Source organism: Momordica charantia (genome assembly GCF_013281855.1).
Source record: "Momordica charantia cultivar OHB3-1 chromosome 7 unlocalized genomic scaffold, Mcharantia_2.0 BLBB01000007.1, whole genome shotgun sequence".
NCBI lineage: Eukaryota > Viridiplantae > Streptophyta > Magnoliopsida > Cucurbitales > Cucurbitaceae > Momordica > Momordica charantia.
This window is the reverse complement of record NW_028275165.1, coordinates 19,191,591-19,313,486: the sequence shown is the minus strand read 5'-3', so window position 1 is coordinate 19,313,486 and position 121,896 is coordinate 19,191,591. Positions and strand designations below refer to the sequence as shown.

Genomic DNA, 121,896 nt, shown 5'->3' with positions numbered 1-121,896 from the left:
AATAATAATATTTTTTCATCGAGCCCACGAAAAGATACTCAAAACGTTGCCGTCTGGTATATGACTAGACATTCACATGATCAAAACTCAATTTGCATTCCTCTTAAAAATAATAATAATAAATAAATAAATAAAGTCATTTATGATCTAGAAGCAAGTTAATTAAGTCATGATAAATTGGAATAAGATAATTTTTAAAAAATATTTCTCTATTTTTCTTTTACATTTTAAAAATATTTTTGAAAAATGAAATTAACTATTGTATATAATCTTTCTAATTTTTTCTAAAGTTGTTTGTTAGGCTAATAAAGAGCTCAATTTAAGTTTCTATTTTTTTTCTAAAATTTTAGAATAAAAGTTATGTCTTGTATGGTAACAATAGGTTTGTTTTTCACCAGTCGCATTCCATTTCTAACCAAATATACTTAAAATATTTTTTATTTAAATAATTCAAACCTCGGCATTAAATTAATAACTACCAAAGTTGTTGGAGGAGATATTAAAAGTTTGATTTAATAATTAATGCATAACCAAATCCTTTATGTCACTTCCATTTAAAAATAATTGGCAACCAAAACCAGTATCCAAATTCTTTCCACTTCCATTTTTGGTATGTATTTATTATTTGTAATTCATCATAATAAATAACCTCATATTATAAATAGTTTATACTTGGTTCTTTTTTACTTGACTATATTAAAATTTCTTATAACATTTGAAAAAATATTTAAAGAATGGTTCAAGTTGAAGATCTTCATTCGCGTTCCACTACCAATCAGGTACGATTAACAATTTAATAACTTTTTCTTTAATGAAAAGTGTTCTTCAATTTATATTTATATTTGATTTTGTTTAAAGTTGAACCTATTTCGTTTGATAATAAGTATTTCGAATTCAAATATTATAAAATTTAAACTGTGAAAAAGGAAGAGGAATAAATTTAATCATAAACTTTGAAACTTTATGTTGCATACTACGTTGAGGGGTTTTTTTTTCTTTAAAAAATCGATGTGGGATGTCATGTGACTTATGATAGTTGATCTCTATAACCGAGATTCGTTGTCTAGGTTGATCTTCTTTTAAAATTCAATATCGTGTGACTTATGATAGTTGATTTCTATCATCAAGATTCGTTGTCTAGACTAAGCAATGTCATCAGCGTAGATATATTTCTACTTTGAACTTTTTTGAAGTGGAAAATGTGGGCTGAAAATTTAGCTTTAATATTTTAGTTTGTTTTTCTTTGTCTGAAAACAAGCTTGCTCATCACTAACCATTTCTCTGTTTTGCTTTTTAATCTTAATATTTTTTAACTGTAAAAGTTGGTCACGTTAAAAAAAAAAAAAGCCGATTTAAAAATAATATTGTTTTCTGTTTTTTTTTTTATTTAGAATGCATCCCTGTTTTCTCAGTATATTATTTATCATTCTTGTAAACACACTTGACATTTTAGCCAATTTTAAAAAACAAAAACTATATTTTAGTATTGAAAAAAAAGCTATTTTTAGTATTTGAAATTTAACATATAATTTTAAATATTTTTAAAAAAGAGATAATGAAGCAAATAATACATGGATAGAAGTAATGTATATAAGTTATCATTCTAAACATATAAAATAAAACATAAAATAATTATCTGCCTAAATATTTTATTAACTCAGCTAATAAAATTCAGTTATTCAATGGTATTCATCTGGTTCGCTACCCTTACCCTTATTACAGTGTCAAAAAAGAAATCTAAATCTACTGTCTCTATAAATATTTAAAATCTGATATCCTTAAAAATAAAATATAAAATTTGTCCTCTCATTAAATTTCGAGCCTTAGAACTGAGAATTATTCATCATAAGATCTCAAGATGGCCCAATTAAAAAGGCCCATGAGGCCCAAATAGCTTTTGCGGCCCATAACCATACCTCGAGCACCAGACCCGACTTGTCGGCCCGCTTACAACTTCCTTGAATCACGATCAGCATATTGTGATTTGTCGGGCCCACGTGTCACGACCTGGCACGATCGAATTTGATATGATAAAGAAAAGAAAACGCTCCCATTAACCTAATTTATTAATTAGCTCGATTTCTTTTTAAGAAAGCGATCGATGAGCAAATAAAAAAAATAAAAAATTTGAATTACCATCATGTCTTATTGTAAATTGAACTACAAGCTTCATTAAATTAGCAAATCATAGATACTAATATATTATATAATCTTTTTACTACAAAACCTAGAAATCTTTGATAAGAAAAAACTAAAAATTCCAGAATATTTTGTATCATTTAACCCTATTTTATTTATGCTTACAATGAAAGTAGTATATGTCAATTACCACTAAGCTATGTTCGCTTTGGCTTCTATTTAGTTATTTACGTTTGAATAGAATTATAAATTGTTTAATAATAAAGTTTAAATTAGTTGACGGTTGTCATATTGGATCATTGGAACCATCATATATTTGAACGATAATGTCGTCTTTCCGTTGTTGATAGATAGAGAGCTTATCGTCCCACCTTTTATAGTCGCGACTGTTGTCATGGAAAAAGAGTTCGATCAAAAAGAAGAAGGGTCGTGCCCAGTCCCAAACAGTTCTTCAAGTTTGATTGATATGGTGCTAGAGTCCGCCGCTTTGACAGACCAATCAGGTCGCGCTACTAAAAACACCACTTCCTGCCCGACTTGCATGTGTGATACTCACTCAATTCACATTAATTTTTTTAGTAAAATTTATAATTTTTCTTCAAAATATCAAAGAAATTGGAAAGAAAATTATAATTTTCCTATTTTAGGTGGCCTAAACTCGAGAGCTGATTTTTCTATTAAAACAATTAACCATTAAATAAAGAAGGGATGGAAATTAATGAAAGTGGATGAGGAATCTATTTACGAAAAAAAAAACAGAGGAGATTTAATTTAATGGAAAATGGTAAAACAGGAAAAAGAAAATGGAAAATGTTAATTTAGAGCGATGTGGGAGTGCGACCATTTCAAAGCGACCTTCTCGCGAAAACCCCAGGGCCGGGCAATCTGTTTCCTCACAGGGGAGAGAGAGCGATGACGATGGCGATGCCCGGGAGCATTGTCGCTGTTCTTCTCCTTATGTTGCTTCTCATCGTCCTCCTCCTCCTCATTGCCTGCAAACCATGGCGCTTCTTTTCCTATTATCGTTCTCGCACCATCAAGGTTTTGTTTTATTCCCCCTTTTTCTTTTCTGTTGTTGATTTCTGTCTGGCATTGTTCGTGTAATGGCGCCGATTCATTGCGGATAGATTGTAGAGATAGAATTGGAATGATGGGAATTCTTGTTGCCGATGTTGTTTGCGGATTGCACTTGGAATTTTGAGGTTCTGTGAGTTGAATTATTCGGCGATCAAGTTGCTGGGGATTGTCTTGGATTGATAACTTCATTTCCCAGGGATGGCGATGGATTTTTAAGTGATGGGTGTTAAATGTTTTGCTCTAACTTTTCCGTTAGGGCGGTGATCTTCATCTGGCAATGTTGCAGTGAACAATTGGAATCTAATTTGTGAAAAAATTTACGGTTCTCCTGTTGTGTAGCTAATCTTTACTTATGTGGCTTCCGTTAACGAGGTCTTTCCTTCGCTTCATGACAGCTGGATTCAGCTCTCGCGAGATTCTGCCCTCTAGAATATTATTTTTGTACTTTCATCATCATTCACCTGCTTGTATGCCTCCAAGAAATGCAATTATAAATTGATAATTGATGACAACATGTTTTGATTGACTTGATTTTTTTCTCGTTGTTTGGCATTTATCCGGTGAGCTCCAGAATTAAAGAAAGATAAAGAAAAAGAAAAAGATAAAAACCACTCTATGTTCAAGCTTTAAAAAATTGGTAAAAGATGTTAGTTTCTATTGAAATAATCAAATTCCTTTGTAAATTGATTGTTTTAATTTATTTTTTAAATTTCTGAAAAGTATAAAACATACTGATATTTTTTTATCCTTTATTATTGTTATTATTTTTTTAAAAATTGATAGGAAGAATATCCTTGATCATGGTTGCTTGAGTTATATATTTTAAATTATATGATATATGAGGCTACCATCTTTTTAATTTCCTATTCATGCTGCAACATCACATGTTTTCTTACAGAGTACTGACCTTGAGAGGCCCCTTGTCTCTGATGCTGCGGATGTCACTCAAAACCAAATTAATGAGCTTCCTAGAGATTATGATTTGGAGGGTGCACTGCAAAGTGATGGACATTTCCGATCCTCAAGATTACACGGGCTGATTCATAAACAAAGACTACAGGCTCCATCTCCCCATTTAAGTCAGGGTATTTGATTCTGTTATGTCAATGTCCTTTAAGCATCTTCCTCATTGCACGTGGTTTATAAAGTATTTGTTTTCTTGGGTGTCCTGTTCATTTCCATCAGGTGATAGATTGGTTCCGGATGTAACTTGTGATCCTTCAGGAGATATTTTGGTTGGTCAAACACTTAAACGTACATACATTACGAACCAGACTCCAGAAATTCCAAAGCGTGCTAAACAGATTGTTGGAAGTGAACCGCGCAGTGAAATTGCAAGTCAAGATGTCTCACATGGAAGTAATTTCTCATCTCATTCACTTATTGAGTGAGGCTATTATTACATGTAATCTATGCGAGTATGTAAAGCATACCTTCATATCTTTCTGTTAGAAGTGCAGGAAGTTACCTCACATTGGAAGTTATCTCCGGTCCTTCTCGTGGGGTGCGTTACTCTGTACGTTCCACAGACACGTCTAGGCTTCCGTTGACTCTTGGAAGGGTACCTCATAGTGATTTACAGCTGAAGGATTCAGAAGTCTCAGGGAAGCATGCCTTGATAAAATGGAATTTAAATGTAAATATTCCCATATTGATTCAACACCTCTCGCCATACTTATGTGGCTCTCTGATTGTTACTCAACTATTCATTTATTTGCAGAATATGAAATGGGAGCTTGTGGACCTGGGTAGCCTTAATGGGACCCTATTAAATTCTCAACCAATCAACAATCCTGATTCTGGAAGTAGACAATGGGGTGACCCAATGGAGCTTGTAAGTGAAGATGTTATAACTCTTGGTACAACCTCCAAAGTGTATGTAAGTTGACTAACCCCTGTTTTGGCACTTAAAATATTAAATTTTCATTTTAGTAGTAAGCATCATGGGTTGGCTTAGTAGTTCAAGGCTTGGCCGACTATATAGGATTTCAGAATGTCACTTTTTTTACATATAGGGGTTAAAGTTGAAGCTCTTTGTTTACATGGCCCATATCATTATGACTTAAAATGCATTCGATTTATTAAGTTGAAAGTATAATCTTCACCTTATGGCAAGGTGTTGGGGACCTTTGATTAGATTTTTTAAGCCAGTGCCTGGGGTTTAATATTTTGCCTCTCTGGCAGGTTCATATTACATCTCAGATTGAGAGTCAGATTCCATTCGGAGTTGGTATAGCTTCAGATCCAATGGCTTTGCGTCGAGGTGGAAAGAAGCTTGCCATGGAAGACATTTGCTATTATCATTGGCCTCTTCCTGGGGTTGATCAGGTTCTGGTGCTGGCAATTTGTGTACTTTTCTTGTTAAGAACTTCTCGTATTACAAAGCTTACCTTGTATGAATATTTAACTGGCAGTTTGGACTCTTTGGGATCTGTGATGGACATAGTGGAGTTGGGGCCGCCAAATCTGCTAGCGTGTTAGTACCTGTTCACAATTCTATTTTGGTTGCTTATAAAGTTATAATTACTTTCGTAATGAACCTAAATGAAACCTGAAGATATTAAAAATTTAAATACTACAAATCAGAGGGAACTTCACAGAAACTTCAGTAAGATGTTCATTATGTACTCTTAGGTATAAAAATTTATAAACCTTTTCTTTAAGTGTTCTTAGAATGTTCTGCCGAGGGGTATTGAATGGAAATATAAAATTGACGAGTCACAAAAGTAGATAGAAAGTTTTCTGGAATTTGAGTTTGTACATAGATAGTATGGCATCATCTATAGTCGAGTTTCTGACCTGCTGGCATGAGAATACCTGCATTCAAATTTATTTTATTTTTTTTCCCGTAAAAGATGCACTTGACACTTGAGTGGTGGGCGTTTACCTACCCTTCTGTACTAATTGTTAATATTTTTTACTTCTAGGATTCTGCCTGAGAAGGTTGCTACAATTCTATCTGATTCACTGAAAAGGGAGAGGGTTTTATCTCTCTGCGATGCTTCAGATGTTCTTAGAGAAGCTTTTTCCCAGACTGAAGCTTGCATGAATCACTACTATGAGGTTTCTTCACTAATTTTCCTATATGAATTTATTTTTAGCATTTCCCATGCTCTAATATGTATTTATCTTAAGTTCTTTATTTTTATCCCAAAAAAATTGTTTATCATAACAAACATGAAGATAGACATGACATGAGATACGAGCATGACACTTGGTCATGTACACTGCTGCCATGCCATTTTTCAAGGATTTTCAAGCTGCACATGGCAAGAATATATTGGTCAAAATGTGTTTTCTAAAAATAAACTTGTGTAATATGAAAATTTTATGTGAAAAGCAAATTTATGAACCATTTTTTATTGGATTCTCACCCTGACTCTTAGAATCTCTGTCTCTGTGTGTGCGAATGAGTTATTTTATTTTCTTGAATTTTGATAGTGGTATTGTTGTTGGCAATGATTGTTGTATTATTAACGGCTGTAACCAAAATTTTTTTGCAGGGTTGTACTGCTACGGTGCTTCTAGTATGGGTTGATAGTGATGAAAATTATTTTATGCAATGTGCGAACGTTGGGGACTCTGCTTGTGTTCTGAAGTATGTATTCCTAATTTCATTTGTTTACTTATCGGTTGACCAGAATGATGCGTGTTTTTGTTGAATTTGGATGCAGTTATTTGTATGCAAGAAAAAAGAAAAAGAATGATGGATACACACTTTACTGGCATTTTATGGGTGTGTTTGCCAAAACATGTTTGGCAAATTAAAAAATTGATTTTAGGAAAGCTAAAATCACTTTTAATTGATTTTTAAGGTATCACTTGAACGGTGATTTTGGAAAATCAATTCTACTTAAATCTCTTTTTTCAAAATCACTAATTCTACCATCACTCCCAAACACACCCTCACGTTAAAAAAAAATTAATGACATCTTATAGTTTCTGGAGAAAGGATTTCAAGTTGTTTTTGTTGCGGGGTAGAAAATTATGGCCTGCATTGTTACCACTTCTATGAGCATCTTTCTGACAAGGTTAGCATTCACTATGCCTGAACAATGTTATAACTTATTTGTTGCTGTCTTTTTATTTCAGTGTTCATGGGAAACAGATAAAGATGACAGAAGACCACAGAATAACTAGCCATTCAGAAAGACTCCGAATAGAACAATCAGGAGAACCATTGAAAGATGGGGAGACACGTTTGTGTGGTAATAAAGAGTTTGCCCTTCACATTAGAAAATAGCTATTTTCAAGTGTAGGCCATGTTGCTAACACCTTGCCTCCCTGGGTTCAGGCTTGAGCCTTGCGAGGATGCTCGGCGACAAGTTTCTTAAACAACAAGACCACCGTTTCAGTTCAGAACCTTATATAAGTGAAGTTATCCATGTAGAACAAGGAAGCAAAGCTTTTGCATTGATGGCAAGGTGATTTTACTTTTGACCCAACTGTTTAACGCCATATCTGATTCTTCACTCACATCAATGATTTTAATCTGTATGCCCCTTAGTGTACCATTCGACACGGATTCTAAATACGTTTTGCAATTCTTCTCGCATGCATCTAATGGGGAACTGAATGCACATGCTGACTTTTCTTAAAAAATATCCTAATTCTTGTTTGCTCATTTTAAAGTGGGAATTTTGATGTGATTATGCAAATATTTTGCAGCGATGGCTTCTGGGATGTGATTAGTATGAAGAAGGCAATTCAGCTGGCCATTCAGGTACACCATTTTCCTTTTTAATCCTATGGTTTCACCTTCTCTTCCATCTGGAGCAAGTGAACTCTGAATTGCTGCTGCGCAGGCTAGGGAGAAGCACTCCACAGGCGCGGAAAATTCGGCCGAAAAGGTTGCCAATTTTTTGTTGGGCGAGGCTAAAACACTGCGTACAAAAGATAATACTTCCATAATTTTCTTAGATTTTGACGTTTCTCATAGAATCACTTGTAAAGTTGAGCCATAATAAATTATTATTGTATTGCTAATGTTATAGCGTAGTAGTAATGGTTATATATTTGCCTAATTTTCTAAAGTTCCTTCTTTTGGGCATTGCCAAACCTTATATATACACTCAATGGTATACGCATTGGCAAAATCATCCACATGTTATCTTGTGATTTTAGAAAGATCGAAGAAAGTTCTAACATCCGTTGCTCAAGTGCTTTTTCTTGAGCTAATAAAATGAACGAGAGGGAAGAATCGTGAGCTTTTTCATCCCAATTCTTGAGTTTTAGCCTAACTTGATCAAATAGATTTAACGAAGTAATTCCTTATCTCGAACAACAGCGTGGTCATTATTGGAGCAACAAGTTGATCGATTTGAATTATAAACGAACTTTTTGGTGAAATAGTGACATTATGTATAATATTATCACTCTTGATGGTTACATAATGTCCATGACTTTGAACTAAGAACGCAGGTTCGAGTGACTGCTTATCTTCACAGAATGACTGTTTATAAAAAATGCTGATCTTCACTAAGTAACAACGTGGGTGAATCAAATCATGTCCAATCACCTCTTCATTTTAAATTACTTCAAGGGGGCTTTGTAGGTTTATATATAAAATCAATCACACATTAATTTTTTTTATAGACTTTTTTTTAATCTTATATTAGTTTGTACTTTCATGAATATATATTAATTCAAATTTTAGTTTAATAAAATATTCTTGTTTTTGTCGAAATAGTTAATTAAGACAAGTTTTTAGGCATTTACATAAAATAAATATATGTTCCGAATAGTTAAAAGTTTAGAATCTTGCAAAAATAAAACAATCCATAAAAAACTAAAATTCAAATGTAAAATAAAATACATAAAGTAAGTCAACCTTGTGTTGTTGTGTTGTATTGGAAACCAAAAGAAAATTGAGATATTTTTTTAGATATTTATATATTTTATACACATTAGATTTATGTCATTTAGTGAAACTTATGAAGTTAACAATTACCTTATTTTTATTATGTTATATTAGACTTTTGAACTTGATACCTCTAAGTAGAGATATTACAAATTATTTATTTATTTGATACGTGGAGACATTATATGTATGATCAACTAATTCTGTGTTACTTTTAATTTTAGTCTATTTAGTAATTATCTTAAATAATTTAATTGTTTTCATGGAGAAATCAAACTTAACTTTTTAAAAGTTAATTTTAGTCTCGATTTTTAATACCCCAACCAATACCAAATTCTAGTCCACTGTCACTAATTTTTAACTACAATTTTTTTTTTTTTTTGGTTAACCCAGAGTATGAATCCAACCATCAACATTTAAATCAAAACAAAAAAGGACAAAAAAAAAAAAGAAAAACTTATTCTCTATAATCACGAACTATACTTCAAGTAACCGAGAGGAAGAAAGAAAATAAATAAATAAATAAAAATAAACGTTTGAAGGGCAAAATCGACATTTCACAAGAAGGAAGAGCCCTGTTTGGTTACGGAGGATAAAAGAAAGACGGAATAGGGAGAAGCTGAGGGCGCTCCTGGCTGGCGAAGAAGAGGCTTTGCGCTCCGCAGAAGAGAGAATTTTTTCAATTTACGCGCGACGAGCAACGAGCCCCCAAATTTAATTTCCCATTCCATTAATTTGTAAATCATCCATATATAAATACCCTCCCCTCTGCTTCTCCCGCCATGAATATGGCTCATCTCGACACCGACATCCTCTCCACCAGGTCCCTCATCTCCGCCCTCAATCTCCTCTCCCGCGACCTCCCTCTTCCTCCCGAGCTCTTTCAAGCTGTCTCTTCCATCTATTCCGGTCCCGAGGATCAAGACACCACCGCCCCGGACAGTGATTCGGTATTCATTCTCGATTTCCCTTTTTTTTCTTGTTTTGTTTTGTCTGCTGCTGTCCGTGCTCTTGGCTTAGGGTTTTTTCTCGTTCCTTGATTTCTTGTGTTTGGTTGCTCGTTAATTTGGGGCTGGTGGGTGGGTTTCATGAATTCTGCATTCTGCTTGCGTTTCTTGTTTGCTTGCGGCTTCTTTTCTGTGGAATGTTGATGTTTTGCATTGGGTTTGGATTTTAGTTTGTTTTGTGTAATGGGGTTACTGATGTGATGCTGGGTGGTCAATTGTGAAGCTCGTTTTACTGATTACTTGTGGAAAAATCTCGACTTTTGAACTCTTCTTTTTTATTTCTTTCTTCCGGCTAATGTTGCTTGAAGAAAACAATTTCGGTTCTTCTAGAACTAGTATAGATAAAAGAAGAAATCGTGTAGTCCATACTGTGTTAGTTTCTGTAGTTGTGCTGTTGCTGATACAATGTTGCACCGGTGCTGTGGTGTCTGGATTTCTCTGAAACCTTTTGAATTGTGTTCTGGTGTTCTTGATACAGGACGATCTTGGGAATTCAACTGAAAGGGATCTACTGACGGACCTTGGAGATGCTTTGGCGAAGCAACGTTCAAATTGTGTGTCTGGTTCTGGGTTGGAACAGTCGAGAGAAGAACGTTATCGAGGTCGCATACAACACCGGTTGAATGATCTAGAAGGTGACTCAATTAATACAAGATGTTGAACATTTGTTCTTTGTTATGTTCCGTGGGCCATTGGACTTACTGCCAAAATCAGAAAAGAACTTGATGTTAATTATGCATGGGCTTTTGATAAGTAAAAAGCATGTGAACGAAAGCACTACATTTATGTGTTCTGCTGCATTAGTGGTTATGACTTATACTGCCCTATGTTACTCCAAAATTACTCTATTTTCATGCTGGGAGCTAGCTGTCTTTAAAGATTTGCAGTCGGTTAAGGGTGCGTTTAATGGCTCTTTATTTGTTGCTTATCAATTTAATAATTTTGAACCAGAATTACCTTCAAGTAGAGGGGAGGACTTACAGACAAAGTGCTTACTTGAACTATATGGATTAAAGGTAATCTTTCTGTAGAAAATATTCTCCGTGTTTGTTGGTTCATCTTTTGGAATTGGTATTTCTCTGCTTTTTTAAATGTAAATCTTTGAATTTTATAATGAGTAACTCTATGGTTGAAACTAAAGTAGAATTCATCATGATTTGTTTGTCTTAAAACAAATCATATACTTACTTTCTTCCTCCAAGAAAGAGTTTACTAAATTTTTTTGGCAATTGTCAAGATTTGGCTTAAATATTGAAACAGAAATTCACCATATTGGTTTTAACATCTTGCATAGCTTGGGCATTAATGATAAATCGGGAATGCCTGTACACAGATTCTTTTGGTACTGATTGATGACAACCATTTCGTGGCAGTTACTGGATCTGCAAAAAAAGGTACGGTCTGATGTGAGTTCAGAGTACTGGCTTCAGGCAACTTGTGCATATCCAGACAAACAACTATTTGACTGGGGCATGATGCGATTGCACCGTCCACCATATGGTGTAGGAGATGCCTTTGCCATGGAAGCTGATGATCAATTGCGGAAGAAACGGGATGCTGAGGTCATTTTCTTCCAACAATCATTTCTGTATTTCTTTCATGTTCTGGATATTTGACTCCGTGCACTGAGTCTGTGAGATACAATATCATTAGATGGTAACAGTTACTCTACTAGTTCATTTGTGGCTATTAAAAGCTCATTAAAGAGGCATATCCAACTCTTGACTGGAGATGAATCATAGACTCTTTCAAGACATTTTTTGAAGGGATATGAAATTTAGGACTTCATTCAGTACAGGGCTTCTTTAATTGATGCCACCTTAAGGAACTTTTTGTAATTCCCTTGGTGGATTTGGGTTGATGCCTTTTTCTATCATACTTCTGTATTTTTGTTCTTATATATATAAAAAAAGGCACATTCAACATATGCTTGTTATAGAGAATCCTTCGTTGACAGTGCTCTTGCAACCTTTGAGGATTATAAGAAAGTGTTAGCTCAAGAAACCATTATGAGAAATATATGATTTTATGTGAGAAAAATTAAAAGATATATAATCTCTAATGAAATTGCTTGTTGTATACTATTGACATCAGAGAAACCTGTTTGTGCAGAGGACATCAAGGTTAGAAGAGGAGGAGAAGAACCAGATTGAGACCAGGAAAAGAAAATTTTTCGCTGAGATACTGAATGCTGTTCGTGAGTTCCATTTACAAATTCAAGCTTCTTTAAAACGTCGAAAACAAAGAAATGACGGAGTCCAGGTATTGCCACTTTTTCATTCTGTCCTCTTCTTGAATTTGATGTTCCGAAAAAGGAGATTCTTCTACTAGTAACAGTTCTTTAGTTTCTGATCAGGCTTCCGGTGCATTTTACTCATGTTAGGAGGGTGAGTGGTTAGTTAAGGTTGTCTGGTAGTTAGGGATTAGGACAATGAACTGAGCTTGTTGGTTAGTTACGATGAGTGCCTGTTATTAGTGGATGGATTAAGCTGAGCAAAAGGCAGGTTGTTTATTGTAGAGAATGGAGGCCAAACTTCACCGTTGATTGGGAAGTTTGTACTCATTTTTCACAGTAATTTTTTTTTTATCAGAGTTATTCACAGTAAACTAATACTTCAGTTCTACCAGTTTCACAATTATGGAATTTTGGCAACACCTTTTCTTTTCTTGGAGTGAACAAAAATTATTAACGATTAAGAAACTTTGTCAGGATGACTATATGCTTTAAATTACCTTGGACCTTGCGAAATGATATCAACTGATATTTGAACAGGCGTGGCATGGAAGACAAAGACAACGTGCTACAAGGGCAGAAAAACTGAGGTTCCAAGCACTAAAGGCAGATGATCAAGAAGCTTACATGAGATTGGTTAAGGAGAGCAAGAATGAACGATTAACAACACTTCTTGAAGAAACAAACAAACTACTTGTTAACTTGGGTGCTGCTGTTCAAAGACAGAAAGATTCTAAACTCTCAGATGGCATTGAGATCTTGGATGAATCCGATGTTGATTTACCTGAGTTGGATTCTTCAAAGAATGCCACCCCTCAAGATTTACTCATCGATGAAGATTTTGATGCCATTGATTCTGATCGCAATGATGAAAGTGGTGATTTACTTGAAGGACAGAGACAATATAACTCTGCCATTCATTCAATTCAGGAAAAGGTACCTAAGAAATTCTTGTCTATAGCATTTCATTTATTCTATATGGCGGATTCATTTGTTTAATCTATAATCCACCTATTACGGTACGTAGAAATCAGGATTTAATGAATGTTTGAAATTCTATGAAGTTCATTTTCTGAATGTAAAGTACACGTTAAGGGAAAATTGAGGAAAAGTAAATTCTAGATATTGTGAACTTCCTCAGACAGTTGCCCCTAGAGATTCCAAAATTATTGTATAATTTTCATGCTCTGTCTTATATTGTCTTATATTTCTTTGACATTTTCATCCATACTGATGGTGTTTTGTTTTAAATTTATTTGAGCAGTCGTTTTGAATAGACATTTCCAAAGAGTTATAGAAGAACTTAGGAATAACTATAATTCTTTGGATCACCGAGCTGTTAAAAATTTCTATGAATTGGGAAGTCTGACTAATTATTCAATTGTATAGGTCACAGAGCAACCGTCCATGCTACAAGGGGGAGAATTGAGGCCATACCAAATAGAAGGACTTCAGTGGATGCTTTCATTATTCAATAACAATCTAAATGGAATATTGGCTGATGAAATGGGACTGGGGAAAACAATACAAACAATCTCATTGATTGCGTACCTCTTGGAATACAAGGATGTGACTGGACCTCACCTAATAGTTGCTCCCAAGGCAGTACTGCCAAACTGGATTCATGAATTCACAACATGGGCCCCAAGGTACGGAAGAAGCATTTTTTACGTTACCTCTATCTGTCTCTCTCTTTAGCACATTCTTTACATTTCAAAAAGCTATAAGAATTTTTGGGAAAAACAATAATTTATTAAATGCGTTATATTTCATTCTGTTGGATGTACATATCTGTTTCTGTAGCTTGTTAAATATGCAATATTCAAATTTGAATGTCACATTTTATTCATATAGATGTACATATATGCACGGTTATATTCACTTTGGAATTATTTTTCTTTTTGTTTCTCTTATTCAGTATTGCTGCTGTTCTTTATGACGGACGTCAGGAGGAGAGAAAGGCTATAAAGGAAGAACTATTGGGTGAAGGAAAATTTAGTGTCTTGATTACACATTATGATCTCATTATGAGAGATAAAGCATTTTTGAAGAAAATACACTGGTATTATATGATTGTGGATGAAGGCCATCGGCTGAAAAATCGTGATTGTGCTCTTGCACAAACTCTTGCAGGGTATGATTCTTACACATACAAGACATGCCCTTATTTCTCGTTATTTACTTATTTCCTATCAGAGCTTGACATATTCCTTCAAGTAACATACGTTAAGGTCTCTTTTTGCTGGAAATACTATTTTCCCATCAGAGCTTGTTTATTTAGTTCTTTTCTTCTGTAGGAGATACTGTTCACATAATCGTGCCCTAACTGTCCTTCAAATCTTTATCCTTCATGAACCAAAAACATAAAATATGGATTTCTGTATATTTGAAACATTTACTTGTTTGCAGCTACCAGATCAAACGTAGACTTCTCTTAACCGGTACACCTATCCAGAACAGTTTGCAGGAACTATGGTCCTTGCTTAATTTTCTCCTGCCGCATATATTTAATTCTGTCCAGAACTTCCAGGAGTGGTTTAATGCACCATTTGCAGATCGTAGTGATGTTACTCTGACAGATGAAGAAGAGCTACTGATCATTCGCCGTCTGCATCATGTGAGCATTGTCTCTTTGATTTTCTCCCACGTTTCAGATTATCTTTCATTTTCCTTTTTGTCTGCCTTTTTAATATGTTTTCCTTTAGGTTATTAGGCCATTCATATTGAGGAGGAAAAAGGATGAGGTGGAAAAGTATCTTCCTGAGAAGTCTCAAGTCATACTAAAATGCGATATGTCAGCATGGCAGAAAGTATACTATCAACAAGTCACTTCTATTGGCAGAGTTGACACTGGTATGCTTTTATGCTTAGCTTGGGAATAAAATTAGTTTTTTTTTTGTTCAACCACTCTGATGAAATGCAAATAATGTCCTCAATTTTTCAAATGCTATCGAAATTTCAATGTCCCTCTTAGGCTCTTATGATACTTGTTATATGTTTTGGTCGGAGTATCTTTGTTGTCTTTTTGAACTTATTTACCTTATTTGATTTCAGTTTTTGTAAATCTTTTACTGCATTAATTAACAACTCTTCGTTTGGCAGGTTCTGGCAAATCAAAGTCCCTACAAAATTTAACAATGCAGCTGAGGAAGTGTTGTAATCATCCATATCTTTTTATTTTGGGAGATTATAATATTTGGCGCAGGGAGGAGATTGTCAGAGCTTCTGGAAAATTTGAACTACTGGATCGTTTACTCCCAAAACTCCATAGAGCTGGGCACAGAGTCCTGCTTTTCTCACAAATGACTCGCCTTATGGACATTCTAGAAATTTACCTTCAGCTCCATGATTTTAGATATCTACGACTCGATGGTTCGACAAAGACTGAAGAAAGAGGGGCTCTAGTGAAGCAGTTTAATGCTCCAGATTCCCCATTCTTCATGTTTCTCTTGAGTACTCGGGCCGGTGGTCTAGGTTTGAACTTACAAACTGCAGACACTGTTATTATCTTTGACAGTGATTGGAACCCTCAAATGGACCAGCAAGCGGAGGATCGGGCTCATCGTATTGGACAAAAAAAGGAAGTAAGGGTGTTTGTCCTGGTTAGTGTTGGATCAGTTGAAGAGGTAATCCTGGAGCGTGCAAAACAGAAGATGGGGATTGATGCCAAGGTCATCCAGGCTGGACTTTTCAATACGACTTCAACAGGTTTGTTATTTGTACTTGAATAGGAAAGAATGTCTAAATTCCCCCTTAGTTTTTTTCTGACTTATTTATTCTGCTTTCGGCTCTTCTATCTTTTGATTTTCCATTCACTTGTTCTGCCTCGATCTGTCTCTTCCAGCTCAAGACCGAAGAGAGATGTTGGAGGAGATTATGCGTAGAGGAACTAGCGCACTTGGAACCGATGTGCCGAGCGAGAGAGAAATCAATCGACTTGCAGCTCGATCAGATGAAGAATTTTGGCTGTTTGAGAAAATGGACGAAGAAAGAAGACAGAAGGAGAAATATAGATCTCGTCTGATGGAAGAACACGAGGTACCTGAGTGGGTATACTCGGTACCCGACGGTAATGAAGAGAAGAACAAGGGTTCAGAAGTTCTCAACATCGCTGGAAAACGAAGAAGGAAGGAGGTGGTTTATGCTGATACATTGAGTGATTTGCAGTGGATGAAGGCCGTGGAAAATGGAGAAATTCCAAACCTTTCAATGAAAGGAAATAGAAGGGAAACTCCCACACGTGAAGGCAGTGCATCAACCAGCACAAGGCAGGAGGATAAGCTGATAGAGTTTGATGATAACGTGCCTCTAACGAGCGAAGGAACGAGTGAAGACAATTCTGGTTTGGAACCAATCCCAAAGAGACAAAGGTCCGAAGGAGGAGTAAGTATTAAAAAACACGAATTCCTGGCCGAGTCGGGAAGCGAATGGAGTAGGTGTGTAATAACATGGAAAACACATAGGAAGAAGAGATCAAGTTATGGCCAAGGCTCGGATTCCAGAGGACATAACTCCAATGGAAGAGGAAATGGATGGGCTTGATTAGAGATTCGAAATGTCGACGCCATCACTTCGGCTTTGCTTCGGAGTTCAGCTCAGAAATTCCATAACACTCCAAATATGGACTCTTCAGCATTACACATTATCAGGTGAATGCTGAACTTGTGGAGCACAAGAAATGAGTGACACCCTCTTCTAAAAGCGCAATGGCCAGTGCTTAAGAGCTCTTCTTCCTCAAATGCTCCACTCAACTTCCATCCATCATTCATGGCGTTTGTATAATTTCTCACGCTTCACACAGCAACGTTAGATGTAGAACTACAACATATTTATATAGATGCTTCTCTCTGTGCCCAATGTTCTCTAATTAATATGAAGCCTCTTCAATGTAATGTAGGCTTTGACCTCAAATACTTAGAAAATCTCCCCGTTTTCTGCACCAATCACCTTCTCTTTTCATCTGTTTGTTAAATCCAGTTGCAATTATGTTGCTTTGCTGCAATGGAACTTCATCATACTTAAGGAATGGAACTTCATCATACTTAAGGGGAGGATTTAAGAACCCTGAACTTTAGGAAACTTGTGTTGTTTAGAGTACAAGTTTAGGATTGCCACTAAACTCTACCTTTTACCTTTCATTTTTGGGATTGAAGTTCAAGTCAAAAGTTGTCACTATATAGATCTATTCGCAATCACTATCCTATCAAACAATTCAAATCATGTTATTTGGTCAAGTAAACTTGATCGAGCCGACATGAACATGTATAACTTAATTGGTTAAAATATATGTCTCGATCAAAAAGTTAGAGGTTAAAATCTTCATTCTACATGTTGTTGAACTAAAAGAAAGAAAAAACTGAACATAGTTTAACGGGTTAAAATATATATCATCGATCAAAAGGTCGAAAGTTAGAAACTTTGGCCTTTCTAAGTTAGAAACTTGATGTGATATGACTTAGAAGAGTTTTGTGTTGATTTTTAAAATAATTTAAAATAACCAAAATATAATTATTGCTATCTACCTTTGATTGAGGTCCAAAGTTCAAATCATCGTATCTTCAATTTGTTGTCCTCAGATAAATAAAATAAAATAAACTATGGTATTTTATTTTAAAGATTTATGCCCGTCATTTTCGGACAGAACTCGAGGAACTAACGTGCGCTTCAACCAGTCTGCGCCAAGGGAGCTAACTTGCGCACGTGAGGCCCACGAGATGACGTGTTGACTTGGATCGACGTCTGATCAGGATAGCCTGGGCCCACCTTTTATAATATGCCATTTTTGCCGTGTTCGTGCGAGCCAGTCTGACGTTAACAACTCCACCAGCTACCGGACCTACAGGTAACCATTTTGATTTTTAATCTTTAAAGAAATACTTTTAACAGATCAAACTCATTAATTGCCAAATATTGTTTTATTTATTGGAAAGGATGTACCAAATTTAACCTACCTTGTTAATTTCCACACTAGCCCACCTGACATTAATTTATATAATAAAAATAATAATATTTTAAAAACAGACGATTATTCTAAAAATTAAATACTGTTATTTTATCAAAAAAATAAAATTAAATACTGTTAAAATGTTTCGTTTTTTCTTTTATAATTGCAACTCACTTTTGATTTCATTCTTGTAATTTTTAAACTTTTTTTATTAGATTTCAGTCAAATATCAGAAATTGTCTCTGCCATCTTTTTACCTCTCTTTTTTATCCTATTGAATATGTAACTTCAATTACGGAGGGAGGTAGATATGTCTAAACTATCAAACTATATTTGTAGAAAAAAGAAAGAATTTTAGACCGAAATAATTTGGGGTGAGGATTTGAACTCACAACCTCTTAGTTTGAGGTATATGCCAATTATTGTCGAACTAGATTAAAAAAAATTATTTATTATATTTTCTTGATATTTAATTGTACATTTATAATTATCAATTATCAATTTTTTAATAGTGGTACTTGCGTACAAGTAAACACTTAAATATTGTCAATGGGTTAAGACATCTATGTATAATGAAATAGTAGTAAATTCGAATCTACCCCTCAATATTATATGTATATTTTTTAAGTATATGCAGTAAATAATAATAATAATAATAAAAATAATAACCGCCACCCATCTCTGACCTGGCCCTGATTTTCCCGCGTTGATGGTTCCTCAACTAATTCCTTCCTCTTCCACAACTCCACCACCAGAGTCCACCTCTGTATCCTCTTCCGATTCCTTTCTTCATTGTTCGTTCTTCATTCTCAGTCTCCAATGGCGATTTCTTCCGTCTTTCTCCTCTTTCTCCTCTCCCTCTTCTCCTCCATCGCCCCCTCCCACTCCCTCAGAGGTACGCCATTGTCGCTGCTCCTTTTCTTTACTTTCTTCCTCTGCTTATTCTCCGTTTTCTTCTCTGTTTCCAGGCTATTTCATCGATTGCGGCTCCACCGTCCCGACGGATCTCGACGGCCGTACTTGGCAACCCGACGCCTTCGTCTTCGCTGGAACCCCCAAGAACCTCACCGGCCCCGTTCTTGTTCCTACCCTATCCACTCTCCGCTCCTTTCCTAGGGTTCTTAATCGCAAGTTCTGTTATGTTCTACCGGTGTTTCGTGGCCGGAGGTATATGGTTAGGACCACGTATTTCTACGGCGGGGTTAACGGCGGCGATTCTCCTTCGCCCCCGGTTTTCGATCAGATTGTTGATGGGACTTTCTGGGGCGTCGTGAATACTACCGAGGATTATGCTGGGAATTTGACGTCGTATTACGAGGGGGTTTTTATGGCCAAGGGGAAGTCGATGAGTGTTTGCATTGGTTCCAATACGTATACGGATTCCGACCCTTTTATTTCTGCCTTGGAGGTTGTCATGTTGGGGGATTCTCTTTACAATACCACGGATTTTGAGAAATTCGGCTTGAGTTTGGTTGCTAGGCATAGTTTTGGGTACAATGGATCCAACTTACGGTATGTTTCCGAAAAGGGCGAAGAATTTAATACTTCTTTTGACTTTCCATTTTCTGATTTTTCGGGAGCCAGCCATGTGGGTCTAAGAGGAACGATTTGACATTAGTTCCTGGCATGTAGTTTGATCTAATGAGCTTCTTTGACGTTTTCTTACTATGTCAATCTTTTATTATCGTTCTGCATCCAATTCATTCTTGTTGTTCTTTCCTTTCCTCACAATTTACTGTTTTTGGGATATGCCTGTGTAGCCAGGATTTATTTATCACTAGTTGGGTTCTTGATTTAATGCAGGACTATCCAAGAATAATCTAAAGCTTGAATTGATTTTCTTTTTCTTTTTTTTTTTGTTTCCCTTTTTCATTGCGCATTCTACCAAATTCAGGGTTTTGAATTACCCAGACATGCTGTGCCTAACAACTACTATTTGCATTACTTTTCTTTTCAAGTCTAGGGATTTTGACATGATGTAGAAACGTCTATGACTTGTCTCTAATTTTGTTTGAACTTGATTTCTGCCAATTCCTTCTTTTCTTATTCCTTTTCGCAATTTTTTGGAATTAATAGGTATCCTGATGACCAATTTGATCGGTTTTGGCAACCATTTGGGAATAGCAGTTGGAATGTAACCAATAGAAATGTATCTGCCTCTGGTATATGGAATCTCCCCCCGTCAAAGATGCTTGAATCAGAACTGAAGACTGATACGTTGGAACCATTGGAGTTGAACTGGCCTCGTTTTTCTCTTCCAAATTCAACATATTACATTGCTCTATACTTTGCGAATGATCATGCTTCATCACTAGATAACTCGAGGGTATTCAACATAAGTGTGAATGGTATACCATATTACCATGATCTAAATGCAACTTCGGCAGGTCATGTTGTTTTTGCTTCTCGGTGGCCTCTTCATGGTCCAATGAAGATAACCTTGACTCCCTCTCCTAGTTCAAAACTTGGCCCATTGATCAATGGTGGAGAGCTTTTTGACATTTTGGCCCTTGAAGCAAGAACTCTTACAAGAGACAGTAAGTAAACTTTTTTTTTCGTTGTCTTTTTTTACATATGATATGTGCCAACCGTCTTTTATGGAAGCACATGGGTGTATTTCTAATTGCAGTTCGTAGCTTTTTCATGATGTCCTAATCATATATCCCGTTCCTTGTCAATTTTTGGTTTCATCATGTAATTAGAATGAAGTCATTTTAGATGCCTTGTGAGTGCTCGTGCAGTTTGTGATGCTAAAGGAAATAGATCTTGGCTTGTTTCTTATTAAAAAGGAAATAGATCTTGAATTATTAAAGCATTGGAGAATGAGGGAAGAGGAAAAAGGAAAAAAGTTGACATGTTTTACTAGCCAATCTCTGTTGCCGGTCCTTCATTTCATCCATGATTATTTATGTGCAATTTTAAATGTACAGCAATATAACCTATTGTTTCTCCATTGCTATTTATTATGTTGTAAATAATTTGCTATTCTCCTGATTTCTATTGTGGTTAGTTGTAAACCTCTTAAAGCTGACTAGTTTTCTGATCACAGTCATCGCTCTGGAGAGAATAAAAAATAGTCTGAAAAACCCCCCAGCAGATTGGAATGGTGATCCATGTTTCCCCAGTCAATATCGCTGGACAGGAATTACATGTTCTTCTGGCACTCGAATTCGTGTGGTTACCTTGTGAGTTGGGACTCTTTGTGGCTTTTAAATTTTATATATCATATTCAATTCATGTTAACGAACTACTTCTGTTTTCCTGATTTCAGAAACCTTACAAGTATGGACCTTTCAGGATCCTTATCACCTAGTGTTGCCAATCTTACTGCATTGTCTGGAATGTTAGTATTACACTAGAACTTTTAAATTAATCGAATTGAATGATAAAGTTTTCTAATTTCCAGTTCTTCGTTTTGCAGCTGGCTTGGGAACAACAATTTTTCTGGACCCATTCCTGATCTCAGTCCACTGAAGTTATTGGAGATAGTGTATGTTTTGGACTTCTCCTTTATATTCCATTTCTTATTGGACTCCTGAAGGGGATTGAGTAATGCATTTAGAAATATATCATGAGCGACAGCATTTGAAGTGTTGTCATGGTTTCACATCTGTGAAAAAAAATATTTTTTTCCTTTCCTGTTGTATGTGGCATGACAAGGTGGCTATAATATTTTGTTTTTGCACTTGGTAGTTCTTAGTATATAATACGCATTATCTTCCCAAAGATCTTGACAAAGTTGGCTTCCTGAATATCGTATTTGACATTTATCAATTTTGTTTGTGGATTCATCTTATCAACCTTTCTTTGCTGTTTTTTTTTTAGCTTATGTCTCAATTATTAAATTTGTGTTTTTACATGTTAAGGCATTTGGAAGATAATAATTTCAGTGGAGAGATTCCATCATCACTTGGAAATATGCCTCGCTTGCGGGAATTGTAAGTTTACTTGTATTGGTTTATTGCTTAGTCATACATAGATATACTTTGGTTCAGGAAAATCTTTAGTTTAGAAGTTATATGCATTATGTCAAAGTTGTTTATCCTTAAATTATTCTGCTTTCTTCTCTGTTGCAAAATTGTTGATGTATAATTCTCATGGTCCTAACCGCATTGCTATTACATAGAAGTTTGAACATAGAACTTTTTTCATAAGTTAGGTCATGTAATGGCTAAGTAGTAGCCATATTCTTTTGGGTTACATAGGAAATATATACACAGCAAGGATATTCATCTCTCACGTACTTCAGATTATTGGAAATATTGTTGATTGTGCCATGTTTGGCTGCCACAAGTTGATGAAATTAACAGAATTTTATATAAATGTAACTGATGTTAGCAACTTCATCGATGCAAATTGCAAACTTAAGTTTGAAAGGCGAAAATATAGGGTGTTAAAGTATCTAACTCTTGCAAAGATAAAATATGACTGCAAAAAAATACAATCCATAACCATCGCTATAAGTATTACTTTTTAAAATTTTCATATATTCGTCTTATACTTTCTGGAGGACTGTCATCCTCACATTGTCAGGATCTCGGAAATAAATAGTACATATGTGTTGATCAACACTGTTATCAGTTATCTAGGATTTTCACTTTTTTCTGTTCTAATCTGTTTCATCACCATGTGTTTATCCTACTTATTCTTGAATAAATTTTATGAGTATTATGTAAATTTTAGAGTACCCTTTGATGACTACATGTCTTGTTTGAACATTTTTTAAATTTCTCGTTGAAATGGTATATTTAACGGCAATTAATTAATTCATTATATTTGGCTTGATTTCCGGTTGTTGTAGGTTCTTATACAACAATAATTTGACTGGTGAAGTTCCTTCAAGTCTTGCTAATAAAAAGGGACTTGAGCTTAGGTACTTGCTAATTGTCCATAAACTTTTACTTCAAAATTTCTCAGTTGCACGCATTCGTCTAACTTTTGTAATTTGGTTAAACAGGGTCTTTCCAGGAAACCATCTATCGGGGCCGCCACCTGCTTAGCAATTTTGTATTTTTTAATTTTTTTTTTCTTTTTTCCTCAAAGGTAAATGTAAAGGGTATCAGATGCCAATTGTTTGTTTGTGTATAGTAGTGTTCGAGAAAGAACAGTGTAACATTTTGCCCTGTAAGTTCTTCAAGGAAACTGGCCTACCCATTAGCCTGCAATTGTGGAATAGAAATTTGTTCGATAGCCTTCTTTGTTGCAATATGTACGAGTTGCCGTCCTAGTGGTTTTATTCTTTGATTTATTGTCCACATTCAATCACCCCGTGTACTCACAGACCAAGATTACTGTTCTCTTATTCCCTAATTGGGTGCACATAATTGCCCATGTATAATTGTTTCTTGCTAATAATATGATTTTGGGTTTGATAAAGAATTCTCAATTTTGCTATGTTCTTGTATTGTGTTATGATGTGGTTATGTTCCCCCCAGCAAATTCCCTCCCCTTGGTCGTTTAATTTAGAGGGTGTTGTAAGCTGATCCACTCTGTTTGCTGTTGCAGTCAACCGAGCTTAGCTGTATCAGTATGCTTTCTCTTCATTTGTCGCTTTCACTTTTTTCTTCTCAATTCATCTTTATTTAATCATTTGTCCTGCCAATCTGGCAGTTTCGTCTGATAGATTACTCTAGCCACATCTCCTCTACATAAAATTAATTCGATTTCAAAACATGCATACACTTTTGAACTAATGTCAGATGGTGCAGTTACAGCTTCTGCAGCACTGCTTCGGAATTCATAAATGGTGGGGGTACACCATTGAGGATCAAAGGCATGGAGCTTTTACGGTCAAATAATTTGTTACAAAAAGCAATTCAGGTTCGGGTCGGATCTGTTTACAAATATTTATCTCTCTTTGAATGTTTAAACGTTTAATATGAAAAATTATGCCTTTTTATAGAATAACAAACAGTTTTTAACTGTTGAAGATAAATTTGGACCCAGGTTTGATTCAGAAAACTGCTCTTGTATTGTACTGAAATGTGTGTGACCCACTGATCCGAGGCTGCTGCATCCGGCATGTGACATCGAACTGTTCATTACCAAATTTTGCTATTCAGGAGGACAAAGATGAAGGGTACATCAAGAAGGTATGTGAGCAAAAAAGCATAATGTCATTAATCAAGGAATACCAACAAACAAAACTAGAGGTCAGCATTTACAATCGTAGATTATTAGATCCACCACCATAATCAACGTTAATCCATACACCCAGAAAGAAAGTTGGAAATTTTGTGAAGAAATGTGACAATACAGAGAGACAGAGAGAGAGAGGGAAAGAGAGAGAGGGAGATTAACATGTTGGACTAGACTTGATGAGATCTTGGGCTGCTGACTTTGGCTACTAACTTCATCTTCTCATCTATCAAATCTTCCTTTCTTGAGTGGGAACAAAGGTGGCAAAACACTGCTCTTCACCTGTGTGCAGATTGGCACATTAATCATAGGCCTTATTCTTATACTGGCTGATCTTGTCCTTTCTAACCCCTTCTTTATCCTCTTTATGTTCTTCTCTTTGTTTCCTGCTGTCCCTTCCTTGCCTTCCTCTGTTGTAGCTACATCAGCCATAGACCTGGAAGAAGATGAGGACGAGGATGAAGAAGAAGACGGCGATAGCGTCGATGAGGCGCGTTGCTTCTTCAACCTCAACAATTCTTTCCACAGAACAGTGCATTTTGGCGGCCTTGGAGACGGGTCGTCGTCGAGGAACCAATTCACTTTGTTCTCTGCCTCCTTGTTTACCTCTATCTCCACCAAGTCCTCTTCATCTACATCCTTAGGAGATTTCAGGCTGATTTTGCCGAGCCTCTCCGCTTGCTGCATTTGCCAAAAGGGAAGAAGCTTCCCTTCGAAGAAGAGCTCGTCGGCCGTAGTCATCGAGTGGCTGCTAACTTTGTTAGAAAGAAACTCAAAATCAGCACTCCATGCCAGCTTCTCTGATCTCTCCTTCCTCTGCCTCTCACAAACTTCTTGATCTCTCTCTATCTGGGAATTGGGGGTGATGGAAATGAAGTTGCTCTCATCAAGAAACTCAGAAGAGAAAGATATCCGAGGACTGGAATTTGGCTCTGTGGGTGGTGGTGGCGGCGGCGGTGGTGGTGATGGTGGTGTAGCTTGAACACTACTTCTTCCTATAGAAACCATTTTCTTTTTCCTCTCTCCGGTGTGGGGAGTGTTTGGATTCCGGGAAATGGGGAAGGAAAATGATTGTGTCAGAGGTGGGAAAGTTGGGTAAATGAGTCTGAGATTGCAAATGAGAGGGGATTTATAAAGGGCAGAGAGGCAAGTTTTTAACCTCTTCTCCAAATTGTGATGGTTTGAACTAAGGGGGGAGATTAATAAAAAGGCAAAGTGGTCTGGTGAACCCGAAACAAGCAAATAGCACATGGACACCTAGGGCCATAGGGAGCTACCTGACAAAAAGCCCCTCTTTTAATTACCATTTTTTTGCATGGCAAACTTCTTCAACTCCCTGTTATCTTCCACTTGATTCTCTTTTCTTAGGAAAACAAAACATACAGCAATCCCACGCTCTTGCATAATTACATATTATCCTTGTCCCTTGCTTAATCCTTTTGTGTGCTATACCTATAAAGGGATTCTATCTCTTAACTTTATATTAGTATTTAAAATGGTTGAGTCTCTTTGTTCCCTAACTAGATAATTTCGAGTCGGTTGAAAGTTCCAATTTTCCTGACGATTAATGATGGATCTTGTGAAGAGATTAGGTAATGGGTGTTTTACCACTTAAATGATGTTTAGGTCGACGACACGGGTCTTATTTTTGTTCTTATACTTTAGAGTTATGTTTTTGGTGACTTGTTTAAAATGTAATTTTTGGAGTATTACATTACAGGTGTGGAGATAGCCAACATGGACTTAACTCAACAGTAATTTAATACATGTCTCAGATCAAAAGGTAATGAGTTCGAATCCTCTCATCCCCACTTGATGTACTAAAAAAGACATAATATATAGAGTGAGAGGATTCTAATCTACAAATTTTTAGAGAAGATTATGAGCTTTACTGAAACGTACTAAACTTTTCATTTCGTGCAACGCTCCGAAAGTTTTATATATTTTGCTAAAAGCTATAAAACATGGAGGAAAAAGAGGAAGAAAAGGATGAAAGCTATAATTAAGAACTATGATTGAATCCCAAATACTAAAATATATAGAGAGAGAAAGAGAGAGAGAGAGAGGTTTGACTCAACATTCAACATGTAATTGGAAGGAGTCTAAAGCATCCATGTGGTCACATCACATGAGAGTAATTTTAATTTTCAAGCCATGTGATTATGAGTTCTAAATTAATCAAATGACCAATATTGCCCTTCCAAACATCCTCTCCCTTCATGGTGTTTCCTACCCAAGCGTGGGCTTTCTTGTCATTGTACATCAATTTTTTTAGAGAAAATAAAAGTGGGGTGGGGATGAATATTAAAAGCTTTGGTTAAGATTTGGAAGCTTTGATTAAAATCCAGACAGCTAATAAACATAGGGCTTAATTTTGGGTTATTCTAATATTAAAAATAAAAATAGAGTTTTTTTTTTCTGTTTTGATTATCTCTATGAGCACAGCACAATGTTCCAAGCTCTCTTTTATGTGCCCTTCTTTCCTTTTGCTCTATTATTGAGAGGAGACACTAATATTACAGCTTTTCTTTGTCAGAATTAATTAATTAATTAATTAAATGCCCATAATTATATTGGATTAAAGTGTAATCATCATCATGTAGAGGGTAGTAGTGATTCAAAATATTCAGAGAAATTTTTACCATAGATTTTTTTTTAATTTTAATACCTAGGGATGAGAATTTGAACCTACAATTTATTTTTTTTATTTTTTACAATTCAAGTGAGGTGGAGAATAAGATCTTGCAGTAGAAAATGTTTTTTTTTTACACTATAGAAAATGTTACTAAAGCCTTGTAAGTCGAGATATTTTTATGTCAATTAATACCCTAACTAGATGAAAATATTATTGTACCGACAACACACCACATTAATAAAATAATACCAATGTTAAATTTTCACATAATTTTTTCATTTAATGTGTAGCAATGCTAAAGGATAAAATTTTGAAAGCCATAGACAGAATTGAAAATTGACATACCATATAGACAAAATTATATATTTAACTTTAAATGATTGATGGGCATGTGGGAAATAAATGAATGAATGAGATTCTTTTTCCTCTCTAAAATTTTGTGTTAACAATGTCATTCTTTTTAGTATATTTGAATGATTTATTTGGAAATTCATGTTAGGGGCTGGAAATTTTTTGTCACGTTGTCACGCGTTCAAACACGACCTCCAAATAATTTGGAACATTCGATCGTTACCTTGGGAGTAGTGAGAGTTCAAAGTTGGGAGTTCGAAGATATCTGCAAAGTTGTACCCTCTAACGACCTACTTCCCACTACTCTGCAATTAGAGAGGATATTGTGAGTAGTTAACATCTATCGGTTGGCGGTCTATAAATATCCTGAGTAAACTACTTCATGAGTAGGTGCATATTACAATTTGAATTTTAGAATAAACCAATTTGAACCTCTACTCATTTGAGCATCAGGGTGCTTATTTATGCTCGTTAAACCAGAAAAGAAAAAAGCCTACACATTTCTCTTTCAAGATCATAATACTTTTATAATATTTAAGAATAAAATCATAAATATTGTGTTTGGTCTCACTTCACGAGTGAATAAAAAATAAAATTTTAGAAAGTTGACATTGGTTTTGTAGCAAATAATCTTTTAAAAATTGGAAAAGCGAATATAAATTTAATATTAAATTATTAGCTCAGCTGTACTACCTTTAAGAGATGTATTTAATTTCCACCACAAGCCATTTTTAGATTTTTTATTTTAGATTTATTATTTTTTTGCAAAGGAGCCAGTTCAAAGTTTGAAGTCTTAATTGCGGATGGTCAAAGTCAACCCTTTCAGAGGTAATGTTTGAAATTACAAAATATCCGCAAAACATAAACTTGATTTTGTGGGCCTTAGTGGACCTTTGTCGGGATTTTAGTGGGCCATGACCGTAAACAGAAGGCCCAAAACTAAATTGAAAAATATATATATTTAAAAACGATTGGCGTCGCCCGGATTCGAACCGGAGACCTTCAGTGTGTTAGACTGACGTGATAACCAACTACACCACGACACCGGATGGAAGCTTAAGTCCACATTTATAAATTTATTTTATATATTAAATATACAAATTTAAGTAAAACTATTATCTACAATGTCAAATTACAAGTTTGTTTGTCGAAGTTCTAGGTTATGTTATGTAGTTTGTTTGTCGAAGTTCTAGGTTATGTTATGTCTATTGAATTCCTATATGTTAAGAAAAATAATATTCAATCAACGAATTTTTTAAACTGCATTTAATTTAATCTTTATCCTTTAAAATGTTTGTAATAAATAGTTCGTTAAATTTTTTAATTTTGTGATTGATAGATTTTTGCCACTAAGTTCATCAATTGAGTAATTACCTGACATGTTGAATTTTGTATGAATTTAGACATTTAGCGGTGTAAATTAACGTTAAATTGACCAAATAAAAACAAGTTACTATATATATATACATACATATTAAAAGATGTGTGACAGACCATATACAAACAAGGTAATTAGTTTTTGTTGGAAAGTGATTGGGAAGAGAGGAACATGATAGGGCATGTGAGGTGTCTATTTAAATACAAAGTTGGAGGGACACATCCCTCAAATGTAATCACCATATCACTTCAAATTTATGCCATTTTGGCCTATTCTTTTAGAAAAAAGAGAGAGAAGTGATAAGTAATATTACCCATCCAAGCCAAACTATCTTATGAGAAGAGAATAGATTGCAAAAAAAAAAAAAAAAAAACAAAAGCATCTAACTAAAAGAGGCCAAAACACAAATTTTCTTTGATAGCATAGTTCAGCCAAAGTAGAAAAGAAAAATGAAATGCCCAGAGATGTGCTAAGAGAGTGTTTCCGAGGTGGCTGAATAATTTCTAAGGTTATCTCAAGACGAGCTATCAATCACGCTCTACCATCATGGGATGACGGTTGACAAGGGATGATCACTTTGGAGTATTTCATAACACCTCGACAATGTCTGAGGTTATGCTAAGGTTCAAGGCGATCTTGTCTCGTTGTCCTCCTTCAGACTTTTCCTCTCTTACCAAGTGGAGGGTCGTCTTCTACTATCTGTAACGTATGATTACAATCTCATTTCGAAAGTGTCTTTGTCTTCTCGTACTAAGAGTTTTTTTTTTTTTTACAATCGTTTTAATAATTTTGACGTTCTCTGGACCTTACTTGTGACCAGCACATTTTTCTTTTCTTAATAGCAAAGATCTCTACCAAATAAAGGCACTTTGGCATCTTCTTCATGTCTTAATCCTCTAACACACCAACTTCATTCTATTCATTCTTGTTATCTTTCACTTTTCTTTAAGTATATACCCACTTTCATTCCAATTTTAACCTTCATATACAATTTTGTATTTAAAAAAGCCCATAAATCTTTTAAAAAAAAAGTTTAATAAATCATATGTTTATTAGTCACGAAAATCAAAAGTTTACAAAACATATGGAAGAAGTAACGTTATAATTTTCTCAAAAAATAAAAAAGTAACGTTATTTGAAAACGAAACCGTATAATAATTGGACCACTAAATTATGAAACCCAATTGGTACGGTACAAATAAGGCACCATTTTTTGGGGCTTTATTTTTTTTTTAAGTTTTTCTTTATATTTATTTTTTTTTTTTTTGTAATGATGGAGAAAGAGAGCAGGCACCAGGCAGAGGCACATTGCAGAGAGGAGAGAGAACAAACACGAATTTAAAAACTATTTCACATATATTTATATTTATTATAAACATATAGAAACTTTTTTATAAGAAATAATTTTATCTTTATCCCCATTAATTATTTAACAAGAGGGAGAAAAATATAAAAACGAATAATTTTATTTAATTTTTTTAATAGTAGTAAATACAAGATTTGGTTATCACTGCTAACTAGTCAAAGTGTGCATTTTTTAATTTGTTTCAAAATATAAATAAAAATATTTATTTTATTATTATTGGATTTACGGAGGTTGGGTATGTACATTTCTATTTTTCTTACCTTTTTTTTATATTAAAAATGAAGAAATTAAAAAAGAAAAATCGAGAAGACGATCCAATTTTCAGGGGAATGCATCTGCACATTCTCCACAAACGTGGCTCCAATTAAATTCATACACAACACAATAATATTAATCGTCACCATCCCAATTTCCATTTCCATTTAATTCTTTTCCCAAATATTATCCGCTCTTCGATCCGTCTTTTTCATCGTTTCTGATCAGATGAGTGGTCCTGATTTCGTCTTCTCCGCCGTAGCGCCGTACCTTATGGCTTTTCTTTACCCGGATCCGAACCCGTTTCTTCTCCCCCCAAAACGACGCCGTTCTCCTCTTCATCAACTGCCGTCATTTCGTCAACGTCGCCGTTTTGTGTCGTCTTCTTAATTCAATTTCACCCGTTGTGCACTTTTTTAAATGGAGGACTTAAAACGCACAGTTTTCACGTGGAATAATAAGATGTGAACGTTGGAAGATTTTTCTTTTTCTCTTTCTTTTTTTTTTAGTACAGATAATTATAAGATCTATGAGCTTATTAATTCTAAATAAACCTCACATTATGTGTTGTCCACTATTCATTTAATATAAAATTTTTAAAGAAATAATAGGTTCAATATATCACGGGCTCCCTTCCCATCCCAACGTTTAAGATCTTTTTCAATTTGGTTATTAATTTGAAATCTCGATTTTATCCTCAAATTATTGAAAATTTTCAATTAGGTCCAATGAAATTTGTTGACATAATCATTAAAATATTGTTTTATAATAACATAATTACTTGAAAAATTGATTATGTTAATTGACTCGTCATTAAGGATGCTCACGGGAATGGTGGAGAAGGGAAAGACTTCCCCTTCCCATCCCCCATTTAATTTTCTATGAAATTTCGTGGGAGGTAAAATAGACATTCATACTCGTCATATTTTGTTAAAGGGAAGGATTTTAAGCATGTAAGTAGCATGTTCACGGTCTAAATATATTAATAAAACAATAATTTAATGATGTATCAACTTTTGTGATGTAACACTGTTGGCAAACTTTATCATGAAGTGACCTAATGAAAGGGTTTAAGGACCATTTTCTAAAAAAAAAAATAAGGACCAAATTAAAAGTTTAACTCAAATATTAAAGATATTCTTGTATATTTAGCCATAAAATATTGTTCTTAAATTATGGATTATTCAATTTGATATTCGGAACGGACTTCTATTTACCTAGAGTTATTTTAGTTATGTATATATTTGTATTTTATTGCTGCTACAACATTCTAAATATATTTTTTTAGTTCAACAATTACATAAGACCGAGAATCGAACCATCCTTTTAAGGATTGTAATATGTTTTTTTATCCTTTGATCTATGTTCGATTTGACAGATCTTCTCACGATAATTATTCTCTAGTAGATAAAATATCTCAACTAAGTCTAATATCATACTCTCCAAACCTATGTTGTTTTTTCACAATAAATTTTTAACAATAAATTTTTAATTAATAAGATAGCTATACATAGAACATATAATTCAACTTCCAACAATAAGGTCAGGCTCGTTACAAATAGAAGGTTTTTTTTTTTTTTTCATAATTTAATAGTTGTATTTAAAATAATAATCATTGTATTAAATATCTGTCAATACGTCGACATATCTATCAATGTTTTCATGTATTCATAAATGTTACGTTGACATGAGGGATAAATCAACATTTTAATCGTATTACAAAAAGAAAATGAAAAATATCAACAAAACGACACTAATATATACATAATATTAATATTAGTTATTGTAAACTTATTTAGAAATATAAAAACATTTATTTGTTAATTTAAATATTTTGTATGATTTTCTAATTTTTCTAATCCATCCCATTTTATCGATAATTTTATAAATATTTTCATGAAATTGAGATTCTGTCATTTTTTAAAACCTTGACAATAATACGATATATTTAAATCACAACCACTTAATAATTATTAAAATAAATGATATCACGAGTCGATATCAGATCTTTTAAAATCTTGTCATTAATTATTGAATTACTAATTAAGGGATAAGCTTTGATTGCCGTGTAATGGCGGAATACCAAATTCAAAAAATGCGAGGGGTACGATAGGTACTTTACATAACTTTTTTTTTTAATTATTTTTTAACTTGTTTTTTAATACAATAACATATAAAGGCAGAGTTTCGAAACTTATATTTTTAGTCCAAGAAAATATGTTCAATCAAATTGATGTTTAAGTTGGCTTAGAATTTAATAGATTTTGGACTAATAATTAAACAATAATTTATTCTTTTTTAAGTACACGTGGGGTAACTAAACAATAATTATATCTTATTTAAAGCTTTAGAACAAATTGAGCCAAAATTAGAATAATTAAGCTTTGATTATAAATAAACAACAATTTCATCTTATTTAAAGTTCTCATGCCAAAATAAGTGTTTTAGAGGTATATAGACTAAAATAAAATTTTGAAAACTAGACTGGCCAAATTGAGCCAAATCCAAAAGATAAAAATAGAGTTTAAATAGTCTCAAAATATATTTGGTCATGATACTTTCGTTAAAGTAATGTTTAGTTCTATAAACTTTAATTCATAACGATTTAGTCATTATATTTTCACTCGATAACAATTTAATTAATAATCTTCAGTATGTAACAAATTAATCTCTATAGTTTAAAATTTGTAACCATTTAGTCCCGAGCGTGAAAATCTCATCAAAATTAAGAGTCAATTTTTATCATCGAACAATTTATTCTTTTTAATTTATAAACACATTTGGTCACTTGAAACAGAGACCAAATTGTTACATGCTAAAGTTTAAGGACTAAATTGCAATCACTTTCAAATTGATTGACTAAATTATTACAAACTAAAGTTCAAGACTAAATACACATGTACATATATAATTAAAAGTATTAAAAAAATAAATCACTAAATTAAAACTAAAAAGAAAAATTCAAGTGAATTAAGAAGCATATTTAGCAAATAGAAAAAGACAGGAAATTTATTGTTCCTTTACTAACATTTCCAGTTTCTTGTTTATCGTTTATAATTTTCTTAGAAATTTAAACATTTTACAATTAATTATGTTTATTGTTTCTCAATTTTTGAAAACATTCTCAAAATTGTAAACAAATTTTAGAAACAACCCAAATAAATTTATTATTTCTTGTTCTCCTTTTCAATTTGTTCCAAAACATAAATACAATTTTTATTTTATCACGTTAGAGTCATGGTCCATTTCATGAACATTATCAAAGGAACCCTTAAAATTAGAAAATGAATGTCGTTTATTATTTAATTTTGGTTACTGCCCACGAAATTTAAGTCTAGTTAATAACTATCTTCACTGCTACTAATTATATTTTCTTTATGGAGAATTCGGTTTTTTTTTTATGGAGGAATTCCAAATTAAAAATTAATTTTCTAAACAATTAACACAATAAATCTAAGGTAAATTTCACCATTCAAATTATCAATATAAGTCTTAAACGGAAGCAATCTAACAATGTCTCATAAACTAATAAATTTTAAATAGACCAAGAAAAGAAACCTGCTTATATTTAATCATATTTTGTTGGCTGATCAACATCTATGTTCATGCGAACCATTATTAAGAATTTGAAAACTATTTATTTTATTGACAAATAGAAAAAAAAAATATTTCTTCTTATATTTCTCTCTCCTACATGTAAATAGTTTAATATTTAAAAATATAATTAATAAGTTTGGATCGATTAACACTTAAATATTATTCTTCCGTCAAAGGCAAGACAGACTTTTAACCTACCCATTACCCAATTCGCTAAATCTTCCTATTTACTTCTATTGCTCTTCGTTTCATTGCATTGCATTTATGACATCCTTTCCTCACATCCATTTTCATTTTCAAAATCCCATACCCATAAAAAAAAAAAAAAAAAACTGCATTTATTTTATTAGTTTCTTTTTCATTATTATTATTAGGTTAAAATATTATTTTGGTCCCTGTACTTTTAGCCTAAGTTCATTTTAGTCCATGTACTTTGAAAATGTTCATTTTAATTTGGTCACTTTACTTTTAAAAAGTGATCATTTTAGTCTCTCTTCGCAAGATTTTAACACAAATTTTACTCATAATGAAAACAATTTAGTATAAAGTAATATTTACATTGTAAGGAATATATTTTGATTATAATGTGGTGTTGAAATTGTTATAGGAAAAATGAGATTTAAAATAAAATGAAATGACCAAAATGGTTACTGTTTAAAAGTATAGGGACCAAAATAAACATTTTCAAAATACAGGGACCAAAATGAACAAAAGTAGAAAATACAAGGCCCAAAACGAACATTTTAAAAGTATAAGGGCTAAAATGAACTAGAACTCAAAGTACTGGGACCAAACTAGTATTTTAACCTTATTATAATTATTTTAATTTAACCATACTCAACTTTCAATTTATGTTAAAAAACACTTTCAATCCCTTACTTTCGCTAAAGTAATAATTTAGTCCATGAACTTTAGTTTGTAATGATTTAGTCCTAACAATTTAATCCTTCAAATTTAATATGTAACAATTTAATTCTTGTAATTTAAAGTTTGTAATGATTTAGTCCTTATCTAATTTTTTCTTTTTTTTTTGTTAACTTTCTTATATATATAGATTGATAAATTAAAGAGGGACTTTATAAATTAAAAATATTAAATTGTTATATAATAAAATTTTACACGTAGTTTTAATAAAAAATTTTACGATAAAGACTAAATTGTTACAAATTTTAAACTATAGAGATTAAATCGTTATAAACTAATGTTCAAGAACTAAACTATTATTTTAGTGAAAGTACAGGATTAAATCGTTACGAACTAAAATTCAGGGACTAAATTATTTCAGTGTAAGCATTTTTTAACCTTCACTTTATCAATTCTTGAAAAATGTACCGATAATGACCCAAGTATATATTTTATATGTAAAGTTTATATTCCAAAATATAATATATTTCAAACCAGTAAAGTTGGTAGTTGGGATTTTGGCATAAATAGAGGGGAAGGAGAAAATCGACCAACTTCCACTCAACTTAAATTGATTATTGAATTTAATAACATTGTTTCTTTTATTTCAATCTTAGCTGATTTTTATTTGTTTGAATCAATGTGGATCTGTCTTGCATAAAATCTTGGCCCATTTTGAAATACATCTCTTATATTTAGATGCTTAGTTTTGATCAACCTTATTTAAACACACATTTTTTTAAAATATTGGAAAAATGGGAATAGCCATTTAACATATTTAAATGAATAAAAACATTAGTATCTCTTTCACAAATAAAAAGTTGAATCTGACTCTGTTTGAATGACACACATGTTAAAGGAAAAATTATATAAGTGATATTGATATAAGATATTTTAGATTAAATTAAAATGAATTTACGTAGATTTAAACCTAAAAGTAAATAGGTTTAAATACTATATCAGTCTCTTTCAATTTTCTCTAATTTCAATTTTGTTTATTTTAATGTGTTGTTTCAAGAAGTAACTATTTTATTAGATTTCATTTTTTTCTTATATTTTTTTAATCATAACTTTAACATGAGATTTTACCCATTAAATTTATTGAAATGTAGAAATTTTTATCAAAAAATTACCAAATTAATCGGCATATATCTTTAATAAAAAAAATTACAAATTCTACCCTGCATGATATACTCTAAAAAAAAAATCTCAAAAGATTTCCATACTCTTTTTTTGAGTACGGGGTTTGAACTTGAGTTATATGCTCGATTTGACATTTTCATATTCTTTTTAAAAGTATAGAAACACTAAACAAATAACATTTAAAAATGCAAACATTAAAATAAGTATAAAACAAAAACGAAAAAAATATTAAATTAAAATAACATTTAAATCAAATAATATAATTTCATTGCTAAAAATAAAAATAAAAAGTTCTATTTTGGAACATCTTTAAAAATAGACCAATACTTTACCAAACAAAAAAAAAGACAGAGGCAAAATGAAGAAAGGTAAACTAAAGGTAAAAGGTAGAGGGTCAAAGCTTTTGTTTTGTATAACTTTGAAGGCTATCTTCTAAAGAAAAAAAAATCCTCGCACTATTTTCTGTCTACCGGTAATTCAAAGGGGAGCGCGTTGACCGCGTGATAATTTAAGTTGCTAACACGACAGACGGGTGAATTTTCGAATGTCACAGTCACAGCAACCAAACAAATTCCGCCACGTAGGCAAAATTTAACGCTCTGGCTCTGGCCCAATCAGGTAGATCCGTAGGTATCATTAAGAATACATTAAAAGTTTAATAGACCTTTCAGATCAACCAAAAACACAAAAGCTTTGATTACAGTTTCCAAGGCTACAGTCGCAAGACTTGATTAGATTCTAAAATGTCAAATAAAAACATCAGAACATGACATGAGAGAGAAATTAAAAAAGAGAAAAAATAGGAACGGAGGAAAATTACAAGAATTTCAAACGAGGAGTTCCTCCTAAAAGCAAGCAGAGACGTGACACTACAGTACAGACACAAACAAGTCTAATTAATTAACAATTTAAATTAGTTAAACAAAAAAGGTTAATTAATTATTATTATTATTATCAAATTTCGTTACTCATCGTCGTCGTCTTGCTTCCTACCATGGAGTTTTTGCAGTGAGCGATTGCACCTTGAATTGCGCTCTGCAACTCCTCCATTGACGACGTGTCGACGTAGTTCGTCGTCGTCGTTCCGATTCTACTTGGATACATTTGCCGAGACGATAGAATGCCGGAATGGCTCGGCGATGACCTAATCGACGACGGACAACTCGACGCCCAATTTCTTCTTCTCGGATATCTCAAATTACCGGAAAACGAGTGCGATAGTGCTCCCGATCCGCTTTCTTTCCCGGAATTGTTGCCTGATAACTCCACGTCCGATGATCTATCCTCTTTAGCAGAGCGATCCGTCTTCATCTTCCATTCCTGCTGCTGCTTCTGAGATATTTTTCCATACAACGGCTTGACCTTCTTTAAATACTTCCTGATGACTTCCTTCGCAGAGGAGCTAATTTTCTTGACGTGTGATCCGGTTGCAGTTTCAGGCTCCGGATTCTTCGTCGATTCTTTCCTGAACACGGAGGAGAATCTCGATAGCGAGAAGTACTTATTCTTTTTAATCGGACTCTGCAAATTAGGATTGGAGTTGTTGTTGCTGTTCTTCGCCGTATTTCTGCCGAATCGCGCTCTGAACTCCTCGTCCTCAGTGACGGAGCTCGGCCTGGAGGAATCGCAGTCGGCGAGAAGGACGATGTCGCTGTTGAAGGAGGAGTGGGACTCAGTGGAGCTCCCGGTGGAGTCTCGCGACGCGGTGGTGCTATTGGTGTCGGACGACGACGACGTACTGGAAGAGGCGAGAATGAGCGTGCGTACCATTGATATGCGCGGGGAGAGATGGAGAGGAAGCAACTGGCCTTTGTAGAAGAGCTCATCGGCGGGGCAGAGCGCGGTGGAGGCTTGGCGAGGCGAAACAGAGACGGTGAACTCAAAATCAGAAGATGAAGATGAAGAGAAAGAATGCGATGGAGACGAAGGTAACGTCTGCGATCTCGAACTCTTCCCCGTTCGCAGCTTCTTCGCCATTTTTTGTCTGCTACATGGTTCGATTTCTCAGTTACATGAGAGAGTGAACAGAACAGAGCGAGGAGGAAGAAGAAAGAGGGGTGATATAGCGTGAGTGTGGGAAGTGGAAGAATCCAAATCGCGAGGGCGGGGCGGTGAGGGAGACGCGCCACCGGGGACCGGGAGAACGGGTAGTTAGAGAGGTCGCATTCACATGGGGGTTGGGAATTGTTAAAGACAGGTGTCAGTGGCGAATAGTGGGAAGTGGGAAGGAGAGTCACGTGGCGGAAACGTGAATGGTGGGGAAAGAGCATGATGGGGCTGTAAAGTCGTAATCAAATTTAATGTGTAAATTTTAATTTAAAAAATTAAAAAGAAAAAAACAAATTGGGGGAAAAATGAGGGGTGCGGTGGGGGATTAATACTAAATAATCACATGCCTAAGCGAGGTTGGCTCTTGGCTGTAGTAGTAATTAATGCACACTTGAATTCTCTAATCTTAATTTTTAATTTCTTTTTTCACAGCTATCATAGGACTGTTACTTTATTTTTGTTATTATTATTTGATGTGGATTAAAATTATTCAACCTTTCCCATGTTGGAAGAGTCGTATCATATGGGGGTCTAGCTCGGGATACATTAGTGAAAGTAAACAGATCCAATGAGTGGATTTCATTACTGTGGTCACTTGATATTAATTGATAATAATTTTTTTTTGTTTAAATACTATTTTGATGCATGTATTTTCGATTTTAGTTTATTTTAATTTTTGACCTCCAAATCGATTAATTTAGTTTATTTTAGTTATTGTGCTTTTGAAAAGTCTTTTTTTTTTGTTTTTGACTTTTTAAAAAGTTATCATTTAATTTTGGTTAAAATACTAGTTGGTATCAGGATTTTCTCTTCATCTTTCAATTTTAGTTCATTTCAATATCTTTTAATATTAAAATATTTGTTTTAATCTGTATACTTTCACAATGTTGATTTTGATACTTTAATTTTCTTCTTAATCTCATTTTTTCTATCACAATTTAAACATAACACTAAAATAAATGTATTTAGTAAAATGTAAATATCACTTTATACTAAAAAGTTTCCCTTATGAATTGTCAGGAATGAAAAAAACTTTCGTTGTGTGTAAAATTTATGTTCAAAATTTTAAAAAATAGACTAAAATGATATTTTTTTAAAGTATAGGAACCAAAATGAATATTTTTAAAGTACAAGTGATCAAAATGAAACTAAAACAAACATTTTTAAAGTACATGGACTAGACTGCAAGTACAGTGACCAAGCGAGAGAGTGAGCGTAAATTCCATTTTTTTGGTGGTCGTGATCACGAAATAAAAAGATGAAGAGAAAATAAAACACAAAAGTGATCCTGTATGCTTTTAATCCTAATTAACAACAAGAAGATTAAAAAAAACAACAAGAAATTAGATGACATTCTCCCTCCTACATTTTTGTTTCTTTCATGCCCTAAGTGCTTTTCCTCATCAAGATAATAGATCATATCACATAAGAATTCAACGAGCATGGTTTGAATTTGCTCCCTTTTATCGTTTTTGGAATTTTTGTCATCACTATTACTCGTGACATCTTCGTAAAGCGCCTCGTAGAATCAACCACCATGCTCTCGCGTCGTTTATTATCTTCACCCACTTTATCTTCAACGAGTGCCCTTAATTTTTCTACTTCAACTTTGTAGTACACTATTTGTTGTTGAGAATGTTCCAAGAGGGCATTATCATTTCTTTCCCCAATCATTCTCGAGTTGCATCGAACTTGTTTCTTTTATTAATAATTTAGCATTTTAATTCACTCGTAATTTATTAAAATATGACCATAAGTTTCTAATAAGTCTATAAACTTTTAAAAGTATCTAATAAATGTTTGAATATTGAATTTTATATCCAATATTTCACTTTTGATCCTTGAATTTTTACTTTTGTGTTCATTATATTACTGTTCAATATATTTGAAATTTTAGATATAAAGTTGTAATTTAACATTTTTATTCAATGTTGTTTAATATTTAGACCTACGATCTATATATATATATTCATTCATTCTTCACTTTAAATTAGAGATATGAATACTAAAAAAAAAAAGAGATAGGAATGAAAATTCAAGTCTCTAACTTTTAAAAAGCAACCTTTGACTACTAAATTAATGTTCAAAGGTTAGAATATAAAATGTATGGTTAGATAGATTTTAAAAATTTTATATACACTAAAAGCTTAAAATTCATTCCATAAAAAAAAAAAGGAATTTTTTTTTTCAAATTCATGCTAACACGAACTTAGCTTGGTAATTGACATTTACGAATTCTAATCTCCACCACTACTTATTATACTAAAAAAACCTTAAATTTTAACATTATGATTTATTGAGTTATAAATAGAAGGATGAATGTTTTATCTTTTTTTAATCACTCTTTTTGAAAGTTTGAATCAATCACTTAACATATGTTTGTAACCTTATTACATTTTTTATGAATAAGTAACCTTGTTAAGTTAAAAGATTATTTAAGACTCAACTATTAAATAAAAAATAATTATAAACGATTTTTTAACCAATTTAAGTCTAACTCACGATAAAATATGATTAATCTTTCTTTCTGGGTTTCGAATTTGAAACTACACACTGTTATATTTCATAAAAATGTGTATTAGCTTTTCCTAACATTTGTAAATTTGTAAATTTGTTTTAAAAGTACTACACTTGTAAATTATCTGATATTAATATAAAATTATATTTTAAGATGGGTCGTACAAATTAAAGCCCAAAGGCATGTACGAGAAATTAGCAAAGGCGGCCCGTTATATCGGCCCAATTGATCACACGGGAGCACGGCCCAGCCCACTTTCTGGTCGCTCCAATTTTGGATTGGGTGGAAAAGATAAAGAAAAAAAGAAAAGGAACAAGAAAAAAGAGGCCACCCCGGTCCCCGTCCCCCACCGAGAATATTTGGATGAAATTGAAATAGCTTTCGAATCCCTCACAATTGATTCCTGAATTTGCTTCCTATTCCCCGTTGAACTCAAATTTCTCCATCTTTCTCAAATTTCTTCTCTCTCGCTCTTCCTTGGCTTCTCCTGAATCGCAACGGCAGCAAGATCACGGACGAGTTTCCAGGATTCTTCTTCTGATTCGGTAATATGTTAATTTTGTTGTTGTTGTTGTCGTCTCTTCTTTCATGATTTATTGATTTCCGGCCTGGATTTTTATTGTGCGCTCACGGGAGCCCGTCGATGATTCGTTTTTGCGGTATTATATGGTTTGTGATCTGCTGGCTTCATGAATTTTATGATTTTGACGAAGATCTTTTTCCGAGATGTGAAGCTTGTATCTTGTATGTTACCAGATGCATGCATATTTATTTTCCCATTGTACAATTTTCTGTGAGCATTACGAGCGAAATTCCTCGTCTATTGACATAGCTTGAGACCTTCATGATTCCAAAAATAGCTTGAGACCTTCAAGAAAAGAAAATTGGTAGCCGATGGTCATTTGTTTATTTATCTTTTACTAATAGAAAATGGCTTAGAAGTTTTCAGTTCCCCTTTCTAATTCTTCTATAGCAGCTTATTGTGCTTTCAACGATGGCAATTAAACGGTCGATACATACAATTTTTAATAGTATGCAGAAGTTGAACAATTTTAGTTAAGATGTTTGCTGTGGAAATTGATATTCTTTATACATGTTAAGGCTGAACACTGATCTTCCTTCATTCCTTGTCTTTCCTCTCCCTTAAATCTTGGGGTGGGCTGTTATTTTTCTCAGGAAGAATGTCTCGTGTTCGGAATTACAGTTCTGAAGGAGTAATGGTTAATGAAGATTATTGGGCCTCCATGAATAGATATAATTTCAGAAACCACCATCAAAAGACAAGGAGCAATCATTACGATCATGACTATTGCAATCATTTTGAATTCTCAGGGCAGTATAAAGAGCTGGTTGATAGGTCTAATTATGTGAGGTCCGATACTTTGAACTCCATTAGGCCTCATAACTCTCAGTCTTTTAAGAGGAGGAAGTTTTCTGCTTCACGTTGGGAGGATAGCGCGAGATACCATTGGCAATCAAGGACGTATGATAATGGACCTTCAATCTACGGCAATTTTATCTATCCTCCTCCAAGATCCAACAATGATGTTTCTACATCTGCCAGCTGTAAACGAGATCGCTCAATAATGGAAGATGATGAGCCTTATTTTATGTCCAGGGATGAGATTGAGAGATGTTCACCTTCAAGAAAAGATGGTATCGATACAATACGTGAAACCCATCTGCGGTACACATATTGTGCCTTCCTTCAGAATCTTGGTTTGCAGCTTGAGTTGTAAGTAATCCAAGTCTCTGATATTTATTTCTTAGTTCAATGAATGTATTTACTATTTATATGTTGATTTACAGATAAAACAATATTTGAGGTTTCCTACCTTTGTACATCTTGTGAGTTATTAACACTCTCACTGTTTCTTGCAGACCACAGACCACCATTGGCACTGCCATGATTCTATGCCATCGGTTTTTTGTTAGAAGATCACATGCTTGTCATGATAGATTTGTAAGTGCTTTTCCTTAAAAGGTTTCATTGCATCTGGAAGAGTAATGACCATATGAAATATTCTTCGAATAAATTTTACTTTTGGATTCTATGTTTGGTGGGCATTGAGATATTAGAAGCTTTTAAGTCTATGAATTGATTTACTGTTATTGAAATTCCTTTGGGGAGAGTAATACTTATGCTGCTTACTTTTGTTGTATGATGCTAATTTGCTTCTCTTTCCTCTTCTCTTCCCATTCCCCCACTTCTATTTCATCTGTTTTGCATTGTAGAATGTAAATGCACTATTCAGTGATTTTTTATTTTCTCGTCTCAATTTAATAGTAGTGATAGTATACACCAGTCCAGTCATCATATTGGTTTTATCAATTATTTTGATCCTTATTGCATGAGGTGATTACGTTGCATTAATTTGTTGCTCATTTTGTTTACTGATTTATATTGCAGTTGATTGCTACGGCTGCTCTTTTCCTTGCTGCAAAGTCTGAGGAGACACCACGACCTTTGAACAATGTTTTGCGAGCTTCATGTGAAATTCTGCACAAACAGGATTTTAATCTCTTATCTTATATGCTCCCTGTTGTGAGTATCCTCAGAAATCTTCATTGTCTATTATATTTGCTTACCATTTTTGTAACTTTTTCTTTGTGAAGATCTTTTACACAACGACGTATTATAGAATACAATCACATGATTTTGGAGGATAACATATCTACAGGACCTTCATCTTTTCACTTCACCAATATCCTATCTTCTTAGGTTTTCATTCACCTGATTGGGTTTCATATGACTAATGGTAAAATTATAATCAACAATCCCGATACATTAATAAGAGTGTAATAACCACTAAATTATTATTAACATAGAGAACCAATTCTTGTAAGTTTTAACTATCAAGTTGCTGATTCTCAATATTCCCTGATTCTTTTATATCATTCTTGGCTCCATCCCTAAAACAGATACCAGCTTAGTGGTATGAACCAGGCCTCATCCCCCCTAAAAAGGAATTTCGTGGGGGGGAGGGGGGTTGTCATATGTCATATATGTTTAAAGAACTTTTTATAATTTTAAGTACTGTATCTTTTTGCTTTATATGTCATTAGTACTATTAAAATGACATCTTAGTGAATCTTGAACAGGATTGGTTTGAGCAATATCGCGAAAGAGTAACTGAGGCTGAGCAATTGATACTGACTACTCTAAACTTTGAACTCAACGTACAACATCCATATGCTCCTCTTATGTCTGTTCTAAACAAGATAGGTCTTTCACAGTCGATCTTGGTGAATCTTGCACTGAACTTGATCAGTGAAGGGTAGGTTCATCACTTTCTTTACTTGACCCGTTTCATTTGATTTATTGATGTTAAGAGAATAACATGCAATAAATTTGTTCCTTCAAGATAGAGATCTTTCAATTTATTGCTTGTTCTGCAATTATTTTGTCCTTGCAACTGCTTCAGGAATCTCTCTGGCTTGCTAGTCTATTTAGTAGCATGTCCTTGCAATTACGAAAAGTAGGTCAAATGATGTAACTTTAAGAATTAGTTTTGAGATGTGCTGGTGCAAGAACTTCAATGATGACAGATTTCTTGAATTTTGGCGTTGATTATGGCATGAAAGAGGATACGCTGGTGATCTTCTTTCTCTCTATGGATCAAAATGGTGTGTTACTTGTGTCAGTTGTTTTCTTCTTAGAGCGAACTACCCTTGCAAATTTATCCTTCTATGAATTATTGATTCTTCTGGCATGCGTATAATTTGCAGGATCTATGCACGATTAGCATGCTCGCCTGTTTGATATACTTAGCTGGCGGATTGATATGCTGTTCATGGATACTTTTGTTTTACAAGTGAAGTTGTTCTCCATTATGTTTTGGACATTTTAACCATGAATATACCCCATCGACTTGGTACTTGGTGCTAATGATTGCCAATGAGCCTACTGCATCACTTTCTATATTTTCTCAAAACTAATGTCCATTTCTTCTCCCCCTCTCCCTTGAGCGTCCCCTCAAGGCCATTCATGTACTACCTTGAAAGATACAGCATCTTTCCTTTTGGAGTTGTTGACTTAGAAGGGCCTCTGCATGGGATTGAATCTTGCAATCCATTGTCTTTATAACCTAGAGGACCGCTACCGATGATTTTGATTTTGAGTTTATTTCTCAATGATGGATGCTCAACTGAGGCTAAAACTAATTTTTGCTAACCAACCTCTTTGGATGAGTTTCTATTTAGCACAGAATCAATCATAGTATGGAGTTAGATCTAAGATTAGCTTGTCTTGAGTTTTTTCTTTCAAGGTTCAGCATATGACTTAAATAACATGTCTTGTTGCCGGGGTTTATTTTATTATTTTTTTAATATGAAAAATGAAGTTTTCATTGAGAACATGAAATGATACAAAACGGCTCCGGGTTCTTGCTATTAACTTGATGTTCCATTAGCAAAATTGCATGTAGAATATAAAATATATGCATTCCTATATAGCTGCTAGCATGGGATTGTCTTTTACATGCCTCCATTTTCCACTTCCATTCCATCCTTGATTGACATAAAATGTTTAACTGAAACTTTATAACTTTATTTTCAAGATGATGCTTTTTCTCTGTCGTCTGTGTCTTTATCACAATAAAACCTGAAGTTTTGTTGTTTCACATAAGTGGTTCAATATTGAAAATCTGTGATGGCTGTCTACTCTAGTAGCTCAAATAACCTTGGATGGTTTGCTTTTGAAATTTATTGCTGACCTGTAACATTGTTGGGCTCTTTTCCTAATTGTAAGGCCATAGCAGTTCTATGCATTCTTGTCCTTGCTCTTTCACATGTTGCTAACAAATGATTGGTGTAATCTTGTCCCATTTGCTTTTGGTCATTCATTTTTATGTATGGGGTGAGAAGGTGTACACATCTCTTGGCGATTTTATAATGTTAAACTATGGTTTTTTGAATATCAAAATGGTCTTCCAACTGATCTGTCTTTTCTGTGTTTGCTCCTGTTATCTAATAATATTGTTCCCATGGTGAAGAATAGGTTCGACACTTCCAAGTCTCTTGGTCTTTGGTATTAATATGCTTAATATTTGCCTTTTTGGATTTTCTAAGCCATTAAAATTTTGAAGCTATTGGAATAATTTTTGTTGTGTTGGAATTGTTTCAATTTTCCCTCTTTTTTTTTGTTTACCTATGGAGAAGAAAAAACTACATTCTCTCTCTACTTGGCTTTTATTTTTCAAAATAAGTTGATTCTGTTATTCATGACTGCGAGACTTTTAATTTATGTAGTAGGAATCTTGCACTGATGAGTAGATGCATCGTTGTTTGGAATGAAGCTGTCGAATTGTTGTTATGATGTATATATTGACCAATCATTTTATATGTTGTGATTATAGGAAATCCTGAAGGTATAGCTTTTATTCAATGACATCAAGGTTTTGCATTCAATTTGTTGAATATAGAAATTGTAAATTTAATTCCACTCAGGTGATTTTTGTTCAAATTTATATCATCAATGGAGTCACAAACAACTTGTGATCCGCATACATGTAAAGCTGGTTTTGTCCTTAGAAACTCCACCTTCCTCGCCCGTCCACCCACCAAAAGAGAACAAAAGCCATGTCCTGCCCTAAAGAGATCAAACATAATTACCTTTTGAGGTACAAACTCTCCAATAGATGCAGCTGTCCATGTAAAGGTAGTAGTTTTGTCCATAGAAATCTCACCCTCCCCCACCTGCCCATGCGCCCAGCCAAAAGAGAAGAACAATAACCATTGTCTCGTGCTAAAGGCTTTGAGCAAATTACCTTTAATTAAGGTACAAGCTATACAATAAATGCAAACTTTCCATAAACCTGGCTTAAAACTACAGTCAAGTCTAACTCGTCTAATTACCAAAAGAATGTAATTACCAGGTTCACTATAAGATATGCAGTATATATATATGTAGCAAATTTATCTTTTCTTTCTCATGTATATTTTGTAGTACGATGGGAATTTTGGGTTGTATCTGTAAGTGGGGTTAACTTGCATGCTTTCAAGCATGATGGGATGAGAGTGCTTGATGACAATCCAGTCCAGATCAACAGTTACGTCGTTTAGAGCTGAAGATGGTGGGTTGCTTTGAGAAGTTTGATTGTTTGCAATATGCCACAACCTCCTGTCTTTTAGTTTGGGTTGCATTAGTCTCTGGAGTCAAAAGCCCCTGCTGCCAAATTTACCTGGGAGTTTGATGTATTCTGTATATGGGTATAACATATATCATATGATAATATGATACTATCAGCAATCTTCCAGAGATTCTTGGAAATATTCTACCTGAGTTGCTGCTTTTTAGTTGGTAAGAAGAAACGACTTGCTTTTACCAATGCTTGAAATTACTTTTTCCTGCTCTTAGTTTCTATTGTTATATACTTTGCATATTTGGAGCTGATGTATTTTTTTGTGTTGAAGTACTGTTAGACATTGCCATGCTATTTAGTAATGGACCCAGATGGTTTGTTCACCTGTTTAATGCGTTCTTCAACAAGTGAATGGCGGTGGTGGTAGTTGTATGCGATGCTGATATGTTGTTTTTTTAGGCTAAGGAGCTCACTTTGGCTTCAGTTTAAGCCTCATCAGATAGCTGCCGGAGCTGCATATCTGTCTGCCAAGCTATTGAATGTGGATCTTGCTCCTTATCAAAATATCTTGCAGGAGTTCCAAGCAACGCCAGCTATTCTCCAAGGTATCTCAAAGAACCTCTGAATATTTTCTCAAGTTCTATTATGTTAAGCAATTTAAGGAGTGATTGCGGTGAAAGTTAAGCTTGCATTAACCATTTCTTTGTTTTATTTTCCGCTTCTAAAATACAGTTTTGAAATCTTAGGCCCATTTATAGAACAAAACGCAGGAACTTGTTTGAGATATTGTTCTCAAAACAATTCTGCTTGTGTTACTCAAACCTGTTTTTGAAGTTATGATCAATTCTGATTTTAGTAGAAGAACAAATTTAATTATTAAATATATCATCCATGAAAATAAACTTCTGAAAAGCAGGAGATGATAACTTAAAATTTTTTTTCCTATTTTTGTTGAAAAAAAAACCAGAAAATTTTTTAGAACAATCTTTTGTACATGTCCTACTTAAGTATTGACTAAAGTTAATAGCTTAAAGAAGCAAGTTATAAACTAAAATAATTGCTAGTTGACAAACTAATACTCGAGTTTCTTAATAAAATTAGAAACAAGAAACAGGGCCCCATTAGTTAAAATTAAGGTAGATATCTCTGCCAGGTTTGTTGTAAGGTTATTTGGGGTATAGTTCTTATTTTACATAATACTTGGGGTTGATCTATGCAACATCATGATCCAAGTTAGTTTTGATGTGGTTTGTTTTGCATTCATGTTGAAAATGCAGATGTGGCCCAGCAATTGATGGAGCTCTTCTAAAGGGAAAAAGCTCTGGACAGTAGTATGAAGCCAAGCATGGGAGGACTTTTTAACATATTTGTGATTTTACGTGGTCTTAAATAATATAATAGTTGAATCCTGACAATTGTGCTTAGGCTACAGCAGAGGCTTACATGGTAACTGTGTTGGAACTTCAAGATTCAACATGAGTGAGTGGGTTCGCAATTCCTTTGCAATGCATTTGATACTGATGAGTGTTTTAGAAGTAGTACAGTAGGAAGGAAGACATGTATTGAATCGGCAAACGGATGGTTATATAGAAAAGCTTACACTTATGCTCTGTTTTGTCTCATCTTTGTAGGTTTTTTTTTTAATTTTAAATCGTGAGTGTCTGACTAGTTTACGCGCATCTCGATTAATTGGACAACCGTTTGACTCTACAACATTTGGTGTCAGGAATTAATTTAATTAATTTTAAGATAGATAACCATTATGGAATTTGATCTCATTCATTTTGCAATTCACCCTAGCCCTTTGGACCAATGAATTACTCAGTAATGATTATCTCCTTATCTATCATCATCTCCTTCGTAGGTAGGTTGTTATTCATTAATACAAAACATTGTTATTCGTTAATACAAAACAATCTTCTAAGGACATTGTCTCTCTGAAGTCTACTATTTTTCTCTCTTCCAAAGATGTCAAAGTAAAATTTGCACAATTTTGAAGAATATTTATTTTGCCCCTTAGAGGTGGCCTACCTATTATTTGTTGGATATCTTTGCATCTTTATAAAAATTCACACACACAGACATATATATATATATATATATATATATTATTTTTTTTAATGCAGACAATATTCAATATTCATAATTATCTTGGTTGTGAAGTTTCAAGTCTTATGTCAGAAAATCGAAAACCCCAAAGATTTTTCCATCTCAAGCAGAGGGAAAGAAGATAGATGAATAGAACAATCAATTAGGGTTTTTAGAAACTGATCATCAAATCAAGGTTTAAAGTTTAGGGTTTAGAAAATACAACAAAACCAAAAGGAGGGCTCATTTTTTGGATTTAGGACCCGCAAGTTAAACTTAAACCCTAAACTTTTAAAAAGCTTCGATAAAGAGAAGAAAGGGAAGAAGAGCTTGAAATTTTCGAGAATGATAGCTCTAGTTGGGATTTGTTGATAAAATATTAATCATTTGAATTAACATGTATAAAATTCAATTTTCCTACAAGATAAAGAAAATGACCTCTTAAGAAAATAAATCTTAGCAATTCTTTTTAATTTTGTTTTTATCAAATTAATATTATAGATTTGAAATCATATAAAGAATTTGTTCCATTTGATAATTCATTAATGTCATTGACATCTACTTTTGCAGAAAATAAAGAATAGTCTTGGTAGACTTTAATGAAAGGATAGGAGCTTGAAAAATCTAATGGGTGAGTATGTAATTTCCTCTATGTATGTATACATGGTACTTAATTATGGCAGAAATTCCAATCCTCAATTTATAGCAATGTTACTAATACACCATACTTGAACCAGCTTACATGTACATATATTTTCATAGTAGAAAAAAAGGCGAGAAATATGGAGATTTGAACCTCAATTTAATAGTTTGTAGGCTTAAAATCGTTGTATTCAGCAAACTTGAGTATAGTTAACTGGTTAATACATACATTGAAGAGGTTAGAAACTCGATACAAACTAAAAATCCAAAATACTTATTATTTTTTCAGTTAAATCCATGATATTAAATATTCGTCTACTTTCTTCAATATATATATATACCTTGACATGTCTATCGATATTTTTATGTATTGGGTTCCACGTCGACATGAAAGGTAAATCAACATTTCTATCATATTATAAAAAACCAACAAAATATGAAAAATATCAATATAATATCAGTAATATATACATAATATTAATATTAATTATTTTAAACTTATTTAAAAATAAAAATTATCTATTCCTTAGTTTACATAATTTTTATAATTTTATAATTTTTATAACTTTTACATAAATATTCATCAACAACATATATATAGAGTTCATTCAACATTTAAAACTTTGTTAAATCACAAATTTAATTCAGATCTAAAAGGTAGCAAAAAGGGGCGAAATTGAAATTGAGTTTCCTTTGATGGTACTTAGAAAAGAAATTGTTTACCGGTGGTGGGATCTGTTGGGTAGCGTGCAATTGCATCATCTCTCAGTCAAGTCGTCTGTGTAAGTTGATTCATAGTTGATTTTAAATCTTAATTCTCAATTAAATTTCAAGTTTCAAGTTTCTAGTTTTACTTCATGTTGATTCGATTGAACCAACGCAAGAACAGGGCCATCCACAGAGACAGTTCCGTACCATAGTTGATACACCCAATTGCTTAAACTTCAATCTCGTCTCGTGATTACAAGGGATCCTCTCCTCTGGAGTTTGAACTCCGACCCATTATTGTCGTGGCAAGTTTTGAGTTTCTGAGTTTCATTGTAGCTAAATTAGGGTTCATTTGGCTGTTCTTGAATTGGATCAGATTTTGATCGACCATGCTGTCGAATCAACTGCAAAATGGGATAGACAGAGCAAAGATCATGTGGTCTCGCCTCCCGAACGCCGAGGAAAATGAGGACGACCATGTCAGCTTCTTGAAGAAGACCGATGGGGGTGGCGTCGAGAGCCTTGATTACGAGGTCATCGAGAATTATGCGTACTGGGATGAGCAGGTACTCCCATTTTGTTTTGTTTTTTGGTCTAAGAGTTTTAATTTTAAGGTCGAGCCTGAATTTATGTTGGAAAAATGACCTTTTCCATGATTGTGCTTACTTCAATTTTCCCCTTTCTCACGAAGTGCTTGCATGGTGGTGTTCTGTAGGCGCAAAGAGGGAAGCTATTTGTTGGGTACAGTGTGGCAGTTAAGTGGCTGTATGCTTTGCTCATTGGCATTGGTATGATTATAGCTTCCCGTTACCTTAGGCAAAGCTCTATATTACTTTTTATTACTACAGATGTTTATAAAGTGAAATACACCATGTTTATCTTCTCATCTGAGATATTTCCTATGTGGGACTCCTTCCCACATAGCAATCAGAACAGGCACATTTTCACAATAAAACTCTCTCCTTCATCTGTTGCTTGAATTTTAGTTGGAAATGGTTCTTTCAGCAGCTCTCCTGACAATAAAATTAATAATGAAATAAATGAACTTATTTTGGTTTGTCGTATGATTCATGTGGGTAATATAGAATATGAGTTTATGTTTAGTTGTCGTGAGTTCTTGATATAAGTTATAATGTAATTTTAATTAGTAGTGGATAAACGGAGTGAAATTAAAGTGGGAAAGGAAAGCATTGCTACATCGAACTGAAAGCAGGAGACTTGTAACAATATTTAATTTTTAAGCTGTTTAAGTTCACAGCTATGTAAGGAAGCCTTTAACTGTGTTTGAACTGAAAGCAGCGGACGTTTCATGGTTTTATTTGCATAATTTACTTAAATTGCATAAAGAGTATGGCTGTTTTTTTTTCACGTCAAGTTAATGATTTTTCTTGGCTACTTTCAGGCACAGGATTGGCTGCAGTTTTCATAAATATGGCTGTTGAGAACTTTGCTGGCTGGAAATTTTCGTTGACATTTGCTCTAATTCAAAAGTCATATGTGGCTGGTTTTATAGTATACTTAGCAATCAACTTGGTTCTAGTATTTTCATCTGTGTTTATCGTCACAAACTTTGCTCCTGCAGCAGCTGGATCTGGCATCCCTGAAATCAAGGGTTATTTGAATGGTAAGTCATATTACTGGTAGCTCCTCATTCCCCTCATTCTCTTATCCAAAAAAAATTCATTCCCCTCATTCCACAACAAAATAAAAACACATTTTTTGGCATTTTAAAGTACTTTGTTTTGGTTCATTTCAACAGGAATTGACATTCACGGTGTCCTTTTCTTCAGAACCTTGATTGGAAAGGTACAATTGGTATCCCTGGTGTCCTTACAGTTGGAACTTTCTACAGACATGTTTTTAAAGTTTTCTCATTTTTTTTTTCATAATCATGGTATATGTCAGATTTTTGGAAGCATTGGTTCAGTGGGAGGTGGATTGGCTTTAGGCAAAGAAGGGCCTCTTGTACATACTGGTGCTTGTATTGCTTCTTTGCTAGGACAAGTAAGCCAGCGTTAAATTTCTTTAATTATGTGTATGATTAGTGTAAGTAATGATTTTTTTTTTCTCTCTTTAATTCTGAAATCAGGGTGGATCTGCTAAATATCATCTAAATTCCAGGTGGTTACAAGTGTTCAAGAGTGATCGGGATCGCCGAGATCTTGTAAGTTATTTTAGCATTTTAATTGAACATTCTAGGTGTCCACCTTCCCACATACTTTCTGTATGACTTAATACACCTATTGCCTACTTGTTATTTGACTTAATTTTTTATATTGGACTTTTGAGAACTTATAGCCTTTACTGGGTTTTTTCTATTGTCAATTTGTTTACAATTTTAAACTAAGCTTACATCCTTATAGTATTAGAGGCAAATAACCTAATTGTTCTCCCTCTTTTTTGTTAATATTTTGAAAGGTGACCTGTGGGTGCGCGGCAGGAGTTGCTGCTGCTTTTAGAGCTCCTGTTGGTGGTGTACTATTTGCTTTGGAAGAAGTAACGTCTTGGTAAACACATTTCCTCGTATTATCCTCGAAGGCTCACTTATGTTTTTTTTCCTCTCTTTGTTAAGCTATGAGCAAAATTAACTTTTGAACCTTGAGTTTGGGCTGGAGTCAACGCATTTTCAGACTAAAAACACAAATTTATTAATTTACAGGATTTAAGTTTTTAGTTTTGAAACTATAGGGATCAAGTGAAAACTGAAAACTAACCCAAACTATTATGCCCTTAATTTATCTTCATATGTTATGAGTTGTATTTTTTTTGTTTATGTGCTTGAGTGTATCGAGCCCTTATGGTTCGATGGGTACAATATTATTTATCCGAGAAAGTTGCATATGTGAATTTTCGTTATTTGAAATTGAAGGTGGAAGAGTCAACTTTTGTGGCGTGTGTTCTTTACTTCTGCTGTGGTGGCTGTTGTGGTGCGTGCAGCTATGGGATGGTGTAAGAGTGGGAAGTGTGGACATTTTGGTGCTGGGGGTTTCATAATATGGGACATATCAGAGTAAGGTTTAAAATCTATTCAGGCCTTCCGTGCTCATTTCTCCTTCGATTTTTTTTCTGGCTGACTGGTTATACTTTTAGTGGCCAAGAGGACTACTCTTTTGGGGAGTTGTTGCCTATGACTGTGATTGGGGTTATTGGAGGCTTATTAGGTTGGTAATTTTACAATTTTTAGTTGTACCTTTTTAACTGGCTTAGGTAATTTTCCTTTCCCACGGATTAGGTTTTAGGTTTTATACTAATTCTTTTGTTTATTTTTTTAGGAGCATTATTTAACCAGCTTACTCTTTACATGACTTATTGGCGACGAAATCATTTGCACAAGAAGGGGAACCGAGTCATGGTAGGCTAAAGTTTAACGATGGTAGATGTCTTTTGTTTCTTCATCTTGCATTTCTTTTTCCAATTACTTCTATCCCACACTCAGACCATTTTTGTTTTCTTTTTGTATCTCCCTTGAGAAAATTTAGATCATCGAGGCTTGTCTCATCTCACTACTAACATCAATTATTTCCTTCGGACTACCACTTCTAAGGCAATGTACTCCATGCCCCAAACCTGATCCTGAATTGGGCAATGAATGCCCAAGGCCTCCTGGGATGTATGGGAATTATGTTAATGTAAGAATCAGTATTTGCTTATTTTTGGTTGTACTTTTGCCATCCTTGTAATTGCTGTGCATGTGGATGTGATGCAATACTTGTCCGATACCATCTCAATCAGTTTAAAGAGGGAGCTATATCATCCCTCATTTACGAGGAGCTGTACACACTAGAGTTGTTTGGCATGAAAATTGGGCTGTTTATTATCGTTATTTCTTTTTTCAGTTTTACTGCAGCAAGGACAATGAATACAATGACCTTGCAACCATTTTCTTCAACACCCAGGTTTTTTTTTTTTTTCCAAATTTCTGCCAATTCTTTCCATTTCTCTGTATAACATTTTTTTTCCATCCTTGTTTATTTATGAATTTATTATTTTCCAGGATGATGCCATAAGGAATTTGTTCAGTGCAAAAACAATGCATGAATTCAGTGCACAGAGTTTATTGACCTTTCTGGTAATTTTATTCACTTAGTTTAAGGCATTATTTTCTTGGTTGACATGCTCTTTCATTATCCTATCTCATATTTTCCTTCTTTCTATTGAAAATATCTTTTTTCTTAGAATTGATAAAGGTGCTAACTGGTCCTACGATATGAAGAACTTCATTATATGATTGTTTTATGATTTTTCTGCTGTCTACTCTTCTTATTTTTCAGGTTATGTTTTATACCTTAGCTGTTGTGACATTTGGTACTGCTGTTCCTGCTGGTCAATTTGTTCCTGGTATAATGATTGGGTCTACCTATGGACGTTTAGTTGGGAAGTTTGTGGTTAATTTCTACAAGAAACCCAACATTGAAGAGGGAACGTGAGTCTTTTACTAATTCTGTGAATACTCTATTTTAATGTATATATTATTGGTAGAATGCTGGAAAATATATGGTGTATGATGATTTTGGCTTGCCATTGGTTCTGGCAGAAACTATGGGGGTCATTTCCCAAGGGAATTCATGGGAAATACAAGATTTAGGCAAGCCACTCTGCTAGGTGGGCCAACTGACGAGTTAGTAGGGCCAGGTGTTTACAACCTTTTTTCTAGGCAATAATCCAATTTATAAAAAAACTATATAGTATAATCCAACAAAAATGAGCAGAAAAAAGGATGTATAAACTATCTTCTCCAGAGCTAAAGGGGCTCAAGGACCTGAGTAACTACTAAATCATAAAAGAGCTTTAATTACAAAATTTATGGTTTAGGACAACACGAATTAGAAGCCAATCATTGGCAAATATAAAATTGCGGCCATTTTAAACCCCACTGAAACAAAAGCTAGGTTTTCTGGAGAGTGCAGAGTGAAAAAGGTAATGTAAATATTGGGGCTGGAAGTGCTTCATGTAACCCTATTTGGGGCTTTTGTAATTTCATATCATCAATGAAACAATTTCATTCCCAAAAAAAAAACGGGTAATGTAAATATTGGGTTGACCTTTTTTTTTTTTTTTTTTTTTTACTTTTGGTGTGGGGGGGGGGGGGGGGGGGGGGGGGGATTTTATGTTATTTTCATATACTAATCTTTGACATTCTTTCCAAATCTTACTGGTTTTCTAGATATGCTTTGTTGGGCGCTGCATCTTTTCTAGGAGGTTCTATGCGAATGACAGTGTCTCTGTGTGTCATCATGGTTGAAATTTCAAACAACTTGAAATTTTTACCCCTCATCATGCTTGTCCTTCTGATTTCCAAGGTACGTCAGTCATATATATATCTTTTCATATTCATGGATTCACGTGATAGTTCTCTTATTCATATAACACCTTCAGGCTGTTGGTGATGCCTTTAATGAAGGCCTATATGAAGAGCAGGCTCAATTGAAGGGTATTCCATTACTGGAATCAAGACCAAAGTACCAGATGCGGAAAATTACAGCAAAGGAGGCCTGTGGAAAAAGGGTGATGCTCACTTATTATAGAAACTCCTTTTGTATTGTAATTTACCTTTTGTATATATATTTTTTTTTTATAAGAAACATAACTTTCATTATCAAAAGAGAAGGTACAAAAGCAGGGAGATGAGATATCCTCTCAACCCAAGGGATTACAAAGAAGACTCCCAATTGGCAAAGATTTGAGAGACACCATAGTTACAAAAAACCTTTATACTAGCAGGCAGCAGCCCATGAAGAAGCAAAAATCTTGACACTTTCCCAAACAAATATGCTACTGAGTGTTAATGAGAAATAAATATGCTATATGTAGGAAATAAGGACAATTTGTGTGGTTTAAAATAATTGAAACGAGTCAATTGCATATAACTTTTTTGATAATATGTGTAGTATCTAGACGCTTCTTTACTAATATGTTGTTTTCTCTGTTTGAAGGTTGTCTCCTTCCCCCGTGTTGTTAAGGTTGCTGATGTTGTTTCTATTTTGCGGAGCAACAGACATAATGGCTTTCCTGTGAGCATGGCTAAATTCTTGTTTTGCCCCTCATTTATTCACCTAATTCTTAAGGTTGTGCTTCATTTTCCCCTTGCTCCTTAGGTGATTGATTACTCTCGGAATGGCGAAACACGTGTCATCGGACTAATGCTTCGAAGGTATAGCGCGAAGGGACATCCCCAGGCTTTTTTTTTTCCTTTTTCTTTTTTGGAGGCGTGTGTGGGCCGATATATGATTCAAGCATCCCATAAACCCTAACTATATAATTGTTGATGCAGTTATTTGTTAGGACTTTTACAGTCTAAAGTAGATTTTCAGCACAGTCCCTTGCCTTCGGATCCAAGAGGATCCATACCAAGCAGGTGAATGGATGATTGATCTCAGATTATACTGAACGGGGTTATCCTCACTTATCCATTGAATTCTGACCGATCCTTGGAACTTCAGGCACAATTTTAGTGAATTTGTGAAACCCGCTTCCAGTAAAGGAATTTCTATTGATGATATACACATCAGTTCAGAGGACATGGAAATGTACATCGATCTACTCCCATATCTGAATCCATCTCCATATATTGTCCCAGAAGACATGTCTTTGACAAAGGTGATGAATTTATTTGCTTCATAGTTTTACCTAGTTTTTTGTTATGTGTGGTTGCCACAATCTTGGAAGTCAAAATGTTGTATCTTGCAATGGCATAGGTATATAATCTTTTCCGGCAACTAGGTCTGAGACATGCATTCGTCGTTCCCCGTCCATCAAATGTGGTCGGTTTGATAACTCGAAAGGATTTGTTGATAGAGGTAATGTAGCTGCCTTACTATCTTCTAATATTTCAAATGCTCTAGTCTGATATCACCAAGTTATAATCATCTCCACGCAGGATGGCGAAGATTCGGATGCAATGGAACTACAATCGACTAGTGTAAGGTCTCTGACTCTCTGTGATACTTTACTCGTCTATCAAAATGGATATATAAAACAGGAATATTTTGCTCACTTAGATGAATAAGTTTGTGACATAGATATTCCATCCAACAGCTTCTAGTTCTATGTTGCCTAAAACACATTGGCTTTGAAGTAAAACCCATAAAAGGAGCTATCTACTCTGACCCACCCAGACATCTGTTATTCTGTGAGATTTCCTTGAATATGAGGAGAAGCCTTAACAACGCTTTTCTGTTCAGATTTATTCTTATGACTATGACTTGGCCGCAACCGAAACAAGTTTGCATAATGTGCCGAAAGAAGTATTAATGTGGAAAATTCGTCCCAATTGTTCAAAGTGTTCAATGTTAACTTATTAATCCTCTATATTGTGATAATGGCAGAGCTCGGCGTCCAGATAGAAGAATAGTTACAAGGAATGGGGATGTGGAGAGGCCTCTTCTGAACGGACTTCTGGTCAATAACTAACCGAGACGGCTGAAAGATAGTAGCGTCGGAGGAAGATGGTGAGATTACTTACTTCTATTATGGTTTCTTCTTCATTTCCCCATTAGGAACATAATTCTTTATTGTTTGCGGGCTGGGAATTGGGATTCCTAGCTGAAGCAGAGTTGTATCATAACATGTAAAGATAGAAAGTTGGGAAAGGCAGGTTTTTGGGAGGATTGTAGAGTTGCTGCTTAGTTTATTTTTGTTTAACATTATATTAATTATTATATAATTATATACCCTGTTAGTACCGTACCCCGTTACGAAGATGTGTTGGCTGGACTTTTTGTGGACATTTGGGAATGGGAAATCTGATATGGGTGTGGAATTGTTGGAGATTTGGGAATGGAGAATCTTTGTTTGGAAATGGGATAAGGTCTAGTGGTCATCATACTTGGGAAAAGTTTTCCCTTCTATCTCAGACAAGAATAAGAGACACATGAGAACACATGAGAATGGGTTGAACTCTACAGGGACAGGGCGGAGAATCCCCGTTTAGGCACAGATGAGTATGGGGGACGTTTTGTTCTGGTCTCCGTCCCTGCCCCGCCCTGTTTGATATGTATAAAACCCTAAGCATTTAAATTTTTTTTCTTTAAATGAGGAGGGACTCAATCATATGGGTGATAATTTATTGGAAATTAAGCATTTGATTTGAATTCTTTAAAAAAAATATTTAATTGAAAATTTGTTAAAAAAAAAAAAGAATTATTCTTGTGGGGAATCTGATCCTTGCAAATTCTCTGTAGGGAATTTTCATCTTGATTCTTGCAAAGTTTAGTGGGGACGGGAATGGGAATGGGAATGGGAATGGGAATGGGAAAGGGTTAGCCTTTCCGATCCCCATCCAGCCCCGTGAACACTCCTAATTCTCGATCTTGGAAATTTTGAATGGATAGTTTGATTTTTAATTTCTTCTTTTGAGTATCAATTTTTACAAATAAAATTATAAATGTAGTTTTTTCCTCAAAATAATTATTAATGATGGTGTTTTTCTTTTTTAAAGATATTGATCGATTATAATTATAACAATAATTGATTGGTTATAAATTTATAATTGAAATAATCTTGATTTTTAATCATGCTTCAATTTATTCTTTATTGTTAATACCAATAATGAAAAATTGGTACGACATAATTACTATGTATATAGTTTTATAACTTAAAATTTCTGACTTGCATGGTTCAATTACTTAATTAAAGGGTTAAGTTTCATGCAACCGGTCAAGACGACTATTTCAAATTATAATTATATAGTTGTGAGTTCGAATCTTTGTTCTTACATGTTATATCTAAAAAAATATTTAATCAAAGGAAATATGTAGGGGTAGTATATGTATATGAATTTTTTGTTTTCTCATTTAATTGTTTGTTAGGATCACACAAGTCAAACTTAAACAAATTTGAATGTACTCAATTTTTGTAAACTTCACATCTACTCAAAATGCACGGAGCATTTTGTTATTGCCAAAGTACAGTCCTCAACAAATCTGCAGAAAAAAGGACTGAAACTTATTCAAACATTCTACAAAAAGAAGCTGCCAAGTAAAATTGGCTCTGTAGTCTGTACCCACAAGCAAAAAAAAAAAAAAAAAACAAGGGTCCTCTAGTCTAAGCAAGAGCTGCAACACAGAAGGCAAAAAGCAAGGCAGTGATGAGGGGATGCAGATGAGAGGCAGTGGTGGTGCTGGCGCTGGGGGACGGGGCGGAGGGAGTGCGGGCGAGAGGAACGGAGGGAGAGGCCAAGGCGGAGGGGGTAGTGGGGGCTGCGGCGGGGGAGGAGAGGCGGAGGACGTTGATGTCGAGCTTCTGACCAGCCTGGCAGTGGCCCGGGACGCCGCAGAGGAAGAAGTGGTGGCCTCTGGATTTGATGGTTATGGAGTCGTTGCCGGAGGAGTGAGTCTCTAAAGGCTTAGAGACATTGCATGATTTGTACATGCTATGCGTCACCCTCATTACGTTGTGAAATTGGGCGTTGTACTCGAATACTGTTAAGTGTTAACAAAACACAACAATATATCATTCTAGAAGATCACCCTTGAATTTCTTGTAACTCATCATTTTTCAAATGAATTCTCCATTTTTACATTTTCCTCTCTTAATTTAACTCAAATAACTGTAAACGATGTAAGAAGAAAGAAGCCCCTTTTTGGTTCTATCTTTGATCAGAAAACAAAGGAATATAAAATTCTTTTCCTCCCTATAAAATTTTCTTAGCTCCTCTGGTGGGGACGGACAATACTTAAGTTATTACTAATCAGCATTACTTAAGAGTGATCAGCATTCAAGTATTTTTCTTCAAATATCGAACCTTTAATACATGTTATGATACAGTAACTATGGTCCAATTGACAGATACCAAAAATATAATTAAATTTATTTTCTTGTCGTATTCATATTTTGATATGGATTTTTTTTCCTTTTTTATGATGAAAGTAGACTATTTGAAAGTATACAATGAGAGAAAAATCACAATAAAACTCAAGTCCAAAAAGCAAAATATATGTTCAAACTAATTTATTTTTGAAAGCATAAATGGATAATGAAAGGTAAAGAACAAGTAAGTAGTTACGAAAATGTTTCTCCAAAAATTTCTCCGTTCATTTTCACAATAAAAACAGAAAAACTTAACGAAATTGTCAAAAAGAAAAGAAAAAGGAAAACAGTGAAAAGTGAAAAGCAAAGAAGCATGGGAATTGAATTAGATTCTTTCAACTTGTGAAGAAAGAGGTAATAATGAAGGCGTGAGTGAGTGGGTGGGGGGAAAAAACACATACAAATGGGCCCTACAAGGCCCATTAAGTGTGGCCCACTAATCACATGCTCAAAGCCCACCTAATTGCTGTTGGTGTTCCCTTTCCCTTTTGTTTATTTTTGGAACTTTCTTTAAACCCTCTTTGCAATATCAAAATTTATCACAACTTTTGTCGGAAATTCCACTAAACTACACATTCTCTCTCTCCCAATACTCATCAAAACCTAAAAGTGAAAGAAACAAAAAAATAAAATCAAAAAATTCCGATGAAAAGATAAATTTTAGCTTTTATCGCTAGGTCCTATTCGTCATTACTATTAAAAAATTGACAATTAAGAAAGATGATTGTATAAAAAAGAGAGAAAATATAATAAATCATCGTTAATTTTTTTTTATTGCGGTGAGTAATATCTCAAGTTCCATCGGACAAAACCGAGAAAAAATTCAAGTTCAAGTTCGATAATAAGAATATAGTTTTATATAGTTAAATATGTAAGAGATTAAAAAAAAATTCATTCCTTAGGGGCATGAAAGAGAGATTTTCTAAAAGAGAGGGGAAAAAGGGGGAATTGAGCAACTAAAAGGTGAAGAAATTGATGAAAAACCCATGAAGACGAGAAAATAAAAAAAAAGGGTTTTATTTGTTATGATTATAATCTTTCGAATTTCAATGACCCAAAAAAACAAATTAAGAAGAAGAAAGGAATTTACCGATTACGTCGCCGGGCTCGAAAGTCTTGGTGGCGGCCCACTGCTTATAATCGACGCCGCCGGCGATGGTCCAGCCGGCGGCGTCTCCCACCTTATAAACCGCCGCCATCGCCACCTGCTGCAGCATCGCCATCACCACCGCCGCCGCCGCCGCTCTCTCCGCCGTGACACCCATTATTTTATTTTTCCGGCGGTTACCCTCTCTCAATTTTCACTTCGCTCAAATGGGTTTCGAATTTGAGATTGATAACTTCCCTTAAAAGCCATGCCTTCCATTTCAGTATATATAATGTCCTTTTTTTTGGGTATTTTATTTATTTTTTAATTCAATTTTTCAGTTTGGTGTGACCCCATTTTAGACATTGGATCTTAGAATCTAAGAAACAACAATTATTTCGGTCCTTTTTTTTTCCATTAAATTATAGCTTATGAAAAAGCAAAAATGTAAAAGAATGAGAATTTGGGAAAGACAATGATAGTTGACAAGAAAATGTCATTATGAAGAGGATGGTGGCATGTCATTCATCAAAAGTTTTGAAACTGTTCAGTAGACCAAAATTGAAAGGGCCCCATATAGTAAATTAGCATTAATTAAAATTTAAGACCCATTAATTTCTTTTTAACCATATTATTTAATCAACTGAATCACAATTTATTTTGAAACCAAAGAAAGAACTGTTTTCAGCCGTTGGATCTTTAACAATGAAAATACAAATACTTGATGGGTGTTATGATTGGAATGCTAATTGTTGGAAGTTGAAGAACTTAAAAGGGAAGAATGTTAAAACAGTTAGGTAGTTAGTGAGGGGTATGATACAAACCGAATACAAAGTCGTCTTTTTAAGAAACGGTCGTTGAAGATTATTCGATAGAAACCGCTAACTACTATTTATATCGATGTTATCAGAAGCTTTTCAAAACAACGAGAAATTCAAAAAAAAAAAAAAACAAAAATTGTACCTTTGTTTGAATTTGACCATTTAGGTATTTGGTGTTGTCCTTTTTTTGGTTGATTCAATTGATTGAAGAGTGTGTTTTTGGTACTTATCTATAGGCATATTTGGAGCCAGCTGATAAGATGTTGTCTTTAAGTTAGAGCAACAATTAATTAGAGGTTGCTTTTTGCTTACCATTTTTTTTTGAATTATGTTGTATCCATAATTGATATGATTCACCAAAAATTTTTGCACCTTTTTCCATATTGATTTGTCTGCAACTGAGATTTGGATTTTGGTCCAAACAACCATGATTTGATCAATTTTCTTATCACCATCACCATGAGTCACGTATCAATGGGATTTGGGAATTTTTATTTGGTGAATAGTTATTATCATCTCTTAGGGTTGGCTGCGAGAGGATGATAAATAAGGTAGATACGATACTATCTGTAAAAGCTGGTTGATCAGAAGAAATAAAAGTTATGAATTTAAAAGTAATGAGAACATTTTTGCTATTAAACTTTGGACGACTTGAGTTCAAAAATAAATCTATGTAGACCTAACATGATGTAGATAACATCATACCAAAGCGAAGATAATAGGATAGTAGTTGTTCAATGTCCTTAAAAAAGGAATAAGAATTTGAATAAGACAACCATGTGATTGAAATTTTCAAATTATGTTGAACGAAAGTGGTAAAACTTTATAGATTTGGTAATGTCGATGAAATTTTTGGATGATAAACAAAAATGGTAAGTCCTAACATAATATGTGGTAAAGTTCTATCGAATAATTCATATGTTAGATAAAATGATGGTTAGAGAGGCGATAAAGTGGTCTTTTGATCAACCAATGCTTGGTCGACTGCAATATACATCTCTATGTCAATATCAATAACTCGATCGAAGCCACATTATCAATTGTTAAAAATAAAATAACGGTAAGAATAAAAAATAGTTGTTTTTTCATAATTTTAGAGATATAGATTATGAAGCAATAAACTTAAAATTTTAAATCTTCAAAGTTCATAATTTTGAGAATAAGATTTTAATTAGTCTATGGGAAACAAAATTTTGCAAGTCTTTAGTTGCTCAAAAAATAAGCAACGAGAGTATAATATATTGAAGTAAGGAAGTTATTATAAAAAATATTGAAAACAATGTTATATATGGAGATTTCATGCTCGTAATTATTTATAATATCATTTTTAATAATGTATTGAAATAATTAACCAACATACAAGTTTATTATGCTCTTTTAGATCTTCTTGTCCACTACACAATGTGATTTGAGATCTACATCTAACATATATATTCCTTTCAAAGATAAGATTTTCAATAATCAAAAATTGTAATTTAATTTAACATGTTTGAGTTAATTAGTCTAATTTACTTCCTTTTCGATTCACTTTAACATTTTTTAATTATACTACTTTCCCCTGTGGTTGTTATATAGTAAATTTATTATATTTTACTGTCTTTTATCTCGTGGATCACATTATATAATGTTAATCACATTCAACCTCCATTAACAAATAAAAAATGTTGAAATATTATGAACTAAATTGAAAAGAGAAATCACAAATTGAAGCATAGCTCGAATTAGTTCAAAAAATAGTAATTTTCATTTAGCAAAGGGTATTTAGAGGGCATATCACCTCCCGCAATATTTCTACAATTCAGGGTATAGAGGCACTATTGTCTAGTACAGTGTATGGAGGGTAAAAAGTTTATAGAGTCGCCACTTTCCTCTCTTCCCACTCCTCCGCACATACTCTCTATTCTTCCAGACCTAACTACAATCAAACTCACGAACGAGTTTGCAATTGATGTCTTATTGTCTTTACGTTGTTCTTACAAGAGAAGAAAGTAGTACGTTGTTTACAATCAAGTAAGTTACGACTGTCACATAGGTTCATCAATTTATTAAATCATTTGAACACGTGAACCTATTAGGCGTTGAATCAATAGAGTATGTACAAATATCTTATAGCTTATCACATGAAATCCTGTCGACGAATATTGATGAATCTTTTGTCTAACTATATTGAAGTAGTTTCTTACCCATGGAACAGTGTAGATAAAATATTTTAATACATTCTAAAAGTTGATCGTTCTTCACTCTACAATTAAACTCCACAAAAAAAAAATATAATATATATATATATATTAAACAGATGTAAATAAGTAAAAATAAAACTGAAATGATTGAAGTAAAAAATAGTTTGAACTAATATAAAAATTGAAATGTTAAACACCATTAATCCTCTGGTGTGCTCTGTTTCTGTTTCCCCAGAGCCCTAAAGCACAGCAAAAATATAACAAACGGAGAAACATAATAATAATAATAATTACAACAATCATAAATAACAATTCATAATTTTCCTCCGACGAAGGAAAAACGAATTACGCCCAATTTCTCTACTCCTGAAAATCTACAATTGCGACGAAACATACTCAAATCCATTACTCCGCCCATTTTTCTCCGGCCCCACTCCATTAATCCGGGCCGGCTTCACAGTCTCCTCGGCGCCGTCGCCGTCCATGAATCTCCTCCACAGCCAGTGGCGCTTCCACACGCGCTCCGTCATCTCCTCGATCGGAATGTTCTTCGTCTCCGGCAGCAGAAACAGAACAAACACAGACATCACAAGCACCCACCCGGAGAAGAACAAAAAGATCCCGAACTTGAAATGGCAGAGCATCGACAGAAACGCCTGCGCGATCACGAACGTGAACACCAGATTCACGCACACCGTCACGCTCTGCCCCGCCGATCGCGTCTCCAACGGAAATGTCTCGCTCGGAATCAGCCATCCGAGCGGGCCCCACGACCACGCGAACGACGACACGAACGTACAGATCATCACCACCACGACAATCGCGAGCACGTTGTGGAGATTGTTGACGTCGTCCTTCACCTTGATCCCCAAAATCACGGCGATCACGATTTGAGATAAGAACATCTGGACGCCGGCCTCGAGGAGGAGGATGCGGCGGCCGAGCTTGTCGACGGAGTAGATGGAGACGACGGTGGAGAGGACGTTGACGGCGCCGGTGATGACGGCGGAGTAGAGGGCGGCGTCGGACTTGAAGCCGAGCGTGTTGAAGAGGACCGGCGCGTAGAACATGATGGCGTTGATTCCGGTGAGTTGTTGGAAGATCTGGAGGGCGACGGCGATGATGAGCTGGGGGCGGTTGCGGCGCTTCAGTAGGTTTCGGAACGGGTGCTTCACTTGTTCCGCAGCCCGGCTCGCTTGGACCAGTTCTTGAAACTCCGGTTCGATGTTTTCGGTTCCTCTGATTTTTCTCAGAGTGGCTTTTCCTTCCTCGAAACGACCCCGTTCGATGAGGCTGTTCGGGGTTTCCACCACCAGGAGAGCTCCGATCGTGAGTAGACCGGCGGGAACTCCGGCGAGGCCCAGTGACAGTCTCCATCCCCAGCCGTCCTTGATTCTGCTCCCAAATCAATGTTTTAGTTAAATTCAATTAATTAGATTGGAGGATGTAATTAATGGATTTTATTTTCTATTTATATTAGGATGAGAGCATGTTTTATATTTGAGTAAATGTATTGGGTATTAGCATTAGAGAGACAAGATCGATCGATCTAAATGACACTTTGAATGAATGGATAAAACTAATCTCTTAATTTTGTATTCGTTAAACTCAAAAAAGAAAAAACAAAAAGAAAAGAATTGTGTGTTTTTCAAGTGGGTAAAATCTTATATTTGATCCATGTCATATTCAATCTTACTGTCTAGACCAAATAAAAACTTCTCAATAAATCTTATTTTAAAAAATAAACATAAAAAATAAATCTATAGTATATAAATCAAATTCAAACTTCTAAAATTATAGACGGATTGTCTTTTCGGATATGTGTTTGATAGTAGATTTAGAAATTGAATCTCAATTTAAAAAATTTTCAACTAAATATTTGAATTAAATCTAACATAATATTAATTGATTTATTAACATATATATTATAAAATTTGTATAATTATTAATTTTACAATATTATATATTAATTTTTTAATTTTAACAAAAATGAAAAGAGTTTATAACACAATATAATATATTTATAAAAGATTTTATCTTTCTTAATGCAATTCTACATTTTTAAAGTTTCAAATTCAAGATCTGAAAACACTAAAAATATTTTTAAAATTTTTACTGTTTGGATCATAAATCTAAAGATAGTTTTCCTATACAGGTGAGGCAATTATATATTCATTGGATCTATAAGATTGCATACAATGAGATCCTTAATTAACCTACTTTTTTTTTCTTCTATAATGAATATACTAGAAATAAAAATGAAAAATAAGAAAATAAAATAAGTGGAGAAAAATAAAATGTAAGGAGAGAGACTGACTTGGCAGTGCCGTAGTTGATGAGACTGGCGAAAAGGATGCCAATGGTGACGTTGAGTTGGAACAATATATTCAGCCCTCCACGTATTCTCGTCGGTGCAATTTCCGATAGAAACAGTGGCACTGCCTGCATTTATTTTATCATTTTTAAATACATTACTCTCAAATTAAATCAAACTCTCATTTTAATTTCTCATATTTGTATTGTAGCCCCAACTAATTTTAAAATTTCACGCAACTTCCCTCCCTAGACCCTGCCTGCCCCGCTAACCTTACATTTATTATTATTTTTCTTTTATTATTCTCGATAATACAAATGCAATTATATACATATATATATATATATGGGGTTAATGAACTCATAAATTTTTAAATAAATAAAATTACCATTTCAAAACTCAATAGTCAACCCGTCAAGATGCTAAAAACAAAGCTCCTTAATTTTCAACTTTAAATAATTTGGGAGAGTTGAATTTAACCACAGAATATTATTGATACAAAAATCTAGGATTAATTAAAAAAATCGTACACCTCCACACAAGCACAACCAAGAAAAAATTATTTCTTTTTTAAATAAATATATAATAATTCTATGGGGAATCCAAAAGGTGGCCAAAGCATCACGTTATCCAACTCAAGACAAAAGACTTTAGAGAGGCAGAAAATGATTTGGAAACCAAATACAAAATTGAGAAATTTGGCTCAAAAGTTATACATCTTTTTCATCTATAAAATTTTATTTCATCTATTTTTTTTTATAAATGTAATAAATAAATAAAAAAGGTTTCCATCACACCACTAAAAATAGTCAAATATACAATAAATTTAGGAGGGAAAAAAAACGAGTGGGTTTGAAAAGATTCGTGGAGATGATGTGGACTTGGACCCATGGTATGGTCACTTTTTTTTTTTTTTTGGAATTTTCATATAATTTCATATGTTAAGGTTTTTTTTTTAGTTTGTTTCTCTCTTTCTAGATATTTTTAAGAGGCTCTAAATAAATCATGAAAAAAAAAACATAATTTTCAACACCTCGAATATTTCTATTGCAAGACCAAAATCCTATTTTTATTCTTTGGAGTCACATGATTCACTAACATTGTGGATCGGACCCCATAATTTTCAAACGATTCTCTTCTCCTTGGTAATATTAATTTGCAATTAATTTTTTTTAATAAGCAAGTGTATTATATTTTATTTGTGGTACATGTTTGACATGAATCATATTCATGATATAATTTGAAAATTTCTTTATACGCTAGTAACTCATTAATATATTTTAGGTTTAAAAACACATTTGGTTCATGTACTTTCACTTTAGTAACAATAATTTCGGTTGGTAACGATTTAGTCCCTTTATTTTCTCTAAGGTAACAAATTAGCCTCTCAACTTTAACTTGTAATGATTTAGTTAGTTTCTGTAGTTTAAAATTTGTAACAATTTAGTCTCTATCGTAAAAAAATTCATTAAAATTAAGTGTCAAATTTTATTATATAACAATTTAATTTTTTTAATTCATAAACATATTTGTTCCCTCTTTAGTTTATCAATCTATACATACAAGAAACTAAATAAAAATAATTTCACAATAAGGACTAAATCGTTACCAACTTTAAATTACAAGGACTAAATTGTTACTTTAGCGAAAGTACAGTGTTTTTTAACCTATATTTTAAAAGACATGTCAGACACATGCTCGAAAGAGAAATTTTACCTGGTTGGCGAAACCGACACCACAACCGAGCAAGATCCTGCCGATGATGAGCATGGCGAGGTCTTGAGCGGCAGCGTTGAGAACAGTTCCGATGATGAAGAAGATACCGGCGATCAGCATGGTCGGGCGGCGGCCGAGCCGCCGGGTGGTGTAGGAGGCGAAGAAGGTGGCAGTTAATCCGGCGAGATACAACGATGACGTGAACAATTGGAGGCCTTGGTTATCATATTTGCAGTAATTACTATCGTCTCCCTCTTGGATCCTCCGGTGAACCGACGGGAAGAATTTTGCCAAAAACGACGGCATCGACGTTACTCCACCTGCATCGGTCCAATTTAATCATTAATTCTCTAAATAAAAATAATAATTATGAAACTAATTAACGAACCAACAAAAAAAGGGTTAGAAAATCATTATCTTTCCCTCTTTAATTACTATTTATTTTTTAAAAAAACAACCCTTTTTCCAATATTTCCTTTTTATGTATCCATACTTCATGTCCAGTCTTACCAAACAAATACCCTTTTCTCAAAAGGAAAAAAAAAAACCTTTTGACTTTCCCATAGAAGCAAAATCGCATAATCATAACATAGTAACGATAATAATCTTGTTTTAGATTTGAATTCTGTAACGTATGAATTATTCAAGAAGGTGGAAACATTATGATCAATTAATTTATATAATATAAGGAAAAAAAGTTGTAATTGCAAAGAAATATTGCGGTGGTCCTATTGAATAATTTGGTTGAATTTGTTTACCAGAAACGCCTACGTCGTAACCAAACATGAGGCCTCCAGTGGCGGCCATCATGCAAGAAATGATGACGATGGGAGTGATCTTGGCCTCGAACTCGACGCCGCCGGGTGCGGTGGCGAAACCTCCGGCAGGCATGGCGGCGGAATATACGACGGAGCTATGAAGAAAAGGAGAGACCAATTTGTTAAAGAAGAGGGTGTGTGAAGAGACTGAAAATTTGGTTGCTTCTCATGGGATGAGCTGGGGAATTATATAGGCCACGATGAGAGAGAAAATTGAGTCAAAGCCATTGCTGGGATCTTTCCACGTGGTGATTTCGACGGTTGACGTTCAATGTGGACGGCTAGTCAAACCTAAATGTTTACGGATTAGATAAACCGTGTGTCCGACTTCAAAATTCAACGAATCTTTTTTCTTCTTTTAATGAGAATAATTGTAAATTTATAATTACTTGCTACAATAGAGTTCCTATTTATTTTGGATTTACTTTTTTTATTAAATAATAAATATTTATTTTAGTCTCTTGGGGGAGGATGGTTTTTCAACTTAATCCCGTACATTTTAAGAATTTTAATTGTATTCTTTCGGTTGGTTAATGTTAAAATTGATTGATGATGTATAGTGTACTAGATTTAAAAATGAGTTTGACATATCTTCTGATTAAACCACTTTATAAACAAATAGTTTTTCTTAAAATAATTTTTATAAATTTATATTTAATTAAAATATTAGTGTATGTTAGAGAAGACGAATACATGAATGAATTGATACCACATCCGAATGAAAGAGATCCTAAGATCATGGAAGAATGATAAGAAAAACTTAAAAAATTCGATAGTCACTACCTATACTAACAAGGTACTAATCATTCCTTTTCGGGTAACTCAATCGTAAGAACTGGAACAATTTTGTGGTTCGGTGACCTCCTCGTTGCTTTATTAGGAAGGATAAAACATGCTAAACTAGATATTGGCCCAATCGGCACGTCATTAAAAAATGACTTATATACCCCATTTGATTATTAATTCATAAGTACACTTAGCTAAATTCATGTTGACAAATATACTATTAGTTGGTTCACATAAATTTATAACTAAGGTATAAAATTTCTAATATTCCTCCTTCAAATTTCTAGCTAGTATGTTGGCAAACAAATGTCCCCATTTCTCTCATGGGTGGATTAGTTTTATTTTCTCTAAATTTTTATCCACGTATTAATTAATCATGTTATGTAAGTTGTTTATTATTAGTTAATTTTAAAAAATTCACCAGAAAAAGTGGTGTAATTAAAACATTTTACATGTGAGGCACTAAATTGAAGTTTTTAAACCAGTAAAAATGGAATCGAAAGAAAAAGTTAAAATATTAGGTATTAAAACATATATATTTAGTCCTAATTTAAATACAAATAAACCAATAAAAAATATCATATTATAAACTCATATTTATCGCATCTCTCCTTAAACATTATAAATTTAAATCTTTTATTCTTATAGGGTATGACGTAATAGTCTTAATAAAACGTTGTTGTTTTCCAATGGGGTGAGTCCACGTAGCTCACTTGAAACCACAGAGGTCATTTTCAAGAAATCCACCTCATTTTTTTTTCAGTTAATTAATAATTATTACGATTATTAAAATTGAGGTTTTATAAATTTCAGGATATATATATATATATATATAATGTGAAAGGGAAATAGGAATTGTAGGTCGTTTTATTCGATAAAAGGTCATCGGGTTCAAAGGAAACGACACGTCGGAGGAAGAAGCCAAATTTTCATCTTTAATCGGACTTTTTGATTAATTTGGTCAAATTGGAAACCAAAAATACGTAGGACTCTTATTATTTAATACATTTTATAAAAAAAATTCTCCAAAATTTCAATTTATTTTACGAAAGTGACATCAGACTGCTGAAAATTTTCTGACTTTTGATGTAAACAGAAATAAAATAAATGTGTCCCTTTATTTTTTTTTGTAATGTAATTTGAATCCAATTTATGTTTTTTTAAATTGGACCCATAAACGGTCCTATTATTTTATTTATTTGATCATATGAATCATATTAATTGAATTCTTTAATAAGTTTTCTTATTTTGTAGGCTGTTGTTCCTTGAATTCTTGCATATTTATTGAACTTTAAGTGAATGCATTAGGGTATTTAAATTTCCGTTATGAATTTATTCAATCCTACTACATGCAATGAACAATAATATTCAAAAATTACGTATAGATTAGTAGCACGATGTTACAATTCATGTGAATGCGTTATAGTTTATGACCAACATTCTCCATTTATTAGATTGTGCTACATGATGGATATAATACAGGATAAAAATTCACGTAACAATTGATATATTTAAATTCGGATATATCACGCCAACTTAGTTATATTTTCGATGAGATACTTAACGACAATGTTATTAGTTGAAGAACTCGTCAGTCTTGAAGGCGGCAGGCTCTCTATCGCTAATTGGATATCATAGGCTATTAATTAGCAATTAATATCCAAAAGGAGAAAATAAAATGTTGGCTTTCAAAATTCACGTTCACTCTTATCCAATTAGCCGCAGCCGTCTGATTTTAATTTCCTGATTAAACCCATAAATATTTAAATAGGCGAAAGTCCTCCGCATGCTGTTTTCAAAATAAAATATAAAAATTTGCTAAATAAGAAGCTTCCATGTAAAGCATAAAGAAAAGGATGTTGCCTAATATTCTCCTTTTATTTTGCGATGAAAAAATAATAAATAAATAAATAATCAAATTATTGTTTATAAAAATAAAATCGGCTTATTTCCCCACCTGTGATATCAAGCACCTGATGCACGTGCATATTCTTGCTCCTTGTAAAGAAAAAATCGTCTTTTAAACATTTATTGTACGAGAAGAATATGACAACTTTTCGTTTTATACTCAAGTATTTGAAGCGACACTGACTATGTATTTGAGGTGACAATTTGAAATTCAATAGTTTTGGCCGATGACATTGAATAAACTACTGAATTCCAATAGTACCATAAATTTACTCTTTTAGACATATGTACTTCAAACACAAATTTCTCAAACCCAAGTTTCGTAAACCTTCTACTTAATAACTTTGACTTAATATTTTAAAGTTTAAGATGTCAAATCTCACTAAAACTATCCCTTACATAACTATTATAGATTGATCTGATGACATGAAAGCAGGTGAAAAAAAATAACAATGGACTTAAATTGTACGATGGCAGCATACTTATAATATTGAAAATGGTATAAAAATTTCTTAACAATCAACCGTCGTAGGATTAGATGATTTTATCAAACATATGTTAACTGACTCGAATACGTCACGTGGCTTTGAATGGTTGACTCGTAGAGACATCAAAATTGACTAAGAAAGGTGTTAAAAGAAATGGGGAGATGTGGGGAAAAGGAATTTGAATGGATAAGATTTGGATATGGAAGGGGGATAAAGATTGGTTGGTAATCACAAGAGAGAATCCAAAAAGGCAAAGGCAGCACATCCCAAAGCACTTTTACTTGTGTTGCTTTAATTCATTGGGTTTGAAACTTGAAAATGAAGAATCCACACCAAAACTTTCTTCTTTATATGCATCCAATTCCAAAAACATTTGCTTTCATGGTAAAAGCCAAAAAGGCTTTTGTTTTTCAATGGTTAATTTCTTATGGAGACCCAATTGTAATTTTTTTTTTGACAAATTGTGTTGTCTTTTATATATATATATATATATATATATATATATATTTATTGGTTGTTTGTGTTTTTGTGTTCAACTTCTTCTACCCTTACGATATCAATTGTGCTACTCTTTCTCATTTAATACGTCAATTGTGCTCATTTTGAGTATTAGAGACATGAATTAGAAGTAAAGATCTTGGATTCAATGACGGATTCAGAGATTTTGTTGAGGGGATTTCATACTAATTTACAAGCTAAGAAAGTAGTTCAAGAATTCAAAAAGTAATTTTGAGGCTAGCAAGATCATATTTTAAATATTCTCTCCAAACTTTGTGAAAAAAAAAACCCTTTAACTTATTTGTATAGGAAATCTACAATTTCTATTTTTTAAAATTAAAAATTGACCTACTTTATAATTTTTTTTCCTCTAAAAATAAAAAATGACGAAATTTTGTATTTTTATAAAACTCATGGAAACATTAAATGGAAAAAATTAGGAAAAATAACGAATCATGGAAAAATACGAATTATATTTTAAAAATATATATAAGTGCAAGCTCGGGTCGAGGCTAGTGCATGCAATTGTGACTAAGCTGAAGGTAAATTTGATAATTAATGTCAGACTTTTAGATACTAATCCTGTATTTTAAAATGTTTAAGGGAGACTCAGGCCCAACCCACATTTGCTCCTGCCTGAGTCTTAAGTAAATTGTTAAAGGATAATCAACGTCTGTATAATTTATATAATGGTATGATATTATCTAATAATTATAATCTTTATGATTTTACTCTTGGTTTCACTCAAAAGGCTTGTATCAATAGAGATATTGTTGTTCTTGCTTGTATATATCCTCATGATTTTTCTCTTATCTAGTTAATGTAGGCTATTTTTCACTCCCAACACGAACACTACCTATATTTGTATGAGATTGACTATAAATAAGCATGTTGTGTTAACAAATGATAGCAGGGTCATGCTTTCGACATAGTAACATGGATATGAAATCCCTGAAAGCCGCATAAATCATCGCAAGTCTAAAAAATTCAGTGGTGTGAATGAAATTCTTGGATGTGTTGAACATAATAGTGAGTCTCAATAATCTAAATAAAGTGTGTAGCATCGAGGAGATTTTTTCATGCCGATTCGTGATTTTTGTCCCGGCATTCCTTGAATCTCCTGTGACCTAACTGCGCCACCGTCTACTTACAAGTCACGCACGCTTAACTTTGGAGTTCTTATGATTGAGCCATCGAAAAGGAAAATGCACCTTGTTAGTATAGGTAGTAACTATCAATTCTCTTTTCTTAACTATGCTTCTATGGTCTCAGATCATTCTCATTCAGATGTGGTATTGGTTCATTCATGTACTCCTCCTTTCTACTCGAGCATCACACATGAATTCTGCTAAATATGAAGTGGATTGGATTGATATTACAAATGGAAACATCGTCTCACCTCAATATATAAAATGAAGAAAATCTTATGTCTCTATTTCAGTCAAAAGCCCTAAAGTTTGGCTATTGAGCTGACCCACCACCAAATTGTTTGGTACTTGGGAGGATAAGAATTCCCAACAGAATCAATGAATAATACAATATTTTACACATACCCAACAAGTGTCTAGCTTGTTCAATCCAACACACTTTCCTTATAAATGCAAACATCATCCATCTTTATACACACACATGCATCTACATGACTCCAAAATCCTAGGTTATCTTTTCCTAACTTCTCCCCTCCAAATTTTTCGATATCTATCGTGTCACTTAATTTGTATATATCCCTATGACTTCGACAAGCCATCACAGTAACATCAACGATCATGCTGAACCATTCATAAATCGTACGAAAAAGACAAAACTTGATTATAAGAATCATACCATCTCAATAATGAGTCACTTACGGTCATGTTAGGCAATAACCACCTTTAAAATTTGGGTTAGATTCACTAAGTGAATGTAAAAAAAAGTGATAGAAATTTTGATGTCGGCCAATTGGGGTTAAAGAAAAAGGATTGATTCCTTTATTAGCACTCGTTTTTAATGTTTAGTTTTTCATAATTGAGTAAAAAGAACAGTAACCTTAATTAATTAAAGTGATTGTTTCTTTTAGGTGTCGGTACTGCCTTCACTTTCGGCCAAGCCAATATTAAGGAAAATAAAAAAAAATCAAAAAGTTATTAAATGTCCAATCGACATGTCGGCTCAGTTATAAACAGTGGAGGGCCAGGGAGAGGCTTGAAACTGGCTTGTGGCCCATTTTTGCCTCTGACAAATCTTGCCCTAAGCCCAACTTCAATGGAGAAAGTTGCATTGATGAGAAATTCCCATCTTACCCCTTCCCCACACTTCCATTGACTTTTGACTTTTTACACGTCCACGATAACGAGACCCTCGTATTTTCATAAAACCATATATATTTGCTTTTAGTCAAAACGATCCTAGTTTAATGGTAATTGACATATACCTAAAACCATATATATTTGCTTTTAATTTCACTAAAAAAAATCACCTATGCTATCTTTAATAAGATTTTAATAATTTAAAATTCTAAATTTCCTAACTATTATATCAATATGTGGTGGTTTATAAGAATATATTTGTAAAACCATGTTTGATAATTTTCATGACAAAAAGAAAATTTACTTACATATGGTCGACAGAGAAATTTACTTTTTTTTTTAATATATATTAGGGCATAGGTTATAATCTTTATGGTACGGCCTAAAGTTTTGTCCTTTTTATTTTAGATTACTCATCTTAAAATTTAATAATTTATTGCAAACCTAACATTCAATTATCTCTATGACTGTCATCTTTGATGTATAATTATATATATATCCCCACAGTTTGTTTTTATTCATGTGTTTCCCTTTAATTCAAAGGACTAATACCCTTTTCAGCACCCAAAAATGGTTGAAGTTTCTTTATTGGTTTCCAACATATTTAACATGATGAGATATTTGCACAAAAAGGGTTAGGGAGAAATTTAAAAGGTTAAGTTTAAATCATGCCTCCGATTTTTTAATTTTGTACTTATTTTATTTTAGTTTATATATATATATGATAATTGGTAATATGAATTTAGCTTAATGATAATTGTTACCTATTTCTGGCCGATAGGTCATAGGTTCGAATCCTATATATATATATATATATGTTTTATTTAATTAGTCCTTACCGTTAAATTGTCAATATTGGGTTCAACTAAAATTTTATATAGACTGACATAGACTTGTATGGAGTTTGGTATCAGATTTGAGCATAGTTCAATGAGTTAAAGCACTTATATCCGACTAAGTGAAAGAAATTCTATTAAATATTTTGTAAGAACTTAATGTCAATAATTTATATTAGGTATTTATGAAAAATTGAGATACAAAATATTTGAAAGTATAAAAAGCAAAATAAAGGCTGCATTTAAAACTAAAGGAACAAATGAAAGTTAAACCTAAAAGCTAAAAATGGGCCAATTATACATATGATGAGGCGAGGATTTGTAACTTCAAATTTAGTAAGTTGGCATTCAATTGATAAAATTCACAATCCACCTTTCTCGAGAAGATAATATTGCCAATTATGGCTTATAAGAATCTAAATATCATTTTTCCTATTTGGTATTGATAAGTAATATACCTATTTTAAGCATTAGTTGGGGAAATCACGCATATGATCAAAATATTATGAGTTCGAACCTATTATATTGTCAAAAAAAAAAAAAAAACAAAACAGAAAAACTCAACCTTAAAATTATGTCTTAATTATTTTTTTTTTATTTTTTATTTTTTTGTATCAGGTAGGATTTTAAGTATTTCTGGAAAAATAAAGAGAGTGATATGTGGATAAAAATGATGGTTTAGTATTTTTAAGCATAATTCTTTTTTTAACGACAACACTTTAAGCATGTTTTAATTATTAATTTCTTTAATTTATAACCTATAAACTAATTAAAGTTTCGAAGTCAATTAAAATGTACCTTTTATCTTTTACTTATTTACAATTAAAGTATACAACTTGCTTACGTTAGTAAAGACCAAAAACATTAAATTCAATGTTTTCTTTCCAAGAAAACATTCACATTTTCCTCCCCTAACTGATAATTTATTTTCAAAGTCATTTCTTAAAAAAAAAAAAAAATATATATATATATATATATATATATATATAAACAATATAAAATTTGATTAGAATTAGAATCAATAAAAAAGTGAGGATTGAAAAGTAAAATGGCACATTCCAAAGTTAAAAAGTGTGAACACAACACATCACCAGGGGAGTGATGGAATGAAAAGAACATCCACTCACTGATCGCCACGTGTCACAATAAGTAGCAGAGGTCCTTTATTAAAAAGTCTTCGGTAGATAACACCCAACTACCCTACGCTTTCCCTCCTCCAGTCGCACGTGGGTCATACCCACGTGGCACATCACACGCGCGAAAATTTATCATAAAGATTAAAAAAACAATAATAACAAAAGAAAAAAGAAAATCCGTTTTTTGAATTTTCTATTTTTATTTGGTTGATGGAGATCGTGAATGGGGCTTGTCTTTGTCGCGTGCCACGCCACCACCCATTTTAAACTGAATATTTTATATTTATAAAAGAATTACTAATCATGGCAAAGTTAGGTTTAAAAAAATATCCATCTTCCAAATATTCCAATATTATTATAATTCCTAAATTATTCATCCAAATTTGTTAGCTAGTGATTGGATAAATCTTTTTATTTCATCTTTTACGTGGCATATCAAATATTCAAGTGGAATGAACTATTATATTCTTAATTTAAAAATTACAAGTTGATTTAATTACCAAATTTGAATATCATATGAATGAGTTATATCCTTTAGGTTGCATTTACTCATGAAGATTGTAAGTGGGAAAAAAAGGGGAATTATTCTCCATCATTTTTATTGTTTGTATTTACCATGAAATCCCTTACTTGTAGCCCACACAAGATGAAAAATAATTTAATCTTTGATTCTGTGAACATTTTGATTCTTTCTCAGAAATGTTGTCAATTTTCTATATATATATATATATATATATATATATACTTTTTTAATTTTGATTCCATAATAGTTTTGAGTTGTAAGGTCCGTCCACATGTCAATATTTCCATCAACATATCCATGTTTCTATGGATTCGACATCGACATCGATATTTCCATCATAGTATAGACAAAATATGAAAAATTATATATATATATAATTTAAAAATAGGAAAATGTTTATTGGTTAATTTAAATATTTTTTACAATTTTTTAATTTTTTTAACTTTTACATAAATATCCATCGACATCGACATTTTATCGATATTTCTATGCAATTGAGACCTCGACATTTTCATCAATATCGACATTTAAAACCTTGGTAAGACCTCAGGCTCGGGATTCGGAATCTGGTTTCGACACTTCTTCTTTGCCCCAGCATCCCCTGCGACATGCTTTGTCCTCAGGAGTTCTTATGATTGAACCACCAAAAACGAAGGTGCACCTTATTGGTATAGGTAGTAACTATCAATTTTTTAAGTCTTTTTATAACCATGCTTACATGGTCTTAGGAACTCTCTCATTCGGATGTGGTATCGGTTCATTCATGTACCCATTTTCTCTCGTCGAGTGTCACATAAGTACATGAGGATTATTACAAATTTTATTATGATTCTACAACTTTTCAGGTCGGTTAATCTTCATTCTTGCTTTTGTTAAGTAATTAAATAGAGATCATAGCTAAATGATTAATGCATCTCTCGTTTACTTAACGTTTGAGGTTCAAATCCTTACCTCCTACATTCGTTGTCTTAAACAAAAAGATAATTTGGGATATGCCAATTAGAGTATAGCTAAATGATTAAGACACATATTACCATGTAAAAATTGATATTTCAATCCCATATATATATATAGATATTTTTTTTGTGCATAGTATAGTAACATTTTTTTTAATAATAATTAATTCAATTTAATTTGATACATCACTTTTCTTAAGCGAATCGACTATTACAGCCAAATGAATCCGATGAATTAAATTTAAATGCAAGTGGTTCAATTCTACTCTATATGAAGAGAAATCTCCACTTGAAATTCTCCCATATTAAAAACTTATATTTCAACTATAATAATTATATTTTTTAAGTCAAACATTTTTTTTCATACTTTACACTCATTTATGAACTCTAAGTCATTAAAGGGAAACTTCACAAAGGAGCTAAAATATGCACAAAAAAGAAAGAAAGTAAAAAAAAAAAAAAAAAAAAAAAACTCCATAACCTATAAGTAAAAACCCGAAATATATAATTAAAGATGTTTATTTTTTTTAATAGATAATTAAATATGTTTATATTTTTAAAACGCTCTAACCAAGCATCTAACTTACATTTTCCCCATTAAATATCACTCAACAACGAAAATAACTAAAGTAAACGCTTCAAACAAATATAACGAATTTTTAGTTTTGTAAATATGACAAAATTTTTAAAATCAAACTTTTTTGTTTTTTTTTTTTCAATTTTGCTTTGGTTGATATACTTAATATCAGGTATATCAATTATATAACTTATATACTGAATATAGAGTATATCAATGATATAACTAATATATCTAATATCAAGTATATCAACCATACTAAATATATGAATATTATACTTCATATTAGATGTATCATTGATAAATCCTTTTCGAATGGAAGATTTTGGTTTAAGTAACCTTGTAAATTTATTATTGATTTATTGTGCACATTGGTGATATATATAATATGAAGTAGTAATTGATCTACTTTATATGAAGTAATAATTTGACATGACCCGCCCCAAAACACCTACAAACATTGTTCACTTTTCCAACTTTTCTCTTTATTTTTTTAAAATACAAAAATCAAAATCATGGAGGAAGGACTCGTGTTGGTCTGTAGGGATAATCTACGATCTTGTAAGTAACTCAGAATTAGACGGTGGCGCGATCGTCGCAGGGGATGCAGGGGAATGTCGGGGCAAAGAGGTGTCGAATCCGAATTCCAAATCCTGGACCTGGGGCGTTAAGAATGGTATAAGAGTTGAACCTCTCCTAGTATGATGTAATTCGGGGACAAACCAAGGCGGAAGCTGGTGGGCATGTGACACCCGAGTAGAGATGAGGGGTACATGAATGAATCGATACCACGTCCGAATGAGAAGGATACTGAGATCATAGAAAAATGGTCAAGAAAAACTTAAAAGAATTGATAAGTCACTACCTATACTAACAAGATGTACTTTCCTTTTCGGTACCTCAATCGTAAAAACTATAAAGTTAAGCGTGATTGACTTGGAGTAATTTTCGACTAGGTGACCTAGAATTTGTTTGTGCAACAAAGTCGGTCAAAGCCAGACTTGGTCAATATATGCCAACTGGGAGAGCTCGAATGTCATTGGCAAGGAAAGACTTGCATAGGAGAGACAAACACTCCAACGCTTGAGTCAGTTTAAATTTGACGACCTAAATATGAAGATTATGCGGATGTGAGACTCTCTATTTATAGTTTTCTGCTCCGAATTACATGATTTTACTGCTAAGTTATGCTCTTACCAACAAAAACAAAGAAAAATAGATTTAAGATGAAAAGGTAATATGAAATCCGTAGGCTTTTTTAAATTTAAATTTAAATTTTATAAATTTTACAATACAATATAAATTGAGCCCCCACAAATTTGGACGGTCAAAAATGCCAACCAAAATTTTGATCCGGTGGACCCTTTTGAGCACGTTGCAAATCTATGTCCACACGATCCCCTGCTTGCCACCCCACCATTACTCCTCTACTCCTCACACATATATATTTGTGTATAAATAAACTTAATTTATTAATTTATTCTATTTTTTTATTCAACATTTATGAAATAGTTCTTTTTATTATAATTAATTTTGCTTCTTTATGGTAGCTCAAAATTATGTGGAGTATCATATCATGTAACAACAATTGTATTATTATTGTAATATTGATTCTCAGCTGTTTCCAATCTATTGTCGAGTTTTCTTTTTTTTTTTTTTCATAACAAAAAATGAAAAATGCTGGGTTATTAACAAAAGTTTCAGTCTAACATTGATCTTGTTGAAAACGTTTGGGGAGTATTTCGAGTTACTTATTTTCCAAAAAATAATTTCATATTTTTTAAACACAAAAATATATTTAAAAATTATATTATATTTGTAGTCTATATAAACCCATTTTTCGGATTGGATGTTCGTTTGAGCTTTTTCTGAATTATGATACCATATTAATATTCATGGGTTCCATCTCAAAACAAATTGACAATGAAAGGAGTAGCACATGTCTATTATAAACGTATGTAAGGTCCCTTATTTTATCAATGTGGGATCCTTAACATTTAGCACTATCACAATATTAGCATAAGTCAAATATAGAATTACAATTTTTCTTTTTATAGCGAAAGAGGAAAACTACATTATATAAACATATATAATATCTAAGTTTACATACTATTCTAATTTTTTACTTTTAATTTTAGTTCATTTTGATTTTTATACTTTCAAAATGTTTATTTTGATTCCTCTATTCTCAACTTTTGTTCATTTTAATTCGTGTATTTTTGAAACGTCCGTTTTGATTCCTATACTTAAAAAAAAAGTTACAATTTTGGTCCATTCAATTTTATTTTTATCTCATTTCTTTCAATCACAATTATACCATAATGCTTCACTCGTAAAATTCTTGAGACGTAGACATAAATTTGTATTAAAATATTTTTGTTGTGTATGAAATTTATATTAAAATATTATAAATACGAACCAAACTGAACACTTTTAAAAGTACATGAACGAAAATAAACGTTTTGAAAATATAAAGATTAAAATGAATAAAATTTAAAAATACTTTGAAAGTATAAGAATAAAACTAAATCAAAATTCAAATTAGAGATGAAAATAATATTTGAAAAAAAGAGGGGCAAATAAGGGTTTTTTTTTTTTTTGAGGCACAAATGAGTGACTTTTAAATCTTAATTCATTTGTCTTTTCTTAAATGTTTTACTTTAAGATAAAGCGGAGAGAATCGCCTCTTCCCTCCTTTTCTTTCGCTATGTTATTGACTAAGGTGATATTTAATTGGCAACTTTTTAAATATCCATTTTTTTTAATTTTAAAAATTTATTTGCCTTATATTATATTATCGAATTAAAATTTTAAAAAAAAAATATGGAAGTGATCATTTCGAATAAAATTATGGGATTGTGTGAATGGTGATTTCAAATACAAGTCATCTTATCATAAATGGAAAAATAAAGACAAAATATTCATTTTAGCAACTTGCAAAATGTCAAACAAATTTTAACTGACACTTATTTTCCTATTTTAAAAATTTCACTAAGTTGTTTTATTTAAAGGGTATATTCTTCATTCTTATTTGGTTAATATCAATAATAGTTTTAGTGGTTGCTATTTTGCTTTCATTTTCTTTATCTCATGATGTGACATGATTGACGTATAAGCAAGGTTTTAACTGTCAATGTCAATTTTATGGAAATATTGATGGAAATATCAATAAAATGTCGATGTTGATGAATATTTATGTAAAAGTTATAGAAATTAAAAAATTGTAAAAAAATATTTAAATTAACAAATAAACATCTTCATATTTCTAAACAAGTTAAAAAATAATCAATATTAATATAATGTATATATTAGTGACATTTTGTTGATATTTTTTATACTATGATGGAAATGTCGATGTCGAACCTATGAAAACATGGACATGTCGATGAAAATGTCAACGCGTCATGTGTATAAGACTCATATTAAATGATATAGTTGTTTATATTTACTATATTAAATGATATAGTTGTTTATATCTACTTATTAAAATATTGATCCAAACATCTTATTATATTTAATCATTCAAAATATTTTAAAATTCTAATTTTTAAAATTAAAGGTCTTGTTTGTTATATAGTTAAAAAATAACTTCATGTGTCGTTATAGATCATTAAAGAATTATTCGTATTCTTCACGCCCGGTAATTTGTACATGTACATATCATTTAAAATACTCAATCATTTAAAATACTCAAAACGAAGTTAATAGCTATTCTGGAATTTGGTTCTAGAAATTTATCATCCAGATATATTTACCATATAAAGAAAAATAAAACATATTCGGTTCATTCTGCATTCTTTAAATGTTTTAAAAATCCAACCTAGATTTTAAATACACACATATCTCCTCATTGAAAGTATATTAATATTATTTTATTATAAAATACAATCTTTAAGTTAAAATCTTGTCTTGTATTAGGTGGAAAAAATAAAAAGAAGCATATTCGTTAAATTTGTATTAGGAGGGATATTTATTTAAAAAAGTTGAATGGAGCGTGTGATTTGATTATAATAATGCGATGGCGAATACTATTTAAAAAAAGAAAAAGAAAAGGGAACATAAATAAATAAAATAATAAGAATTGTCAGAATGTGTAAAAATTTTGTTTTTTTTGGGGTTTGCAGAAAGGCAAAAACATGGATGCCAATTACTGGAGGGGAGGAGCTTGGTGGTGACGGCTAGGGTTACGCATACGGTTATAAAGATTGCCACGGAGGTGCTATCATTTCTCACATGCTATTTACACGTGGCATTTCTTTTTCCCCCAAATCAATAAAATAAGATGATAATAATAAATAAATAAATAAAAAGGAAAACTCCTCCCTTTCCTCTTTTGCTAACCGACAAATCGGCGATGGGGGAAAGATAATGGTGGGCCCAGATTACCCTTCTCTGGTGGGGTCTACTCTTTCCTACGTGGCAGCTCTCGGCTTACACCAAATATTGTTTTTTTATTCAGCCATGATAATTTCACCTCCAAAATCTTGAGCATCTGTCCACGTGGTGGGAGCGTACCGGGCTGTGGGAGTGGCTTGCGTGACAGACGGGTGGGGTTATCGGTGCTGCGATATTGTATTAGATATTTAGTTATTTACCCGCATGTGAGCACGGGAAATGGATGAAGATCCGAGGTGGGTGCTTATGCAGTAAGCGGATAGGATGTAACCAATCACGCGCTGACACGTAGCAGGAGTAATTGCTCAGACTCCCGCTTATGGGCTTGGTTGGTTGGTGTTTTTCCTTTTTTTTTAGGGTTTAATAATTTATTAATTACTGTGGGAGTGAATAGTGAACACCGAAATTTGACCGCGGCAGGAGAGAGAGAGAGATATACAGAGAGAAGAAGAAAAATATAAAATAAAAAAAGTGGGACCGAGGGCCACGTCAGCTTATGCTGCCACATAACGCGAACGTGACAATAGGCCAAGGGAGGGAAGGAAATTATTAATATAATAGGCAGCGCACAAGTGGGACCCACGGTTCTCGGAAATTCCGCGACCGTGACTCTGAGTTTCCTCCCCGTCTCTACTCACAGGAGGGCCGTGCGATGGAAGGGATCGGACGGTCGAGAAACGGCGCGCTGATCGACACGGAGGGGCCTGTTTGGTTCGGTGCCAGCTCGGCGTCGATTGAACTGTGGAATCAGTGGTTATTTATTTATTTATTATTTGTTTATAGGGACAAGGTGGCTACGTCAGACAATGATCCAACGGTGGAAACAGTGGGTGATTAGGGAGATAAAAGAGATCGGGACGGTTAATTTTCACCAACAGGGAGTGCTTTTCACGTGGCCCCCACTAATCAATTCTCGAAATATCGACAATTTAAAGGCAAAATAAAAATAAAAATAAAAATGAAAACGTGGAACCGAATAATGAACTTGACCGGTTGGAACGATATTTTCTGAGGCCACCTAGATTCCTTGCGATCGTCGTGTTGCTTTTACCGACGTCTTCGCTACCGGCTATAGCCAGTCATCACATCTTTTGGAAAAATTCAAGCACCCCTTGAACTACGATCGTGCCCTACATCTCTCTCTCTCTCATCACTATATCTGAGTTCTAATTTTTTCCTTTTTTTTGGTTTGGGGGTTTCGTAATATTAATAATTTATTGGATACTGAAAAAAATGAATAAAATAGAAAAGCGGTAGCGAGTAAATACGAAAGCTTGGAAGGGAAGAAAAGACTGTGACACGTGGCTGTCTAGTGACAAAAAAGGGGTCCCACCGCAGGCAACGTCTAGGATTTGGCCATGTTGGCATGGCGTGAAATGGTGACCGGTGGATCTGTCGGGAAGGGACGGTGGGGATGGAGTGGCGTTTGGGGAGGGTGAATCGTGGCCGTCCAGGAGGCTCTGGTGTGGGTTTCGCTTTAGTGAAATAGAGCAAAGGAGGAGAGCGAGAAAGAGGACAGAGTTAAAGGGGTGAGGGAGGGAGAGAGAGAGAGAGAGAGAGAGAGAGAAAAAGAGGAGAGAGAGAGAGAGGGAGGACTAACAAGCTCCAGATAAAGAGATTGAAGCAAAGATTTAGATAAGCGAAAAGCTACCATTTTTTCTTCTTCTTCTTCTTCTGCAGATAGAGTTCATAGTGGAGGAATCTTTTTTCTTCTTCTCCCCTTTCTTTCATTTCTCTACCGGTTTCCAGCCGGAGAGGGCGATTTCTCCTTTTTTCCGGCGATTTTAGTTAGGTTTTTCTTTTACAAAGAGATGAGATTAGTCTTCGGGTATAGCTGATTCAGGATCGTATCGGATATGGATAGAAACAGAGAAGCCAGAAGGACCACCACCATGGCCGCTTCCAACGGCCTCTCTAGACGTAGATACAGGACTAGCAGTCTTCGTGACTCTCCAGGTCTCAATTTTCTCAGATCTAACTTTTTTCTTCCCCTTTTTTTTGTCTTTGATTTTGATTGGGGTTTTTTTTTTGTTCTGCAGAGGATGACGGGCCGCTGGAGTTACAGGATACGGTGAGGTTGAGAGATCGAGGTAGCGGGAAGAAAGATCGAGATCGAGATAGGGACAGAGACAGAGATCGGGACCGCGATAGAGATAGAGATCGGCTGAGCAGGAGCAAGAGGAGGAGAGCTGATAGATTGATTCATGGTGGTGGTAGCAATAGAGAAGATGGAGGAGAAGATAGTTCCGAGGAGAGTGTAAATGACGAGGATGACGACGAAGACGACGATGGCGGTGGTGGAGCCTCCGTCAGAATGCTTCCTCCGAATCCGGCCTCGATTTTGAACCATCGGAAGAGTTTTCCGCCGGCCAAGAGTTTTAGACCAGCTCCGTCGTGGAAGGCCGCCGATGAAATGATTGGAGTGTCGGTGCCGAGAAAAGCCCGGTCAGGTAGGGATTTCCCCTCTTTTGCCTGCCCTAGGTCGAAAACGGGGATTCTGATGATTTTCTTAATTTCTTCTCCTTTTTTTGTGTTTCCTTTGTGTTTCTTTCAGCCTCTACGAAGAGGTCTCACGAATGCTGGCCGGCAGCAGCGGGCGGCGGAATGGTGACGGAGCCGGCCATTCACCGGCAGGCTTCGACATCTCCAGTGCGGCCTAATCTTACGGCAATGGCGACGCTTCAGCCTCCAGCCTCGCCGTCTTCTTCCAATGCTCCGGTGAGGAAGAAGCTGGTCGGTCTTTGGTCTTACTTCTACTACTACTACTACTACTCCGTTTATATCTTTTCTGATTCTGTTTTTGGGGGAGTTGGTATCTGACGAGACCCGTCTGTTGTTTTAGAAGCAAACCGGACCCAAACTCCGGCCGCCCAAATCCTCGTCGTCAAAACCATCTTCCACGGCGCAGGATGAGATCGAGATCGAGATTGCCGAAGTCTTGTACGGAATGATGAGACAGCCTCAGGGTCCTCCGAAACAAGAAACTTCCACCACTGATTCCATGAAGTTCGATCCTAAATCCACAACTGATGGGAAATCCAGAGTTTCGTCGCCGATTTCAAACTCTTCCTCTGCTTTACCTGCCCCTTCCATTTTGCCTCACAATTCTGGCTCTTCTATCGCTCCGATCTCTGCCACCGGTGAGTATTATTATTAATTTTTTTAATGTTTTTCTTGTTTAGTTTTCGAGTTCTTGAAACTGACGCGAATTTTATGTTTCCGATGTGAAATTGCAGCACCCAAAAGGAAAAGACCGCGTCATATAAAGTACGACGACGAGAACACGGCGACTTTCAGCCTCCGGAATAGCCCCATTTCGTCCACGGCAAAAGCGGAGACGGATCAGCCTGCCAACGCCGAGATCCCTTCACCAAGTGTAGAAAAAGTACCAGGATCTGCAGCTGAAAATGGAGGAGTTTCGAACGAGTCTGGTAATTTTCAGGCCGTACCCGCACCATCGGAGTCCCATCCAGAACCCATGAAGGTAGAAACAACGACTGCTGTGTCCAATTCAAAGCCATTGACTGAAGAATCGGACTGCAAAGATTTGGGTACAAGTAAGGAAGAAGCTCAATCTCCGCCCCATAAGGAATCAAATGGCTCTAGATTGGAAGATAAGCGAGAGGATATGACAGCTACCAAATCGTAAGCACATCAGGAAAAAAAAAAAGAAAAAAAAAACTTCACCTATTTTCTTTCAAAGTTGCCCAAATTAATAAATTTTTCCTTTTTTGGGATACCCACAGAAATTCATCCAGCTTTGATGTTGAGAACCAGCGGGATGAAAAGTACAAGATAGATCTGATGGTGAACATAATCTTCTTCTTCTTCTTGTTCTTCATTTTTTACTCGTTCAGTCAATTTTTGCTAATAATTTAATATGAAAATAAGACTTTTTTTTCCTCTGTTGCTGCTGTACAGGCTCCTCCCCCATTACGTGCTTCTCCAGAAAGGGATGGTGAGATTGATTTTGTGGCCGTAGACGCTAAACCTATGGTCATAGATGCGGACACGGTAAGTGGGCCACCCCTACCTTCTCCTCTCCACTTGCTTAAAAGCTATGGCCCACTGAGGACTTAACTGTATATGACAATGTAGGAAATGAAGCCTTTGATAAAGGAAGAAGATAAAGGAGCAACAAGACTTGGGGGGAACAAAGAGGTGGTGAACGTGGAGTCCAAAGCAATTCCTGAGGAAAATGATTCAAAGAAACCCATTGTTGGCAAAGATAGGAATATTGATCTTCAGCTTGATTTAGAGAAGACCACCGACAGAGATGGCGCCAACAAGCTCCACCAGCATGTTCCGAAACAGCCACCGCAACCTGGCTGCGAAAAGGCTGGATCTGGTAGGTTCCCATTTCAAATCTCGTCCCCCTCTCTGGTTTTGGTTCAAAAGGGGTTGCTGCTGACTGAATGCTGTTCTTTTTAACTATCTTGTTCTTCAGCACAAGCGAGCTCTCTTCCTTTGCCTATTTCTCTACCTGGCTGGCCGAGCGGACTGCCTCCTATGGGGTACGGTCAGCTCAATCTGTTATATGGATCGATATAATGCTGTCTGTCACTTTTTTATTCTATTCATGGGATTAACGATGTCGTCTTTAACAGATATGTGGCGCCTCTGCCGGGAGTTGTATCGGTTGATGGAAGCACCTTGTCTACTGCAGCTATGCAGGTAGGCATTTCTGTGTTTCTTGGGACTTCTTTTTTACTTTTGTCTACTGTCCGTTTTCCCTTGCTATACAATTCTTAAGACTTTCCTTGTTTGGGTTTGTCAGCCGCCGAATTTGCTTTTCCCTCAACCTCGGCCGAAGAGGTGTGCGACACATTTCTACATTGCTCGGAATATACTGTATCATCAGCAAATTGCGAGGATGAATCCATTCTGGCCGGCTGCAGCAGGTTCTGCTTCTTTGTTTGGACCCAAGCATGGTAGCCTCAGCATTGTGCCCTCTGCAGATTTGCAAGGAAATGTTCCGAAAAGTGCTGCAAATGCAATGCAGGATAAGGGCCAGAGTATTGGAATGTTTCCGGGTCATGCCGGGAAGGATAATAGGGGTTCTCAAGCTGTTAACGTTGTGGATGCTGCTCAGAGAAAGCAAATTTTGCTTCAGCAAGCTCTACCACCAGGAGCACCTAGTAATATCTTGGTATAACTTATTAACTTTCCCTCCAAATACTTTTTTGTTTTATGGTCTGAGTTTTATTTCCCTCCCTCTTCTGCTCTATGCTGAATACGATTTTGTGTTCCTGGTGAATTTCAGCATGGGCCTGCTGCTTTCATTCTGCCTTTGAGCCAGCAACAGGCAGCCGTAGCGACTTCTGCTCGACCTGTTTCTGTGAAGTCTCCTCCTAGTGGGAATGCTAATAGCAATGCTGCTTCAAATGCCCCAAATCCTGCCTCTGTTAGTACCTCAGCAGCTGCAGCAATTGCTGCACCAGCAATGAGTTTCAACTATTCGAATATGCCTGGCAACGAACCGCAGTATTTGGCCATTTTGCAGAACAATGGATATACATATCCAATCCCGGCCCACGTTGGGGCGCCACCAGCTTATAGAGGAACCCACACTCATTCAATGCCGTTTTTCAATGGGTCGTTTTATTCTTCACAAATGCTTCATCCTTCACAGCTTCAGCAGCAGCAGCCACCACATCAGTCTCATCCTAATCATCAGGGACTTCAAAATGCTAATAATACTGCCAATGGTTCCTCATCTTCTCAAAAGAATCTATCTAATCAGCAGCAGAGGCCACCACATGGTAGCAGTGTCAGTGGAAACTTTCAAGGCTTTCCTCCTTCCTCCAGAAATCAGCCATCTCAATCACAGCAGCCACAGCAGCAGCAGAACCATGCCTCTCACCAAACAAGGCAGCTTGAGTCTGAGATTGGTGGTGAAGATAGCCCGTCCACTGCTGATAGTCGAGTATCTCTTTCTAACCTGAGTGTCTATGGTCCAAATTTTCCAATGCCGATGCATACTCCAAACTTTGCTTTGATGACTCCTGCCACAATGGCGGCTGCAGGTGGGGGGCCTAATGACAAGAAACAGCAGCCACAACCACAGCCGTCAGGCTCGAAAGGTCTGGAACCATCTCAAACTATTGCTGTGTCGTTTGCTGCTCCCAATGGGGCGCCTTCTGCTCCTGGGCTTGACCTTGCATCCATATCTCCGAACCATCCTATTTTCCAAAGCCTTCCTGAGATCACCAGGCAAGGGTACCATCAGATCATGGCTGCTGCTGCTGCTGCTCAGGTTGCTCAGCAGAAGAAGAATTACCGTGTGGCTGAAGAAGGAAAAACTGCACATTCTTCTATTGTGGATGACGAGAGAAAAAACATGTCGGTAAAGACTTCAACTGTTGGACAGTCCATTGCCTTCTCTAGAAACGATTTAGCTGAGACATCACTCTCCACCATACCAGCTGGGGCTGCTGTTGTTGATAGCTCTGCACGAACTCTTAACCTTGGTTCTACTGCTAGAGCTTCGGGTTCTGTTATGCCCTCCGCTATGACCGCTGTGAATATGTGTGGTTCTCAGCATCAACTGCAGCGAAATCAGCAGCAACAGCAACAGATAATTCAGCTGCAGAAACAGCAGCAATATGCAGCAGCAGCAGCAGCGGCAAGAACCAAATCATCAGCAACAAGTAATGGCAATGTTTATGCCGAGCATTCTCCTGCGTCTTCAATGGCAGCAAAGTTTCCCAATGCCTTGTCATCTTTTTCTCAAAATCTTGTCCAAAGTAATAGCAACAGTCCTGCTCAATCTCCTCAGTGGAAAAATTCTGTGAGAACCACATCTTCTCAGGTTCCAACCCCCTCTCTGTCTTCATCAAACACATCATCCATAAAAAATCTTCCCCAACAGCAGGGTCGCCCACAGCAGAACCACTCTCAGATCTCTTTTGCAGCTAACTCAAAATCCACAACTCAATCACAAGGGCAGCAGCCTGCAAGCAGTAATCAGTCTCCATCTCATGGAATGATTGGTTCACCAACACATTCTTCAATCTCAAAGGGTGCGGGTGGGAGCCCTCGGACCGCTACTTCCAGTTCCATGGGTCATAAGGTTGGTCAATCATCTTCTTTATCATCACAGCAAGCGAAGAATCCTTCATCTATGCCAAGCCAGAAGTCATCTCCCGTTGGAGGGAGGAATGTTACTTCAATCCTTGGCAATAATCAAATGAGCACTTCGAGTTCTGGAGCTAAATTGTCCCAACAGCCACAGCAGCAGCAGCAACATTTGCCGAAGCAAACATTGCAGCAAGCCCAGATGCTGTTCCCTTCTTATATGCAGGCCCAAGTTCCCCATTCAAGCAGCAGTGCAACTGCTTCACCTGCAAGTGGGTATTATCTTCAGAGGCGTCGTCCCGAGCAGCAATCCCAATCGCAGGGCTCGGGAGGAACGTCCTCCAATGGAATGTTGTCCCTTTGCCACCCTGTTACGCTTGGAGGTAGCAGCACTACTGATCCTGCCAAGGCGGTTGCTGCTGCTGCTGCTGCAGCTAACAACATGAAAGGCGGTGGCTTACCGACACAGGCGATTCTCCATCCTGCTCAGTTTGCTGCTGCACAGTCCTCTGGCAACCCTCATCAACTTGTACCTGCAGGCTTCCCTTACGTGCATACTGCTGCAGTGCAAGTGAAACCGACGGAGCAAAAACAACCCGCAGGTGGGTAGGATTATGGCCCTTGTCCTTAGCGGAACCCATCCAGCTCTTATTTCGAATTGGGACTGTAGATTTACAAACGGAATTTCTTGCCCAGAAGCCAACAATGGGCATCATATCTTATGGCAGCCTGAGAAGAAATGGAAGTTAAAAAAAAAGCGAAAGCAGCGGCACAGTCTGAATGCTGGTCGGACTAGAACCCACAATTTTGGGAAGCTGAGAGAGAGGAAGTGGGAAAATTGTCCTCCATTTGAGATGGCTTCAGATGTGGGTTGTTCAGTTTGTCTGTCTGGGGGGTCAGGTCTGGATGGGGGAGCGGAAAGGCAAATAAACAAACACAAAGAAGAATCTTTTGAGATACAAGGGGCAAAAAACAGCACTTTGCAGTGGCAAAAACCAACGAGAAATGAATGGAATGAAAGGAGAGGAAAAAAAGCAAGATTTCGTTTCCTTTGGGGGGGTGGGTTGTAATGGAGGTTTCTCTTTTCTTCTTCCTAAATATTTGATTTGATGACCTTTTTGAGGTTTTATTTGTCTCTTAAGAGCCTTAGAAACATCAGTTTCTCAACATATATATGTGCAGTGCAGTGCAGTGAAGAGAGGGTGTAGTTGTATGTACATGTTTGGCACGTATAATGGGATAGCCCTCAAAATTTTTTTGATTTAAGAAAAGGAAAGAAAAGAAAAGACAACTCAATCAATTTTCTTTTCTGCAAACTCCATTGTCGAGGCCATTTCTGTTTTTATATTCAAGTGGAAAACAGTTGAAAGAAGAGCCCTGTTTTTGGTGTAAAAATCTCACTGTGGCTTCTGCTAGAGATGCAGCAGTTATTGCAATATATGTTTGTTTGTGTGAGGGAAAGAAATTAAATGCTTGATTTTGAGAACATTGTTTATAAAATATTTTATGGCCAAATTTGGCGATTAGGGGAAGTCTGGATCTGTTGAAGAAGTGGGGCCTTTCCACAGCAATCAGGCTGAGGCTGCTGCTGCTGGGGAGTGGGGACTGCACATTTCTGACATGTTCCCCCTTATTATAACCTAATATATAAGATACTCTTGCACGTGTCTCCCCATTTTTATTTTATATATATATATATATATATCTTAATTTCATGTTCGCACATAGATGGTAAAATCACCCAACGTTTCTGTTTCTTGTATATAATTTTCTTAAGAAATCTACGAATTCTAAGCATTTTACAACTAAATTTGTTTCTTGTTTATCTATCTTTTTCTGGGAACATTCTTACCATTGCTAAAAAGTGCCGTAGGTGAACCTATGAGATATGTATATAACAAATCAATGGTGAAGAGGTTATTTTTGTAATTCGTCCATACGATAATAAGGTAGAACAATCATATACTATGATATAGAAGAAAAAAAAAACAGAACAAAAAACAAAAAAAAAGAGAGAGAAATTTGAAGATCTTGAAAGGCAAAAGGAAGACACATTGGTTTTCATCTTGGTATAGGGACCCATTTCCACTACAGAATCTATCCACACAATGCCCAAAATATATGTGACCATTTTGTCCTCAAAACTATTGCTGAAATTTATAAATCTTTTTTTGACATCCAATAATTAGATCAAACATGGGAGTTTAGTGGATGAATGAGTGAAAGTTTAACGAAGTTAAGGATATAAATTCGTATATTTCTTTAAAAAGAATTTAACTAAAAATGAGGTGGGGATTTGAACCTCTAAAATCTTTCGAAAAAGTTACTGAAGTTTAACTGATTGGATTATGTTCACGTGAGAATTTTATTTTTTCTTTTACGCTGACTTGGGGCAAAAGGGTCAACTCCCAACATGCATTTTCCTAAATTTTTTTAATGTTGCAAAACCCTTTCTTTTCTTTTTTGGATGATAAATGTATCCTAAAGAAAGGGCATTGAATAAACTATTGCACATCAAGAGAAACCCACGTACAAGGGAACTTGCTACATGCTTGGTGGGACAATGGTCATAAATTAGTCAAATAATTCAAAAACAATCAATGATGGGACATTTATGTATTATATGTCTCAAAATGAAAAGCAATTATTTTCTCTAACTTTGTATCAATGGTTTTCTTTTTCAATGTTAATTTCACATCGTTAAGATAATTAAGCTTCGTCGATTAAGATCAATTCAATTTGAGTTCCTCTTTCGTAACAAGAACGGTATAGCATCTATTTCAATTTGGATGATCAAATATATTGATGCGTACCTATCTATAATGGATTTGAAATTACCAAAGTTTTTTTACTTTTTTTAAATGAAATTTGATATTGGGGTAGGATCCACCAAAGTCCGTACGGACAAACAATTAATCATACAGCATGGATGGGTGGTACTAGGGATAGAGAATATTCATGAGAGTTTTGTCCATTTACTGTTTCTCTTTTACCTTCTTTTTTTTTTCTTTTTTTCGGAGTATTATATTATAAATGAAAAAGGGTTTGGAGTAGGATTTTAAATATTCGTCTACATGTTGACATTTCTACGTGTCGAATGTTGAAGTTTTTGCAATCCAAAGATTGAATATCCTTCTTACCATGTGAAACAATACCATCATGAATATGTAACTGTGTTAAGTTTCTAATACAAATACTTGAGTTATTTGATGTTTAACTACAGGTAGATTTGTTTTTCAGTTAATGGTGTTTTCTCTTTAATATCATGATATATGTGTAAGTCCAAGTCGAGACTTGTAAAGAGAAATTTGCTAGGATGAGATTTGTGAACAAATTAATGATTCGATTTAGATTTGTCATGGAGTTTTGTGTTGAGATATCGACATGATATTATAGGCTGAGAGTTATGGAAATGTGACCTTTTAGTTCAAATATCCTCATGAGGGGTTTTGTAGATTTAATACCATGTTGAGAAATATCGTCATCGATTGAGTCTGGGAGATAATTCTTGACGCAAGTAATTTCTGTATTCATGGATGGGTCCAGCTATTCTATTAAATCAATTACAATTTTGGAGACGGAAGGAGCACAATTCTCGATTCTTTTTCCTTTTGTACATGTCCTATCAGGACGAACATTGTTCTTTTCTTTTCTCTTATTTTGAGTGTTATCTGATCTCTATTTTCTATGTCAAGTTCATTTTTCTTCATCTGGATTTCTGAAAAACAAAGAATATTTATTGCAACATACTAGTCGCTAAAATGGAGCTTCATTTCTACATCAAACAAGCAGCGAGTTTGATGTATGATCTTCACACCATAGTAAATTAACAAACTCAAGTGTAAATGTCAATTTATTAGAAGATTGATAATAGTTATTTTTTTCTTCTTATGGATGATGTTTTGGACATGCCAAAGTATCTAAAGTCATTGTAATACCAGAGTCTAAAGTTATTTTCACTGTAAGAGAATTAGGTGATGAATATTTATCCATAGGTTTAATATCAACATGATGGATAAATTGACGGATCCATAGTATTAAAAAAAGTTACAAAATATAACATTATATTATTATTAATCATTTTAAAATTATTTAGAAATTGTGAAATGTGCTTATTTGTTAATTTCATTCTTTTAAATATATATATATATTTTTATTTTTATAATCATTCCAAAAATATCCATCAACATCTATATTTCAATCGATATTTCTATATTGAGATCTCAACCTTTCAATTCGCATCAATATTTAAAGATTAGTGATAATGTTCGATCACTTGAATTATATTGTTTAGGCAGGTCGACTCTTTTTTGTTTTCTTTGACCTGCGACACTTTTTGTTTTCTATTTTCATCCACTTATTATAGTAGACTAATTTTGAAGAATTAGGTTGGAAGGTTTCACCCAGCTTTAAGTCAAAGTTTTCGTCTACAAATTTGAAATTTCGTCTCTATTAAAATATATATATATATATATATATATATATATATATAACAAAGTTCCACTCCAAAACAACATAAGAATCTTGCTAAAGGTCAATTAAAGAAACTTTACTCTAAAACAAACATTAAAAACAAAATAAAACAAAAAAGAGGTTAAAAAAAGGTTGTACAAAAAAAAAATGATGAAAGTCACAAGTTTAAATTTTTATATTTTATTTTGTTCATTAAACACTCAATCATTTTGTTTTAACAATCGTGGGGGAGAATAAGACAACTTTGAAGACAATTATTTCTGTTCCATTTGTGAATAGAGGTACCATAATTGACAAGATATCTCGGATTCTTCTCCGATGATTTTTGAAAAGGTGTTCAGTGGACTAAAATTTATCCATATTCCTAGTGACAAGCTGTTTTATTGGTCAAATGTGTCATTTCTTAGCGTTTCTATATCCTTTTGAACAATTGTTTTCCTTGGTGGATAGTGATGGTGATGTGTGGTCACCCCTCTTCTAATGTAACCCTTAGTGATTTTATTTTTATTTAATGCAATATTTGTTTGGAAAGTAATGTAACCTTAAATTTATTTTTATTGCAATTCACCAAAATTTTCTTGACAGTAAACTTTATGGGCTGTGGAATTGACTTGTGACTTCATAATTATAATTGGCATTGAAGATATAGACTTCAAATCATCATCTAAAAAAGTTACATTAAAACAAAAACTTAACAAACTTGACTTAAAAGATTGGTTTAGATAAAAAAAATCGACCACATTTCACCTTTCAAATATGTACGAAAACTCAAGAACCACGACACACCTACGCTCTAAACCTATATTATAAAATTAGAAAAACAAAAGTAACCCAAAAGGCAAAAGCCTTTTGAGATACAAAACTAGACAATAATGAAAGCATATATTTGTGGAAAATCAAAGATTTGTTGCATATAATTATTTTCAAATGGTAGCCCAAAAATCATTATTGGTTGTTATGCGACACTTTTTGTGACAAGTATTAATGTGTAACCTTACAATTCAAATATTAGGGCAGGTCCCCATTTTGGAGGGAATTGGTATTTTGTGTAGTGGGGCAATCATCATAAATTGGTCAACACATCACCAAACAACCAAAAGACACCATACTTCATAACATCACTATTTATCAAATATGTATAAGGAAAAAAAAAACTTTGATAGTGATAAATTCCAAATTCTTGATTTGATTAGAACTTAATTATTGTTGGGATATTTGACAAGATGTTATGCCTTTTGAATTCGGTCGTGCGTGGCTTAATATTGATGGAGATGTTGTTATTGCTTATATACTCATAATTTCTCTGTCTAACCAATATTAGAACGACTGTATCATATATTTGACAATGATCATTTTCCTTGTTAAAAAATTCATTTAAACTTATTCCTTCGACAGTTGTTCATTCTTTCAAATTCTTCACCACATCAAGAGTTTGTATTTATTTGAGTCAATTTCTTTTATTCGAAGCACACTATTTTCTCAGTAAATCATGTAAAATTCTTGGTGACATCTTTTAAACTGGACCTAACGAAAATATCATTGACTATCCTTAAAATAATCTTTTTGAGAATACTGTCTTGTTTAATTAAGCTATATCATAACTAAGTCTAGTTTCAATATGAGATAACTTAGCGTTTCTTTTATTCAAAAAGAGATGTATATATCCGACTAAAAAATTATAAATTCGAATTTGTACTCTCATATATTATATTGTTGTAATAAAAAGATAGAACAAAACTAAATAATTTAGTCTAATTTATTGTGACATCATTAGAGGGAGAGAGAGGGAGATCGGACGGTGGAGATGAAATGAGGGGGGTGAGATAGATGACTTTGGCGATGGCCATCCAAAAATGTTGGGATGACAAGAAAAGTGCACCAACCAAGCCAACTTGTCTAAATTTGTTTTTTTTTTTTTTAAATATATATATAAGATAAGGAAAAAAAAAAGAAAAAGAAAAAGGGGAAAAGTGGGTCCCACAAGTGTTTGAACCGCGGGGCCCACCATAACAGACAAGAAAGGATGTGGCAGAATCAACGACAACGACACCGTTTTTGTCTCTCCCTCTCTCTCTCTCTCTCATAAAAATGCGCTGAATCTTTAGTCTAACCAAAAACCACCCTTAATAATGCCCAATAAAAATCATATATATATACAAAAAGTAATGTTAATTAAAATATCTCTTTTTTTTTTCTTTTTTTATATATCCTATTTTAAACCTTTCAAATTCTCAATTGGGTACAAAGAAAATGGTAGATGAAAAGTTGACAAGTACATGTTACTCATCAAAACAAAACAAAGTTAAGCTATAAATGATTTACTATGATCGAAAGTTCTAATCTTGAAACTCCACATTTGTTGTACTAAAAAATTTAAAATAAAAGTTAGACATGTTACTTTGTTGTTGATTGGAACATGAAAATCTTTGCTTGATGGAAAAATCTGACCCGTCCGTTGATTTCAAATGATGTTGTTCGATGAGAAATTCAAGGAAGAGAAAACTCGAACGAACTTGTATTTGTATTGAATATATGTAGTGTTACAATCTCTAATGTATGATCCTTTGATTAATTTTCTGAACTTTAATTTGAGGGTTTGTGAGTTTGTTCTCGAATCAACGACTTTGCGCCTTCAACTTCTAGCGTATTGAATTTCGACTGTGAAGCTTGATGCTTGACGAAGTTTGTGGCTTGATGAAGTCTTTGGTCGGTTGCTTGGCGAAGAGAAGATTCGTAATTCTTGAAGTCTTGTAGTCTTCAAGTCTTTCGTTCTTCGATTCTTGTTGGTTTTGGATGCTTCGCACTCTGAATAGTTGTAGATGATTCTAAATGTTTCGAAGGCTCTGAATCTCCAATGCTTATAGAGGGCTTAATGGGTCATGAGCTTGGACCCAGTCTCTTCATGTATTTTGATCAAATTAGTTGATTTCATCGGACGACAATAAGAGAGACGTGTGACATAATTTGATTTATCGATTTTAAAACTAATTTAGAACACGTGTAATTTTATCCAACAAACATGTTAAGTGTCCAAGTATATATGTTAACAAATTTTACCGATTTTCCTTTTTATGTATGGGCCTTGAGAACTTTTAATGTATTAGAGGTAGAGTTGAAAATTTGAAAAGATTAAAACCCAAATTAATAGAAATATACATTATAGCATGTTTATAATATTATAATCCAAAGGCCCAAAATGAATGGAAATTAAACTTTTCAATTCACTGCATCTTTGTTTATTTTTCTTTATTCACGAAGGAATTATTGAACTAGAGAAAAACTACGTGATTATTTAGAATTTATATTCGGTGATTATTAAGGAGCACGAAAATTTTCAAATCTGTAACCAACAATTGTTAGAAAGCAGCTACGTAACTCAACGGTTGAGATATCTTATTCTTTATTTTGAAATGGGAAGCTTCAATCCCCCGTTCTCATATTTAAAATTAAAAAAAAAGGACTTTTCAAACTGTAATAAATGCGGTCCAATCTTCGAAGATGTAACTGCCACGTAAAATTTAGTGATAATAATATTACTTATTATTATTATGCAGGGGTATTGTTGTAATTACATCATTATGGAAGGGTTAATATATGTGCCCACTCAGTTCCATTTTCATAGGTTAATATTAGTCGCTCCCATTTCCGTACTATCTTTCCAGGGTGTTCTTCTTGTACCTTTTTATATAATAAAATTAAATTTCTCCATATTGTTTTTAGGTTCAGTAATAAAGTTTTAAAAAATTCAAAACCTTATTTTGGTTTGTGCTATTATGATGTATCAATTATTTAATAAGTATTCTATTCTGACTTAAAAAGTGTGTATAAGCGTATTAACAATCAACTGCTTTACTATATCAAAATATTAAATTTTAGATAGAAGACCCCCAACCGTAATGGTCGAGTGAGGTGAGCTTTAAATGGGGTAAAAATTAAAAATCGAATAGCAACAATAACCAAGATTATTATTTTTTGAAATTCAAATGTTAAAGTAGACATTTTGAAAATGTGAGGAATATTAGGGGTATAAATTTAGAGATAGTTTCTTAATAATTGTTTTAAGGTAGCCAATCATTATTCTATTTTTGAAAAAATAATTCTATGGAACAATAAGAGAGAAAAGCAACAATGCTTTTAAAATAGTAAGAGAGAATGGTGAGATAATCATTTAAAAAGAAAAGGGGAAAAATGAATGGTTTGAAATAGTTTTGATGTGTGAATGTTGATGTGCTAATAATAGTTAGAATTATGTGGCAGAATGAGAGACAGTTGTGAACTAAATATTTGGAAGCAAAGGTTTTTTTTTTCTTTTTCTTTTATTATTATTATTATTATTTTTTATTTTGTAGATACCATTATGTCATTAGATTTGCAAAATTTTGTTGCTAAGATTATTAGTGCTTCTTGACAATGAAGTCACCAAAGCTCTCCACTTTGGGTAATTGGACAAATTCTAAACTTTAATTTTTTTTTCATATAATGTTTATATGAACTTTATTATGTAGGTTATATTACAAATGTAGTTGTGGGGTTAACTACATGGCCGACTTGATTCTGCCGGAATCAGAATCGAGAGAGTCGGCCTAACAGGTCGACCTCAGCAACATAGGCAAACAGGCGAATAGCCAAGCCTCACCCATCGCGACAGGGAATAGAATAGTTAATGGCAAGGACTAAAGGTTGTTCAGGAGAACCATGCCCGAGCAGTGGAATACACTGATGAGATGCATATTTACCCTATCTACGGCTATAAATACATCACTCACCCATGGGCCCAGGAACGAGATCTGTCGATGCTGACCTATTGAGCTTGGATTAAATACTGACTTAGGCATCGGAGTGGCTTACCTCCTTGCAGGTACTCGGAAATCTATTCCAAGTGTCGCCAACTGACCTCTGAACTCATCCTCCATACCTCGACAGGCTTATGCAGCAAAACTAGTCTATGATTATTTGAACTTTATTTCAATTCCCTCCCCATAGTTTTATAGGTCTAAATTTAATTTTATGATTTTAAAATTTTCAATTTGGTTTGAATAAATTAGACCTCATCTCATAAGAATTATTAATTTGTTTAGCTTTTTCACTTTCCTAATTTGAAAATAAAAAAGAAAATGATGTTTGGAGATTACGTGTCCACTTGATGGCCGTTTAGGATATATTGTTAATCTATATTATCTTATATATTACGTGTAGAAACAGCATCTGGTTTTGGTCATCCAAGGCCATGATTTGGTGACCATAAATAATCCAAATATGCTTCATCGCTTCCAAATCCATTTAAAACTTAGGTCTTTAAAATAATAATAATGTCTGTGTCACGTAACCAAATAATTAAATCTTCTCCAAGGCCATATCATATGATAAGTTAATGAATAATTTAATACGACAAATGTTAAAGCAAATATAACTTATAATAAGACAAAATGCCAGAATCGCCATCTTTTCTTGATCTTTCCCACGTGAAATAACCTGGAATCACTGCAGATTTCATGGATTTTTCCCAGATAAAAATGAATCATCAAAACCTTATTCTATTAAACAATAATGTCTGAATAATAATAAGCTGTCAGTCTCTAGTGGTTTGTCTATGAAACAGCAAGATTAGAAGCCCACTTTATAGCCACTACTAAATTTCTTAATTGGGCAATTCTTGACGATGGAATAAATTGATAAACCCATAATAATTCAACTATTCAAGTAAATGAGTCTGGGATTACGAATGAATAATAATGTATCCTTCCAATGGTTAACAGTGGGCAAAGTAATATAATTACCCAAAACAATGCTTCCCCACCCCAATCAGAACAGGGTTTATAAGCCTTGTTATATACCTTTGCTGTTCTCCAAAATGCCTTCCTAATTCTACAAGAGCTTTCTAACAGGACTTTCTCCAGACATTTTCTCAAGTACTCGAATCCGTACAACTGGTGCTTGCTAAATCTTAGTAAATTATAAGGGTGAGAAGAGAGAAGACATTGGAGACCGGGTTAATTTGTGCATGCCGATGCAGGAACTTTGTTCGTCAAGGCAGCGAGCTCCTCGTCTTGCTGCTTCTTCAAGTACCTTTGGGCAGTTGAAGTCATAATCTTGATAGAGAAGTTCATGATCATGAGCCATACTATAGTGTTCCAGATGGAAGAAACCGAGAAATCCCATTTCTTGTCCTGAAGTTTAGAAGTGAAGGGAAAATAGAAGGAAAGAGGCATAAGCTGAAGAATGTGAACAATGGGTTTCAGCAAACATGCTCAAGAGACCAAAGTAAAAGAATTTTCATAAGGCAATATTACGGGAGAGTAATACCTTGGTATTAGCGGCCGCATGAGATGGTGCTTTCAGATACTTAGCTTTGACTGAGTTGAGCTTGGCAATCAGCCCCGGCAAGATAGATGAAAATCCAGGCACAAAGCTGAGGACCCATATTAATTCGTTTTCTATCCAATCAAGAAGTTGATTGTTGCAAACAGCAATGATGAAAATGGTCTGCACCAGAAGGATATAATAAAACAGTAACTTATCAAAACATACACGGCACTTAAATATTTACAACGGATTGCTCAACGTTCAGAAAGTGTAGAAGAAGTTTCTAGGTTGGTTTTCCATTTTCGTAGTGTTGATACAACCATAAATTTCCTGTTGATGCCTGTTTCATATGGTCTAATAATTTAGCCCCCTTGCGAATAGCAAATAATAACTGCTCAGCTAGACAAAATAATATTAAACAACAAAATATGGAACCTTCACAAACCTGAATGTGAGTTTTAATTATTGCTTTTCCAACCAGCGTAGCAAAAAAGAATTCCCAGAAAGGAATTCCAAATTGCCCACACATAATGCCGGCTAAGTCGAACAAAGGATTCGGCACCTGAAAGATAACCAGCAAAGGTAAGAAGCTAACGTAGAAATGATATTAATAATGCTGATATGTATCATATGCATCAAATAACAAACTATTAAGTAACAAACATAACATCAGACATTAGCATACTTTCCTTTTCTCCAAATATTGGAAGATAAAGAAAATAAAATTTAGATATGCAGAAAAATCACAGTAGCAATTAAATGTAAAAGTGGATATAACAGATCTTGTAAAGAGTTATCTATATATTTGCTTATTATTCAGATAGATGACTCCCAAAAGAAAACCTTGATATCTGCCTCTGCTCAATTCAGAATTTCAGCAAATTATATAATAAAATTTCAATTGTCCTATTGCTAACTACCAAGAAATAAGGAAGAATCTCATCGCTAATTACCTTATTGTAAAGGTTTTACATCCGGTCTGGAGTTGTCTAAAAATGTGCAGATCAAAAGTAAACATGCTGACAGGTATCTTCAAGAAAAATTATTGGCAATATTTGTGCTTTTTATATATGCATATACACTGGAGAAAAATGCACATGAACTGCAAATTGCAATCATCTAGCTTAACGATCCATCTAACATTTTTGTGTCTTGGTCATTTCACATAGTTTTTCCATTTTTCTGAATATCAGTGGCCAAAGGCCCAAAACCGAAAAATAGAAATTTAATTGGAAAACTACCTAATGAAAATTAGGTTTTTTATCCCGTATAACCTTGGGCATTAAGCTTAGCTGACATGAAATTTTCCCATGAGACAACTGTTGAAGAACTAATAAGATATGTAATACCCTAGGGAGGTGGTTGTCATCAAAATGTATCTAATTTACAATGTCTCTCTCTCTGACCACCAAGTCTGTCATGAACATAACTTAAGTTGGGGGGAAAAAAATCATGTGAAATGAGCACACCAATAATGTTACCCCCATCAACGAATGGAAAAGCTAGCAGAAAAACATGAAAGAAAGGAAAATAAAATATTCGTAATTTCAGAGAATAAAGTCATAACTAACCGAAGCAAGCAGTAAAATGGTAACGAAATTCAAATGTTGAGCATGTGAAAGGAACCATCGCTTGATTCTATTCAAATGTTTAGGGATGAATCCATTAGTTTCCCTTGAAGAGGCATCTAGTTCTTCCATTGCTTCTGATCTGCCACCAGAAAGGCGTGCTGCACAATGGAAGATAAAATTTGAACATAAAAGATGAAAGCTTGGGATATGTAAAGCACAGCAGCGATGCCGAAAAAGTATTGTAACATAACAAAGCATTAAAACCGACCTAGAACATGTTAGTTTCCCACTGCACAATTTCAGACAACAGATTTGGTATTGTTGGTCTTAAACATAGCACTAGTTTCCAAGTACAAAAGTAAAAACTAGAGCAAGCTCCTGTTTGCTAACACATTCTGCTCGATCATACCTTTATATCATCATCTATGACAAGAGGAATGGTTTCCAAAAGAAGCGTAACATTAGCCATAGCCAATCATAAGCTAAAACTACCTACACTATGTCCTCAAAGCCAAATGTCTTGCCCAATAGTCTCTACCCTATGATAGCATATCACTAATTATTGAGATATTTGTATCTCCCACTGAGAGAAGATCGGAAAAAAGCCCAACCATTTAAGATCATGCTTCTATGTTATCATCAAGTCATAACTAAACTAAAGCATAAAGTCATAACTAACATCATTCGAGAGAATAAAGTCATAACTAAGCATTTTATATGTTCATAAAGTTTCAATACATTTTTCACAATCATGCTTCTATGTTATCATCTAACATCATTCGAGAAGAATGACCAAAATCACTCCCATTATCAAGAATTGTGTAAACATCACTAGAAAAATAATAAATCACAAAGTATTGACAATTAGGACCACGATAGAATTTCTATTGAAACATTTTTATAAAATGTTCTCTTTCAGCATCACAAACAGTTATTACAAAGATAAGTTCCACCCACTTAAGAAAGTTGATAAGAGACGAATACAAAATGATCATGGTTGTCTCACAAAATAAATGACATCATAACTTCTGACGAATGCTAGTGAACGCTAAATTTTTCATACCTGCCCTTGAGATAAAATAAGGAGGAAGCTCTCCTAAGGCAGTCCCAATACCCCACAGAATCGCCTCTAACTGAACCATTGGCAATATGCTGCTGAGTGGGACTCGCGATGTAAAAACTGGAGGTCCAAATTCTGAGCAATCTTTCTCGAGCCATGATGGACCTCTTTTTAATTGTATTGTGTCATAAGGGGCACTCTTTAAGTCAACTCGACCACACTGCACTGCCTTTATCGTGAAAAACCCAATATGAGGCCCCAGATAAAGGACAAAAGTATGCAGGCCAGACCCTGAAAGTAAATGATAGGGAGTGTCAGTGAAATAAAATAACAATTTCAGAGCCGATTTAGATGCTCCATCACATCCTATCAATGCAAGATTAACACATAATAAGTACAATCCTGATGATTACAGCAAGCAGTAATCTAAATATCACAGAAAAGTATTGCCTCTTCCAAGGAAGTAACAATAATTATCACTACCAACCATCACTTAAATCAAACAACATTAATTACCAAGACCAATGGATGAAGCAACTCCAAGGATCACCCACCACAATCCGTAGTCAAAGTATTTCACAATCTCCTCAACATGCTGCAAAAAAAAAGAAGATTTATTTGACAAAACGAAACCCAAGAACTGAAAGCCAATGGATAAATTAAAAGGAAAAGGACAACAATTCCAATAATAGAAATAAATTCACTTCCTGGATACAAAATGCAATAAGGTAATTAATGAAAAGACAAATTCCCAAATTCAATCAAAACATTTGTTAGGAGTTCCACCAAATTAAATGGACAACACAAAGATACTTTAAAATGTCATCACGAAAGGATTATCTTGGTTTAACCAAAATGAAGTTTGCAGATACATACATATGCACTCATACTGTTGAAATGGGCAAATATGCAGAACTAACATGAATTCAAAAAGGCTGGGATACCTTCTCATGTGGCCCTTCAATATTCAAAATCAGAATCCCGGCTGCTCCAATAATAACGTTTAAAAGCAAAAGCCAACCACCTTTCGATAAAATGTATGCTATCGAGCTTTTACTATATTGAAGAACACCCAAAAGGAAAAACTTCAATGTTTTGAAGGGTTGAGTCACCAATGTCAAATTGTCAAGTTCTTGTTTGTGCCTTGTTCGTAGTTCTGCAAATTATTGCAACTTCATCAGGTAACAAAATGCAATGTGAATGACCCCCAGTGAGGATGAATTTGACAATATTTGTTCTCATTAGTTCCATAAAAAGTCAAGTGAAAGCAACGAGAAAAATGGTAAATGTTCAGAAATAAATCAAACTAAAGAAGCAATAATCAAATGCATCTCACTTTCGGTACTCCAATAGATCCGGAACTAATATACATATTTCCGCGTTCGTTTGTAATTTTCCAGTACACCAATCAAGTGTCGCCCATGACGGATCACTTCATTAACCCACTTCAGCCAATCCCCAACCTCAAATCTCTCTTTATGGACAACGATAATAATAATCTAAAGAATACAAAGAATCCAATGCTAGAATACCAACAGCAAGCTCCCTTCTCGCGGATACAAGTCTTACCATCAAAATCCATCGGGCAACAAAATAGTAAACGATTATAACAAGCTGCCAGTGCCAAATTAAAACGCTCTAATTTTCTTCAATTCATATTACATCAATGCTTGGCAGAACAAAAGATCAATTACGAGAGACTGCAATACTTGCCTGAGAGGGATACTTCAGAATCACGAGAAGCAATGGAAGCTGCTTCTTCACAAGTCCCCATTCCGGTGACCGCAAGTATAAGACCGTATCGATAGCGAGAGAACGGAGAAAGAAAACAAAAATTCTTCGATTTTCAATCTTAATCTCTTGTTTGGAAAAAAAAAAAATGTTTGCACGCAGATCAGAGATCGACGAGAATCATGACAGGAATCGAAACCGTAAAAGGGATAAAGAAATTTCGAAAATTAACATCTATTGTTGCGGATCGGTAAACAAAGGGCCGAGAAAGGGAAAAATCGAAGGAGTTTTTGAGTCGAAGATCCGCTCGGCAGAGTTTATCGCTCCTTCTCTCTCCCCCCTCAAGATCGAACCCTCAATTTTAATTTTAAGTTTTACATAAATAATCGTTTTCCCCCAATTTTCATCAAATTAATTTATCAAGATTTCTTCTTATAATTTAATGATGACGGGATAAATACGTCCATAATAAACATTGTGGGATAAAAAAAATTATTTATAATTCAAAGGAACGGGAGAGAGATATTCGTGGTTTAAGAATTTATTATTTTTTTATTTCGAATGTTTTTGTGAAAAATAGTTGGTTTGTCAAATTACTCATGACATAGTTACGAGTGAGTTTATTTGTTTTTTATTTACAAATAATTATACCTCACGAGTCACGCGACTTCATTAATTATTCTTAAAAGACCACTCCTTTTGAATTGGAGAAAATTACAAAATTAGTGTAAAAAAAATTTATGTATTTATATATATTGTATTAGGTTTGAAAATTTTACTAAAATAGTATAATTTGTAAACTTATATAACCATATGCCGATTAGTTTTGTGACACTTTTTTAAAAATAGGGGATAGGGATATTTTTATAAATACATATTTATTTTATGAGATTTAGTATAATTTCTCTTTGAATTAAACTAAATTTTAAAAGACAGTTATTACAATAGATTAATGAAAATTTTACTTTTAAATATGACGTGTTTTAAAATAGGTTTAAATACTATTTTAATTCTTTTAACCTCTAAATTTTTTTAAAAAATATGATCATCTTAGTTCATTTATTTTATTTTTTGTCTCATTTTTTTTATCACAATTTCAACTTGATACTATACTCAACCATTTCTTAAATGTAGTCAAATTTTTAAAAAAGAAAAAAGAAAGAGAAATGAAGTAATAATTTTGTATTAAAAGTTCTTATTGTGTATAGAATTTATGTTAGAATTTTAAAAATATAGACTAACTTTTAAAAAACATAGATACCAAAACGGACGTTTTGATTGTACATAGATTAAGATGAACAAAATTTTAATGTATATTCATCAAATTAATCATTTAAAATTACATGAAATAAATGAATAAAAAAAAGTATAATAACTAACTTTTGATTTTCATTCGATAACAAAAAAAAATAGAAAAATGAAAAACGAAAAATTATCAAATGAGCCCTATGATATTTAATATTTAAAATCTGAGTGAATTTAAAATAAGTTTTTAGATTACAATAATATTTGTATAATTTCTATGAGCCAATAAATGAAAATAATTCCATGGCCCAACGTGGTTTGGATTGTGAGTAACTTTAAATTTTTTAAAAAATACCTAAAACTATTTTTTATTATTTTTTTTTTTTCCAAAAAGTATAGATAAGCATGAAGGGAAGGAATAAAGGGCTAAAAATCTAAAATCCAATATTTGGAAACCGTTTTCAAATTTCCTATTTATTATGGTCAACTTAATATTTAAGGGGAAATAAAATTCTACTTTTGTATTCCATGACATTGCTTACAAGTCAAGTTGTATTATCCATTTTCAGATATTTTTATGGATCGCACTTCAAGACCATTTGGAATATTCTAAAGCTTGAGAACGAGAAATGTATAAACGCAAGTTTTTATTTTTTTAAAAATTTAAATGGTATTATTGTTTCATATATCAAGGAAGTAGTGTTAGGTTTGTATAGGGAGTGAAAGCAAAGTCACACATTGGCTAGGTAAGGGAGTGAACGTAGGTATATAAGAGAGGATAATTATCTCCATTCATATGAGTCTTTTAGGTGAAACAAAAAACAAAGCCGTGATGGCTATGCCTAAAGCGGACAATTATCTCCATTGGTATGAGGTCTTTTAGGTGGAACCAAAAGCAAAGCCGCGAGAGCTATCCAAAGCGGACAATATCATACCATTGTGGGATATTAGGGGTATTGGGGGTACCGTTGTCCTTAACAAGCGGTATCGGTGTTATGGTCTAACAACCTAGCCATGTCGGTGAATCCTCGGGTGCTGAACAAAGAAGTGGTGAGTCTCGGAAGGTGTAGTCATAGTGTAATCTGTGTGTGTGCTCTATGAGATATGACGAAAACCTTTGATATGAGCAAGCTATCATTCAGGTTCCGAGAGTAGATGGATGAGTGACTACTTGAGTGGAGGCTCAGTGGTACTTTGTTTGAGGGAAGGATTGTTGGATTTGTATAGGGAGATCAAACAAAATTCCACATTGACTAGGAGAGTGAATGATCATGGATATATAAGAGCTGACAATTATCTCTATTGGTAAAAGGTCTTTTGGGTGAAACAAAAAACAAAGAAATGACATGAATTTTTAACAATGACATGATATATATATATATATATATATATATATATATATATATATATTTTTGGCTCTCTATTTCAATGAATTAATGTGTAGATATAAAGTATCTCATTTACAAATTTTGTTTTCGTATATATAACATTGCAAGTATGTTACTAATGTCATAAGCGATTTTGTTTACCACTTTAATCAAAGAGGAAAAAAGTTAGAAGACAATATGGGATAAAGGAGAAGGGAAAGGAATAATCCCTATAATATATTGCAAGTATTGTAGTTTTCTTCTACGTTTCTACTTGAAATACCCAACTCCAAAAGGAAGCCTATAGTACTGCAAATAAAATCCAATACTTCAATTCTTATAAAGAAGAGAGAGAGAGAGGAAAAAAAGAAACCAATGACTATTTCAAGGTTTCATGTAGAATTTGTCAAAAAAGAAAAGAGAGAGAGAGATTTTGTGTGGCATAATTTGTTCACACTATGACGATGACATTGTTGGTATCTTTTTGTTTTCTCAATGTTTTATTCTTGTATTTTGTTTGACTTCAAATTTCACTCAATCCTATTATAGAAAAGTAACATAAATTTCATTCATTTATTTGAGATAACTATTTGTATTTTGAACATGTTTATAAGTTGTGTTGATGTAAGATTTTGGACTGAGATAGAGAGTTGGATATTGATCTGAATTGGATATCCAATCAATCAAAGTTTGATGGCCTACAAATAGAACATTGCACCTTGTACTGATCTAGTACTAGTCACATACACTCAAAACCTCTAAATTGGTTTCAAGCCGAATTTAGTTAGATTGCATACCTCTAAGAGGAATTAATCCCACCTTTTACAAGGAGAGCTTTGAGAAACATTGCCCTACCATCGTATCAATAAGATCTATTTTTCATTCAATATCGAGTATGTTTGCACTGTCGTCCCTGAGCAAGGGGACCACATGAGAGGCTCTAATTATACTTATAACAAGTTCAAACCAATCCCATCGTCTTATGCCGTCACGAGTATATTAATAAATTCCTATAACAAATTCTACTCTCTGCTATACTTAACAGCAACAAAACACTTCATTATAACCATTATAGTACTGACTCCACAAAATATTAGAGCAAAAATTATTTAGACCACCTAAGATTTTGAATCCTAGAACTTATGGGCCGACATAACTGAGGCCCAAAATGGTAGCCAGAGTGAGAGTATTATTATCATTTTCAATGACCAACATCTGCAAGAGGCCCATACTGGATTGTCTTTTACCAGCACTTGGGCCTAGGCCCATCCAGATCAGAAAACAAATATTTTCATTATTAACTCTTTTTTATACACCACATTCCATTTTATCCCTAATAATTATAACTTTTTTTTCCTTACATTAGTGTATATAGAAGAAGATAAGACTTTTATATAACAAAACTAAAATTATAACTGGTTAGTAATTAATAAAATATTATAATTTGTAAACTATTTCTAAAAAAAAATGTATTTTTAATTCATTGAAACGACATATGCCACCATAAATCAATGTTCTCTTCTTCCTATTTAATTATCCACTCTATTTTTCTCTTCAATCAAACCTGGACTAATGACTAAAACCAATAATTAATAATCCTTTTTTTTTTTTTAATTTGAAGTCTCAAATTCGTTTCCCTTCCCCATTCAAATCTCTCCCTCTAATCCATTTTCTTTAGAGATTCAGAGAGTTGAAATTTATTAACTCTAAGGAGTCAAATTTTTTTCTTATTAATATATATCGGATAGGAAAATTTAAGATTTGATCCCCTCTAAATAATAAGGATGTGATTTTGAAAAAATAGATTTAAGTATAATTGATTTTTCAAAATCAATTTAAAATGATTTCAAACTTTGCTAAAATCAAATTTTAATTTGTAAAAGAGGAGTGATTTTGAGCATGCCAAAATCGCTCCCAAACATATCCTAAATCGTCGTCAAATCATAAAATCTAGGGTACAAATCTTTAAAATTGACCCACGTAATTAGGGGAAAAAAAAGAAACAGAGTGACGATTCCATATTATTTTTTAAATTAGTTTGAGTTGGTAATATTTAATAATTGATTTTGTTTTAGGAATATCAAAATCCGAAGAAGAGGGGGTAAAGATATAAAATGGGCAAAAGAATGAATTTGAGGAGATAATATATTTTTTTGTATTTTTTTTAACTAATAATCTCCCATTTCAAACCGTTCTACACTTTTTTTAAGGGCAATATAGAAAAAACGTAATTCCAAGGCTCTTTTTAAATTCAAGGGAAATTTGATTTTCCTTCCATGTTCTAAAGAGAAATTCCAACCTCCAATTTTTTAGAAGAAGAAATTCGAATCTCCAATTTTCAAAGTTCTAAGTTAAGTGATCCTCGTATTGATCTTTAGATAGGTAGATTATACATTGGTCAGTTAGTAGCTATACTCGTGTCGTGTCGGTCGTATTAAATAGTCGATTAAATTAGGTTGATGATTTATTGTGAGAAGAAGAATTTTTTTATTTGTTTATTATTTTTAAGAAATTATTATTATTATTTTTATATATCGTGGAGGGATGACGGCCACCCATGTGCAGAGATGGTCCTATTTCAGACACCCCACTCCCCACCATGCATGTTTAGACTTTTGAACCCCTAAATCAAAATATAACTATTTATTTATTAAAAACAATTTTTTTTTTTTTTTTACTTCCATGGAATGAGTTAAAATTTCAATTTCGAGACAATACATTTTTCTTATTTTAGTATTAGTTGTATTAGTGTTTTTTATAGCTGGGTTTGCTTTTTTTTTGGATGTATTTGTTTGGACATTTGTACGACTTGATTGATTTAGGGTGTGTTTGACAGTAATTTTGGTAGGATAAAATCACTTTTGCCATTTGATAAAATTACTTCCATTTCCATTGATCATGTTTAACAAATTAAAAAATTGATTTTAGAAAAACATAAAATCATATAAAATTGATTTTTAAGGTATCACCTGAGCGGTGATTTTAAAAAATCAATTCCTCTTAATTTTTATTTTTATTTTTTCAAAATCACTCTTCTCTGATCACCTCCAAATCCACTTTGATTTAAAGTTGTCTCTTTGTTGAATTTTTGTGTACATTTTTTATAATTTGATCTTTTCTAAAATACAATATTGATTTCATCATCAAAATGAAAACTTTTTTGTATTGTTTTTTGTCATTCAAATAACACACTTTTTTAAACACCCATCTCTAAGAGTAATATACTACTTTTACGAGCCTTCAATTATAAATATATTGTTAATGGCGAGTTTCGAAGAGGTCCACATGTCTTTCAAGATGAGTTATCATTTGACAAATAAATCTGTAACAACGACCATCGACACCAGTGCGATACCCTTGCCTAATGATCTTCGATGATCAAGTTAGTAATCAACGAGAAATGTAGCAGACATCACCTTAATTAGGAAATTAACGACATATTATTAATTTATCCTATGGTTCTTTCCCTTTTATAGGCACCCTAGAACGATCTAAGAAGACACTAGCTGTTAGTGGCAAGGCAAGACTCGTTGTCTTACGAGATTCAGGTTCTTTGGTGACATTCTTAAGGAGTAGCGGTAGTGCTGTAATCTGGCACTATATCCCCCCTGCAGACGGCCGTGTGCAGAGTGAGTCGTATCTCCCGTACTGTGCAGCAAGTGCCCAGGTGCATCCTCCCACGTCCGGTTCAATTTGTGGTCCCCAACTAGGTGACACTCTTCAACCCTATCATGTCAATCTGCTCGACTTTTACCCTCAACGGATGTAAACAAACAAAAATAGAAAATAATAAAAGTAAGACTCTGGATCATATCATCTGTTTGTCTCCATAGCAGAGATAAGCCAAGCCAACACCATCACCAACCAATTATTTTGATGTTGATTTTCGGATAGGGTGTTTTTTATTTATTTGAAAATATTGATGGATGATGTTTTTTCTTTTTGACAGAACAACAGTTACATCATTGAGAGACAACCTAACCAAAATTAAAACAGTAATATAAAAATGATAAAAAAGAAAGAGAGAGAGAAAAAAGGATAGTCGACTGTATATCATTAAAAAAAAAACTATGATTAAATTATCTTAACTAATATAAATGTCAATTATGATTATGTAAATCTAATAAAAATTTAAAAAGTAATATAAAATGATAAACTTAGGGTTTTGAATTTTGTTGAACCACCATTTCTACTGTTTATTTGTCATTCGTTTGTAAAATTGCATGCTGTTAGATTTGTATAGTTAATCAATTAATTTTTGTGGCTCTATGTTAGATTAGGATGATAAATATTCTGTAGGTTTGAATTCAATGTTCCAATTGTTGTAGCTAAATTAATTTCGAAACAAAAAATTTAATTTAGTAATCGATCCTATTCATCCTTTTTAAAATTTTTATTTTTATTTTTTCTTTTTGAATACAACAAAAGTAGAGATAAAGGATTAAACCTCGACTTATAGAGAAGAAACAAGTTACCTCAACCAATAAATTAACACTCATTTTGGTACTCTAAGGATTGTTAAACGCGTTAGAAACTAAAAAACAAATACATATGTAATTAAAAATAACATAAGTTGGAGGTTGAAAATTTTGAACTCAAAACTTTTTATATAGTTACATCCAATATCAAATTGGTTCATTCAAAGACAATATTGAACTTTTTTTAATATTGTTTTTCATAAACTATTTTAAAAAATATGCCTCCCAACAAACAACATATTAAATCCCAATATCATTCACGTGCCAAAAATATGGACTAAAATTACTAATAGAATAGAAAAATTCATATGATCGAAGAAAAATTTCAAACTCTTTGCTTAATATTCCTTCAATGGCCGACAAGAAAAGGAGAGCATCTACGACATCCTCTCGTACAAAGCAAAGTGTAGGTTTTTTTTTTTCTTTGTTTCCTTAAAAAATTCTTAATCAATTCAAAGGTTTTACTTTTCACAAAATATTTAAATAACTTAAATTTATCTTCACACCCTTCCTTATTCTCCTTTTAATAATTCTTTTGTTTAAGTTAATTTTTAGTTTAATTCCTATAGCTTAGTGCTTGAATTTTATGGTTTAAAAACAAAGTGTAGCTTTATTCCCATTGATTTGGTTAAACAACACCTCTAAATAAAATATGCACTACATTCAAATAACAGTAAGAAAACTACAACATTCGGCACAAAATTCATGTATGAAATTGGAACTTTGAAATTAAATATAAATGGTAGGGACTCAAATGAGAATTTAACATTACAGATTATTTTAGTCTCAAAATCTTTAGAGTTGTGTCATTCTTAGAGGTTGGAACCATATCATATATTTTTCCTCATTAAAAATAAAGAAACAGAAACAATAAATAGGAACGTTGCCAGACAAGTCCTTTATGTTCATATTTATCGTGAAGTCAACTTCGGTGGAGATTGGCTCGCTAATAAGACCATTATTCTCCCATTATTTAGGTTTTGACCTTTATACCGAGCCTCGTAACGGTTTTTATCCCATTTTGATTGTTGACCTTGCTTATTGTTTTCCTCTTAGTTCTTCTTCGGTTTTTGCGCTTTTCTTTTCAAAAAAAAAAAAAAAAAAAATACTTTTTTGAATTTGGAGATAGAAATCCGAACCCCGTCTCAAAGATGTATGCCTTAATGAGTGAGTTAGCTTACGGGGTTTATCAAATCCTTTTTAAATCTTAAAACGAAATATTAAATATTAAATTTAATTTGAGGAGGGCAGAGAATCCCTGTGGGGAGTATTTGATGGTGGACGGATATGGAACGTGAGGGGAAGGTTAGTATTCAGACTTGCAGTTGACATTCAACGGCCATGATTATTCCATCTATTTTCCATCAGTTTCTATTTTAAATGTACTGGAATTTAATTTCCTCTTAAACAAAATGTTAGATTAAGAAAGGTTTGCTCCGATTATTTCCATTTTAATTTTATTTTTTAAATTATGTTTGTTTTTTCAACCATATCTTTATTATATATATTTTTTACTTTTCTTCCCAACACATTTGATTTTTTAGTTAAATTTTAATAAATAAAAATAAGTTTTTTAAACTCCTTCTTTTCGTTTTTTCAATTTAGCTTAGATTTTGAAAACATTTTTAATAGACTTATAACAACAAAAAAGAATAATAGATCCATAGGAGGAATGATTATATTCATATTAGTCAAAGCACCCTAAATTGAACAAAAGAAAGATAAATAGAAAATAGAACTCTTTTGAATGTATCAGTATACATTTCCTTTCTATCAACTAAAGTCTGTTCGTTTTCTCGGTTGAAATTGAATGACAAGAATATAGGTGGGAGTAGTGATTAAAACTAGAAATAAAAAATAAAATTAATTACCAACAAAGCCATACTACTTCCATTTCAGTTTTTACATAAATAGTATTATTTTATATTTTTTACTTCTAAAGTGCATAATAAGTATTTTTTAAGAAAAATAAATATAATGTAATATATGTATTTAAAAAATTATTTTCCATGTAAAATTTTATTCTATTGATTTAACATTTTTGAGAATATAAAATCAAGAAATTTTTTTGAAACACATTTATGTTTCTTTGATTAATAAAAATAAAAGGGAGAATATTTACTATCAATAATATAGTAATGAAGTCAAAACGAGCATAGCTCAGCGGTAATTGACATATATCTCCAACTAAGACGTTAACGTCAAAATAATTCTGATTATAACTTCAAAAAAATTTTGGTAAATAACAACAAAGGAATAACGTTGAGAATTTCTGGAGCTCCATTTGTCATGCCTCATGGACCGATTACAAGATCAAGAGCTCGAAAACTTCAACAAGTCTTACTACTTCGTGTCCAAGCGTTCGTAAACTCGACACGAGAATTAAAGGAAGATGTGCAAGATGTTGGAACAATTCACTACAATTTGGTGCAAGTTATACATTTCTAAGTGTTTTTAAGACAAGTCAAAGTCCACTTGGTCAAGGTCAAAGTCAACTCATTCAATTCAAAAAATCAAGTCAAACACTCTCATCCCTCGTTATGGATGAGATTGCACTTATTTTGGTTGGATTTACATGTTCTTAACCTTTTCATTTGCTTGTCTTTTAATTTACTTAAGTTATGACTTTTCATTTGCAAGCCTTTTCATTTCTTGTAGGTTATGTCTTTACATTTACATGTCTTTTCATTTCTCATAAGTTATGAGTCTTTCCATTTTCTTAGGACCTTTCATATGGTTTGCTAGGATGGCTATCTATAGTCTTGAGATGTCCTTGTTGTAAACACAATTTGAAGTTTAATGAAAAGTGAGTTTTCTCATTAGCTTGGTTGAGAGCTTTATCTCCCATTTCTTGTACAATTTCTTGTGTCTTTAGAATTTGCATGTTATGATCATTCAAACGGTGTTGATCATACCTCTTGTGGAGTGATTCGAATCACGAGTTTAGAAACGAGTTTTTTCTACTCTTGATATTGATCATCAAGGTGATCCGTTCTTAAAATTTTCCTTGGATTGATTCCATACTTGTTTTTGGGATTGAGTTCTATGGGTCTTGTTCGTTAGCAAGGTTCTTAGATCAAACTCTTAAGGGTTTCCTAACAATTTCAAAAAATTAGGTACTAAATGGAGAATTACCTAAACGATTAAGGACTATATCGAAGGTATATCGATGCACTGTGGTATAGAAAATGGGTGATTAGTTGGAAAGTGAAAGTAGATGTATAGGAATATCACTAGCAAAAAATGGACAAAATTGTAAAACTAGACAACACAAAATATTGATGGAATAAACTTGTTTTTATTTTGCTTCAAGAAAACCCAACAAACAAATATTAGAACCTATACCATACCTATTTTGCCAAAAAAGGTCTAATCCAACTTATTTGGTAAGCTCTTCCCAAAAAATTAAAAATATATTTATTTGGTAAGCATTTCCCTCTTTTTAACTTTCTTGTTCCCTTTTAATCAAAATTATCAGATTTAAAATCCCTAAAATAATAATAATAAGAAAAACTAGATTTGTTTGCACAACTCTCTTTCTCTCTGATTAGAGAGGAAATCTTATCCCTTTGTTGAGGAAATTACTCTTTTACCACTTCATTGACAAATCTTCCTATTGGTGAAACAGAGAAGTGCTTTTACTTTTAAGGAAACAAAATTACAAAATAATAATATCATATAATACCCAAATTTTGATATATTTTTTTAATATGGTGTATGTAAAATATCTACACTTGTTCCTTTTTGAATTAATATTTTCTAAAACAAACAAAATAATTAGTGCTATGTAAAGTAATAGTTTATAGATGGTACAAGTAATTAATCAAATTATAACTATTTTTAATATTTTAAAGATTAGAATAGCAAATCTATCCATTACATAAATTTTTGGTTGGACAATAATTTATGCAATTTTCCCTTTTTTTTTCTTATTTATTATGATGTGGTCCAACATTAAATTATTGAAAATCACATACATATATATATTATCATATATATATATAATATGTAACTTTCAAGTGTCAAATAGATCCTAAATATATATCATCTCCCATTCATGATTATGATTGATATGACACTTTATATATAATTTGAAGGACTTTATTATTATTATTATTATTAAAGAAAAATTTCGTCATAATTTTAAATTAACATCCTCCAAAATTTAAATTTAGATAATCTTAATATTTTTTTTAGTAGAAATGATGTAGGTAAATCAAATCATCTAGCTCTGTCATATTTTATTATTCATTATTACTTTGAGTTTTAAAAAAATATAAGGTGATTATTCGAATCTCTGATTTTTTGGTCGATAATATATATTTTAATCAATTGAATTATGCTATGGTTTGTCATTATTATTGTTTTCTCCTATAATTAAAAGGATAAAAACAAAACAAGAATACTTTATATCACTTCGTAAATTTCACACAAAATTTTTATATGTTGTAGTAGGGAAGTATGAATTTTTTTTTTAATACACCATGATTTTTGTAATTAAAATTATGCTCCAATTGGCTCAACAAAAATTATTATAAATATAATTTTAACAAGCACACACCAGACAATAATAATTACTTTCGAACCAATTTACCCTAACTCTTGAAATATTATACATCTATACTATAAATAAAATGTTAGAAATCTCTATCTTACATGAACATAAACTTTAAAAAAAAAATTTAAAAATTATTATTATTTTAACCTGCTTTAATTAATATTTAAGTCAAACCACAAATGGTGTAAATGAGCGCACGTCATCCAATGTTTATCGCGATAATAAATAGAAGAATTGCGAAATAATTGGCAGATTATTTTATAAAATGTTATATCTATAATTCATTTAAAAAATACCATGTTTATTAATGATTTCTGTAAAAAAAAATATATATGCAGAGACATTTTTTAAAATCATACTACGTAATCTGATTTCAGACAACATAGATCTGGATACGAATGTGGGATCCTGTACTTCTCATTATCCTCACATAAAAAGAAAAAGAAAAAGAAAAAGAAAAAAATGGAATAAATTAATTCTTCAAGGGCCCTGTTTAATGCATAACTGGAAGAAGTCTGGAATCTATTCCAAAACTATTCTCCTTCTCTGTAGTTTGTGTATTTAAATTGTTCTTGAAGCAGCTGTAATAGACTGCCATTTTTGCAGGCTCTTGTGTTCTGTATTGAGTTTGTTCAAAATGGGGATCTGCCCTGGGGTGGAGATGCTTCAGAAGCTGCTCGACATGTTTTTCGTCGGAAATCTCAGGAAATTAGGATACAACGGCGGCGGTGGCGGCGGTACCGGCGACAGCAAGAAGATCAGAGGAACTGTGGTTTTGATGAAGAAGAGCGTCCTCGACTTCAAAGACGTCAAGGCTTCGGTTCTCGATCGAGTTCATGAGTTTTGCGGGAAGGGCGTCTCCATTCAACTCATTAGTTCTGAGAATCCTTCTGATTCAGGTCTTTCTCGAGAGGAATTAACATTACAGGAGTTCGAATGCAGGGACTGTTTTGTTTTCTCTTATGTGTTGTGGAATTTTTTTTCTTTCTTTTTCTAGCTTCGGCGGCGTATTTGGAGCAGTGGATTACGACGGTGAAGCCGTCGATGACGGCGGACGAGATTGCATTTACAGTGTTCTTCAAGTGGGAGGAGACGATGGGAGCACCGGGGGCGTTCATCATAAGAAACCACCATGCGAGCCAGTTTTACTTGAAGACAGTCACTTTACATGATGTTCCTGGCCATGGCTGTGTGCATTTCGTCTGCAATTCTTGGGTTTATCCTGCTCATCGCTATTCCTATGATCGTGTCTTTTTCTCAAACAAGGTAAAATCTAAAGCATATTTCGTGTAATCAATCCTGTAACTGTGGATTATTAACAGGAGATTCTGTTTAACCTTTTGTTAGAGTTACCTTCCATGTCAAACACCTGAGCCATTGAGGAAGTATAGGGAAGAAGAACTTGTTAACCTTCGGGGAAACGGCATCGGTGAGCTCAAGGAGTGGGATAGAGTTTACGACTATGCTTATTACAATGATCTCGGGATGCCAGACTCGGGCAAAAAGTATGTACGCACTGTTCTTGGTGGCTCGAAGGAGTATCCATACCCCCGAAGAGGGCGAACCGGACGAAAACCGTCGAAATCGGGTTAAGAATTCGATCTTCGTAAACAATTCTTTCGAGTTCATCTTCTTGTACATTGATTAATTCCAGTCATCAGACTGATTCTGTTGTTACAGATCCATGCTGCGAAAGCAGGTTGCCTTTGCTGAGTTTAAAAATTTACGTGCCAAGAGATGAGCAGTTTCGACACTTGAAATTATCGGATTTTCTAGCTTATGGTCTAAAGTCGATTATTCAGACATTGGTCCCAGAGATCAAATCTTTGTGTGACAAAACTATCAATGAGTTTGATTCCTTTGATGACGTTCTGGATCTTTACGAAGGAGGAATGAGGCTGCCAAATGAAATACTAGGCAATCTCAGGGAACTGGTTCCTTGGCAGCTGTTCAGGGAGCTGATGCGCTCTGATGGCCGCCAATTCCTGAAGTTCCCGATACCCGACGTGATCAAAGGTATGCAAATATCATCTGCACTCAGATCAAGCTCTAGGACATCAAGCTTTGGAAAACATGAACTAGAATGCTAAATTTTTGACGTTGTGGTTTCAGAGAACAAAACCGCTTGGAGGACAGATGAAGAGTTCGGACGAGAAATGCTTGCTGGAGTGAACCCGGTGATCATTCGTCGACTCCAAGTACGACACAACTTCGAATCCGTAACTTCATTTGCGAAATTCAGAATGCTCCTTTCACCCATAATTCACTGAAAAATGTTGGCCCTACAGGAGTTTCCTCCCACCAGCAAGTTGGATCCTAAAACATATGGAAAGCAGAACAGTTCCATAACAAAAGATCACATAGAACCGCACTTGAATGGCCTCACTATTGATCAGGTGCTACTCGTAACTTCATTAATCTCCTAAAACCACAACCATTAAGGACTATTTTCAGTCTCTTGATCTCATGCTTTTTGAAAAATAGGGTCTGGAAAATAACAAACTGTTCATTCTGGACCATCACGATTCACTAATGCCGTACCTCAGTCGAATAAACTCGACGTCCACAAAGACGTATGCTACCCGAACACTCCTCCTCCTGCAGGACAATGGGATCTTGAAGCCATTAGCCATTGAACTAAGTCTACCACACCCACAAGGGGACCATCATGGAGCTGTGAGCAAAGTCTTCACTCCGGCCGAGCATGGTGTCGAGGGATCTGTTTGGCAGTTGGCCAAAGCTTATGTTGCCGTGAACGATTCCGGTTATCACCAGCTGATCAGTCATTGGTATGATGCCACAAAACAATTATATAAGGATTGAATTTGTTCCTCCTAAAGAAGTAAAAAAAATTACTGAATTTTGCAGGCTGAACACTCATGCTGTGATAGAGCCATTCATTATTGCAACAAACAGACAGTTGAGTGTCATTCACCCAATCTACAAGCTTCTTCACCCACACTTCAGAGATACAATGAACATAAATGCTCTGGCAAGGCAGATTCTTATCAATGCTGGTGGGATTCTTGAAGTCACTGTCTTCCCTGGAAAATACGCCTTGGAAATGTCTGCTGTTATTTACAAGAACTGGGTCTTCACTGATCAGGCACTCCCTACTGATCTAATCAAGAGGTGGGTTGTATTGTATACTTGTATTTCTTCCAGTCAAAATTGATTTCTCTTGTTCCAAAAGTTCATGAAAATGAATACAGAATTATAACTTTGGCCAAGTACAATGACCAAGTAGACACAATCTCTTAATTGGGACCAAACTTGTAATTTGGAGCTGAAATTTTCTTACCCCATTGTCAGAGGAGTGGCCGTTCCTGATCCAAGTAGCCCCCATGGCCTCAAGCTTCTGATAGAGGATTACCCTTTCGCCGTCGATGGGCTAGAAGTCTGGTCGGCAATTGAAACTTGGGTCAGAGAATACTGTTATTTCTACTACAAATCAGACGAAATGGTCGAAGAGGACACTGAAGTTCAGTCATGGTGGACAGAGGTTCGCAACGCCGGCCATGGCGACCTGAGAGACGAGCCATGGTGGCCCAAAATGAACACCAGAGAAGACCTAATCAATTCCTGCACCATCATCATCTGGATCGCTTCCGCCCTCCACGCCGCCGTAAACTTCGGCCAATACCCATACGCCGGCTACCTCCCAAACCGGCCGACGGTGAGCCGCCGGCTCATGCCGGAACCGGGCACGCCGGAGTACAGAGAGCTCGAAACCGACCCCGATTTAGCCCTACTGAAAACCATCACAGCGCAGCTCCAAACAATCCTCGGCGTATCGCTAATCGAGAGCCTGTCGCGACATTCCGTGGACGAGATTTATCTAGGGCAGAGAGATACGCCGGATTGGACTTCCGATGAAGAACCGGTGGCGGCTTTTGAGAGATTTGGGGATCGGCTGAGGGAGATCGAGGAGAAGATTATGAGGATGAACAATGACGAGAGATGGAGGAATCGAATCGGGCCGGTGAAATTGCCCTACACATTGCTATTTCCCAATACCTCCAACTACTATGAAGAAGAAGGCCTCCATGCCAAAGGGATTCCCAATAGCATTTCGATCTGAAATCTCTGGTTTTCGAGATTGAAATTGTGTTCTTCGAAGATTCGGAATAATAAATAAATCTCTTTCCTTTCTTGTTCTTGGAGATTGAATTTTCAGGTTTGGAGATTTGATTAATCTGCGTGTTTGTTTGGATGTTTTGAGAATCATTTGAAAAAGAACAAAAAAAAAAAATGATGATTATGGTGAAAATTTGGAAGACATTCATGAAATGTTGAATGTTTTTCTTTTTCTTTATAGTACACAAGAACGAAGATTTGAAATGTTTTGCCAATTAATTTATCTGGTTGTTGTCTGAATTACTAAATTTTATCTAATAAAGTATTTGGATATGATTGTATTTTGTTAAGCTAATAATACTTGATCGAAGATTGATTTAGTATGATAAAATAAAAAATCATGGTGAGATTAGAAATTATATCCTAAATAGCAAATATAAATATTTGCTATGAATTTTCTTCCTAAACAAACTATTTAATTTGGTTAGAATCTATATTGTTATTAGAAGAAAAAATTTTCCATGGGCGGAAAGTACTTTTAGGACAATGAATGAGATTCACATGTATCATTTTAAAAATATATGTTTCTCTTATTAATTGGATATATTCACTTTCATCCTAACAACAAACATCTCGTAATATTAAAATGATTTACAAGTGATTATCAAAGTAATAATAAACTCAACCTTTATTATAAAGAAAAGTTAATCA

General features: G+C 33.9%; 12 protein-coding genes, 2 long non-coding RNA genes and 1 other non-coding gene across 22 annotated transcripts; 8 read left to right on the top strand and 7 right to left on the bottom strand.

Annotated features, from left to right (window-relative positions):
- The first annotated feature begins 2,955 nt into the window (after nt 1–2,955).
- Nucleotides 2,956–8,249, top strand: KAPP (kinase associated protein phosphatase). Its single transcript, XM_022283044.2, has 13 exons — nt 2,956–3,180; nt 4,115–4,301; nt 4,402–4,575; nt 4,677–4,852; nt 4,937–5,095; nt 5,401–5,544; nt 5,631–5,692; nt 6,144–6,279; nt 6,720–6,814; nt 7,309–7,424; nt 7,511–7,640; nt 7,885–7,939; nt 8,022–8,249. The coding sequence occupies exons 1-13, from the start codon at nt 3,052–3,054 to the stop codon at nt 8,178–8,180; spliced, it is 1,722 nt and encodes a 573-aa protein (XP_022138736.1). The 5' UTR covers nt 2,956–3,051; the 3' UTR covers nt 8,181–8,249.
- A 1,421-nt stretch (nt 8,250–9,670) lies between these two features.
- On the top strand, nt 9,671–17,259 carry ATCHR12 (SNF2/Brahma-type chromatin-remodeling protein CHR12). Of its 2 annotated transcripts, XM_022282818.2 has the most exons (12): nt 9,671–10,026; nt 10,562–10,718; nt 11,035–11,099; nt 11,457–11,645; nt 12,196–12,345; nt 12,857–13,252; nt 13,706–13,965; nt 14,235–14,450; nt 14,726–14,933; nt 15,022–15,169; nt 15,419–16,024; nt 16,161–17,259. In XM_022282818.2, the coding sequence occupies exons 1-12, from the start codon at nt 9,859–9,861 to the stop codon at nt 16,856–16,858; spliced, it is 3,261 nt and encodes a 1,086-aa protein (XP_022138510.1). In that variant the 5' UTR covers nt 9,671–9,858; the 3' UTR covers nt 16,859–17,259. The 2 variants fall into 2 exon arrangements, with proteins under 2 accessions (XP_022138510.1, XP_022138511.1); XM_022282819.2 differs by lacking the exons at nt 9,671–10,026; nt 10,562–10,718 and having other exon boundaries at nt 11,417–11,645.
- Nucleotides 17,260–17,810: 551 nt separating this feature from the next.
- Nucleotides 17,811–19,078, bottom strand: LOC148210504 (uncharacterized). The gene is made up of 2 exons (XR_015792198.1): nt 18,947–19,078; nt 17,811–18,152 (listed from the first exon to the last, which is right to left on the bottom strand). It is a non-coding gene; the product is annotated as an uncharacterized LOC148210504 (long non-coding RNA).
- Nucleotides 18,948–23,468, top strand: LOC111009530 (Leucine-rich repeat (LRR) family protein). Its single transcript, XM_022282624.2, has 9 exons — nt 18,948–19,155; nt 19,229–19,772; nt 20,337–20,797; nt 21,310–21,445; nt 21,532–21,603; nt 21,682–21,750; nt 22,127–22,198; nt 23,062–23,133; nt 23,218–23,468. The coding sequence occupies exons 1-9, from the start codon at nt 19,080–19,082 to the stop codon at nt 23,258–23,260; spliced, it is 1,545 nt and encodes a 514-aa protein (XP_022138316.1). The 5' UTR covers nt 18,948–19,079; the 3' UTR covers nt 23,261–23,468.
- A 333-nt stretch (nt 23,469–23,801) lies between these two features.
- Nucleotides 23,802–26,275, top strand: LOC148210503 (uncharacterized). Its single transcript, XR_015792199.1, has 3 exons — nt 23,802–24,080; nt 24,207–24,352; nt 26,119–26,275. It is a non-coding gene; the product is annotated as an uncharacterized LOC148210503 (long non-coding RNA).
- LOC111009802 (uncharacterized) lies at nt 24,358–25,860 on the bottom strand. The gene has a single exon (XM_022283012.2). The coding sequence runs from the start codon at nt 25,647–25,649 to the stop codon at nt 24,621–24,623; it is 1,029 nt and encodes a 342-aa protein (XP_022138704.2). The 5' UTR covers nt 25,650–25,860; the 3' UTR covers nt 24,358–24,620.
- Nucleotides 26,276–28,356: 2,081 nt separating the features above from the next.
- TRNAV-AAC (transfer RNA valine (anticodon AAC)) lies at nt 28,357–28,430 on the bottom strand. Its single transcript has one exon. It is a non-coding gene; the product is annotated as a tRNA-Val (tRNA).
- An 8,268-nt stretch (nt 28,431–36,698) lies between these two features.
- Nucleotides 36,699–38,279, bottom strand: MAKR1 (membrane-associated kinase regulator). Its single transcript, XM_022283007.2, has one exon. It carries the CDS (start codon nt 38,001–38,003, stop codon nt 36,981–36,983), a length of 1,023 nt encoding a protein of 340 aa, XP_022138699.2. The 5' UTR covers nt 38,004–38,279; the 3' UTR covers nt 36,699–36,980.
- Nucleotides 38,280–40,913: 2,634 nt separating this feature from the next.
- Nucleotides 40,914–48,286, top strand: LOC111009840 (cyclin-T1-4). 4 transcript variants are annotated; one of them, XR_002601273.2, is made up of 7 exons: nt 40,914–41,138; nt 41,770–42,328; nt 42,475–42,556; nt 43,004–43,138; nt 43,696–43,871; nt 44,019–44,220; nt 44,323–45,438. XR_002601273.2 is itself a non-coding variant. In XM_022283061.2 (7 exons), the coding sequence occupies exons 2-7, from the start codon at nt 41,775–41,777 to the stop codon at nt 47,983–47,985; spliced, it is 1,125 nt and encodes a 374-aa protein (XP_022138753.1). In that variant the 5' UTR covers nt 40,916–41,138; nt 41,770–41,774; the 3' UTR covers nt 47,986–48,286. The 4 variants fall into 4 exon arrangements, 3 of the variants coding, with proteins under 3 accessions (XP_022138756.1, XP_022138754.1, XP_022138753.1); XM_022283061.2 differs by lacking the exons at nt 44,019–44,220; nt 44,323–45,438 and adding exons at nt 47,136–47,281; nt 47,954–48,286 and having other exon boundaries at nt 40,916–41,138; XM_022283064.2 differs by lacking the exon at nt 44,019–44,220.
- A 1,943-nt stretch (nt 48,287–50,229) lies between these two features.
- On the top strand, nt 50,230–57,808 carry CLC-D (chloride channel D). Its single transcript, XM_088126764.1, has 23 exons — nt 50,230–50,680; nt 50,830–50,902; nt 51,517–51,738; nt 51,874–51,920; nt 52,020–52,118; nt 52,204–52,278; nt 52,533–52,621; nt 52,984–53,124; nt 53,205–53,275; nt 53,387–53,466; nt 53,594–53,743; nt 53,951–54,010; nt 54,109–54,183; nt 54,386–54,537; nt 55,279–55,414; nt 55,491–55,619; nt 56,048–56,125; nt 56,210–56,265; nt 56,386–56,469; nt 56,555–56,711; nt 56,810–56,911; nt 56,992–57,038; nt 57,440–57,808. Exons 1-23 carry the CDS (start codon nt 50,504–50,506, stop codon nt 57,522–57,524), a joined length of 2,385 nt encoding a protein of 794 aa, XP_087982890.1. The 5' UTR covers nt 50,230–50,503; the 3' UTR covers nt 57,525–57,808.
- A 1,130-nt stretch (nt 57,809–58,938) lies between these two features.
- LOC111009577 (mavicyanin) lies at nt 58,939–61,284 on the bottom strand. Its single transcript, XM_022282701.2, has 2 exons — nt 61,012–61,284; nt 58,939–59,533 (listed from the first exon to the last, which is right to left on the bottom strand). The coding sequence occupies exons 1-2, from the start codon at nt 61,184–61,186 to the stop codon at nt 59,157–59,159; spliced, it is 552 nt and encodes a 183-aa protein (XP_022138393.1). The 5' UTR covers nt 61,187–61,284; the 3' UTR covers nt 58,939–59,156.
- A 2,872-nt stretch (nt 61,285–64,156) lies between these two features.
- Nucleotides 64,157–69,018, bottom strand: LOC111009576 (sugar transport protein 13). The gene is made up of 4 exons (XM_022282700.2): nt 68,798–69,018; nt 68,040–68,359; nt 66,327–66,451; nt 64,157–65,404 (listed from the first exon to the last, which is right to left on the bottom strand). Exons 1-4 carry the CDS (start codon nt 68,928–68,930, stop codon nt 64,384–64,386), a joined length of 1,599 nt encoding a protein of 532 aa, XP_022138392.1. The 5' UTR covers nt 68,931–69,018; the 3' UTR covers nt 64,157–64,383.
- A 15,741-nt stretch (nt 69,019–84,759) lies between these two features.
- Nucleotides 84,760–91,694, top strand: TIC (time for coffee). Of its 4 annotated transcripts, none has more exons than XM_022282726.2 (12): nt 84,760–85,201; nt 85,285–85,695; nt 85,800–85,963; nt 86,091–86,385; nt 86,482–86,890; nt 86,992–87,052; nt 87,167–87,259; nt 87,344–87,593; nt 87,693–87,759; nt 87,853–87,919; nt 88,023–88,394; nt 88,509–91,694. In XM_022282726.2, the coding sequence occupies exons 1-12, from the start codon at nt 85,102–85,104 to the stop codon at nt 90,930–90,932; spliced, it is 4,713 nt and encodes a 1,570-aa protein (XP_022138418.1). In that variant the 5' UTR covers nt 84,760–85,101; the 3' UTR covers nt 90,933–91,694. The 4 variants fall into 4 exon arrangements, with proteins under 4 accessions (XP_022138418.1, XP_022138417.1, XP_022138416.1 ...); XM_022282725.2 differs by having other exon boundaries at nt 86,088–86,385; XM_022282724.2 differs by having other exon boundaries at nt 85,800–85,978.
- An 8,788-nt stretch (nt 91,695–100,482) lies between these two features.
- Nucleotides 100,483–105,835, bottom strand: LOC111009594 (vacuole membrane protein KMS1). Its single transcript, XM_022282728.2, has 8 exons — nt 105,443–105,835; nt 104,674–104,885; nt 104,246–104,324; nt 103,733–104,020; nt 102,670–102,827; nt 101,544–101,660; nt 101,099–101,278; nt 100,483–100,962 (listed from the first exon to the last, which is right to left on the bottom strand). Exons 1-8 carry the CDS (start codon nt 105,501–105,503, stop codon nt 100,786–100,788), a joined length of 1,272 nt encoding a protein of 423 aa, XP_022138420.2. The 5' UTR covers nt 105,504–105,835; the 3' UTR covers nt 100,483–100,785.
- Nucleotides 105,836–117,512: 11,677 nt separating this feature from the next.
- On the top strand, nt 117,513–121,271 carry LOC111009757 (putative linoleate 9S-lipoxygenase 5). Its single transcript, XM_088126393.1, has 9 exons — nt 117,513–118,007; nt 118,106–118,374; nt 118,456–118,696; nt 118,789–119,124; nt 119,221–119,306; nt 119,397–119,504; nt 119,593–119,897; nt 119,977–120,240; nt 120,421–121,271. The coding sequence occupies exons 1-9, from the start codon at nt 117,746–117,748 to the stop codon at nt 121,187–121,189; spliced, it is 2,640 nt and encodes an 879-aa protein (XP_087982519.1). The 5' UTR covers nt 117,513–117,745; the 3' UTR covers nt 121,190–121,271.
- Nucleotides 121,272–121,896: the final 625 nt, after the last annotated feature.

Coding starts and splice junctions, on each gene's coding strand:
- CLC-D (XM_088126764.1), top strand. CDS start 50,504: ATGCTGTCGAATCAACTGCAAAATGGGATAGACAGAGCAAAGATCATG. Junction 50,903..51,516: donor TGCTTTGCTCATTGGCATTG/GTATGATTATAG, acceptor GGCTACTTTCAG/GCACAGGATTGGCTGCAGTT. Junction 56,470..56,554: donor AGAGGATCCATACCAAGCAG/GTGAATGGATGA, acceptor TTGGAACTTCAG/GCACAATTTTAGTGAATTTG.
- ATCHR12 (XM_022282818.2), top strand. CDS start 9,859: ATGAATATGGCTCATCTCGACACCGACATCCTCTCCACCAGGTCCCTC. Junction 10,719..11,034: donor CCGGTTGAATGATCTAGAAG/GTGACTCAATTA, acceptor ATTTTGAACCAG/AATTACCTTCAAGTAGAGGG. Junction 11,100..11,456: donor TTGAACTATATGGATTAAAG/GTAATCTTTCTG, acceptor ATTTCGTGGCAG/TTACTGGATCTGCAAAAAAA.
- LOC111009576 (XM_022282700.2), bottom strand. CDS start 68,930: ATGCCTGCCGGAGGTTTCGCCACCGCACCCGGCGGCGTCGAGTTCGAG. Junction 68,360..68,797: donor TTACGACGTAGGCGTTTCTG/GTAAACAAATTC, acceptor GGACCGATGCAG/GTGGAGTAACGTCGATGCCG. Junction 65,405..66,326: donor ATCAACTACGGCACTGCCAA/GTCAGTCTCTCT, acceptor ATTTGGGAGCAG/AATCAAGGACGGCTGGGGAT.
- TIC (XM_022282723.2), top strand. CDS start 85,102: ATGGATAGAAACAGAGAAGCCAGAAGGACCACCACCATGGCCGCTTCC. Junction 87,760..87,852: donor AGCGGACTGCCTCCTATGGG/GTACGGTCAGCT, acceptor CGTCTTTAACAG/ATATGTGGCGCCTCTGCCGG. Junction 87,920..88,022: donor TGTCTACTGCAGCTATGCAG/GTAGGCATTTCT, acceptor TGGGTTTGTCAG/CCGCCGAATTTGCTTTTCCC.
- MAKR1 (XM_022283007.2), bottom strand. CDS start 38,003: ATGGCGAAGAAGCTGCGAACGGGGAAGAGTTCGAGATCGCAGACGTTA.
- LOC111009802 (XM_022283012.2), bottom strand. CDS start 25,649: ATGTGCTATTTGCTTGTTTCGGGTTCACCAGACCACTTTGCCTTTTTA.
- LOC111009577 (XM_022282701.2), bottom strand. CDS start 61,186: ATGGGTGTCACGGCGGAGAGAGCGGCGGCGGCGGCGGTGGTGATGGCG. Junction 59,534..61,011: donor CGAGCCCGGCGACGTAATCG/GTAAATTCCTTT, acceptor AACACTTAACAG/TATTCGAGTACAACGCCCAA.
- LOC111009840 (XM_022283061.2), top strand. CDS start 41,775: ATGTCTCGTGTTCGGAATTACAGTTCTGAAGGAGTAATGGTTAATGAA. Junction 43,872..47,135: donor CTGAACTTGATCAGTGAAGG/GTAGGTTCATCA, acceptor TTGTTTTTTTAG/GCTAAGGAGCTCACTTTGGC. Junction 47,282..47,953: donor AACGCCAGCTATTCTCCAAG/GTATCTCAAAGA, acceptor TTGAAAATGCAG/ATGTGGCCCAGCAATTGATG.
- LOC111009530 (XM_022282624.2), top strand. CDS start 19,080: ATGGCGATTTCTTCCGTCTTTCTCCTCTTTCTCCTCTCCCTCTTCTCC. Junction 19,156..19,228: donor CCCCTCCCACTCCCTCAGAG/GTACGCCATTGT, acceptor CTCTGTTTCCAG/GCTATTTCATCGATTGCGGC. Junction 22,199..23,061: donor ATGCCTCGCTTGCGGGAATT/GTAAGTTTACTT, acceptor CGGTTGTTGTAG/GTTCTTATACAACAATAATT.
- LOC111009757 (XM_088126393.1), top strand. CDS start 117,746: ATGGGGATCTGCCCTGGGGTGGAGATGCTTCAGAAGCTGCTCGACATG. Junction 119,505..119,592: donor ATGGCCTCACTATTGATCAG/GTGCTACTCGTA, acceptor TTTGAAAAATAG/GGTCTGGAAAATAACAAACT. Junction 120,241..120,420: donor CCTACTGATCTAATCAAGAG/GTGGGTTGTATT, acceptor CCCCATTGTCAG/AGGAGTGGCCGTTCCTGATC.
- KAPP (XM_022283044.2), top strand. CDS start 3,052: ATGACGATGGCGATGCCCGGGAGCATTGTCGCTGTTCTTCTCCTTATG. Junction 7,425..7,510: donor TGGGGAGACACGTTTGTGTG/GTAATAAAGAGT, acceptor CCCTGGGTTCAG/GCTTGAGCCTTGCGAGGATG. Junction 7,641..7,884: donor GCTTTTGCATTGATGGCAAG/GTGATTTTACTT, acceptor AATATTTTGCAG/CGATGGCTTCTGGGATGTGA.
- LOC111009594 (XM_022282728.2), bottom strand. CDS start 105,503: ATGGGGACTTGTGAAGAAGCAGCTTCCATTGCTTCTCGTGATTCTGAA. Junction 101,661..102,669: donor CCATTTTACTGCTTGCTTCG/GTTAGTTATGAC, acceptor GTTATCTTTCAG/GTGCCGAATCCTTTGTTCGA. Junction 101,279..101,543: donor TAATTAAAACTCACATTCAG/GTTTGTGAAGGT, acceptor CTTCTGGTGCAG/ACCATTTTCATCATTGCTGT.